At 45.3% G+C, this 141,027-nt stretch overlaps 8 protein-coding genes, 2 long non-coding RNA genes and 1 other non-coding gene across 23 annotated transcripts; 7 read left to right on the forward strand and 4 right to left on the reverse strand.

Annotated features, from left to right (window-relative positions):
* Positions 1-38,809: 38,809 nt before the first annotated feature.
* On the reverse strand, positions 38,810-39,495 carry LOC112882623 (LYR motif-containing protein At3g19508). The gene is made up of 2 exons (XM_025947714.1): positions 39,233-39,495; positions 38,810-39,123 (listed from the first exon to the last, which is right to left on the reverse strand). The coding sequence occupies exons 1-2, from the start codon at positions 39,422-39,424 to the stop codon at positions 39,043-39,045; spliced, it is 273 nt and encodes a 90-aa protein (XP_025803499.1). The 5' UTR covers positions 39,425-39,495; the 3' UTR covers positions 38,810-39,042.
* A 13,914-nt stretch (positions 39,496-53,409) lies between these two features.
* Positions 53,410-60,663, forward strand: LOC112883408 (U-box domain-containing protein 33-like). The gene is made up of 9 exons (XM_025948705.1): positions 53,410-54,448; positions 54,794-54,918; positions 55,236-55,348; positions 55,839-55,943; positions 56,075-56,459; positions 57,877-58,008; positions 58,208-58,684; positions 58,769-59,509; positions 59,837-60,663. The coding sequence occupies exons 1-9, from the start codon at positions 54,109-54,111 to the stop codon at positions 60,023-60,025; spliced, it is 2,607 nt and encodes an 868-aa protein (XP_025804490.1). The 5' UTR covers positions 53,410-54,108; the 3' UTR covers positions 60,026-60,663.
* LOC112883409 lies at positions 58,734-60,991 on the reverse strand. The gene is made up of 2 exons (XR_003226838.1): positions 60,697-60,991; positions 58,734-59,493 (listed from the first exon to the last, which is right to left on the reverse strand). It is a non-coding gene; the product is annotated as an uncharacterized LOC112883409 (long non-coding RNA).
* Positions 60,992-66,655: 5,664 nt separating this feature from the next.
* LOC112879648 lies at positions 66,656-78,938 on the reverse strand. 2 transcript variants are annotated; one of them, XR_003226126.1, is made up of 14 exons: positions 78,766-78,938; positions 78,490-78,644; positions 75,939-75,999; positions 75,682-75,864; positions 73,799-74,810; positions 73,555-73,713; positions 73,389-73,457; positions 73,179-73,286; positions 72,351-73,015; positions 72,056-72,189; positions 71,233-71,359; positions 70,834-70,962; positions 68,640-68,749; positions 66,656-67,252 (listed from the first exon to the last, which is right to left on the reverse strand). It is a non-coding gene; the product is annotated as an uncharacterized LOC112879648 (long non-coding RNA). The 2 variants fall into 2 exon arrangements; XR_003226127.1 differs by lacking the exons at positions 78,490-78,644; positions 78,766-78,938 and adding an exon at positions 76,210-76,240.
* On the forward strand, positions 66,817-71,753 carry LOC112879642 (U-box domain-containing protein 33-like). Its single transcript, XM_025943984.1, has 9 exons — positions 66,817-67,213; positions 67,714-67,835; positions 68,012-68,133; positions 68,418-68,522; positions 68,682-68,871; positions 69,245-69,385; positions 69,633-70,100; positions 70,201-70,968; positions 71,192-71,753. Exons 1-9 carry the CDS (start codon positions 66,850-66,852, stop codon positions 71,378-71,380), a joined length of 2,469 nt encoding a protein of 822 aa, XP_025799769.1. The 5' UTR covers positions 66,817-66,849; the 3' UTR covers positions 71,381-71,753.
* Positions 73,224-77,709, forward strand: LOC112879643 (U-box domain-containing protein 33-like). Of its 5 annotated transcripts, none has more exons than XM_025943985.1 (10): positions 73,224-73,380; positions 73,464-73,632; positions 74,175-74,296; positions 74,760-74,854; positions 74,987-75,064; positions 75,167-75,284; positions 75,407-75,469; positions 75,741-75,917; positions 76,232-76,564; positions 76,703-77,709. In XM_025943985.1, the coding sequence occupies exons 2-10, from the start codon at positions 73,491-73,493 to the stop codon at positions 77,414-77,416; spliced, it is 1,842 nt and encodes a 613-aa protein (XP_025799770.1). In that variant the 5' UTR covers positions 73,224-73,380; positions 73,464-73,490; the 3' UTR covers positions 77,417-77,709. The 5 variants fall into 5 exon arrangements, with proteins under 5 accessions (XP_025799770.1, XP_025799772.1, XP_025799771.1 ...); XM_025943987.1 differs by having other exon boundaries at positions 75,777-75,917; XM_025943986.1 differs by having other exon boundaries at positions 73,237-73,380; positions 73,474-73,632.
* On the forward strand, positions 78,907-83,476 carry LOC112879646. 8 transcript variants are annotated; one of them, XM_025943991.1, is made up of 10 exons: positions 78,907-79,178; positions 79,354-79,522; positions 79,651-79,787; positions 80,536-80,580; positions 80,911-80,964; positions 81,075-81,179; positions 81,254-81,463; positions 81,554-81,645; positions 81,773-82,674; positions 83,081-83,476. In XM_025943991.1, the coding sequence occupies exons 2-10, from the start codon at positions 79,354-79,356 to the stop codon at positions 83,137-83,139; spliced, it is 1,773 nt and encodes a 590-aa protein (XP_025799776.1). In that variant the 5' UTR covers positions 78,907-79,178; the 3' UTR covers positions 83,140-83,476. The 8 variants fall into 8 exon arrangements, with proteins under 8 accessions (XP_025799776.1, XP_025799783.1, XP_025799780.1 ...); XM_025943998.1 differs by having other exon boundaries at positions 81,773-82,644; XM_025943995.1 differs by having other exon boundaries at positions 81,560-81,645.
* A 316-nt stretch (positions 83,477-83,792) lies between these two features.
* On the reverse strand, positions 83,793-83,912 carry LOC112883692. Its single transcript, XR_003226945.1, has one exon. It is a non-coding gene; the product is annotated as a U5 spliceosomal RNA (small nuclear RNA).
* A 731-nt stretch (positions 83,913-84,643) lies between these two features.
* Positions 84,644-91,389, forward strand: LOC112879647 (short-chain dehydrogenase TIC 32, chloroplastic-like). Its single transcript, XM_025944000.1, has 8 exons — positions 84,644-84,988; positions 85,119-85,350; positions 88,967-89,046; positions 89,279-89,432; positions 89,526-89,604; positions 89,962-90,046; positions 90,405-90,451; positions 90,987-91,389. The coding sequence occupies exons 1-8, from the start codon at positions 84,874-84,876 to the stop codon at positions 91,143-91,145; spliced, it is 951 nt and encodes a 316-aa protein (XP_025799785.1). The 5' UTR covers positions 84,644-84,873; the 3' UTR covers positions 91,146-91,389.
* A 227-nt stretch (positions 91,390-91,616) lies between these two features.
* Positions 91,617-96,142, forward strand: LOC112879645 (probable anion transporter 4, chloroplastic). The gene is made up of 11 exons (XM_025943990.1): positions 91,617-91,976; positions 92,354-92,910; positions 93,041-93,148; positions 93,262-93,417; positions 93,762-93,977; positions 94,218-94,427; positions 94,531-94,668; positions 94,775-94,876; positions 94,989-95,054; positions 95,215-95,299; positions 95,522-96,142. Exons 1-11 carry the CDS (start codon positions 91,922-91,924, stop codon positions 95,617-95,619), a joined length of 1,791 nt encoding a protein of 596 aa, XP_025799775.1. The 5' UTR covers positions 91,617-91,921; the 3' UTR covers positions 95,620-96,142.
* Positions 96,143-120,495: 24,353 nt separating this feature from the next.
* On the forward strand, positions 120,496-134,552 carry LOC112880532. The gene is made up of 17 exons (XM_025945193.1): positions 120,496-121,174; positions 121,280-121,398; positions 122,351-123,181; positions 123,267-123,579; positions 123,869-124,034; positions 124,622-124,724; positions 124,856-124,969; positions 130,131-130,142; positions 130,444-130,475; positions 130,899-131,087; positions 131,795-131,974; positions 132,065-132,249; positions 132,354-132,449; positions 132,847-132,892; positions 133,004-133,110; positions 133,613-133,714; positions 133,810-134,552. The coding sequence occupies exons 1-17, from the start codon at positions 120,719-120,721 to the stop codon at positions 134,374-134,376; spliced, it is 3,618 nt and encodes a 1,205-aa protein (XP_025800978.1). The 5' UTR covers positions 120,496-120,718; the 3' UTR covers positions 134,377-134,552.
* Positions 134,553-141,027: the final 6,475 nt, after the last annotated feature.

The following is a 141,027-nucleotide window of genomic DNA, read 5'->3' on the forward strand; positions in this document are numbered from 1 at the left end:
AGAAGAAGAATATTATCCTAGCCAAGACAAGTACACTAACAAAAATCAGACAGAGGGCAAAGAGAATTCTACTAATGGGGCTCGTGGTGAAGGTAATGTGGGTTCTAGAAAAAACAAAAAGTAAATGCTGCTTGTGAAAATCCGGAGGAGAGGTCTACTGAGGACAGCAAGTCAATGGAGAGTGAGGAGAGCCTGCTGACTGACAACACAGTTGAGAAGGCTACAATCTATGCATAGGAAGAATATGAGGAATCCAATCCCACACAACAAAGTGTGAACATAACTCAACATTCTAACTATGAGAGGATTGCAGATGATGAGGAAATGGTTGACTATAAAAAATATTCTCTAGATAAAGAGAGAGCTAAGATGGATAAGATTGACAAGATCTTTGATGACAAAACATCCAAGTTAGCTGAAGCCATGTGCTTCAAGGTCCTGCAGAAAAACAGTGATAATTCTGTTGAGGGGGGTTCTGATATCCTAGAGCAATATGCCATTATGGGAGTGGAGGCTACTTCAGAGGGTGTGGTGATCTCAGATACTTATGGAAGTAACTAGAGGGAGGACTTTACCACTGTTAAAATTAAGAAACAACTGGTGGTAGCACAAAGGAAAAGTCTCAGGAACCAGGGCTGCACTGGGACGGTCCAGGGCAAAGCTAAAGCATTCAAGATGAAAAATAATGACATCACAGGTACTTCCTCTTCTTTTGTTGTCTTTAATTCTATTGACCCAAACCATTCAGAAAGATAGGTGTTATTAGTAACATTGATCTGGGAGATTCAGAAGAAGATGTATGAAAATATATCAACCATGCAAGCCAAGGAAGCTGCAAAGGCAGCACTTATGAGTGCTAAGAGCAAAATGGAGCCAGAGCAAAATAAACCAAAAGCAAGCTCAACCACAGATTTGGAAGCTGCTGGAGATAGGGAAGGGAGGACTAGGAAGTAATAGAGTGTGCATACTCTCCATCCCCAAAAAACCCCCCAAGAGAGGAAAATAACAGAAGGATAAAAACTGGGCCAAAAAAGGTGGCCAGAGCCAAGAAATCCAAGCAGAAAATATGAAGATCTTGTTTTGGAACATTAAGGGAGTGGGTGGTGCTAGTAGAAGAAAGCAGTTAAGAGAGTTGATGCAAGAACACACCATTGATGTGCTATGCTTACTAGAAACTATCAAAGCTGACTTCTCTTTGAGTGAGTTAAGGAGTCTAGAGGAAGGGGGGCGCTTTTCCTGGAACTGGACGGAGGCAAGAGGGCACCTAGGTGGCACACTGTTAGGAGTGAAACAGGGGGAGATTTAGACACTCTTGAGATGGATAGTGGAGAATTTTTCTCAAGCACTAAGTTGGAAGATAAAAGAATAAGAGGGTGTGGGAGGTGATAAATTGTAACACCCTAATGTAATTTTCCCTAATTTTAATGAATTTATTTTGGCTCAAATGAAATTTCCAGGGTTTTCTTCAATTTTGTGGCATTTAAAGTAATTTTATAACACAAGAAAATAAAAATTTAATATAAGATCAACTTGTTTGTGCATTCATGCTGGTGCATGGTTTTATTTGTCTGAGTGCTAGGAGTTTGAGTTCAAATTTCATTTGAATTCAAATAGTTTGAGTTGAGTTTGAAAAGGAATAAGAAATGGAAAAGAGAAGGAAGAGGAAAGCAACCAAATCCAGAAAAACCCAACCCGGCTCTCCTCTTCTTTTCCGGGCCCAGCCCGCCTCCTCCACTTTCCCTCCCGCTCCGGCCCAAACCTCGCTCTGGCCCAGCCCAGCGCCAGCCTAGCCCAACTCCTCCGATCCTCCTCTTTTCTTCCGAGACCTAGCAGGCCAACGGCGGCCCGGTTTCTCCGATCTCGTGTGGAACGCTCTCCTCCTCTCTCTCTCTCTCTCTCCCGCTGACAACTCGGACTCACCTGTCGGCGCCCCTCTTCTTCTTTTCCTTTCTTCTTCCCCGCGCAACGCCCGCCCGAGCTTGCTGCCGTGATTCTCGCCTCGCCCGCGTGGAATTCCGCTCGCCCGGATCCCCTCTCCCTCCTTTAAACCACCAGCGGTTTTCCCCTACCCTACTTCCAAAACCCCAGCCGCCACCGCAAACCCTAGCCTTTTTCACCGCTCCGCCGGCGCCGCGCCGCGGTTAAGCCCCGCGCCGCTGTGGGCTCGCCTCTCCGCCGCACCGCAGCCTTCCCCGAGCCACGACGCAGCTTCGCCACGTGCCCAGGAACCTTTCTGAAGCTCCAATTCCAACCCCATCCCCTGCAACGACCCGTTCGCGTGCGCAGTATCGGTTCCCGCCGCCGGACGTCACCATCGACACCTCTGCACGTCACCCTGACCGATCCAGACCCTCGGTGAGCAATACCCGATGCCCCTCTTCCTTTTGCGCATGCTGTAGTGTCGCGTAGACCACTCTAGTGGCCGGAACACCACCCCGGCGCTCCGTCGCCGCCGCTCGCCGTGGCGAGACCCAACCCGGCCCAAATCCACCGCACTGACTGCCCAGACGGGTTCGCCGTCGTTCACTCTCTCTCCCCGGCATAGTCCCGACCACCCAGAACCCCGGAGGACCGAGTCTGGTCGACTCCGACGAGTTTCCGGCGAAGCCCCGCCACGAAAACACCTCGCCGGCGACCCATCCGGTAGGCCCGAGCCGGCGTCGCGCGAGGGCCGTCCGATCGGTGTTGAACGCGTGAGATTAGATCGGCTTACCGGTTCGGCCGGCCAGAATTGCTAAAGAACCCCTGCGCTTTTCAAGAATCAACCCGCAGTCCTATGCCATTCAAAAGTATTTACGTTTTAGTCCTGTTTCTTCTGTTCAGCCCCCTGTAGTTTTTCAAAATTGAACCCAACGTCCATGCCGTGAGTTTTAGCAAGTTAGACCCCAGATCTACCCTTATTTATGTTTAGGTCCCTAGTTTTTTGTCCAGAACCCCCTGGAAGTTCTGTTTTCTTGCAGAAAAGCCCCTGGACCTTGTTTTAACCCTAGATTTCGCGTCTTAGCTCCATTTTAGTTGATTCTTGCGCCCACGCGATCGTTGTAACGCGTAGAATAGCTTTAGACTAGTTTTGCGTGCTGTTTTCTTGTATTGGTGTACTGTTTCTTATAGTTTACTATTATTTGTGCATGTGTGCATGTGTGGACCATGTTTTGGTGTTGCGATCGTGAGTAGACGCTGAGCCTTTGGACGAGTACCAGGAGCCCCCATCTTCTGAGCAGTTTGAGCAGCAGCAGGAGAACTTCGAGAAAGGCAAGTATAACATGAACATCCTATCACTTTTAAATACAATTTCATACTGCATTTTAATATTGTATGCCTATAAGGACTTCCTAGCCACCTTATCCTTTATATAAATATCTTGGGTTGCATTGTGGTTAGATGTGTTAGGTGCTGCGCTCTCACACACTTCGGTCCTTTGTAATTAATTTGACTAATGGTTATATGCAACTTAATTCTGAGAGTGGCCCTCTGTGCTGTGTGCTTGAGTGGCTCACGTCTCGTTAAAAGATGTTTTTTTATAGAAACATGGTTTAGGGGGCCAGCACGGTGCTTAGTGCTTGGTTGGCCACCCTCCATAAGGACCGGTTCATAGAGCGACAACCTGGGACAACCGCGCAACCACAAGACTGGAATGAGACGGTCTTGACTTACTAATTAGGTCATTTTGGTTCGGGAGTAACTTACCTACGTGGGCAAGAGGGGTGGTAAGCTTCAATGGTCCCTGCTCCTCCGGCTTGGTCTGTGCTGTGTGCTTGTACCCCCGTGAGGTGGGCCCCATCGTAGCTGATCCAGAAACCTTAGCGGTTACACCTTACCAATGTGATCCTTTGTAACGGTCTCGTAGTGCGCTTGCTAGTCATCTCACCTAAGGAAGTGTGATGAACAACTAGCATAGCTCACGACTTGTGGGTAAAGTTGTGCAACCTCTCGAGAGTGTAAAACTGATATATCAGCTGTGCTCACAGTCATGAGCGGCCCAGATCCTCCGTCTGATTAGTGGGGTTTACCTTGGTGGTTTGGTTGGTTTTCAGTAGTCTCATGATTAATTCTGATTAATGATTATGTAACTTGGGTTATGGTAATTCATTCACTCGTAGTAAATAGCTTTGATAAAATTTGCCAAGATTAAAAGTTAGTGCAGTTGAGTCAGCTAACCTTAGAGCCTCATACTCGTGTTATACTTGTTGAGTACAAGTTGTGTACTCACACTTGCCTTCTCTACTCTTCTGTTCTCTTTGGGATGTCTTCGACTGCTGCTCAGTACCTGGCGACGTGGAGAACTACGTCAGCGGACTCGATGATTTCTAGGCGTTGTCTCCCAGTTGACGTCCCTGTGGCGCCCTACCTTTCATGTATTTATTTTACGCTTCCGCATTCCTTGAACTGATTCTTGATTCAGTTGTAATAAAGATATTCATTTATAATTTATACGCTTTGTTTCGAGATACGTGTTGTGATATCTTGATGATTCTGTTGTATATATGCATGACTTGATCCTGGTGCATATATGATTGCTTGATTTATATTCTTAATAAATCGGGTGTGACATAAATGTCTATGGACCAGTTCAACATGAGAGAATGGCAGCTTTTCTACAGGAACTCAATGATAAAATATGTCACTGTGACTGGCCTTTTATCATGGATGGTGATTTCAATCTAATTAGGTTTGCTTGGGAAAAGTCCTCAAAACTGGATCAATTTTTTATGGATGCTTTTAATAGCTTTATAGAAGACAATGGTATCAAAGAATTACTTAGAAAGGGGGGAGTTTACATGGACCAATAAAACAAACAAATCCTACAATGTGCATACTAGATAGAGTACTGATTAGCCCAGATTGGGAGTTAATTTACGGGAATGCAACTTGTGAGACCCTAACTAGAGTGGGGTCAAACCACTGTCCTCTAAAGGTGGACACTGAGGATGAGATGTTGAAACAGTCAAAACAATTCAGATTTGAAGTTGCCTGGTTAACACAGGAGGGGTTCAGGGAGAAACTCAAAGAGAAATGGCCTGTTAGAGGGGGTCTTGAGATACAAGATTACTGTCAGATTAGAAAATTCTATAGAGGGTGGGGGGCCAATCTAAGTAGAAAAAAAAGAGGATCTGAAGCTAAAAATTAGGAAGCTGGATGAAGGTGCAGATCTTGGGATATTAACACTTGCACAGTGGAAGGAGAGATACCAGCTGGAAGAGGAACAAGAAAAGATATACTCTTACGAGGAAATACAATGGCAAAAAAATGAGTGGTGAAAAGTGGATCCTGAAAGGAGATGCAAACAATAGTTTTTCCATAATATAGCCAATGGTAGGAAGAAAAAAATGCACCATCTTCTCCTTAGAAGATGAAGGCAGAGAAATCAGAGATCCTAAAGGGTTGAGGGAGCACATACAGCGGTATTACAAGGATCTTTTTGGTAGTGAGGATAGTGGTACAATACACTTATCTGAGAATATTTGGAGTTTGCATGGGAGCCTGTCTGATGCTGAGGCTCAGGATTTGGTGAAGCCTTTCACTATACCTAAATTAGAGTGTGCCTTGGTAGATATGGATGCTAGCTCTGCCCCACGCCTTGATGGGCTTTCTGTGGGTTTCTATAGAGAGTTCTGGCCTAAGATTAAAGATGTGATGCTTGAAATGTTCCAAAAGTTATTTGAGGGCAGCCTAAACTTAAGCAGACTAAATTATGGCCTTATCTCCTTAATACCTAAACTCAAAGATCCAAACACCATTAAACAGTACAAACCTATCTGTCTGCTAAATGTGGATTGTAAGTTGTTCACTAAGGTCTTGACTATGAGGCTCACACCTTTTGCTGGCAAACTAGTGAGTGCTACACAGACAGCCTTTATCCCTGGCAGATATATATTAGAGGGGGTCATCATGCTTCATGAATTACTACATGAACTTAGAGTGAAGAAACTAAAGGGAGTGATCTTGAAACTAGATTTTGAAAAAGCTTACAATAAGGTACATTGGGGCTTCATGATGGAGGTGCTCAAGAAGAAAAACTTCCTAGAAAAGTGGCCGGACTGGATGCACCAGATAATTGAGGGGGATAGAGTCGGAATCAACATCAATGGTGACCCAGGGAACTACTTTAGAACCTTTAAAGGTTTAAGGCTGGGGACCCATTATCACCCCTCCTCTTCAACCTGGTGAGTGATGCTCTGGCTACTATGTTGGCCAGTGCAAGAATTGTTGGTGAAATTAGAAGCCTGGTGCCACACTCGATAAACTCATTAGCTCCTTAATTTTGTATGTCATCAACACCAAAACCCACTTAGGGGGCCAAATGCACTTTCAATCTCCTCCTTTTTTGGTGATTGATGACAACACAATTAAGGCTTATAATAAATTTAGTAAAACATTTTGAATTCAATCATATGGTTGAACTCCCCCTTAATACATGCATTCATCAAGATAAATTCAAAAATAGACTCAAATGTTATTTGCACATATTAAGAAAGATTTCTTCTATATAATTGAATTCGTGGGGTGCAACGTGTGGTAAATATCAACTTGATGCACGTGACAAGATATATCACAACAATAAAGTGGAAATGAACAATCACCAAGTCCAAAGTCATGAGCATCACAAAAGCAATAATGTTCTAAGATCACACTAGCATAGAGAAACTCAATTAAGTCTTACAACATTAAAAAAAATCTCACTTGGCACACCACATATTACACAAATACAAGTCTCATTTGTCCACAAGCACAAGAGTTTAAAGTTCCAATATTTTAATGACGAAGCTAAGATAGATAAAGCAGCCACAAAGCCTATGGTGAGCTCACTCCCCCTTTGGCAACAAGCACCAAAAAGGAGAGGCCCTTCCATAGCCACTACTCGTCATCGTCGTCGTCATCTTTTGCATCATCTTCTTCCTCATTGGTGGGTGTGTTGGCAGTGGGAATATCCTCTTCTTCGTCCTCATCTGACTCCTCATGCCCACTCAAGTCTTCTTCAATTTCGTTCTCATCAACTTGGGGAGCACCAAACATCATGGAAGGTCCATCCATTTCTTCCCAAGGGTTGTAGAAGGTCGGTGGAGGAGGAAAATCCATGGGAGCACGAAGAGGTGAGTGAGACATGTCATATTTGGCCGTGATTTTCTTTTGCCTTGCCTCAATCTTGAGAAGCTACTCATCCACATGCTTCTTGTGGTCATGGATTTCTTGCGCATTGTGACGACCCACATTGAAGCATGCAAACAATCCTTACGAAATAAAATTGAGAATGCCTTTCTTCTTTGGGCACGAGGAGGAGGACCACGGGAGCTCCAAAAACCTTAAGAGCTAGATGGACTATGAGAACTTGAAGGATCATGAGAGCTTGAAGGACCATGAGAGCTCGAAGGACCATGGGAGGGTCCTTGAGTGGAGCGGCAAGGTGCATGTGCTCCAAGCTTGAGAAGGCGCTCAAGCTGACCTTTCTTAGGCTTGTACAATTGATGGCCCTTGTCGGGCAAGATATTGACGCTTGTCACTTCTTTAATCATGGCAAAGATATAGCAAGCATAATGACAACCTTTCTTTGGTGAGACAGAACAGGTGATGATTTCCACCCAAATGAAGTCAAAGACGCTGAACTCATTCTTGTTGGGAGCTATTCTTGCAAAAGTTCTTGGACATGTTTGAAATGTTGTCCGAGTCACCACTTTTGGGATATAGAGTGTAGCGGAAAAGTTGGTTGAGCAACTTGTAATAAGGTCTCAAACCATATATTGTCCCAAATTTAATATCACCATATGCACTGTCATACATGAAGTGAAGTTCTCCATCATCAAGCACATTCTCCTCCTCATGTATCCTCTCTCTAGTAAGATCAGCATTGGAAAAAACAAGAATACTAGCAAAGTAAGCATATTCAACATAGAATGGCTTGCCTTGAATAGTCCAATGGAAGGTCTTGATTGAGCGGTTGACATAGAGAGTGGAGTAGAACTGAGCAATAACCTCCTCATTCCAATCACAATTGAAGGACATGATTGATGTGAGATGCATCCTTCTAGAAGCATCTTGGACTTCCCTCACCACCGGCAAGTCAATTTCAAATAGATACTCCCAGTTGATGGATTTCATCTAGGTGGTGGGATGAGACTTGCAAAGAATCACTGACGCATACCAATTTGCATGAAAGTTCATCCAAAATCGAACATCTCCTTGCTGCTCTTTGCCATATTCAGATGGATCATCATATCTCAATGCATAGATATCATGCTTGCCCTTTTTGTAATCCACTAGACGAGTCCCATTGAACTGTGCAGCAATTAGCCTAATTGGGGGCTGCATCCGAAGGATGATCCTCTCAAGATATTCTATCGACTCTCCACCAGACATGTGACTGTCTGGAGCAGAAGTGCGCTTCATGTGTGGATGACACCATGAGAGGAAGTACCCTGGGGATTAGGTCTTCCACGACCACGAGAGCGCAAAGGAGCCTTGGCCACTGCCTTTCGCTTGCCAGTACGATCAGCCACAGGCGACGCTTCTTGAGTTGCTTCAGAATCAGAAGGAGAAGATTCAATCTCTGATGAAGAAGCCCTCTGCTTCCCTCTCCTTTCACGAGCCATCTGAGTATGTAAGATAAAAATGAGGACAGACTCGATAGGTGTGATCAGACTCAATCAAATGGGACAGTTAAGGCATTTGGCGGAACTTCCGACGTGGGGGCAGAACTTCCGTCAGTGTCGGAACTTCCAACCCTTCGTCAGAACTTCCGACAGGGCCCGAGCGGACCCAAAAAATCATGAATCAAGAGATTTTGGCCACCAAATTTGATAAGATTCTAGGCATATGATCAATGATGTACTAGGAGACTATCCCTAAGAATGAAAATTCTAACTCCTTCTACATTGAGAGATTAGGCGATGGGGATTTTGAATGAAATACCTTGAAGATTTCCCGCGTGAATCAAAAGAGAGATCATGGGGATCGGATGTTCCGAAGAGTGGAGAATCCAAAGAACTCCAAAGCAATGAAATTCCACGGTTGAATCTTGGTTTCCCCACAAGATTTTGAGAGGGGAGAGGTGTAGGGTTGGTGGTTAGGGTTTGAGGGGGCTGTCCAATGGGTATACATAGGTTCAAGTGAATTGTTGAAAGTTCCAATGGGGGTCGGAAGTTCCCACGAAAAAGAATTTTCGAATCCGAGGACCCCCAGTCGGAAGAATGAAGAAAGTTCCGATGGAGATTGTCGTAAGTTCCGATGGGGGGTTGAAAGTACCGATGAATATTAAAATGATATCCCGAGGACCCTTTGTCAGTACAAGCATGATCTTCCGAGAAACGTCGGAAGTTCCGACCTTTGCTTTTCAGCTCCAAAAACATAGATTTTGAGAAGAATAAACTTGGATATATTAAGAGATATGGCTTGTAGACATATGAGAAACTTGAAGCTTAGTGATCAGCTACAAATAACATTACATAACAATGATCACAAGAATCAAGCTTTGATCCAAAGATCAAAATCCAAATATTTTAAAAATAACTCAACACAAGTAAATTCATTTTTCATATCTAAGCAACAATCAAGTATGTGCAACAAGTCAAGCCAAGTTACGAGAATCCAAGATATTTAGTTTACTCCTCAAATCACAAAACATTTGCTCATCTAAAGGCTTAGTGAAGATATCGGCAAGTTGCCGTTCCATGCTCACGTGACATAAAGCAATATCTCATTTAGCCTCATGATCCCTTAAGAAATGATGTCTTATATCTATGTGCTTTGTTCGGGAGTGTTGCACCGGATTGTTCACTACCTTGATAGCGCACTTATTGTCACATAACAGTGGAATCTTGCTAAATTCACAATCGAGGTTACTCAACATGTGCTTCATCCACAAGAGTTGGGCAGAACAAGCATCCGCTGCAACATATTCAGCTTCGGTGGTGGATAAAGCAGCCGAATTTTATTTCTTAGACCTCCACGACACTAGGGGCCTTCCAAGGAATTAGCAAGTCCCCGTCGTACTCCTTCTATCTACCTTGCAATTGGCATAATCCAAATCGGAATATCCAAGTAGATCGAAAGTGAAGCCTTTGGGATACCATAAGCCAAGGTCAGGAGTGTGTACCAAATATCTCAAAATTCTCTTAACAGCAATTAAGTGACATTCTTTAGGATTGGCTTGAAATCTTGCACATATGCACACACTAAGCATAATATCTAGCCTAGATGCACAAAAGTAAAGAAGAGAGCCAATCATGGAGCGATATACCTTTTGATCAACATACTTCCCTTCTTCATTGAGATCAAGATGACCATTTAATGCCATGGGTGTCTTGATGGGCTTTGCATCAGCCATGTCAAACTTCTTAAACATATCCTTCACATACTTGGTTTGACATATGAAAGTCCCTTCCTTCATTTGTTTGACTTAAAATCCAAGGAAGAACTTCAATTCATCCATATGGACATATCAAACCTCTTGGTCATGATCTGACTAAATTCCTCACAAAATTTCTTATCAGTAGAACCAAATATGATGTCATCGATATATATTTGGTAAACAAAAATATCTTTATCAACTTTGTGAGTAAAGAGAGTAGAATTGGCTTTACCCATGGAAAAGTCGTTGCTGAGAAGAAAATCCTTAAGGCATTCATACCATGCTCTAGGAGCTTGCTTAAGCCCATAGAGCGCCTTATGGAGCTTGTACACATGATTTGGAAATCTTAGATCTTCAAAGCCCGGCGGTTGTTCTACATACACCAACTTGGATAGGAGGCCATTCAAGAATGCACTTTTCACGTCCATTTGATAAAGCTTGAAATCATGGTGAGTGGCGTAGGCTAATAGTATACGAATTGATTCAAGCCTAGCTACGGGTGCATAGGTTTCACCAAAATCCAAACCTTCAATTTGTGTGAAACCTTGTGCAGCTAACCTTACCTTGTTTCTTGTGACGACACCATGTTCATCTTGTTTGTTTCGGAAAACCCACTTGGTGCCAATCACATTTTGCTTTGGTCTTTCAACCAACTCCCATACTTCATTTCTTGCGAAGTTATTCAACTCTTCTTGCATGGCAATGACCCAATCCAGATCGTCAAGTGCTTCATCTACCTTGAGAGGTTCTAGAGAAGAGACAAACGAGTAATGTTTATAAAAAGTTGCTAAACGTGAATGAGTCCCTCTTTGAATACTTCCAAGAATATTGTCAACAGGATGATCTCGTTGAACACTTTGATGAACTCTTGGATGCGGCACTTGTGATTGAGGTTGAATGGGTCCACCATCGTCATTTTCAGCTTGTGGAGCATCTTCTTGAGCTTCTCCACCTTGTTCTCCCCATTGATCAATGCCATGAACTTGATCGTCACCATGAACTTGACTTTGATCTTGAGGTTGATGAGAGCTTGGAGGTGCAACTCTTGTGGATGATGATGGATCATTGTTTCTTTCTTCAACTTGAGTTTGAGCTTGAACTTCACGAGGCCTCACCTCTCCCAAGCCCATCCTCATGATTGATAGACTCGGGGGTTCCTCTTCATCTATAATATTTTTTATCAACTTGCTCTACTTGAGAGCCATTGGATTCATCAAAAGTTACGTCCACCGTGACCTCTACACCACCGGTGGTTTTGTTGAAGACACGATAGTCGTGTTCTTTAGTACCATAACCAAGTAGAAAAGCTCTGGTTTTCTTGTTAAGTATGAAACACTTACTCCCAAAAATTCTAAAGTAGTGCACCTTGGATTTGTTACTGGTGATTATCTCGTAGGGTATCTTGCCCAAGTATTTTTGGAGATAGAAACTATTGATGGCATGACACGCCGTATTGATAGCTTCGGCCCAAAAGATATCCGGAGTCTTGTACTCATCAAGCATTGTTATTGCAGCTTCAATCAACGTCCTATTCTTCCTCTCAACAATGTCATTTTGTTGAGGTATGTATGTGTCGGTACATACGGACAGGGGTATCTCCTGCTAGGGTGTCCAGACCCTTAGCGCATCGCTGCCGCCTCACAGGTAAGGCCACGATGGTGTTCAGCTCCGGCGTGTGCGCCAAGCGCATCGTGGTGGACGTGTGCCACCACATGCTCGGCCGCCTATCCTCCATCATCGCCAAGGAGCTGCTTAATGACCAGAAAGGCGTGGTGGCCCACTGTGAGGAGATCTGCCTCACCGTGGGCCCCGTCTGTCAGTAAGTTGTCTTACAGGGTCTCCAACCAGATGGGCGCAAGGTTATCCGTGATCTCTCCCTGGTCCTATGGGTGACGTGGCGAAAGGTCCGGGCCTGACAGCTGGGATCATGATCTCCGGACCTCCCCCCCGTGCTCATATAGGTCCGGCGCCTCCACGTGCCCACGAGGACAGGGTGCTCGGGCCTGGCCTCTAAAGGCCCGGACCCCCCAGGGGGTCCGGCGCCGCAACGTGTGGGGGCCAGACCCCTCTGGGCCTGACCATCCGGACTTGCCTCGGGGGCCCAGACCTCCCTTTCCCCCGGGAAGGGGTCTGGCACCGCCAAGTGCCGCCTTAAGCTGCCTGGGAGGTGGCTGCGAGGCCAACCCTGCCACATCACCGCTCCTTCGTGGGGGAGCCAGCCCCCAAGCGCAAGAAGACGGCGGAGGCGGGGGGCAGAGCAGCGCCCAGGCTCCAACACCTCCGCCGCAATGCCAACAGCCGCAGGAGAGGCTGGAGGAGGCGCGACGGTCTTCTCCGAAGCAACAGATTCCGCCGCCGCCGCCAACGACGCGGCGCCTAGTGACGCCGCCACCACCACCATCGGAGCTAGGACCACAAGCCCTGCCTCCGCCGCCAGGAGCGCCCTCAGCGGGAGGCCCCCACCAAAGGATTGGGGAGTCCTCGGTGGGAAAGGAGGACCCCCCAATCGCTCAGGGAGGTTGGGTGTGGCCTGACTTCGTGTAAGCAGCCTTCTTGAGCTTTTCTTTGTTCCATTTAATTTCTGGGTCCTAACCCCGTTGGTGTGCGCCAGGCCCCTTTTTCCAGACACGCTCACCGCGCCTACTGGTGATTCGCCGGCCGGGGGGTCCTGCCCCTAGCCAGCTCCATCTTCCCCTGCTGGGAAGTCGGTGACAGCACCAGCAGGGGCTCCACCCCCGCCAACACCGGTAGAGTCTGGACCCGGAGGTCCGAAGCCGGAGGCCGCACCCCCGGGGGCCGAAGCCACACCCCAGGAGGAGGCCGCTCGACCCGCTGCGACGCCGAAGTGCCAGCTGCGGCGGCGGCGCCAGACGCCATGGCGGAGGCCCCTCCAGCAGAGCCGGCTGCAGAGGAGGTCGTGGCGGCAGCAGAGGTAGCAGCGCTGGAGGTCGCTGAGGTCCCCAGCTCCGTCCACAATCCACGCAGGAGGACGAGCCAGAGGTGGTGTACGGGAGGCACCTTCTTCCGAGCCCGGTGGAGATCCCACTCCCCCGCCTTCGCCGTCTTCTGGCGCTTGGGGGCCGGCTCCCCCACGAAGGAGCCGTCACCGTGTTGGAGCCTCCAGGACCTAGACCCCTCCTCTTGGCTGCTCCGGATGGTGGCCGCTCCCCGCGCCTCGTCGTGTCTCCAGGTCGGGGTGGCGCCCACATTCTGCTTGTGGCGGCGCTCCGGCTCCGGCTCCTTCCCTTTCCCTTTCTCGGCGGGGGCCGGACCTCCGTGGCTGGACCCGCCAGGACCCTGGTCAGCGCGTTGCTGGCGGTCGGGCGAGGTGCCGGGGATATGGATCCCACGATTGGGGTCACCTCCTACCTGCCGGACCACCAGGCCACCCTCGTCGAGGGTCGGCATCAACGCCAGGACTGCCGACCGCAACGCCTGGTCCTTGCACAGGCCTTGATCCCTCTTGGGAGGACCAGTGACTCCATTGTAAACGCCTCGCCGGTCGTCACCCGGATCGAGGTCTCCAGCTCCGCCCTGGTCAAATTGGTGCCAGTCCCGTGCACGACCCTGCAGCAGTCGTTTGGCCCCGTGTACATACAGGCCATCCTGGACCGCTGCTGTAGGGGGGCGATGCAGCGCTTCAGGAAATCGCCCAGCACCATCATGGACATCAGGCCGTCCTTCGCCAGATTCTTGACCCGGTTCAGGACCGGGGCGAGCTCCGCTGGCAATGACGGCTTGGCCTTCTAGGTGCTGCAATCGCTGAGGGGCCCATCCGTCGGCAGCTCCAGGCGATCATTGGTGTCGGTCGCGGCGATGACCCAGCCGTCACGCCAATCCTCCCACTTGGCGCTGGAGAAGGCGCTGATGTAGGAGCTGGGAATCCCTTCCCGGAGCTGGAAGTAGTAGGTGCCGATCTCGCGCTTGCTCCTCCCAGACCCAACCAGGGTGTAGAAATGCCTGAAGATGGCGGCGCAGGGACGGACCCCCACGAACATCTCCATGAAGTGGGCGAAGACCGCCACGAGGAGGACGGAGTGGGGGGGTGAGGTGCTGAAGCTGAAGGCCGAACTCCTAGGAGCAGGAGGAAGAAGAAGGAGATCGGTGGCATCAACCCGCACATGGCGTACGAGTTGAAGAGCACGACTCCCCTGCTGCCAGGTCGTTGAGGGGAATTTTGCCAGCCCGGATCCTCCCGACGAGCTCCGGCGTGTGTGACAGTTCGTGTTCTTGTAATGCTAGACCTATATTTTGTTAGTGTGAAATATGTGTTTGTTAAGTGTAAAGCTTGTGTGTGTTTGTGTGAAGCTTCTGAAAATTTAAAGTGCAAGTAAAAAGGGTATTCTTGTAATTACAGAAAAACTTAGGGTTGTTTTTGCAAAATGTATTTGGATAGGAGGTAATTTCAAAATAAGTGAAGGGTAGTTTTGCAAACATGTTTTCTTATTTTGTCCCTTGTAAAAATATATATTTATCCAAAAGTTTCATTTGAAATGTGTGTGTTGAAGTGTGTAGAAATTTTGGGTAAAGTGGTGAAAATAAGGGTATTTATGTAATTTTATAAAAGTACAAGTCTTTTTATGCAAATAGGTGATTTACAACAGTAACTTTCAAAGTTACTAGGGGACAAATTATAAGAATGCAAGTAATCATGACTTACCTGAAAACTTGCATTTAGGCCCAAAGTTATGTGTAAAATACATTAACAAGGACAAAATCTTTATAAAGCTTAAAGTTAGTCCAAAGTTTCAAAATAAAGTTGCATACTTTGAGTTTTTGATTTCAAACCCTAAAACAAAGTTATAGAACTTGAAAAGGTTTACAACTTTCATTTTGAACACTTTTTCTTTTGAGCCCTATCTTAAAGGTTATCGCTGGTTTACAGATAGGTCCCTGGAATTTCTGAAATTTACAAATCAGTCCAGTCATCTTCAACCTTCTATCTGCTCCTCTGTTGCCCCACCGCCGCACTGTTTCCTCGGATTTCGGTCGCTGCAGTGCCGCCCCCTTGCCCTCTCACCTCCATGCGCCGCCTCTAGCCCTGCCCACCGCCTTAGCCCGCCTCCGTGGCCACTTCCTGCACTGCCACGCGCACGCCACCGGCCGCCCGAGCGCCACCAGTGCTGCCGCCGCCCGCCTGAGTTATTGCGCGGCCGACACCTCCACGCCGCCGTGGCCCTCGGCCTTGCGCCCCTCCCTTATCTCTTCCTCCCTATAAATAGCTGCCCTCGGAACTCCTGAAGCTAGTTCCCCACCCCCTTGCGCCTCTCTCTCGCCGGAGCTCTGCTCCCAGCACCACCACACCGCCGCCGCTACTGTCACCGTCGGCGACCCCCTTCCCAACTTCCCCAAGCCCGACCAAGCCTTCAAACGGGTGCGTCTCGATGCCCTCTCACTCCCCACCCCCTTCCCCTTGCCATCCGAGCCCTTCCTTCGCCGGATTTGGGCCAAATCGAGCTTGCCCCGGCCGGCCATGGCAGAAGGGCGTATCTGCGAAGATTCAACTCTTTCCGAGGGTCTATATGAAAGATTTTGATTCTTTCTACTTTTCAATGTGCTGAAATTTGGAAATTCATAGAAAATGATAGAAAAATCAAAAAAATATCAAACAAATTGTGTTTGAATCCTTATGCCAAATTATACAACTTTTGTATTATGATCATGCCATGAAATTGTATGTTTTGTGCTGTATAATAAATAAAAGCAAATGGGTATGTTAATTAGATCTTCTGATCCTTAACTATGCTATAGCTGAATTTTGGCACATAATCTGTGTATGTCTTGAATAGCTTGATGTAAATTTGGTAGACCCAGATCTGCTTTCTAGCTAGGGTGTTTTGCTATCTTTGCTTCATGTTGATAAAAACATCAAGAATTAATTCTAAAAACATCTCTGCATGTTTATAGCTAAAATTTTTACCTTAGCCTTCTTTTAGCATGTGTAGTTCATGGTAAAAGTTTGGGAGCCAGAAGCCTAATAGAACTTATGCTATGAATTTAAGCTTAAATTTAAAGAAAATTCATGAACAATAGTTCTAGTTCATGTAAAATTATGAAAATATTCTAGAATGTTATTCTTGCATAATAAAACATGGTTATAAAATTTAAACCCCAGACCTAGTATAGAATTACATTTACAAATGGATCTTATTCTTTTAATATTGTTCTTGTTTAAATTGTGTGGCATAGTTCCTATTAATATAAAAATCTTGATACATCCACAATAAGTATATTTATGCTAAAGCAATGCTTAATAATTTTGGTAACCTTAGTTTAGAAGAAAAATGTTCTATAAAATTTATTCAAGTTATCTATGTTGTTTAATTAAGTTAATTGTTGTGATTTATTTATTGCACAAAATATTCTGAAAAATCTAGGATAATGTTATTAAACCTACTTAGGTTAATTTAGTTTATATTCCTAACTTAGAGTTTGTCTAATTAATCAAAGTAAGCCATAATTAAGTAAAACCTAGGGGTGTTCATAATAATTAGTTGAAGTAAGCGTAGTACAAAGTATAAGTAGTTACCTGCTTAAGATAACCAAACACGGCAATCCTGCAGGGAGCTACGCGGGTGTGCCGGCCGTGTTTCAGTGGCACACGTGCGTGGGCAAAAGAAGGCTTAGTCCGTGAGCAAGAAAACCCTGAGGTTCGCGAAGGAGTCGGCATAGCGAACGAATTCGGCCCTATCGGTTTCTTCCATGATCCACGACACCCAGCAACTCCTATCTCTCGTCGATCGTCCGAGCAAAACCATAACACCTCAAGAAAGCTCGTGAACCCTCTCATCAAGCTCTTCTCATCGCCAATCTTGTTCACCGCGGGAATTCACTTTCCGCGTGTTCTCCTTCATAACCAAGGCTACCCCAAGGTTGGCCCTGATTCACTGAATCTTCTTAATGCCGGCGATTCCTTTGCCGGAATATCGTCGTTATCTTCCTGTTATCTGTTTTCCCCAACCAGGGACTTAATTGGTTTAATTTAAAAAGTTCTAGGATGTTATTTGTAAAATTTCCAAAGCTTTCTTTATTTCAAATCAGTGAACATTTACAAGTTTTATGTTGTGCTTTTGAATTGAAAGTCTTGATTTGTGGTCTAGGTTAAATATTAGGGAATGAATGATTTACTTGTACCTTGTGTTATATGCATGTGATATAGCTGAAAAGTAATCATAGGATATATGTCTTAAATAGAGATGTGTGATGTTTAGTTAATCCTTTCATATGAGTGCTCTTATCCCTGCCTTCAAGACTTTAACCTTGTCTTGATTGCCGTTTCCTTAAGATCCTTTTCATAAAAGGATCCCTGTTAGTTTGTGTGTATCTGCTGCTCAACTAATACATCTCGGCAGCTATGCTTCAGCATCGGCTATTAGCTCAGCTGCTAAGCATCCGTTTCCTTGAGTCTATGATGTTTCTGTGTAACAGCTGTCAGCCGATGCATTTCTTTTGATATGCTTCTACCATCGGCTGACTAGCCAATCCGGTTGTTACCCTTCTAATATCGGCTACTGCCGATATAATTTTTCTGTTCTGTCCTACATCGGCTGCACATCGTCAATGTATCAGAGATGCACACACAATCTTAGGACTCTTGCTATCGGTCGATCCAAGCCGATTCTAGTCGTTTTCCCATATCGGTTAAATATAGCCGATCAATCCTTAGTTTTCCTATCCTTATCCACACACTTCTATCAGCCGATTTATCGACTGAGAGATTGGCTATCTATATCTATCGGTTACATACCTACAACCACACTCCAATCGGCTGTACGTCACTCAATGGTTGTGCTGACGTAGTCGAGCCGATAGAACTACACCTAGTTACCTAGGATAACACTTAAGCACATCTCAGTTAAGACACAACTGCTTTAGGAATCATCCCTCTGCTAAATTAATCGATGCTTTCATCGATCAATTAGAAAACCGATGCACCTCTCAATCGGCTACACAGGCCAAAAGTACACAATCCTAGATCAATAAGCTAACACAATAGACACGCCTCTATTAGGTGCGACCTAAGCACATCAATCAGCTAAACCTCCGTTGTTTCCAATCGGCTCTGTTGTAACCCTCAACAAGTAGCCGATTCTAATTAGTTGTTCCCCTATAGTTCTGTCTAGGTTTAGTTCAGATCTTTCTGGTTGTTATATGAGTGGTATGTTAAATGAGTATTGGATTGCAACTGTATTGTGAAGTAAGATAGTTTTATGTGCACACCTTGAATGTAATGTTGCATTGCATGTAGATACGACTACTTCTGCAAACAGTACCTACAAGATCTCCTAGGAGTCTACAAAGGATTTTCCTGAAGACCAAATGAACATCACCAAGAGATTAACTGAAGCCCCGAACCAAAGTTCGGAAGATATTGACATTTCTGACTTCAGTTCCACTAGTAAAGGCAAGCCCCGGACATAACCCACTATTTTATTTACACCGCAATCTATATCTATTTACGTATTCTATGCATTAAGTTCTTAGGAATTGCTTGAAACCCTAGTTGCATTTCCCTAGGAATCAATGTATTGAATAGTAACACTTGAGTCCGGCTAGCTGCTATGCTAATAGGACCGGTAGAAGTCGAGTGATTTCCTGTCACTCGCGCGATATAGGAGTTGTAATGTTTACATTCCTGTTATCACTATAAGGATGACGGACGGGAGTTTTGTGAGGTATCATGGTTGAGGTGATACCCCGTCTGTGTTGTTGAAATTGATAAGGTCGCGGTGTGTGCCGATCGGGGTTAAGCGTTTGAAAGTACTAAACACATGCCGTGAGTTTTGGGTAAGCGGTAAGCCTAGTAGCCAATCGGCCCGAGGAGTGGACATACCTCCCACCACTCGTCTTGCTTCTTCTGGTTACTTATGTTCGACGTGTGGGAATACGTGTTGCAAGGGCAACCAGGAGTACGGGTTTTGTAGTCGCGCTACAGACGTACGTCTTGCACTTTGGAAGTGCGTATGGTCCTACAGTCGCTTGTGGTGGACCTGTCCACGAGTCGGAATGAAAGGCAAACGGTTGCTTTGGAACAATCGTTGGATGTTCCAAGCGTGTGAGTTAGGTTTACCTTGCAAGGTTAAATTCGATTCAGAATCGTCCGCTTCTCACGAAGATTGAGACTGCTTGATCCCTTTATCACACAGAGTAACAAGAGCAACTATATAATGAGTAATGCTGATGGTTGGTATAAAGAGCTCTACCTTGCTTGAGTAGATATAGGTGCTTATCTAGAATGGATAATCAACTAGAACCTGAAAGCTAAAAGTTGAAAATAAGAATCTACACTTAGTTGCTTTTCAGCTGAAACTAAACCCAGAACCATTATAAGCCTTCATAAGTCTAGTTATGGGCTAAAGTATACCCAATCCCGGGTAAGCCTTACTGAGTATTAGTATCCTCAGCCTTGCTAGCTATATGTTTTGCAGGTAATGTCTTGAAGACCCTACTCTTCCCTTGGCTTGGCCCTGTGCTTTTCCGGAAGGTTGGTCCGTGAAATGGGATCCGTCCCCAACCAACATTGGTGATACCGAGTGATGTCATGCCCGGTCTTAGCATGACATCCTTCTTGACGACGTGCTGTAATCATCGCGTATGTTTTCCGTTGCCAAAAACCATAGCTTTAACAGTTTGTAATTATTTCTCTAGATTTGAAACTTCTTACTACTTTTAGAAACTCTTATAAAGTAATTCCCTGTGATGTATAATATGATGGTGACTGTATCTCTGGACTCACCTTCGGGTGAGGTAACCTTATTGATTCTGTGTTCGGTGGTTTATCGGGACGTTACCCGACAGGCCAAGGGATTATACCGTTTGAAGGACGTTGGAGCCCTCAGGAATGGACTCACGTACTTGAGCCGGTATAATTCAGGTTGGTTCTGCCACAGCGTGGTCCATCCCAGAAGGCAGCGCACGGAGTCGAGCTGGATCTCTCGCTGGAAACGGCGGGGATGACGAAGAGAAGACATCGTGATGGATGTTGCGATTGCGGAGGATGGATTGCAAGGGAGTAGGAAGGAGAAGAAATGCGGAGCGCAAGAAAGTAGATCGCAAATGAGCGGATGGAGACGAAGGGGCGCTGCAGCGTCCGGAGAAGGCAAGAGCGTAAGGGTAGCCGATCTCTGCGGCGTCTCCCTTTAAGCAAAGTTGCTCACCTTTTCGAACTCCACGACGACCGAGGAGAAGCCGAAGCGCTGCCTACACTAGGTTCCCGTCTCTCACCCTCTATGATCGGTGGGCCCTAGCTCGCCGGTCAAAGGAGCGGTCACTGGAGGTGGAGGAGAAAAGGCGGAATCCGAACCGCTAGAGCCGTGGGATGGGCTCGAGTAAAGACAAGAATCCGAACCGTCTGGCGCGCGGAGCGTGGGCCGAGGACGGGCCCCTATGGGATCCCGCTGAGGGGGAAGGTCTTTCCTGCCCCTTCTCGACGGGCGCAAACCTCCCACCCGGCTCAACGCTGGGATATGGCCCCACCTGCGGGTTCGTTCCTCACCCGAGGTGGGCCCAGGGGCCTCTGTCGATACATACGGACAGGGTTACCTCCCGCTAGGGTGTCCAGACCCTTAGCGCGTCGCTGCCGCCTCACAGAGTCTTGTGTGAATCTTCTCCCGCCTCATCTTCCTTGTGCATCTCACCTTCTTTGCCCTTGTTCTTCTCAAGAGTCTTGTGTGAATCTTCTCCGGCCATGATCTCCTCGAGTTGTTAGACTCAAATTTGAGGAACCACGCTCTGATACCACTTGAAAGTACGCCTAGAGGGGTGGTGAATAGGCGATCGTTGCTTAAAACCTGCACACAAGAATTCAGTCCGAGGCTGCCTGGCGGACCGTCCGCTGGGACTGTCCGCTGGGCACTTCCAATGTCCGTTGGGACGTCTCGGGTAAGAAATGTAACCGATTGAAAACTAAAACTTGTATACAAAATCTATTTGAATAGAAATGCTCTAATACAAGTTAGGAACACTAAATGCGGAAGCAATCTAGCACAAGATAGGTATACAAGTAGATCGGGCAAGAATACTACACGGAGGTACAAAAAGCAAGTATAACAAATGTGCAAGAGATGAAGTGAAGTAATCAAACATGAGAGACATAAGATTTTTCACCCGAGGTTCGAATCCACTCAAGGATTCTACGTCCCCGTTGAGGAGTCCACAAAGGACCGGGTTCCTCTCAACCCTTTCCTCTCTCAAGCAACCACAAAGGTCAAACTTGAGCTTTTCACTAGCAACAAGGGTAATACAAACTTCTCAATCCAACCACACCACGAGTTGGTTGTTCTTGAGCACCTCTAACCGTCTAGGAGCCAAGTTCTAAGAGTAATAGATGTGGAAAGCGATGGAGAGTGCCAAGAGATGCCCAAGAGAGGTGAATCTCTTGGGGGAAGCTTGAATCTTGCTTGGATCTTGCTCAAACCCAACCCTAGACCAAGGATTTGGAGTGGAGAAGCTAGGGTTTCACTTTGGGGAGCTTTGGAGTGCTTAGAATGTGCTTGAGGCTCAGCTTATGCAGTTTGACCGGTTGTTTTTCGTTGGGGGTCGAAGGGGTATATATAGAGCCTCACTAAAAACTAGCCTCGGGTTTGCAATTTTCTGTTCAAGGCATGGGTTCCGGATTTGGTTTATTTGTGTTCTACCACACACTTTCCACATCCCTCTTGATAGTACGATATACCTAGATTCAAGAAAATATAAAACAAAGAATTATCTTCGCTTGAACCACATTTCTTGAACCGGTACCGTTCTCCAATTTTAACGAATCGTCGGAATTGGTTCTTCTTCTTTTCTCCTTTTTGGTTTCTTTGACCCCTGCTCATTATTCTCAATTGAAACATTAGATATACATTTAGGTTGTTATAAATCACCAAAATAGGTCATTAGGCCTAGATGCACTTTCAATCTCCCCCTTTTTGGTGATTGATGACAACCAAAATGAAACTATAAAAACAATGAATTCAAAAGAGCTTGAGGATGTATATATGTGATGAGCTCCCCCTAAATTCATGCATCCACAAGATATTCATGAACTCCATTTCATAATGAGCATGCCAAATAAAATTATAGCACCATGATGAGATGTAACCAAGATTAGATAAACAGGAATAAGCAATAAGTCCACAATCATAGCATGGCATCATCCATAAATAAGTTATGACTAACCAACTTAGTTCAAATACGAGATAAGCAATAAACACATAGTCTCATATACATCCAAATATCCAAATAAGTTTTTAACGACACTCAAGCTCACCACGATTCTAAGAACACATGCTAGGATACAATCTTCTCCCCCTTTGTCTTCAAGCACCAAAAAGAGAAAAGACAAACGGAAGCTAGGAGCAGCAATCACTCATCATCCGCATCATCACCTACGTCATAATGCTCCCACTCAGCACCTTACCCCAGATAAGAGACAATGGGCCCACAAGAGAATCACGAGAGATACAAGAAATCGGTCAGCTCGGTTGACTGGACCTAAAGCCTCCTGGCGGACTGTCCGCCAGGAGCCTTCAGCCAGCAACATTCCTCCCTATCCAATTATTCAAATAACTTAGAGAGTATATTTGATGTATATGATGTCGGACATTTGGAATATAATACATGGTTTTTCAAGAGAACATCATATAAAAATGACCATGTTAACCAATTCGATCCAAACGATCAAGAGAATCCAACATTTTCACAAACAAGGCATACATTATTTTAAAAATCATTTTGTTTCAAAAGGAAATTCTCCACTAGGCAAGCAGGTGTGCAACATTTCATTCGACACTCCTAGAGTCAATAATGTTTAGCTCATTTCTTAACTCACAAAATCTTTTCTCATCTAAGGGTTTGGTGAATATATCGGCCACTTGGTCATTTGTTCTCACATAAGAGATTTCTATGTCTCCTTTAAGATTGTGATCTCTCAAGAAATGATGCCGAATATCTATGTGTTTGGTTCTAGAGTGTTCACAAGGATTTTCGGCAATTTTAATGGCACTCTCATTGTCACATAGGAGTGGAATACGATTCAAGGTGTAACCGTAATCCTTTAGAGTTTGTCGCATCCACAAAAGTTGAGCACAACAATGTGCGGCTGCAACATACTCCGCTTCGGCCGTGGAAAGAGCAACGGAATTTTGTTTCTTAGATGCCCACGATACAAGAGACCTACCCAAGAATTGGCAAGTCCCGGATGTGCTTTTCCTATCAATTTTGCATCCGGCATAATCTGCATCGGAATAGCCAACAAGTTTGAAATTTGAACCTTTTGGATACCAAAGACCTAGATAAGATGTATGAACTAAATATCTTAAGATTCTTTTAACAGCTCTTAAATGGCATTCCTTAGAATTGGATTGAAATCTTGCACACAAACAAACACTAAGCATAATATCGGGCCTAGATGCACAAAGGTAAAGCAGTGAGCCAATCATGGATCGATATACCTTTTGATCCACGGATTTACCTCCAATGTCAAGATCAAGGTGTCCATTTGTTCCCATGGGGGTCTTGATTGGCTTTGCATGCTCCATGTTAAACTTCTTGAGTATGTCATGTGTGTACTTGGTTTGACATAGGAATGTCCCTTCCTTGAGTTGCTTGACTTGAAATCCTAGGAAGAAGTTCAACTCTCCCATCATAGACATCTCAAATCGCTTGATCATTGTTTGACTAAACTCATCACAACAAGCTTTGTTAATAGAACCAAATATAATGTCATCAACATATATTTGGCAAATAAATAAATCATTACCAACTTTTCTAGTGAATAAGGTAGAGTCGGCTTTACCAATTTTAAAACCATTTTCAATGAGAAAATCTCTAAGGCATTCATACCAAGCTCTAGGTGCTTGCTTAAGCCCATAGAGCGCCTTGTGGAGTTTGTAAACATGGTTAGGATACGCTTCTTCCTCAAACCCCGGTGGTTGCTCTACATATACCTCTTCCTTGATTGGGCCATTCAAAAATGCACTTTTGACATCCATTTGATAGAGCTTAAAATTATGGTGAGTAGCATAGGCAACAAGGATACGAATTGACTCAAGCCTAGCTACGCGAGCAAAAGTTTGATCAAAATCCAAACCTTCAACTTGAGAGTAACCTTTTGCCACAAGTCGTGCTTTATTTCTTGTCACCACACCATTTTCATCTTGTTTGTTGCGGAACACCCATTTGGTTCCAACAACATTTTGCTTGGGTCGCTCCACCAATGACCACACTTCATTTCTTTTGAAGTTGTTGAGTTCCTCTTGCATGGCCATTACCCAATCCGCATCTTGTAGAGCATCTTCCAGCTTAAGAGGTTCAAAAGAAGAGACAAAAGAGTAATGTTCACAAAAATTAGCAACTCGAGAACGAGTAGTTACTCCCTTTGCAATGTCACCAAGGATGTTGTCCACGGGGTGATCTCGTTGAATACTTTGATGCACTCTAGGATGTGGCACTTGATTTCTTGACTCCTCTTGTTCGTCATCCTTTTCTTCTTCATTTTGTTCAACACCTCCCCCTTGATTATTGCCATCTTCTTGATGATCGTTATCTTGAGTTGGAGGAGATGCCTTGTTTGAAGATTGTTGATCTTGATCATTGCTTAATTCTTGAGGATGTACATCTCCAATTGACATGTTCCTTACGGCTGCGCTTGGAGCTTCTTCATCATCTAATTCATCAAGATCAACTTGCTCTCCTTGAGAGCCATTAGTCTCATCAAACACCACATCACATGAGATTTCAACACATTCGGAGATTTTGTTGAATACTTGATATGCATGTGAGTTTGAATCATAACCAAGTAAAAAACCTTCCATAGCTTTAGGAGCAAACTTAGAACTCTTAGCTTTCTTGTTAAGAATGTAACATTTGCTCCCAAAGACTCTAAAGTATGAAACATTAGGTTTGTTACCGGTGAGAAGCCCATAAGGAGTTTTCTTTAGCAGGCGATGAAGATATAGTCGGTTGATGGCGTGACAAGCGGTGTTGACCGCTTCCGCCCAAAACCGGTCGGAGGTCTTGTACTCATCAAGCATTGTCCTTGCCATCTCAATGAGCGTTCGGTTCTTCCTCTCTGCCACCCCATTTTGTTGAGGTGCATAGGGAGCGGAGAACTCATGCTTGATTCCTTCTTCATCCAAGAAGTCATCTACTTGAGTGTTCTTGAACTCGCTCCCATTATCACTTCTAATCTTCTTGATTCTTAAGTTGAACTCATTTTGAGCTCTCCTTAAGAATTTCTTGAGGACCCCTTGAGTTTCACTTTTATCATGAAAAAAGAATACCCAAGTGAAACGTGTATAATCATCAACAATAACTAAGCCATATTTGTTACCGCCGATGCTTATGTAGGCAATAGGACCAAACAAGTCCATATGAAGTAGTTCCAATGGTCTACTTGTTGACATGATGTTCTTGGTGGGATGGCTTGACCCAACTTGCTTTCCCGCTTGACATGCTCCACAAGGCCTATCTTTCTCAAACACAACGTTGGTTAGTCCAATGACATGATCACCTTTTAGAAGCTTGTGAAGATTTTTCATACCAACATGGGCTAGGCGGCGGTGCCACAACCAACCCATGTTGGACTAAGTATGTATCAAGTTGAGCTTTATCATTGGTGAAATCCACTACATGAAGCTTTCCCATTAATACACCCTTACACGCAATTGAACCATCACTCCTTCTAGAGACGGTCACACCCTCATCAGTAAAAATACAATTGTAGCCCATTTTACAAAGTTGTGATACGGATAGCAAGTTATAGTCCAAGGTTTCAACAAGAAAAACTTTTGAAATGAAATGTTCGGAAGATATAGCAATGTTACCGACACCCAATACTCTTCCTTGGCTGTTGTCACCAAAGGAGATTAAGTCGGTTGGATCGTCATTTTCTTCAAAAGTTGAGAACATGCTTCTTTCTCCGGTCATATGGTTTGTGCATCCACTATCAATGATCCACTTCGATCCACCGGAGGCATAGCCCTGCAAAACAGATTTAGACTTGGTTTTTAGGTACCCAAACTTGCTTGGGTCCTCTTACATTAGTCACAAGTGATTTGGGCACCCACACACAAGTCTTTGGACTCTTGTGGTGTGGCCCAACATATTTAGCAAACACTCTTCCAAACTTGTTTCTCATAATCACATAAGATGAATTAAAGTCATAGAAATGATTAGTAGGAAGCATTGATGCATTGGAAGATGTGGGGCGGAAGACTGAAAATCTGCCACCCGAGGGTCCCTGGCGGACTGTCCGCTGGGGCCTGGCGGACTGTCCGCCAGGCACTCTCGGGTGCCCAGTTCCGGGAGCCACTCTCCCACTTGCTTCTTCCTTCACAAACTTAGGGAACTCATGCCCATTGATCTTGACTCTTGCATTATGCTTTTCAAAATGTTGAAAACCAATACCATCCTTGATGTTGGAGCGTCTTGAGTTTAAGTATGCACCTCTTGCATATTTGAGTTTTTCCTCCTCAAGTTCCTTCTTCTTTTGTTGTGCCTCACCTTCTAAGGATGTGATCTTAACTTTTAAGCTTTCAATCAACTTTACATTAGTAGCACAAGCATCAACATCAATATCCTTGCATCTAATGCATGATTGTGCTATAGAGAGGCTAATTGATGGATCATGTTGAGATGTTGAGGCATTGGACAAGAGAGTGTCAAATTGCAGTTCAAGGCTTTTGTTTAAGCAAATAAGTTCATCTTGAAGTGCAACATTTGCACTCTTGAGACTAGTGTTAGTCTCCTTGCTTTCCGCAAGTTCCTTGTCCAAGGCCTTACATTTTTCTTCTTTCTTAGTTATGAGCTCCTTGAGTTCAAGGTTTCTCTTCTTTTCAAGAATGAGCAAGTCCTCTTGTTTCTCAAGGAGGTCATTCTTCACATTTAACTCTTCTATGAGTTCGTTAAACTTAGCAATGGCATTTTTATCTAGATTCTTGAGCATGGCAATCATATCAATATCATTATCATTTTCACTAGAGCTACTAAATGAACTTTCATCATCACTAGTGGTGTACTTAGGAGAAAAACATGGGATGGTTTTTACCTTTCTTTTACCTCCCCTTGCCATAAGACAAGCGTGAGTGATGCTTTTCCCATCCTTGAGGTTGGGGAAGAGAGAAGTCTTGTTAAAGGCGAGTGTGGTCACTTTTTCTTCATCCGAGCTGGAGCTCTCATCATCGGAGTCCCACTCCTTGCCAAGATGTGCTTCACCACTTTGTTTCTTCTTGAAGAACTTCTTGTCCTTGGTGAAGTACTCCTTCTCCTTGTTATCCTTCCTCTTCTCTTCCTTGTCCTCTTTCTTCTCATATGGGCAATTTGCAATGAAGTGCCCACTTTTGCCACAATTATAGCAATTTCTTTTTGTCCTTCTTTTGGAGATCTCATGCCTCTTGTTGCCCTTATAGTTGCGATTTCTCATCAATTTGCTGAAGTTTTTCATGAGAAGAGCCATGTCATCATCATCAAGACTTGAGCTATCGCTCTCATTGTCACTTGATGAGGACTCTTGGACAACTTTCTTGTTCTTTTCCTTCTTGTTTGCCTTGAGGGCAATGTCTTGTCCTCTTGAGGTTGAGCTTCCCTTGGACAAGCTCTTGACATATTTGGCCTCGCTTTCCATCATCTCATGGTTGATGATCTTGCCAAGAACTTCTTCCGGTGTCATCCTCTTGTAGTTAGGGCTTTCTCTTATCATGGTACATAAGGTTATGTTCCTTACCGAAAAAGCCCTAATCATCCTCTTGACCACTTCATGGTCAGTCCACTTCTTGCTTCCAAGATTCCTCACTTGATTAATCATCTTCTTGAGCCTTGTGTACATCTCTTGGGGGGTTTCATCATCCAACATGGCAAACCTCCCAAGTTCTCCTTCAATCAACTCAATTCTTGCTTTCCGAATGGTCTTGGTGCCTTCATGGGCCACTTTGAGAGTATCCCATATCTCCTTTGCACTTTGCAATCCATCCACTTTATCAAATTCCTCTTTACTCAAGGATGAAAGGAGGATGGTTGCAGCTTGAGCATTGCGGTGGAACAATTGTTGCATGGTTGGTCCAAAACTTTCATCATCACTATCCGGCTGCTCAATGCCTACACAAACAATCTCCCAAAGACTAGAGTGAAGAGAAAACAAGTGCCATCTCATGTTAGTCCTCCACTGAGTGTAGTTAGTTCCATCAAAGTGTGGGGGTTTTCCAAGAGAAACGGAAAGAAAATTGTCATTGGAACTCATGTTATCATAGTTGAAAGGAGTGCGAGAGTAGTTAGAAGTAACCGATTTCTTCTTCTTTCTTCTCTTGATGTAGATGGACCCTTCATCACTACTTGATGTTGAGAATGATGATGACTCAATTACTATTCTCTTACTCTTACTCTTGCTCTTACTCTTTTTCTTGTGATCTCCACTCTTCTTGGAGCAATCGGATATATCGAACTTGGCGTTGTCATCTTCCTTGTGCATCTCACCTTCTTTGCCCTTGTTCTTCTCAAGAGTCTTGTGTGAATCTTCTCCGGCCATGATCTCCTCGAGTTGTTAGACTCAAATCTGAGGAACCACGCTCTGATACCACTTGAAAGTACGCCTAGAGGGGGGGTGAATAGGCGATCGTTGCTTAAAACCTGCACACAAGAATTCAGTCCGAGGCTGCCTGGCGGACCGTCCGCTGGGACTGTCCGCTGGGCACTTCCAATGTCCGCTGGGACGTCTCGGGTAAGAAATGTAACCGATTGAAAACTAAAACTTGTATACAAAATCTATTTGAATAGAAATGCTCTAATACAAGTTAGGAACACTAAATGCGGAAGTAATCTAGCACAAGATAGGTATACAAGTAGATCGGGCAAGAATACTACACGGAGGTACAAAAAGCAAGTATAACAAATGTGCAAGAGATGAAGTGAAGTAATCAAACACGAGAGACACAAGATTTTTCACCCGAGTTTCGAATCCACTCAAGAATTCTACGTCCCCGTTGAGGAGTCCACAAAGGACCGGGTTCCTCTCAACCCTTTCCTCTCTCAAGCAACCACAAAGGTCAAACTTGAGCTTTTCACTAGCAACAAGGGTAATACAAACTTCTCAATCCAACCACACCACGAGTTGGTTGTTCTTGAGCACCTCTAACCGTCTAGGAGCCAAGCTCCAAGAGTAATAGATGTGGAAAGCGATGGAGAGTGCCAAGAGATGCCCAAGAGAGGTGAATCTCTTGGGGGAAGCTTGAATCTTGCTTGGATCTTGCTCAAACCCAACCCTAGACCAAGGATTTGGAGTGGAGAAGCTAGGGTTTCACTTTGGGGAGCTTTGGAGTGCTTAGAATGTGCTTGAGGCTCAGCTTATGCAGTTTGACCGGTTGTTTTTCGTTGGGGGTCGAAGGGGTATATATAGAGCCTCACTAAAAACTAGCCGTTAGGCTGTTTTTAGTGTCCTGGCGGACTGTCCGCCAGGCCTGGCGGACTGTCCGCCAGGACCACTCGGGTTTGCAATTTTCTGTTCAAGGCATGGGTTCCGGATTTGGTTTATTTGTGTTCTACCACACACTTTCCACATCCACCTTGATAGTACGGTATACCTAGATTCAAGAAAATATAAAACAAAGAATTATCTTCGCTTGAACCACATTTCTTGAACCGGTACCATCCTCCAATTTTAACGAATCGTCGGAATTGGTTCTTCTTCTTTTCTCCTTTTTGATTTCTTTGACCCCTGCTCATTATTCGCAATTGAAACATTAGATATACATTTAGGTTGTTATAAATCACCAAAATAGGTCATTAGGCCTAGATGCACTTTCACGGAGGCGACGGCGCGGCGGGTCAGCGCAGCTTCTTCGCCTGTCACAGGGTTCTAGCCCAACAGTAACAGCACGTCTTCCACTGTGCGTAACACTGACAGCAGGCACTGTGCCAGTAAGGCGGCACAGGACCATATCCTGGCTGTGGATACGCACATCAACTTCCCGATAGAGAGGACTACAGAGAGGAGATGGAGAGGAAGATCTCCATATCACTCATATCACAGGCTCCTGTTGGCCGGGCCCACCTGTCGGGGCTCCGCACAGTGTAAGTACTCCCCTTAGTCTATAAAAGGGAGAGTGCACCCATTAGAACCGGGGGGGGCTCGACGAAGTTACAAGCTCTCTCAAGCAATACAACTCAAAAGTGGACGTAGGGTATTACGCTCCGGCGGCCCGAACCACTCTAAATCCTCGTGTCTTTCCCGTGTTCATCCGCCCTTTGATCAAGCGCTCCTAAGACTCCCCCAAACTCTCCCTAAATTAGGATTAGGCGGGTACATTCCGCCACTTGGCTCGAGATTTCCTCCGACAGTATGGTGCGGAGAATTCATGTTTGATTCCTTCTTCATCAAGGAATTCTTCAATATTGGTGTTCCAAAATTCTGAACCATTGTCACTTCTTATATTCTTGATTTTCAACTCATATTCATTTTGAGCTCTTTTAATGAATTTCTTGATAATTCCTTAGCTTCACTTTTATCTTGCAAAAAGAATACCTAAGTGAAACGAGAAAAATCATCAACAATGACAAGACCATATTTGTTACCGCCAATGCTAATGTAGGCAGCGGGTCCAAACAAATCCATGTGTAGAAGCTTCAATGGTCTTGATATAGTCATGATGTTCTTGGCACGGTGTGGAGCTCCAACTTGCTTTCCGGCTTGGCATGCGCTACACAACCTATCCTTCTCAAAAATAACATTTGTTAGTCTTAGGATGTGCTTGCCCTTTTGAAGTTTGGCCAAGTTCCTCATCCCGACATGGGCTAGTCGGCGATGCGAAAGCCAATCCAAATCAGATTTTGCCACTAAACAAGTCTTGGGCTCAACTATCTCCTTGGAGAAATCAATAAGATAGACTTTACCCTTTAAACGACCCGTAAAAGCAATAGAGGAGTCCTCCTTTCTAAAGACGGTCACACCCTCATTAGTAAAGAGATAATTGTAGCCCATCTCACAAAGTTGCGAGACCGACAACAAGTTGGGCCCCAAAGTTTCAACCAAATAAACATTTGAAATAGAATTATCATTTGAGAGTGTAATTTTACCCAAACCAATCACATCTCCTTTGCTATTGTCTCCAAAGACAATAGTTTCTTTAGATATATCATGAAGCTCTAGGGATGTGAACAAATCTTTCTCCCCAGTCATATGATTTAACCATTCACTATCAAGCAACCATGCTGTGCCACCCTAGGAGTAGGCCTACAAAACAAGTTAAGATTTGAATTTAGGTATCCAAAAAGATTTGGGTCCTTGAGGGTTAGATGGATACACTTTTGGAACCCACACACTTCTAAGGATTGCCCTCTTAGTGTAAGCGCCAACATACTTGACCACTATTTTACCATTATGGTCCATTGTCACCATATAATCCTTAGTGTAGTTTGGTGATAGCTCATGCTTAGTGATCTTTTCCTTGATGAGATCTTCAATTTTCTTCTTAGCTTAGAAGGGAATGGTGGTCACACCATGTGCAATGTTCATCAAATCCTCAAGATTTGATCCCTGGGTGAACATGACACATTCCTTACCTTTCACTACCTTCCGGTCATTTACCTTGCCTCCCTTGTAGTGACCAAGCCCATCCTTCTTGTGGGAACATCTCCCTTCCTTATACGCAACCTTAGACTCGGGCTTGGTATCACCTTCATATCCATTTCTTACTAACTTGTTTAATCTCTCAAGTTGAGCATCCTTTGCTTTGATCAACTTTTATAACTTTGCCAAGTTAGTAATACAAGCTTGCACATCAATTTTATAACACCTTGAGCACCCTTTACTCGTGGAGACATTAGAGTCAAGAGTTGCTTTAGAATTGGTTTGGTGCTTTCTCAAAGGGTATTGTAGCTAACTTCAAGACCTTTGTACTTGGTCGTTAAGCATGAGAAGCTTTCTTGAAGTTCACTATGAGTGGCCTTTAGGGAAGCTAAAGATTCACTTATCAAAGTGGTCTCCTTTGATATCCTCTCTTTTGAATCATTAGCTAGAGATAAATTGATGGTTAAATTTTCAAGTTTCACCTTTTCTTCAGCAAGAGACTTCTCTAAAGCAAGGTTTCCCTCCTTCACAAGGATGATCAAGTCCTCTTGCCTATCAAGATACTCCTTCTTTTTCTCCAATTTCTCCATAAGTTTTTTAATTTCTTTGAAATCCTTCTTTCCAAATTCTTTTATCATGAATGTTTTATGTTGCTCTTCCTCATCATCAAAATCATTTTGCGAACTATTAGATATGGTGGAAGGATGAGAGGAGGAGGTGGATGATTATTGTACCTTAGTCCCTATTGCCATGAGATAAAAGAGTGTGTCATCTTCATCGTCAGAAATGTTGTTGAAGAGTTTCCTTGAATTCTTTGGTATGGCTATAGTTGTCATACCTTAATGGTTGGAGTCTTCATGACTAGACTCCCACTCTTGACCAACATGAGCATGCCCTTGATATTTCTTCTTGTAGTCCTTGTCTTCTCCTTGTACCTCTTCTCTTCCTTTTCTTTGGTCTTCAATTGTTGGCAATTAGCAATGTAGTGAACCACTTCTTTGCACTCATAATATCTTCTTTGTGATGGCTTCCTCTTGTCATCACCACCTTTCTTGTAGTACTTCTTCTTCATGAACTTCTTGAAGTTTCTCAATACCAAGGCCATCTCTACATCGGTGGATCCTTCATCACTTGAATATTTCTTTCTTAACTTAGAGCCTTAGGACTTGATTCAACCTTATCACTTGAGCTAGCATTGAGTGCTACATTCTTGTTCACTTTGTGACTAAGTGATTTGGCCACATCCCTCTCAACCAACTCTTGATGGAGGATTTCACCAAGAAGTTGATTAGGTGTCTTGACCTTGAATTTGGTATCTCTTCTAATTATTGTTGCAAGAGTAGGTTCCTTGGCGTGAAGGCTCTGAGCAACTTCTTTGTCACCTTGTGATCTTCCCATTCCATGCTTCCAAGAGATCTAATGTCCGATATAAGGACCATTAGTCTATCATACATTTGCCTCACGGTTTCTTCATCATGCATGCATGACAAAGTGCTCTAGCTTCATCGGTTCCCTCATGAGCTTTTTTTAGTGTGTCCCAAATTTTGTTGGCTATTTCAACATTGCGGATTTTTTTAATTCTTGGGCGCAAAGGGAACTTGCGATGACCCTCATGGCTTGCGCATTGTGGAAATAGTCTTGAGCTTGTTCGGCAGTTCGTAGGAGGAGTCACACATACAACCACAACTTCCCAAATAGAGGGGTGAAGCCCGTAGAGATGTGTTTCATATGATAAGACCACTTGGGATAATCCATCCCATCAAAGAAAGGAGGTTTTCCTAAGTGAACCAATTGAAATTGAGAAGTAGGATATTGAGATGAAGTATAGTTACGAGGAACTTGATTTAACCCGAAGAAAGGATGCTTCTGTTGTCGGTCAAAACCCACCGACGAGCAGCGACAGGCAACACGAGGAGCCGGGAGGCTCCCGGGACTGCTGGTGGGCCCCGGTCCTTCGGTCAACGGCCCAGGATCCGGCACACGACCTGGCGTCTGGGTTGCTAGGCGTGCCACCTGACCTTGTACCCGATCAGGAAGGTGTAGAAGTAATTTCAGTTAGTTTCCTGCATGCACAGACACGTTCAAATATTAGTCCGAGCCGTGATCGGCTCATCGGGTGATCCCCGATATCGGCTGTAAAGAGCCGATTGTCTTCTGGTATTAGATCGAATCTATATAACTAGACAAAGCGCGTATATCTGATACTAATATAAACTTGCTCTGTAATCAATAAGCTAATTCAATCTACGACGGTTAAAGCTTTCACCACATCACCGGAACATCCTTCGCGTAGTTAAGCCTAACAAATACGAAAGATAACAGAATAGCAATCTAAACAGAGGCCAAACAACCAGCAGAAAGCCGATTCCCGGAACAATCCCTCTTTAGGTTAATACGAAGCATCAAACGCACTGCCGGATCATTTAACTCGTGTGAAGGGCCTAATTATGTAGATTTTAAATTAAATCTTTGATGAACAAAGACTAACCGTAACAGATTGGATCTACTAATCGAAACAGAGCAAGGTGCTGCCCTTACACCCAAGATCGGGCACGAGGATAGCTAAACGATTACGAGCGACAAGCAATGCATGAATACAGTATGAAAAAGCCGATGCATCCCTATAAGAGTTAAGATAACTAGTGTTACTAGCCATCAACAACGCTTCAGTACGAGAAACACAAAGATAAATAGGTAGGAACGACGCTGCCCCGTGATCAGGGCTGCATAGCACTTACCCGAGAGAAACCCTAAAATAGGGGTGGCGATGCGCCAAGAGTTGTTTGCGCATGGTTATTGCTTTTATTCGTAGTCTAGGGTACATAATTATAGTCCAAAGACTTGCCTCTCCTAATCAATCCTAACCGACTACGACACAAATCCTGACTATCTATCTCTAAACTAACTTAAACGCACACACCTATCTAGATAGATGGCCAATCCTGGCCTTAAACCGCCCGCGCAGGAGCCGATTTGCAAGCCCATTACAATTATCCTTTGAACTCATCTTGCTCGCGGCCCACCTTCTGGCCCAGCCAAATTATGGCGATAACAGCTTCTCGCTTTCTTGCTTAATTCGCTTCATCATCAACTTCTTGCCCTTCTTCTCAATTTTAGCCTTCATCTTTTCTTTTCTCCTTCTTCTTGCTTCCGAAGTTTTACCCTCGCTTTCATCACTTGAACTTGAGTCGGCGTCATGAATGGAGAGTGGACGGCTTGTTTTCCCGAAAGGATTTCCAATACCATCTAATCCGGTACCAGCATCGACTTGAGCAGCGACGGTTGCGGCGGTGTCGGCATCATCCCCAACTATAGACATCTTGATATAAGCCTAAATCAATAGATTAGGCTCTAATACCAATTGAAAGGATCTTGATGTTGCCTAGAGGGGGTGAATAGGCGTACCTAAAAAACCTAAAAAATTCTTCACAGCAATTAAATATGTTGGAACTTCCGACATTGTCTAGGAAGTTCCGACAAAACTAAAGTTCTTAGACAAAATTCAAACTTAAACTTGAAACTGCAGAACGTAGCTGAATCAAAAGTTGCACAATAATACTAGGAGACTTCTGCAGGTGATCTTTGCAAGCAGAACAACTAAAGTACGTAGATTGGCACAAAACAAACTCTAGGTCAATAGAAATTAAATAAATGCAATAACCACAAGATACAAGAGATTTGTTTCCGAAGTTCACTTCCACTAAGGAAGCTACGTCTCCGTTGAGGAGCTCACAAAGAGTCGGGTCTTCCACTAACCTTTTACCTCACTCAATCAACCACAAAGGAGGATTGTGTCACTTACTATGAAATCCACAAAGGATAGGGTAATACAAACTTCCCGGGGCGCACACACACGAGAGGACGCTCCACGGGCAACACCAAACTGTCTAGAAGCAAGATTCAAGAGTAACAAACGTGAATCAAAGGATGAAGATGGTTGAAGTGCTCTTGAGATGAACTTGGCTGCCCTGTCACTTAAAAGGTTGAGTCTCACACCTCAATCTTGCTCTCACTCAAGCCCTAACTCAAATCAACTAAAAATATGGGGAGGAGTAGTACATGCTATTGGAGGTGTTTATCTCGGGTTAGATCAGCGGCAAGTGAAGGGGGGCTGAGGGAGTATAAATACCCAAGCCTCAAAAACTAGCAGTTACTGCATTGATTAAGTGATTGTCGGAACTTTCGACACAGGATAGGAACATCTAACAATTTTAAAACAGCTGGCCGAGGATCCCTTATCAGAAGAATCCAGCTTCTTTCGACAAATATCGGAACTTCTGACCTAGGGCCAGAACTTCCGACACACACTGAAACAGACAAAACTAGACGCATAAGTGTGTGATTTTGTGCCTCTCCTTGATGGTTAGCATCTCAAATAAGCACTTTGACACCCTCATGATATCCATTCACATCCCTCTTAATAGTACGGTGTTTCCTATACTCAAATTCAAAATATAAAATAAGTAAGGATCTTCTTTTAAGACCAAACCATCCTTTAAGCAAATTTGGCATATTTTCTTGCTCTTTTTCATTTTATTGAATTTTAACCTGTCCAAAACTTGATAAACTCATTAGCTCCTTAATTTTGTATGTCATCAACACCAAAACCCACTTAGGGGGCCAAATGCACTTTCACACGGTTTTGTTCTTAGAGCCAGAGGATCAGACCCTGATCAATGCAAAGATCCTTTTATATTGCTTTGAGAGCATATCAGGACTGAAGATCTACCAGAAGAGTGAAGTCTATGGAGTGGGGATGGATGCTAAGGATCAACAAAGACTCTCAAACCTTTTCAATTGCAATATTGGAACCCTTCCAATCAAATATTTGGGAGTGATGGTACATAATCGGCACATGTCTTCCCACAACCTGGCTTATGTCCACCAAAAGGTAGAGAGAAGATTGCCAGCCTGGCAAAGTGTGTCGCTATCGTCAGGTGGGAAAATGATCCTGCTAGAATCATGCTTGAGCTTGATCCCAACATACACAATGGGTATGTACCTTCTCCAAGGAGAGATTCATCATAAGATGGAGACTACTAGAGGAGATTTCTTTTGGCATGGACCCAACTTGAAAAAGAAATACCACATGGCTAGATGGGAGATGATTGCAACACCAAAAGATGATGGAGGTTTGGGCATCACTGACACTAGAGTGATGAACAAGTGCTTGTTAGCTAAGTGGATCTTCAAACTCGAGAGTAGACAGGAGAACTTATGTTGCAGCCTCCTTCGGGCAAAATATCTGGGTGAGAAGGGCTTCTTTAGCTGCTCCTATGGGGGCTTCACAATTTTGGAAAGGACTCCAAGAAGCAGGAGAGGGTTGTCTTAGACCATCTCCAGCAACGTTGCCCTTCAAATCACCCATATTGGGGCAAATGGGCGTGGGCCCCACCTTATCTCTCCCCCATCCACAACATGGTTCCCAGCAGTGGCTCGTAAATCCGACCCCCATCCATCCACGCCACCCCGAGCCGTCCCGACGAGCGCCGCCTGACGAGCGCCGCCGCCCCGGCGCCGCCACGACGAGCTCGAGCCACCACCCCGCCGAGCTCCGCCGCCCCCGACCTCGAGCTCGAGCTCGGCCGCCACCCCGACGACCTCCGCCGCACCCGACCTCGACGCACGCTCAGCCAACGGGGCCCACTGCCGCGTGGCACTTTGTGGTTGGCTACTTCGGATGGGAGATTGGATGGGAGAATCTGGGAAACCCGTAGGTTTGGGCAACGTTGGGAGGATCTCGGGTTTTGGGAGGAGCTATGGGGGACCTGCTGGAGCAATGAACGGTGGCTACACTCCTATATTTTGAGATAAAGTGTGGGATGGGGGATACTGCTGGAGATGGTCTTAGAGGGCTGGCTCATATAGTAAACAATGGCAAAAAGGCAAGGTTTTGGAAAGATGTCTGGTTGGGCATCTGCCCACTAAAAATACAATTTTCCAATCTTTTTGCGATATCAAACCAACAAGGTTGCTCGGTCGCTGAGGCTCTTGGGAGCGGAGAAATTAACCTGACTTTCAAAAGAAATTTTCAAGAGATAGACGTGATGGAGTGGGAAGAATTAACAACACTGCTGAGTGTCGTCGCGTTATTAGAAGAGCCTGATTCAGCACGGTGGGCTCTGGAAAAAGATGGAAACTTCTCAACGTCATCGCTCTATAGAGAGCTGACTTTCCCTGGAGTGATCAACACTTGGATGATGGATATCTGGGGGCCAAACTCCCACTGAAGATAAAGATTTTCTTGTGGCAGGCTTGTAACGATAAAATATAGCCAGCAGAGCAACTAGCTCGAAGAAATTGGTCGGGATCGGCTGCCTGCAAAATGTGCGGTCAAGTGGAAACAACTGACCACATCCTCTTCAGATGCGCAATGGCAATGGTTCACTTGGTGGTTTTCACAGATGTTCACGGGTGGCCTTTGTTGAGAAGTGTATCAGACTTCCAGGAGAGGGGGTTGGAGGGTGTGTGCAAGAAAGATAGGAAATTCTTTGCTTTTATTCTTGGTTGTATCACCTGGAGCCTGTAGCTCATTAGAAATAACTTTGTTTTCAATAACATAGTTGTTGCCTCCGCTGATGTTAGTACTGTATCGTATCATATGCTGTATGCAGCGTCGGGCACCACTACACAAGAGGAGGGGCAGCTGAAGGTGGCTGCGGAGGTGCAGAAGCTGCGACAGCATTTGGCTTGACGGTGGCCTGACCGCTCAACTTTCCCGCTTCTTTGTTGGCTTTACAGCTCTTGCTGTTTCTTTTAGAGAGAGTTTTGAGCGTGGTCTGTCGAACCTACTACATGCTAGGTTTCGCTTCTTCAGCTTCTGCTGATACTGTTGAACCTTTCATGTAAGCTGGCAACCCCAGCAAAATGTTCTTTGCTTTCAATTAAAGCAGGGCCGAAGGGGTCTTTGGTCTAATACCACTCACAAGGAAATAAAGATGCCAACTTGAAGCCGGGCAAAGTTGAATTGAATTGAGAAGGGGCAGACAGACAAAGACAAATTTCTGTGTGCATCGGGCCATAGAACTTAAAAGCAACCAAAACCTTCAAACAAACTTATTCAAGACGGAGTAATTCAAGTGCCTGCCAAACCAAGCACAAAGTCAACGCTAAACTGAAGCCTCAGGCGTAGAGCGGCATATGGTCGAACACCTTGCGCGCGTCACCGCCCGGCGTGGCCGTGGCCGTGGCCGTCGCCGAGAGCCTTGAGCCGCGCCGCCGCCTTCTCCGCGTCGATCGAGTACTGCAAGGCAGCCAGGCCAGCGTCGCTTGCTTAGAAGACAGCTCGGTCGCGGTAGACTTGGACGCAAGCAAGCAATCAAGCAAGGTTGAGAACGAAGCGGCCGTACTACCTTGGAGAGGACCCATGACGAGTGGGTGTAGGCGCGGCGGAGGAGGGCGGCGAGGTCGTCGTCGGCCGAGAGGTCGCGGTAGTTGACGAAGTTCTCGCGGGCGTACTTGGCGTAGTAGGGCCGCGTCTCCGCCGGCAGCCGCCGCACCAGGCGCAGCACCTCGCGGTACGCGCGCAGCCCCGCGTTCGGCATCGCCGCGCACCAGCAGGAGAACTGGAGAAGGCCGACGCGAGCTGCGGCTGCTGATTGCCCGGTTTGCTCAAGCAAGAGTGGGTGAAGGGCACTACCTTTCCCAGGCCGGCCTGCCTACTCTACCCCATTTCGCGGCCCGGCCCATTTGACGGCAGCGTAAATTCATAAATCATTTATTTTAAGTTAGAAAAACATGAAACCGCTACCAAGTTTCTTTTAAAAAAAATTCTATCGGCTGGTGCTCTATTTGTAGTTATTGCCCTATTGGATCTTATTTTTTGGTATTCCAAATAGAGCAAATAAAACACTAAGAACAAGAATAAATTATATCCAAATAACTTCAAATAAAGCACTAACATATTGGTTGCATTTTTAGAAAAAATAGTCTGATTTCATATTTATTTGATATAAAATGAATTAGTTATGAATTGTACAAAGTTAATTGGAACCTTTTAAATTTTTAGAAAAAAGGAAAATCATCTTTGAAACCACTTAAAGGTTAAATTTATCTGATTTTGACAGCCGCATGGTTCTTGGTGTTTGATTTTGTAATTAAGAGTTGAAAATCAGACTTCTGTTGGATGATGTAATAAATCGGATTTTTTCCTTTCAAGAAATATCAGCAAGAGGCTAAATGCTGAGACCTCCGCAGGAGAAGGCGGCGCCATGGCCCATGGGATTCGTCAACCTCCATCCGGACATCCTGCTCTGCGATTTGCTTCTGGTCACTACCGGAGACGGCACCTTTGCCGAGTGCAAAATTTTTATCGAGAGCATTTTGTCGGGCACTCCGCGAATAAGACCTTTGCCGAGTGCAGCACTCGGCAAAATCTATTTTGCCTAGTACCCTACCCTCGGCAAAGACAGACACTCGGTAAAGCTCCGTCAGCTGCGAACGATAGCAAACGGTCGTTAGCTTTCCGAGTGTCGGTATCGAGGACACTCGGCAAATGTGTGATTTGCCAAGCGCTTTTTCTGGGCACTCAGCAAAATATATTTATTTATTTTCCTTTATCCACCCAAACTTTTTCTATTGTGATTCTATATTACCTTGAACTACATATGCAAGTTTGGCACATTACTCGAATTGTTTGCTATATTTAGTCAATTTATTTCATTTGATTGAATTTCTTGGAATAATTCAAATTTGAATTGCATGTAATTCAAATTGTGGAGAAAAATGAATCGAAAAATGATATTCATATTATTAAGCCTACTTCGACACCTTATCCATGAATAGACAAGAATTTCAAACATCTGATGTTCACGAAGCATGACCACAAACTTGGGGTCCGGTTGTTTTTAAATTGTATAAAAAGTAAATTTGGTTAGAAAATCATGAAACTTGCCGAGATGTCATGATATCATATGTGGAGGCTGTGATAAAAATTTGGCTAGATTTTATAAAAGTTTGTCAGCTACGATGCTTGACATCTAGTTGGCCTTCACATGAAATCATGAAATTTATTTGGACATGTTTCGGTTTGTAAGCATCGTATGTTACAACTTTTACGAAAATTTATCAAATTTTTATCACAGCCTCCAGATATGATATCATGATATCTGGGCAAGTTTCATAATTTTCTGACCAAATTTGCTTTTTATACAATTTAAAAACAACCGGACCCCAAGTTTGTGGTCATGCTTTGTGAACATGAGATGTTTGAAATTCTTATCTGTTCATGGATAAGATATCAAAGTAAGCTCAATAATATGAATATCATTTTTCAATTCATTTTTTCCACTCTCTAAATGACTTGCAATTCAAATTTGAATTATTCCAAGAAATTGAATCAAATGAAATAAATTGACTAAATATAGCAAACAATTCGAGGAATGTGCCATGCATATGTAGTTCAAGGTAATCTAGAATCGCAGCAGAAAAAAGGTGGAAAAAGGAAAAAATAAATATGTTTTGCCGAGTGTCACACAATAGCGCTCGGTAAATATTGTCTTTGCTAAGTGTCCAGTGTGTGGACACTCGACAAAGGTTGCCACATTTCAACAGTTCACGCTGACGCGTTGAAAAATAAAAAAATAGAAAACTTTGCCAAGTGCTCGTGTTTTGGCACTCGGCAAAGATCCCTTTACCGAATGTCCGTGATCTAGCACTCGACAAAGTTTCCTTTGCCGAGTGCCCGTAATCCGACACTTGGCAAAAGATCTTTTATTCCTTCACAGGCGTAGCCGAACACTTGTGCACTTCGTCGGCTCTTTCGTTCGCCCAGCGGAGACCCTTCCGGATCGAGGTCGTCGGGGTGGTCTGCGACGCCTACCTCGCCGTGGCCAGGGGGATCAGGAGGGCCATCGTCACCAGGCGGGCCGTCAGGGTCAGGTCCCAGCTCCAGTCGCACAAGCGCTTCGCCGCCGCGTTCCAGAGGTACAGCCGCCTCGTCGACGGGGCCAGGCTCTTCAGCACCAACTCCCTGTCTCCCTGGGATCCGCGCAGGTAATTAACATTTTTGTTATTACTGTGTGCTGCAGTGATCCATTGATTGCTTGATGATCAGCTGATTTTATACTGATGGATTCCTCTTTCGAATTATATTTATATATATGCAATGATGAATGCTGGCAGTTGATCGCGTGGAAGGACGGGCTCAACAGCAGCCTGCTGGTGGAGCCGCGGGAGATCGACTGCCTGGAGAAGGTGAGCAGGCTGAACGAGAACGCCACCTCCGTGCACGACCTCTACCCCGATGATCGCCTCGCCGTCGCGCGCCGCCGCCCAGCGCCAGCTCCGGGAGGCCATCCGCTCCGTCGAGGAGGCCGCCGCGAACGGCGGGACCAAGACGGCGCAGTGCCACCTCCTGGAGGCCATCTGCTCTGCGGAGGAGGCGGCGGCCGCCGCCAACGGCACCGAGCCGGAGGCACAAACTGCTGCCACTGCTGCCTCGTAGCACGCATGCATGGACAGATTTAGCTGCGAAATGTACGTGCACTTTGCCGAGTGCTGATCTAGTATACTCGGTAAAAACATACACTTTGCTGAGTGCTTCTCTCAGACACTCGGCAAACGTTCGTCACCGTTTCTTCCGCCGTCACGTCCATTTTTTTGCCGAGAGCAAAATTAGGCACTTGGCAAAGTCTTTGCCGAGTGCCCGACAAAAAACATTCGGCAAAGAGGTTTTTGCCAACCCTTTCTTTGCCGTTTCCTCTTTACCGAGTGCTTACGTTGTTTTGTCGAGTGTGTTAGATACTCGGCAAATGAGGTTTCTCCCGTAGTAAGTTACAGAGAGTCATAGGCTTGGCTACATCCGGCTTCCACCGCCTCTCCGGTCAGACGCTTCACCCCGGGGCGATCCACGGCTTTCTCTGGCCATTGCTGTGGTCAGAGATCGCATCAACTACGTCAAGCAAGCAGCAGCTTCGCTGGAAGCCTTGCCCAATAATCTACAAGAATTGCTACATCCCAGATGGCTTCATGGCTGCCACATGGAGCAGGCTGGCTACTAGCCCCCGTGTACGATCCTTGGGAGAGCCACCGTACCACCACAAGATCCAGTCATCCGAGATGGACATCAACGACCCACAAGTTTGAGCTGCTCCCGAAGCAGCGGGACCATGAAGGCAGGCTTGCGCCACCCTCGAAGAGGCTCAGCATATGTCAACCCACACTTAGCATGAACTTGGGTGATGCATGCTACTGTTCGCTTCGTGGTCAAGATCGACAGTGGGCGATTGGTTGGTTCATTGGTTGTACCTGACTTGAGCCAGGCTCGTAGCATGCAGCCTGCGGCTGTTTGGTTACTTGCAGACGGTCCAGAGCCTGGCCTGGCGCATGCACAAAGCACCAGCGAGCCTGGTTTCGCCGGAACACAGACGAAGTCCGTTTCCAGCGAGCCAGGCTCGCTTGATGCCAGGAGTTATTGGCTAATGATGGTATTAGAAAAAAAATTAGCTTATATTAAGTGATATTGGTATTTTAAAAAGTGATTAAGATTTATTGATGTAACTAAGAACTATTAAAACATACTTAAATAAAATAAATATTATAATGATACTTATTTATAATATTTTATATCATGCACCATATTCTTGTGCGGGCAACCAAACAATTTTTATCCATAGCCCGGCTGAACAAATACATGTAACCAATCAAACTGTTATTGCATAGCTGAGCCTGGCTCCGAGATACAAGCCAGCAACCAACCAATCAGGCCCATAATGGACAAGGAGGCCTGGGCGATTGCTGTAGACATGAAGAACAGACTACAAGGAGTTGTTGGGTTTGACGCGACGAGAAAAGCATGTCTGGATTTCGCCTATATGCACAGTGGAATATCCAAACATCTGGACAGGGTTTTCAGATAATTCTATCGTTGTGCATCACTAATTTTAATTATTTGGTCATTGCAAATCTGCAGAAAACAAATGCAAACAAACATGTCCCTAGTATATTACTATTGCTAACTGATACATTGGATGATTGCCAGTATGTAAGTTGGAAGGGGGGAATTAACCATCATATATACACACGAGGGAGAATCATCTCATCAGTTCAAGCACATGAAAATTAGCCACTTTTCCAAGATACAAAGGCAGGCAAGAATTCCCAGACTTACTTGAGGTTGCTATAGAACATGAAACAACTGCCGCTACAGTTTTTTCCAACAAGGGCAACGGCCCAAATTTCATTACCAAGGCAACGAAATTACAGAGTTTGTAAGAGTACCGAGTTTTAGCATCCACAAAAAGAAAAAGAAAGGGACAACTGGTGGTTGCCTACACAGACACACTCCCAAAAACCCTCAAGCAAACACGAGAGCATCCTCGCCTACTCGAACCTCGCTCCACACCCTGGGCGAGCAAAAAGCCTCCTGAACTGATAAGCAGGAACAAAATACACACGGACCAAATGCCACCCTCCATGCTCTGGGGAGATCACTGCAGCAGAACCACACCCGCATTGCCTGGCGACGAACCTTCATGATGAAAATGTAAAGCTACATTCTTGAGGACCTCAGCTCCAGCCTCCAGTTGCTCGCGGCCTTCAGTCTTCTGTAATCCTGCCCAGTAAGAAATAAAAGCAGAAGCCGAACAAACTAACTCAGTCGGGGATTTAACTCTTTTTTGTTCAAAGCAAACTAAGTTCCTCGACTTCCACAGGGCCCAATAGATTGCTGACAAGCCCACCATGTGGAAGTGATGGTGATTAGGTAAGAAAGCTTTTGCCCATAGCCAAAACTGATCAAAAGAGCCCGGCCTGCAATTGGCTCCTAGAACGTACTAGGCTCCACACATATTTAGCCAGAGGACAAGTAAAGAACAGATGGAGTGCAGACTCCTGTTCTTGACAAAAGCTGCATCTTCCATCACCGTGCCAATTCTTTTTAATCAAGTTGTCCTTCGTCAGAATGGCCTCCTGTTGATTTAACCACATGAAATTTTTTTTAGGGGTATCTTGGCTTTCCAAATCCTCTTATTAGGATCAGGAACTTCCATGTTGCACAGATGAGAGTAAGTGAACTTGACCAAGAAGACACCACTTTTCTCCCAGGCCCAAACAGGGCTATCAAGGTCACTAGACAAAGCTACAGTAGACAGCATGTCCCTCAACCTGCGGAACTGATCTTGCAGCCTCTCATCAAGCCATCTCCTGAAAGTCATTCTCCAGCCTCTCCCAGCAAAATTAGCTACTGAGCCAGACTGATTGTTGCAGATATCAAACAACTCAGGAAAGTTCTCTTCCAGCGAAACTGCTCCACACCATCTCTCCAGAAATCAACTTGTCTGCCATTCCCCACCTTAAATACTCTACCCTTAAGATATATCTCTTTTACTTTTAGCAAGTCATTCCAAATTGGAGAATTGCTTGGTTTCCACTCCAATACTGTTTTGTTTGACATACTTCTTTTCAACAATTTTCTGCCACATCCCTTCTCACTTTTCTAACTTCCACCACCATCTACACAAAAGACTCTGATTCATCTTCCTAATGTCATGGATGCCTAAACCACCTTTCTCTTTGGGTCTGCTAATTTTCCCCCATTTGACTAAATGATACTTCCTTTTTAAGCCTCCCCCCTGCCAGAAAAATCTCCTCCTTGTTTTATCTATTCTCTTGCAAATGATTTTTGGCAGAAGATACATCGACATGCTGTAGCTAGGGATACTGCTCAAACGTGAGTTAATCAGTGTGAGCCTCCCCCCAATGGACAGGGAGCTCCCTTGCCAGCCATCTAATATTTTCAAGATTTTTTCATCCAATTTTAGCCAGTCTAGGACATGCAGCCTAGACCCAGACACTGGCACTCCCAAATATTTAATCGGCCAAGTTCCAGTGGCGCAGTTGAACACATCTGAATAAGATAGCGATTTCTGTTCATCTTGGGACACCATTAGAACTTCACTTTTCTTGAAGTTAATTTTCAGCCCAGACATTTGTTCATACATATAGAGAAGCAACTTCATGTTCCTCGCACTTTCCTCTTCATCATTCAGACATAAGATAGTGCCGTCAGCGTACTGTAATATGGTGATCCCATTCTCGACATAATCAGGAACCAAACCCTTAATCAGCTGATTCCCCTGAGCTTGCTCAATCATTTTAGCTAATGTGTCAGCAGCTATATTGAAAAGAAGGGGGAACAGGGGATCACCCTGTCTCACCCCTTTACCACTCTTGAAGTAATGACCTGTCATGTTGTTGGCTTTCACACTAAGTGTACCCCTTGTGACCACTTCTTTGATCCAATAGCACCACTGCTCATAAAATCCCCTCTATTTTAGACAGTCAAACAAAAATTCCCAACTGATCTTATCATATACTTTTTCAAAGTCGAGTTTAAGAATAATGCCATCTTTATTCCTGATCTTGGTGTCATGTAAGCTTTCATGCAAGCTAAGCACACCATCCATAATGTTTCTATTCTTCAGAAAAGCAGTTTGACATGCTTACTCTCTAGCCTGTAAAATCTACAATTTATCAATTCTCCCTAGGCAGTCCTCTACTCTCAACATCAGAGCTTTGGTGATAATCTTAAAACTGACATTCAGTAGACAAATTGGTCTGTACTGTTTGATCATGGTTGCCTCTTTCAATTTGGGAATCAGAGTGATTACACCATAGTTTAATCTCCCAAGATCCAACTTATTCTCCCATAATTCAGAGAACAAATTGCAAAGATCAGTTTTAACCCCCTCCCAGCAGGCCTGATAAAACTCAATAGGAATGTGATCAGGGCCCGGGCCCGTATTCACCTCCATAGAGAAAACAACTTTCTTTATCTGCCACTACAGTTGAGATAGAGAAATCTGATCAGCAAATAAAGACTTAAGAGGGTTTGGATATATGGACACAAGCAAACCATGATGTGGAAGGGGAACTGATGAGCAGTTAAATTCCATTGGAGCATGTAGGGCTGATGACATGTAGGTGTTTGAACTGCCATTGGAGCAGTTCTCTAAAAATGTGTCTACTAGACTGCAAATAGGGAACCCTACTTGTTACAATATAATTGCTAGCTGGGTTAGGAGGTGGGCAATCAAATGAATACTGAATATTTCTGTTAGATTTCGAATCAAAAGTCTGGGGGCTCCAACAATAAATAAAATGTTCAGAGACTTAACTAGAGATTGTGGCTTAACCTTTGGAAAGAGGAAAATTAACCATCACACATGATGGAGAATTATCGCATCTGTTGGTTCAAGCACATGAAAGTTAACCAATTTCCCAGATACAAGGCAGGCAAGGATTCCCAGACTTACTTGAGATTGCTATAGAACATGAAACAACTGCCACTACAGTTCTAGGTGAGAACATCATTGATACGCACTAGAGCAATCTGATAAGCAAATAAAGACTTAAGAGGGGTTGGATATATGGACACAAGCAAACCATGAGGTGGAAGGGGATGTGACTGTCTGACTGATGCCCAGTTAAATAATGATGAAAACTGCAACATGTCTTAAACTTTGACAAAAGAGCAGATCATTCGAACTGTGTGCCTTACATTCTAAAACTAGAACCATATCATGATGCTGTGGAATACTCATCTTCTTACTGGATGTTTATATTTAGATGTTTTGAATTTAGGTAGGGTGAGAATAGTTATTTAAGTATTTATGACATACACATTAGGCTGAAGGGGGCTTAAATTGACAAAACAGTGATCGTGTTTAATAGTTTTATAAATACTTAAATTCATTCAGTAAATCCAAACGAATTCCTGGTTGCCATAGTTTTATAGTTTTCTCAATTTCTGATTGACATTGTCACATAATCAGAATATTATGCAAGAAAATGTGGTGACCCTCCAGGGTCAAACGAATATTATGCATGATAACTCGAAAGCCTGGAGAGGATCACATCCATAAGGAACCAGACTTTTCAATTTGTGAACCTTACCTGAAGATATTGTTTTAATTCGTTAATCTTACCTGAACCCATTGTTTTAATTTGTTAATCTTACATGAACCCGTTGTTTCAGGAGTTCTGCACCGCTTGGCTTCAGAAAGAAAGTAAACATGGTGAACAATTCTAGCAGTTAGATTGTTCACTATTGCAGATAGATGATCTGTGTCTCACGCAGTCATATTTTATAACTAGGTAGTGTGCCATGAACTATGGGATATAGCCTTGTCATTTCAAGGCACATCCTACACAGCTATAACTATGGAAGCATGGGATGGAGGGGCTAGCTAAAGCACTGCACAACAGTGATGGTGTAGCTAAGTTTGTGGCCCTTCTTTCCTTTGCTTTCATATCTTCAGTAATTGGTGCTCTTCTTACTTCTTTTCTTTGCTGTCATATCTTCAGTAATTGGCTCTTCTTATATGTTGGGTTGTATCAGGCTGTTTTTGGGCACAACTGAGGGTCAAGGGCCCTGGTAACACAAATTCATTATAGCACATATGGGAGTTCGAATGCGCATATGGACTGTGTAGTCATTTGTTGCCTGTCCTAGTTATTTATTTAGACTAAAGGTCATATACAGATTTCAGTTTGTGAGGCAGATTTCAGTAATTGCCTCAGTTTGTGAGGCAGAACACAGAACAAAGTGTCTACGGGCTACATCCACATATACAGATTTCATTTGACCATACGTAGGGCACTGTCCCAAATTAAAGACAGTAAAGTTTCTTATGATGAAAAAAGCTCAATGCTATTTCACAGTTTTCATACCCAAAGGATTACTTAGTATCTCAGAAACTCAACTGGAGACCAACTAAATTCAATCTGGAGCTATATCCTATATGTAGCAAAAATCACCTTGTATGATAGTACTGTGAGAACAACTCGATCATGTTTTGCTCCATTGATTTCTCTTTGTTGTACAGAGCCATTGATGACCCGAAGCACACATCCTATCTTATTCAAAAGAAGTGTAGATCTACAGAAGACATGTAATTCTGAGGAAGCACGAGCTCGTACAGCGATCTGAGAGGCCGGCCTGCCTGCCTCCAGTCTCTAGGAGGATTGCGTCTTGGAGGTGGTGTTGGGGCCGAGGGAGCAGGACGATCGGAAGGCGTCAATGTGCGCCTGGCACTTGATGCGGTCACCCTTGTTCTCCTCCAGGCACCTCCGCAGCGCCTCCACGTCGCACGCCACCGCCCTAGGCTGCTTTGTCTCGTCTCTCCCTCTAATGACGGCCACCGAAGCGGAGGCCGCCGCCGCTTCCATGGTGGGGCAGTGGGTCTCTCTCTTAGCTCGCCGTCGCTAGATCGAGTCTGGACGCGATGGGGAAGGGAGGATTTCCGTTCCAGCGGAACGGTCGGCTAGGGGAAGGAGACGGCTAATAGAGAAAATACGCCTTCCGAGCCCCAATACGCGTATCCTGGACGCGCAAGTTTTGCCTGACCCCACCTCACATCGGTAATTATTGTTTGTTCACCGGAGTAACTGAGTAAGTAGTAGCAAATAAGGGGATAAATTTGTTAAATTGTATAAAATTTAATTTTGGTATAGATTTGAGAAAAAAATTAGAATCATATTATATCCACTAATTTCCCGTATAATATTCTTAGGCAATTTTTCCATAGGAAGGATGATTTCGAGACGAGCAAAGTTCAACAAAAACAGCCCACAAATCCAACCTTTTTCACACCATCAATTGGTTACCGGACTGAATCGTTGAGAATGCTCCTTAGGTAGGAGTAGCCATTAAATAAAACCATAGCCTTATCTTTCCAGGTGTCGGATGTCACTTGAAGCGAGTGGAAGAGAGCACAATACACGTAAGGAAAAAGAGAAGAGAGGAAGAAAAAGGAGAAGCTGGCTTTGAACGGATCTGTTTTGGGGTAAGTGATCGGATGCTCAAATGTACTTGGATTTACACCAATAAACTTGCAGCAAACTTGATAAGCTCGTTATACACTTAGAGTATTTTGATCCGGTCAGGTGACTAGTTAGGTAGAACATCAAATTTGAGAGTAAGTTTGGTCAATTCAAGTTACTATAATTTGAGTAGATGATCAATTTAAGTGGTGGATGGTGTCCGATTAAGCTGAAACTTCATCAATAGTTAGGGGACACATGGATCTACATGCCTACCAAAATTAGTGCACAACGGATCTATAGTTTGTGAGATATGAATTGATTACCGAAGGGATATAATCTGTAACTTCTCTGTTTGATAGTTGTTATACCTATTTTTTAATGCTAAACTTGCATCTAGATGAATGTACTGTCGCTGGTGCAATCCTTTCGAGGTTATAGAGAAGACTCCCTATACCTATTTGTCGACTATAGTGAATGTTTAGAGTGGACCATTTGGTTATTGGGTACTGCTATCTCCTTGTCTTAAGGAGGTTCCCCATATAAATCGTTATGTCTTTTGTACATATGATTCCTATATATTATTCGACTGCGTATCTGTTGGTAAATATTTATACTCAATATTTATTATAAGATGAGAAATTAATGAATGCTTCGTTGCTGCCCTTTATCCCAACAAATATAACATCAAGTGGTATAGAATCAGTGTATATTTGAAATATTAACCTATTCATACAATTATGTCGGTACGCATGCATATAGTCCTATAATTTGACTAGTTGTCGATCAAAGTTTATAAAAGTTCATTTTTTGAATCATAATACGCCTGATATAAATGGAGGGGGAATTTTTCTTTTATGATGTCTGGTGCATTGTCAGATGGGATCCTAAAAGACAAAAAGCAAACACCAAAGATCTACACACAAAAATTTTAAGAATGCGAAAGAAAGAATAAAGTGCTTGCCGTCTCGTTTTGGTTTCTGGATGTGGAAGGTTCAAAATGTCCGTTTTAATCTCATCATTGTGGTGGATAGACAAAGAAGCTGTCTCTAGGGCTTCCTGTATTTGCCTGATGAAAACTTGGGCAAACTCTGATCTAATCTCTGTACTTCGAATCAGGTCAGAGGGTGCTTTAGGCTAGAGGCCTCTGACAGTTCTCTCACTTTGTGGTTTCCTTACCTTTCAGACTCTCGTGTATTTCCGTTTTATTTGTTGAGATGGAAATAAATAAGGTGATCCTGTGTTTTTATTTGTTGGGACTTTCATTTCTTGATAGAAAAATGAACTGTTTTTTCAACACCGTGCATTTCAATATCATGCCAGCAAGAATAAGTTCATAACAGATACAACGGCCCACAACGCGACCTACTGCGATCCTTTCCCTGTTCGGGAGCCACCAATCAGCCAAACTATCGTCCCAGTAATAAAATATATAAGGAGTTAGTTGCTGGAGACCTGGAACTGGAACTGGAACTGAAAAAAAGGGAACCGGCCAGCGTCGCTCGTCATTCTTTTTCGCGGAGTCTGGTCACGAAGTGGATGTTGAATTTGGCCGTCGCCTGGAGGAGGAGTTCGCAACAAGGTCCTATCAGTGAGCGGTGAGGCAGGACTGATTGCAGTAGCAAGCGGGACTAGCTATCAATAGCAGTATTAGGCAACGTACGTGACAAGGCCAAGTCGGTAGGCACGTGCATAACGGCACGAAGGTCCTGCTGAGTAGGCTGATGACCGAGCGACCAGGACCACGATAGAACATGCCGCTCATTAAGTCATCACGATCAATGTGTGTTCCGACGATGCTTGTCGGTTCTTCGCCGCCGGGCATATGGTTACGTGTGAATCGCTGCCCTTGCCGGACACAATGGTCCACACGAGGAGTGAGCAAGATATAAATATTTTTGATCACCGATTGATCCTTAAGTTAATAAAATAAACTAGAATAATATTCTACATAACTAATTTGAGGAAAAAAATAAACTAGAATGACGTACCATTTTAATTAATCAACTGGTCCAGAAAATACCATCACGTACCCACCTCCAATCCTCCATGGTTACTCGTGTATGCTTTGATTTCCGGTTCGGATTACATGCACGCAAGAAGGTATATAACTGGGGCCTTATCGATGGAAGCTCAAAAATCTATCTATAGTAGTAACAAAAAAGAGAACAGGGTTTTAACTGACAGATGAGCCGGATCATATAACCTGGAGGTGGACTGCTGATGGTCAGTGCACGTCAAAATCAGCATATAGAGTGCAGTTCTCTGGGTCCTATAGCACGTTTAGCGGCGACTCAATCTGGAAGGCCGAAGCTGAAGGGAAGCACAAATTCTTCGCTTGGCTGTTGGTGCAATGATCCTCACGGCTGACAAGCTGTCGGCGAGGAATTGGCCATGTAGCCCAACCTGTGCACTATGTGACCAAGCACCGGAGACAGCAAAACATCTTGTTCTTCATTGCAGTCTTGCACGTGAGGTGTGGCACAGAATTTCTTTGTGGTCTGGTGGTCTGGTTCAGCAGCCAGACAGACTTGGAGGTGGAAGATTGGTGGAACACATCGCTTGCTGGTTTACCAAAGGAGTTACGAGGCCTAAAGCAGCGATCCTCACGTACACAGCATGGAATATATATATGGAAAGCAAGGAATCGTCGGGTGTTCGACAACCTGATGGCAATACCGGCTCAGGTAGAAGAAGAGATCGAGCGGGAGATCGCGCTGTGCAAGAGAGCTCTTGGAGAGCGGGTGGAGGCTAATTTTTTCCATGATTAAGTACCTTTGTTATGTTGAGTTCTTTGAGTTTCCTAGTTTATTTATGTAATCAAACTTTGTATGAACTTGCTTGCTTCCTCTCTTGAATAATACGGCAGTGCTCCTTCTGTTTTTTTAAAAAAAACAAAACAAAAAAGAGAACAAATATATCTATATATTATATATGTAGATACGTACTCCATGTTTCCAAAATGGCATGCATGTACACGAGCAAACATGGCTGACTATTAATATGGCTATTTGTATTATTCAGTGTAGACCGTCTATACTGTTGATTTGAGAGACATGTGTATACAGTGGCTTCTTTAATTTATGATCTGTCGGTCTAGTACAGTGGTCTCATGTACTAGCCGAGGTGTTTGTAGGTAGGTGTAGGCGTGTAAAAAACAAAGACCGACCACATCGAGTCCACGAGCTTGACCGATTTGCATTGGTTGGCTTGGTCGGTCACAGTCAGCAGGCTGGGGAGCGAGCCAGCAGTCAACACAAACATGCGTGGGCGCAGCGGCGCAAACGACCGACCCGACTGACCAGCTGTCGAGAGTGATGAGTTGGGTGGTCCATCTGCCGTTCTTGTCCCTCTCCTTCCTTGAGGCTTCAACTGGGGTGGGGTCGGTCCGGCAGATGCAAGAACACATCGACAACGAACGAGGTGGTCGGCCCCCAAGTCAGCATACTATGCGCATTCATCCTCAGCTGCTAGCTAGCTGCTCCTTGGCATCCATCCACGGCCGGCGAGGATAGAGCGAGCGAGATAACCGTACGTCGACCGAAGAACACATTTGGGCGGCTAGCACATGAATGTCGGCGGCGCACACAACGCAGGACCGAGGGACGCGGTTGCTTCTTGCACTGCCGCTAACAGTAGCGCCGTCTGCTCCGTCGTGTTAACAACGTTGACGGCGATCGAGGAGGCATCGTCGTCCTCGTCGTCGAAGAATATACCATTCGGCACTATTCCATTAAGCGAATACTACACATTAGATTAACGACCCAACGCGTTGCAGTTGCAGATCAGAACAAAGGTTACAAGCAGCAGCTCTTCCAAGCGCTGACCTCTTACCAATGCAAGCAGCACCTTCCATATGCTGCAAGTGGATGGTCAGCCTCGGAATACGTGCATCCACCAAGGCCAAGAGAGGATCGATGACTAGGCCCGGGTATATTCCAGGCTTCCAGCTGCGCAGGAAGAAACCACGTCGTACTGTAGTTGACTGGCAAGAATAATAGGCCAATAGCGTCCCAGGAGGAAACTTCTTCGAAAATTCTGTGCCTTCAATTCTCACAGCCAAACCGTCCTTCCTTGCAATGTACTGTAACTTGTACATCTTCGCCGAAACGAGAGCCTGCACACATCCCTTTGTGGCTTTGTTTATCACTACATCTTACCTGCACAGCCAAAAAGTGATGGATGTCTTGTGGCAGTACGATGAATCCAATCGCTAGGCTGAGGAAAGGACAGGCCTTTTAGTTTTGTTGATTCATTCTTGCCTCTATCTTATGCTTGATTGTTGCTTTCATTAGCCACCACCAGGCACCAGCAAGAAACGGTATATGTTTGAATCATTCCTCCAGAACTCCTGCTGGATGACATATATATTTCTTTATATATATGTATGTATATAAAGAGCTTGCTTCTTCCCTGGTGGTAGTTGCTAGCTGGAGTATAGCATAATAGCAAGCCCTTGCTGCACATGGCCGAGGTCAGCGCCCGCGGTTCTCCCCATTCCTTCCCCTCGTCACCGTTGCCACCAGCGTCGCCGCCTCAGCCTGGCGCCGAGAGGATGTTCATGCGCGGAGGGAGCGGCCGCTCAACCGGTACCAGCAGCAGCAGGAGCGCCAGCCTCAGAGAAATTGCCGAGGAGGCCGCGGTGGTAGCCGATGATGGCGGTGGGAAGCTTTATGTGGCCGTTGGTAAGGACTTCAAGGATGGCAAGTCCAGCCTCAGCGCGGCTCAGAGCCTTGGGCTCCTCGGCGGTGATCTCAACCTTGTCCTGCTGCATGTCCACCAGCCTGCCGACAGGATTATGAACGGTAAAAAAAAAACATGCATCAACTTTGATTTGTTTTAATCTCACTTTGTATCTAGATCTTGTTCTTTTCTAGAGCCTAATTCACATTACAAACAAAATAAGGCACTAGTACAATTTTTAATCCCCAGCGTTATGTCACTCAACGTAGCAATCGCTTCAGAGAGATAAATAAGACATCTATACTATTGGTTCTTTATTATTATGGCCACCTAGGTCAGAGCATGCCCACCTAAAGTTTCATTGAATTTAACATTGCTAGTTTTGCACAGGCTATGTGCAAAGATTAAACACACATATATGAACTTAATAACATCGCTACATGTTTTCTCTGTTAATTGCTCTGCAGGATTATGCAAGGTTCCTGCAAGCCAGCTAGAAGAAAAGGAACTCAAAGCATACAGGAAGATTGAACAGGACGAGATGAACACGCTTCTGAACCAGTATATGACTTACTGCAGGCTGTATCTGAAGGTCCGTCGATCAGTATTCTATTTCTTAGATCATTGCGAAGTTTTACTTATCAAGGTTTCTACTTTTAGCTCCGGATGCTGGTCAACTTGGGATTATCTCCAGGGGTAAAAAACAAAGTTTTAGATTACGATGTATTTATGTAAGGCCTAGTTGAAAAACAAATTTAGTGACACACATGGAAAAAAGAATTTAAACCAACTAGTAATAAGAAATATGCTAAGCCTACCTTTTTTTTCCTTTTACCTTTTCCTTTATGACTAACCAGGAGTGGTTTGTATTACCGTTATATGTCATCTCACTAAACATTAACTTTACAGGTGCAAGCAGAAACACTGGTCATTGAGAAGAACAATGTCGCAAATGGCATCGTAGAGCTAATTAATCAGCATAGCATCACAAAGCTTGTCATGGGAATGTCTTCCTTCTCAACGTATGCAGAGATGCAATTATTCATATATTACAATGAGGATTTATCATAAATAATAATAATTTATTCCTAAATTGCACGGATTATAGACATATATGCACCATCTTTATTTTATTGGAATATCAGGGAAACATCTGAGTTGTGCAATTATTATGTTCATTTTGTTAATAGCTGCATCTTTCGCTTTTCCATATTAATAAGCAAAGGCAACAGGTTTTATTTTTTATTTTTGATAAGAAAGGCCACAAAATTGATAACTGATAGCCAACAAAATGATACTTCTTGCTAAAATAGCAAAGTATCTGCAATAAAATCCAGTGTTTTTGTTTCTTGCATACTAGTTAGGTACATGGCAATCACAAGGTAGCATTGAACTTCTGATTAGCAAAACATGATTTATTAGTTATCATCACTCCGTTTAAATTAGAGGTCAGCTCTTGCATTTATCGTAGATTGCTACGTTCTTATGCTGAACATTAGTTTCCATGAACAGGAAGAGGAAAGTACCCAAGTCAAAAGTTGCAGCCATTGTGCATCAACAGGCCAAACCGTATTGCCAGATATTCTTCATTTGCAAAGGATCTCTTGCTTGCACTAGGTATGAACCCTTCATGTGTCCCTGCAGCATGAAGCCAATTAAATAGCAATTCCAACTCAAGCAATGACCCACCATTATTTTTTTGGGCAAACTGGTAAAAAAATATTATTTTGGTTCATCATCATTTTCAGGGATGCCAATCTGGATTCTATAAAAGCTGATTCACCCAGAAGCAGTTCTGCAAGCACTCTGTCAGATGAAACTGAGTTACCTGCAAGATCAGTGTCACTTCCACCAGGGCATCCTGGTTACATGGGCTCTCCTGATCAACCATTCCTTCCTCGACGGTCAAATTCAGTTAGTTACCCCTCGCCAGTATTGATAGCAAACAATGTGGAGAGGATGTTGCATATAGCGCAGCACTCGATACATGTGAAACCAAGAAATTTGTCTCCGAACTCCAGCCACCCAAGCAACGAAGGGTCTTCCTCATCAAGTCTAAAGGATTTGGACAGTATGGATGGATCACCATTACCAGCTTCAATAGTCAGCTCTGAAGAGCAACAAATGCCCATGGTAAGTCATACCAGACCGAGTAGTCTTTCTAGTGTTAAGCTGAAACCAACTGCTATGCCTATGCGTTAAAAAAAAAAAAGTTAAGTACAAGGTGCCCTGGTGCTCCGATGGATCTCAAATATTTTACTGCATGTCCTAAAATCTACCAGATGATATATCCATCATTCATAGATAATTATAAAATGGAGAAATTGCATGTAAAACTTCCAGGTAATCATCAAGCCATAGAGATATTTCATATATCTAGATATATGACCGTAACTGTGGACAGATGATCAATCCTCTAGGAAGCATCTAGCACGACACATGTACAGGCATAGATTAGCAGAAACAAGATGTATATGTCAGGAAAGTACCCAAATCACCAACATGATATTAATGGTGTTAAACCAAAGGCAATAGCTCTGGGGCATGACCAACAGCCATAAACTAGTTCTAGTTTCAACTCTCTTTTCGCTGTATTGATCTAGGAACAAAGACTCTTGAAGTTTTGGGAATGCTAACTTGGAATGCTAATAGTCATGTAGTGCTAATGTGTACATGGTTGCAACTCAATTTACATGTTGGAAAACTCCCTTGTTATGATTATCGGTGTTATCTGGTGTCAACAAACTCACTTTTGTTGAGAACTTAGAATGTGTTGTTTTGCTCTATCATACATTTGCAATGGTCATGGAAGATTTGGTTGATCAGTAAAGATTTTTGCTTTTGCAAAAAGATACTTATGCCAACACCCATGTAGTGTAGTGGTAAGCTTCCCAGTTGAGGAAGACACCAACCAGGGTTCAAATCCTGGTTGCAGCAAAAAAATTCCCTCACTGGCAACCCAAAAAAATAGTGGCAGGGCGCCGGCCTGTGGCACCTGTGGTTGGTTTGGGCCCTCCTACCAGGGGTAGTAGCAATGGTCGCTAACCCAATGGGTCATGGTCGGCCCAGGTTACGGTGCGGCCCTATAGGGTGAAGCCAGGGTTCGGGGGTTTTCTCGGCTGGTTTGGCTGAGATTTCTTCTTAGTGCAATGCCGTGGGGGCGGTCTTTCCCCTACCGGTTGAGTTTTTTTTACAAAAAAAGGTACTTATGGTAATTAGGTGATGCTTAGATATTTATTGAACTCAAAGCAGATCAAAATCTTTTATAGGTGGAAACTGGCATGCAGAATGAAGTGTTTGAGCAACTGCAGTAGCAATGGTCGCTAATCCAGTGGGTCATGGTCGGCCCAGGTTACGGTGCGGCCCTATAGGGTGAAGCCTGGGTTCGGGGGTTTTCTCAGCCAGTTTGGCTGAGATTTCTTCTTAGTGCAACGCCGTGGGGGCAGTCTTTCCCCTGCCGGTCGAGTTTTTTTATAAAAATAGGTACTTATGGTAATTAGGTGATGCTCAGATATTTATTGAACTCAAAGCAGGTCAAAATCTTTTATAGGTGGAAACTGGCATGCAGAATGAAGTGTTTGAGCAACTGCAGCAAGTCCGCAATGAGCTGGAACGCTCAAGAAAGGAAGCATCTGAGGGCCGGCAGAAAGCCGAAAGGGATCTGTTTGAAGCATCCAGGAAGGTATGTCCTTTGTTTTTGGCTAAAATTTCTTTTGTTTTCTGTTTTCTTGCTTAATCATACTGTTCTATGCTCACTTTTATCTCTGAATAGAAGCAATATTTTTTTAAAAAAAAAGATCCAAGTGTTAGCAAGCTTTATGAGCATTTTTTTTCTTACATGGTCAATTGATCTTTCATTTATTAAAACAATTTTTGTGCAGTTCAAAGCACGGGAAAATTCACTCCTCAAAGAAAAGAGGGAGGTAGAGGAAAGACTGGCCAAAGAAAAAGCATTTCTTGAAAAAGAGAACTTTCAGATATTCAATGATCTGCAGAAGGCAAATGAGCAAAGGGCAGAAATGGAGAATAAGCTTCTCCAGACCAACTCTCTGTTGGAACAGCTCAAACAGCTGCAAGGACAGCTGCAGCGTGAGAAAGAAGATGCTCTAAGAGAAGCTGAAGAGATGCGCAAACTATACGGCAACAGCAATTTTATCTCTGCTGGTGCTGGTGAAGTTTCCTTGACAGAGTTTAGCTACAGTGATATTCAAGAAGCGACCAACAACTTTGATGAATCTAGGGAGATTGGGCATGGTGGATGTGCAAGCGTCTACATGGGTTTTCTCCGCCATACCACTGTGGCCATAAAGAAGTTCAACCGAGAAGGCATAGTAGGAGAGAAAGAGTTCAACGATGAGGTAATTTTCAGCAACTTCAAATGTAAGCTTATTTGCATGGGAGGAAACATGTGTCTAAACCTGTGATTTTTGTAAATAATACAGGTCGAAATTCTATGTAGGATGAGACATCCGAACCTTGTCACTCTTATAGGAGTGTGCAAAGATCCAAAAGTGCTGGTTTATGAATTCTTGCCAAACGGAAGCCTAGAGGACCGCCTCCAATGCAAGCAGCACACCGAGCCACTCCCATGGAGAATGCGCATCAGAATTGCAGCTGACATCTGCACAGCACTTATCTTCCTCCACTCCAACAAACCAAAAAGCATCGCCCATGGTGACCTGAAACCTGACAATGTCCTCCTTGATGCTAACTTTGTAGGCAAGCTGGGGGACTTTGGAATTTCTCGTTCCTTAAATCTGACAAACACCACTGTCACCCCTTACCACAGAACGGATCAAATAAAAGGCACACTAGGATACATGGATCCAGGGTACATTACTTCAGGGGAGCTCACAGCGCAGTATGATGTCTACTCCTTTGGAGTTGTACTGCTGCGTTTGCTAACTGGTAAGAGCCCCCTAGGCCTTCAGAGTGAGGTGGAGGCAGCCTTGAACAGTGGGGTGTTGCATGAAATACTTGACACCTCAGCAGGGGGCTGGCCTCCTGAGTTCGCTGAAGAGTTGGCAAGCCTAGCCCTGAAATGCTGTCGGTATGAGAGAAAGGAGCGCCCTGATCTTGCAAAAGAGGCATGGGGTGTCCTGCAAGCTACGATGAATGAACCGACACCCTCTTCATCACTTCCTCCAGAGGCACCATCATATTTCATCTGCCCAATGACACAGGTCAGTTAGCAATTATTGAAGTTGACTCTATGTTGCTAGCTTAAAAAGTCCCTAGTACTCGGCATTAGCAGAGTAGATGAAAACTAAATTTCCACCTCGCTAGCAAATCTGAGAAACATAGCAACTGAATAATGTAATGTCTCTTGTGACACAAACAATTACTGTGTTTATCATAGTATAATCACATACAACTCTCACAATTCAGCCACCAAACGAAGGTTCTATTTCCTTTCAAGCAGGTGGTCTGCATCATAGTCGCATCCACCTGCATTTGTGCTGTACTTTCGGTTCCAACTAATATAACATTGCATAACTGCATTGTTTCAGGAGGTCATGCGAGATCCACACATTGCTGCTGATGGATTCACATATGAAGGTGAGGCTATAAAAGATTGGAACCAAAGGGGGCATAAAATGTCCCCCATGACATACCTTAATTTCGCACACCATCAGTTAATTCCTAACAATGCCCTTCGTTTCGCTATACAAGAATGGCAAACAAAACAGCAGCAATAAATTTGAGTTTCTGACCCTACATTTGGTTTGCACTTTATGTCATGTTTCTGAAGTAAGCCAAGTGGTTTTTTAGTGTGAATACATTCTAGGAAGCATTTTTTGACTTAAGCAGTAAATATTTTTTTTCAAATTTTGGAGCTGGACATAAAGCTCCATGTGCATGCCCCCGTGAGGGCTCACATATTTGGGATGAACTGATATGTAACATAATGTAATATATTAGCAAGAAGATGCAATGTTGGAATTACCAATAGATGTGTGTGCCCATTTCTCTCCATATTTGCAAAGTTATGGCCAATCGGATGAATCGAAAGTTTGGGTGGCTAAGTTGGTAACTGAATACCCATCAGCATGGGTGATTCCTGATCATGTTACTACTTGAGAAATTAACTATGAGAAATGTGATTTTATAGCTAGAAATGCTGTCGTTATTTGATACACAGCATTCGTGCATTGAATCTAGTAGCACGAAAGGGACTTCGGTTGATTGTGTGCGCTGAGGAACAAGTTGGTTTTCACGAATCGGGAACGGGGATTATTGAGCGTGATTTCCCTCCCCATGGCTTGCTGGCTAGACTAGAGAGCAGATTAGGTGAGAAACAGAATAAGATTGTTGTTCCATGGAGCGTCGGCACGGAATCAGGTTTACACAAAAGTTAGAAGCAGCGTACCGTCGAACACCTGGCGGGCGGCAGCGCCTTGTCACTCCCCGGCGTGGCCGCCGCAGAGGTGGACGCCCCGCCGCGTCAGACGGAGCAGTGTAAGGCGCGCGGAGCTCCGCCCTTGTGAAGTACTCGTAGCCATTCGTGCCTCGGAGAGGGAGGGGCCCTGCGGAGTGGGCGATGGGGGGAGGGAGGGCGGCCTGGTGGCCGACAGCGACATCCATGGCTTTCGACGGTTGGGACAAGATGGGTTGCTGATCTTCGGTTAGAAATTTACGATCCAGCTGCCCCCAGCTGACAGTTGGGAGCCCCCCCTGCTACTGCTTGCTGCATTGCTGCTGTCTTGCCGTTCACTTGTGCCAGCCAGCCAGCCACCAACACGGCAACATTCACACTCCTCTAGCGGGGAAATGTATACTTCCACGACTGGAGAAGGTGGTGGTGGGGTTGTGATTAGAGACAACAGAGTCACCGTTCTGTTAACAGCGTAGAAGTTCATCCAAAGGGGACAAGATGCGGAGGAGGTTGAAGCTCTAGCATGTGCAGAAGGGCTCCTGCTGGCGAAGGAATGGTGCCCACCTCGGGCAGTTCTCGAAAGGGATTGCAGCGCCGTGGTGAAGGCTCTGACGACGCAAGGAGTGCAACGATCGCGTCTGAAGTTCATCATAGATGAAGCACGAGAGGCAGGCGATGGCCTGTCAGATTGGACGGATGTCCATACGAGGAGAGAGAACAATGGTGTGGCCCATGAGCTGGCGCAGCTGGCAAAACGGAATCGGCATTCGGCTATGGGGGCCAGTTCCTTCCGCAAAAACGCAAAAAACTGTAAACGCAAAGATGCTAAAAGAATCTTATTAATTTGAAGTATTAAATAAAGTCTATTTACAAAATTTTTTGCATGGATGGGTTATAAATCGCGAGACGAATCTAATGAGCCTACTTAATCCATGTTTTGCAACAGTGATGCTACAGTAACCATCCGCTAATTATTGCTTAATCATGGATTAATTAGCATCATTAGATTCGTCTCGTGATTTACAACCCATCCATGCAAAAAGTTTTGTAAATAGACTTTATTTAGTACTTCAAATTGGTAAAATTCCTTTGCAAAAAATTTTTTTACATTTTTGCAAAATGATCTAAACAGGCCCTATGTGTCAATCAATGTTCCACACACAGGGGATCCTTCATAGGAACATCCGCCGCCTGTAGGACTCTTACTGTGAACGGTGCCATGGGCAACCGGAGACCGATCATCACCTCTTCCTGCTTCTGCCTAGCACCTGCAGTCATGCCCCTTGGCGCGTCCCTTGACTCCAGCAACTTCCTCCGTCCGTGCCTAGCCTGATACTACAAGATTTTCGTGGTTTCCCTAGTATTTTTAGCGAATGAATGATGGTTGATGGATTGTTTTTTAATATATTTTTCTCAAACAGACAAAGCTTCCTAGCCTAAATGATGCAATCCCTTAGGTTAGTCATCAAGTGGCCAACGAGTTTTGACTGCGAAATGTTGAATAATGTGGATCCTTTGTCGTTATTTTTGCTCCTCCCAAAAAAATATCCAATTTAAATTAGAAAACCAATGGCCACTTGATAAGAAATTGTGAAGCATAAATTATAATGCAATTGGTTTGCTGCCTCCTTCGATCAACAATATAAATGTAGGTGGGAATTAATTTCCCCACCCCGAAATTCTACACCTCCTATAGCAACCAGGCCACCCAACGCAGTAAAGATGGATGGCATTCTTCCATTGCTGCCGACACAAGACTCGCTTTGCTCAACGAAACATCAAGAAGACAACAATGCCTTCTGTAAGGATGAACCAAGGCGTGCCCAAAAAAATAAAAGAAGTGGTGAACCCAGGGCAAGTGACATAACTTGCTTGGAAGCTCTATTATTGTTCAACCTCAATTTCTTTCTGGAGAATATTATCACTGTCAGAGCTAGTCGCATTCAGAGTTGAGATTTCTGTCTCTCGTAACTGCATTCTTGTTGTCACGATGCCCTTACTAGTTGCTGCTGCGTGTCCGGCAAGGCTGCTGCTCTGTCCACAGACCACAACGGTGTCAATCTCCACGGATTAAGTAAAAGAAGAGTCAGTCCGGAAGGAATAAGGTAGACCTGAATGAAAACAAAGGCAACCGGACAAACCATCCCGACCACACGAAAGACGTCGTAAACTACTACGCGAGAGGCCAGGCCATGCACAAATTAAATCCGGCTAATTTCCACGCGTTTCCTCGGTTTTGCTTGCAGGGAAACTCGACGGTAGCTTCCTTGCTTCCTCCCTTCCTCATGGCACAGCACTTCAGGTGGGTTTGATTTGCTAGCTAGCTGATGTCGAGTGCGTAGGGAGTGACAGTGGAGTGAGAACCGATCACTACATATATTGTATGGCCAATGCGAGCAATTCACCGTGCATTCTGAAGAAACGAGAGTATCTATCACATTACGACCTGAAGTCGCCGACCGGGATAATCACTAAGCATGATCGAGTGAGTGGGTGGCATCAGGACCTGCTAAGTGCTGTCACTTTTCTGATAAGGAAGTTTTATTGAATTTTAAAATCTTAAAGTACATTTCCAACCTCTTCCAACCTCTGCGTCACTGGTGGACCATAGGGGAGACCAAACTGGGCTCCGCCCCTCCCCCCTCAAAACAAATTACCAGTCCAGCAGTGAATAGTCTAGAATATCCAATGTTCAAGGGCGAAGAAAAAGCTAACCAGCTAGTAGCTAAGCCCATCAACGCACACACCAGTAATTGGCCCCCCTACAATTTACTTCACGGTCCGCCACTGCTCTGCGTAGCGGGATATGCAGGCGGTCTATCATATTATTAGGATTTCACAATATCCAATCTTTTCACATGGTATTAAAGATGTAAACCAATGTTGCTCGATTCTTGGTCAGCCCACACTTCCACTTGCGCGGCCTCAGGGACATCAATATCCATAATCTCGCCCTAGGGTATTTGCATCTAGTTTTGATGTTCATCCCGGCGTAGATAATATTAGAAAATTTTCTTTTTTTTTCTACCAGATTCCCAAGCCAGAGCCGTCGTGTAGCTTGGCGGCACAAGCGCATATCATGACAGTGGTGCAGGCGCCAGGCGGGGTGGCTGTCTGCCTATTCCCGTCTCGTTTTTTTTTTCATGACGGTGGTGCCGGGCAGGCTACAAGCGCCTGACAGTCCAGGGAGATGGCCATTTGCAGCTAGAACATCACTACGTGGTGGGGGCCGTCCACGTCGCCATGCCCACGAGCCAACACCTCTCCTTCTCATGTCATCTGATTATCAGAAGCTCACAACGAACTAAGGGCTCGGGTCTAAATAACCTAATGCTGCAATTTTAGTGGGCTTAACCTATTAATAAATTTAGAAATTTTAATAAATCTCAAAAGTCCATGTGTGCAAGAGAAAATGGTAAAAGGGTTGACCAATATAAATATACAGATTATCTCCACTCCTCCAAGCTATATGATGGAGGAGGGAAGATAAAATACCATACACCACGCCTTGCCTCGCCGGACTCGGGCTCGGGCGGGGCGAAGGGCGGCTCGTGAATGGTCCGCTGAAATCCGGCCCCTCATCTTGTAGGGCGCACGGCTTCCTTTTTGTAGTTTTAATTTTTGGTGATTTGGTCCCTAAGTCTGCGAGATATGGGAGTAAATCCTAAACCTAATCGGTTTAGATCCCGATCACGAGCGAGGTCGGTTTGACTTCCCCATATATATATATATATATATATAATTCATCGGCCTTCACCGAAGACACACCAAAATCTATGGTTTTTGCCTCTTCTTGTTGCTGCATCGCCACCATAGTCTTCTCTATCCTGAGCGCCGGCGCGCATCAGCGAACGGGAGAGCAGGTCTCTAAAACTTTTCGTCTTTGGAATCCTGCACCAGGAGAGGGCGAATAAGATTTTTGGGAAGCGTTTTTGCGCGACTGCTCAAAATCTTCACCACGGCACGTCTTCCACCCAACTCCGTCGCCTCACGGGCCAACCGCCTTCGTCGTCTCCAGCAGCGGCGGTTCGTCGTCGTCAATCCTCCAGCCAAACCTCAGTACATGTTCTGTGATCTGATCTGTTCCTTAAGCAGTATCCTGAGTTACTGGCTATGCTGTTTATACTCACTAGTATGTTAGACTTATGCATGCTAGTTCCTGTGTTTATCATGATTTATTTCATAACAGAATTTAATATTGCATCTACCTATATTCTTAACATCTATTAACATCTAATATGATAGGTATGCATCCATGACACTGCTGATATGTCAATTAGGATATAATAAGATCACGATAATTGGGGTACAATTATAGAACGAAAAGCAGAACCGGTAATCGAACCGGTCATGCTACTGATTCACTGGTTCAATGGTCTAACCCGTGGTTCACTATTTATCAGTATAGTATGAATTTCTCATAACTTGTATTGAAAATATGTAAGTTTTCGATCATATATGAAATAAAATTTATCCAAACATAACGCATATAGTATAAAATATGAGATAACATGATAATACCGCAATAGTCTATTGTCCAAAGTTCTAAATCAGTGTCCAAACATCGAATTAATCAATGCTTCACTGGAAAACCGGTTCACTTGTTCACGGTTCAATGGAAAACCGGTCAGTTCGCACTGTTCAATTGCATGACCGATCTTTTGGTTTGAACCAAACCTATTGTCATCGGTTCATGACTTTTCCGGTCCAACTAGTGAACCAGGTCTGTTTTTTGTTCTACGGGTACAATGTGAACGTAGTAGGCTCTACTCTACAAGATTGATGAGAGTAGCAAACTAGTTAATGAACATTTATATTATAACGTACGTCACGAGTTCATTTCATCTTGCTTCTCTATTTTTCATAAGTCAAAGTAGTTCTTTGCGGAACTCCCGCCTTTGTGTTTGTTGTTTATCACAGCTACAAAAATGGACTTTCATTCCGTGACTCAGTACTGGTTAACTTTTGGTCCGGTACTAAAATTGCCACGGATCCATTTTAGTACCGGGTTCAAATTTAAAAGCTTTCGAAGCTATTTTAGTACTGGGTTAAGACATCGGCCTGTAGTAAATGTCGCATTTTAGTACCGGCCGGTGTTTTGACCTGGTACTAAAATGACTCGGCAGTACCGGTCAGTGACACCACCCGATACTAAATGGTGACATAAATGGTGACATTTAGTACTGGGAGTTGTCTTGATCCCATACTAAATGGTCATTTACGGATTACATTAAAAGGAATGTATCTCCCATCCAATCATATATGATGTATACATAGGATGATAAGGAAGCAATGTGCGAGGCTAGAGGTCGTGGGTTCGAATCTTTTAGTAATGAATATTTTAGCCGGTACTAAATAGTATGGCATTTAGTACGGACCGGGTGGCACTGATCAGCCGCCTAGGAAAGGTCAGTTCCGTAGCAACGCGTGTGAGCTCCATCGAGTATACTACTTACCAAATACTATACTAATCGCAAATGCTACGTGTGTGAACGTATGTAGTTGCGTGTGTAGGATCAAATATAATTGACGCGCAAACTAAGGTAGTACGTACACATCAATTGCAAAAACCATAGAGAACGCATCATCATGAAGGGAAGGGAAGTGACCAAGGCTTGATCAATTGTCAACGAACGGCAATGCAGATTTTACGCGTCTCCATGTCAACTCTGTGTGCTTGTGCTATACTGGTACTAGTCAACTAGTCAAGCGCATGCGATTTATTACCCCCGTTGAGGAATTATACAAAACTGCTAAAAATGTCAGCGGCCTGTATTAACTGCAACCGCAATCAGCTTATGTAATTCCCACATGATTTACTACATCAAAATTTGTTTACTTTTGCCCAAACAAAGTAGCTAGTATTATGCACCACGAAACCACCGTAATTGTATCCTTAACTAATTTACCATACGCATACATGGTTTTATTTTAAAATAAATAAATAAATAAATAAATACTAGATGCACATCCTCAAAACTCGTATAAATCGAGCAGTCATCTATAGTCCTCTCTACAACGACGCGTGAATGAAGAAAAGTAGATAAAAAAATGGCGATTTTAAGTACTATGTGATGAAACAACATAAATACACTAGTGTAACAAGGAAATTTTCTGCGTGTTGGGCGGGTAGAAACCATTATATAAATGGGTACAGGGGCCCAGAAATGGCAGGCAGGACCCCGACAAGCAAAGCAACCGCCCGCCGGCCGCCTTGGACAGCCAAGGCAGCAGGCCAAACGCACCAGACGAAGCAGCTGCAGCCTGCAGCGCACGGGCATGGCTACTGCAGCCACGGCCGGCTCCTCCTCGCCGCCCACGCCGCACGCCGATGATTCGCCGGAGCCGCCGCTCCCCGGCGAGAAGGTGTACGTGGCCGTGGGGAGGGAGGTGGCCGAGTCCAGGGCCACGCTGCTCTGGGCGCTGCACAAGTTCCCCCGTGGCGCCGGCGCCGGCGCCGCCTCCTTCGTGCTGCTCCATGTCTACTCGCCTCCCAAGCTCCTGCCCTTCCGTACGTCCCTCGCCCTCTTCTTCCGCTTCCTCTTCTCCACTGCAAATGGAAAGGTCTTCCTGTTCAGTGTTCACTGCTGCAAATGGAAAGGTCTTTTCTTCAGACTTCAGGAGATGATATGGTTGACTGTTTTCTCATGCCAATCATGTGTTTGTGTTGTAGCTTCAATTCGTGTAATTTCACAGTTCGCCTATCTGTTTAACAGCCGTCAAAATTGGACTTCTTTACATGATCCAAGTATCTAATAGCTTCATGTCCGAATATTCCTGCAAATTTACCTGCACTAGAGTTCCACTGTGTGGCTGTGTGCAATAAAGCCCAATTTAACTCAAAGAGGGGAACTTCATTTGCCGGTTGCAGCACTATTCGTATTATATAAATTGGGCTCCGTGTTGGAATAAATATATAGTGATTTTCAGATTCCTGGTTCTAATTTTGATTCCAATTCCATGTATGTGAATGCACATGTTTTGATGTTTATGCTCCAATATTGTGCACAGTGGGTGCCAGGATTCCAGCTGCCCAGGTTGGGGAGCAGGAGCTAGCTGCATACAAGGAGATGGAACTACAAAGAGTCAATGACAGTTTGGATCAATACCTACACTTATGCGCACAAGGAAGGGTCTGCTGCTCTGCTTCTCCCACACAATTAATTATGACATTCCACATTTTCATTCCTAGAAATGGAGAAACTGCAAAATAATCATTTGCAGCACAAATGTACCTATGCATGATTTAATCACAGGATGTCATCAGACTAATCCATCATGTTAACTCACTGCACTATACATCTCGCAGATACATGCTGAGAAGTTGGTAGTTGAATCAGATGATGTTGCACAGGGACTAGTGGAGCTCATTTCTGAGCATCATGTTACTGCACTTGTTATGGGGGCAGCATCTGATAAGCATTATACAAAGTATGTGCCAAAGTTCTGAATGATATTTTTACTGCAGTAACACTTCTATGTATGATAACTATAGATAAGCGTTTCCTAATCATAGCGAGGACCCATGTATTTAAAAGGTTGTGGATTCATACATATTCTTAAGAGAAATGTTGGTTTGCAGTCTATTAGATAAACGACTAGCCAATGCTTTGCTTAGGAAGAAACTTTCATGTTTCTACTACTTTTCTAACTCTGAATAATAAGATATTCCCTATTGGTTCACTAAAAGCTAACTCCTGGTTTCAAGAGTTCAGGAAAATGAAGATTCCGAAGTCCAGGAAAGCACGATTCGTAGAACTGCAAGCAGATCCTTCATGCAAAATTTGGTTTATTTGCAAGGGAACACTGGTTTGCCATAGGTATGGTTCGTGAGCTGAGGATACACTTTAATTTTGTGCTTGCAGTTGCAATGACTCTTTCTAGGCTTCAGTCCATTTGCGTGTGTAAAATCAGTAAAAACATTAATGTATAGATACCTTGAAACGAACTTGATTTTTTTTCCGTTTCCTCTACACTAGGAAAGCTGTTCAGCTTAGCCATGAAGAAATGCAGGAATGTAGACAAAGCTCTGGGGTCACACATTATTCTGTGGACAAATCAGCAAGTCTGTCAGAAATGTGGTGTGTTGCAAACACATGGCTATGCAAATCAATCGGGGAACAACGGATTGAAAGGACTTCTTCAGACCCGTTCTACATCAGTGAGAAGGTACTGATGGTGCTGAAATTATGTCAAACATAAAATCAAGCAACGAAGAAGCTACATTTATTAATTTATAAAGAAAGATTTGAAGGCTGGTTGGTACATGATAGTCAACATGCATAACTCATAGCATCATGATGAAACAGTCAATGATTCAACCTGCACCTAAAATGTGCTCCATGATGAATTACTTGACAGATACACTAAGATGATCTTTTAGATCATACCACTTTAGCTGGTAGTCTTGATCTTTAAATCAACTTCTAGAATTGCAGTGTCTTAACAGCATTGGCTTACCTAGTGTCATGCATCAGCAATATCTTAGTTTTGTATTTCCATAATCGACAAAAACATGATGTGTGAAATTGATCTCTTGCAGGGCAACGTTGAAGAAACTTATGAGTCCTACGATAATTTCCAGCATATCCTCAGGGAGCTAGAGAGTGTAAGGCAAGAAGCTTATGAAGAGAAATGCAGACGTGAGAAAGCGGAAAGAGAGTTATTTGAGGCTTTACAGAAAGTAATTATCTTAATTTATAGTTATCATTCACATTGCACTCACAATATATTAGAGGACTTAATTGACTTGCATTGCTGTTTGCTAGCGAGGTTAATACCAGAGTAATTTTTTTACTGTGCATGCAAAGTACTTTCAGAAACATAACGGTGGATTAAAAAACTGGAGACATTACTCTGGATAAGTAGCGGCTACAGGCTTAAACTGTGAACAAAGTTCTTTATTGTGTCGCACTGAATTTCCTCAACAGGCACAAGCCTCTGAAAATTTGTACCTCCGTGAAATGAAGCAAAAGAATGAACTGGAAGAAAAGCTGACAACAATAATGGAAGAAATTGAGAGTCTCACAGTAAGGACCGATGAACTTTGTGCAAAACTTCAAGGGGAACGTGAGCAAAGAATGGTCCTGGAGAAGAGAGGTGCCCATTCTGACCGTATCATCAAGGATTTGATGTTGCAGCGTGACAAAGCGCTGAGAGAGACAGAAATGCTACGTGCGAAGAAAGGAGAGTCTAGTGCAACTGCAGAGGGGATGATGCACATTACAGAGTTATCCTACTCAGAGATTAAGGAAGCAACTAATGACTTTGACCATTCAATGAAGATTGGAGAAAGTGTATATGGAAGTGTATACAAGGGCTTTCTCCGGCACACCAACGTAGCTATAAAGAAGTTGAATCCTGAAACTACACCGACACAGTCACAGTTCAGTCAAGAGGTTGAATTCTCAGTTCTAACCACTTGCCTTCGTATAAACTGCATTTTGTTGGTTCGTATAAACTGTCCTGCAGATGCTTAAAGTCTTTCCTGCTTGACAGGTGGAAATTCTCAGCAGGGTGCGGCATCCAAACCTTGTCACTCTTATAGGAGCATGCAAGGATGCTCAAGCCCTTGTCTATGAGTACATGCCAAATGGAAGCTTGGATGACCGGCTGGCTTGCAAAGATAATTCCAAGCCTCTCAGTTGGCAGTTACGAACCCGTATCGCTTCTAACATTTGCTCTGCGCTAATTTTCCTCCATTCTAATAAGCCTCATAGCATTGTTCACAGTGACCTGAAAGCATCTAACATTCTTCTCGATGGAAATAATGTAGCTAAACTCAGTGGTTTTGGTGTAAGCCAAATATTGACTGATCAGTTCAAGGCCACAACTACTCTATACCGTTATACCCACCCAAAGGGTTCTTTTGTGTATATTGATCCTGAATACCTTATCTCTGGTGACCTGACACCCCAATCTGATGTATATTCTTTTGGCATCGTACTCCTACGCCTTTTAACTGGAAGATCAGGATTTGGTCTATTGAAAGAAGTGCAGGAGGCTATGGAAAAGGGTTGTTTGCAAGCAATATTAGATTCATCTGCTGGTGAATGGCCTGCCATGCATGCTGAGCAGTTGGCTGAGTTAGGTTTGAGATGCTGTAAAATAAGAAGGAAAAATCGTCCTGACCTGCAAACAGAGGCTTGGACTGTACTTGAACCAATGTTCAAGTCTGCTTCGACAATGCTATGTTCATTGTCATTTAAATCAGTATCAGAAGACCTTGGTGGTGTGCCATCCTACTTCATATGTCCAATACTGCAGGTGAGTTGTACATTTTGCTTAGCGAATATAATTCCCTTCCTGTGATTCCCTATTTTTTACTGTAAAACATCTGGAGTGAAACATCTGGCTGGCCTTTAAATATTGCTTTAACTTTTCTGTTATGTTTATTATTCATAGTCATTTTACCAAAAAAATGCGTAGCCAGAATTTGAGATTCCGATGTTGTTCTATCTTGTTTCACCTTTGCATTTATGTGTTACAGGATGTCATGAGGGACCCTCTAATTGCTGCAGATGGTTTTACCTATGAAGCTGACGCAATAAGGGAATGGCTGGACAGTGGCCATCAGACATCACCCATGACAAACCTTGAGCTACCCCACCGTGATCTTTTGCCCAATCATGCTCTGCGCTCTGCAATTCAAGAATGGCTGCAGACAAATGGAGATTAATGTCTGTCTTCTTATCAGGGAACATAAAAGGTGTTTGGAGGAGGGTGATTGATATTGGAATTTTCAGGATTTGGTTCAAATTTAGACTAAATCTTAAGGATTTAAATCAGATTCCCTCCTACCCAACCATGGCCTTAGCAAGGAGATCAGTGCAGATAACATGTTATGCTGTAAGATGTGTTTCTGTGCTACATCATGTTAATAGGCACTACAACAAGAATAAAGAAATACACACAAGGAAAAAAAAGGCTTTCCTGTGTCGAGCCATATACGCTGGTCTTGTTTTCGAGCTATACATTTGAAAATAAAATATAATGAACCGGTGCTTAATGTTGGACAGGATTTTACATGATGTAAACTGTTTTGGTGATCACCCTGTGTGAGTTCTGAATAATGGCAGACTGGCCATGCATACTGCTTGAGTGAATATTAAATATGGCAGGGACCTCTCTGACAACTGGTAATGGAAGCAAAATGACAGTCTCATTGGACTATAAGGTTCATACTACCCGGTTCCCAAAGAAAAATGTCAAAATTTATGGCCATATATATATATATATATTAGTGTTCTAAACTTGTGCTATTAGAACTTATAGCCATTCCCAATATATATATGGTAGCACATTGATATACTGTCTGATCTGAAAGTTTGAGGAAAATATGTGTCAAAAGTACCTGTGTAATTTAATCTCGTGATGACCTTCCATCAGTAATTTCCATTTGTTGATTACAGAACGTCATGGGGGTAGACAAAAAAGATCTTCGTTTGAAAGTCGTGTCCAGTGCCCAGGTTTGTCAAAGTCTCACCCCTGTGCAAATCACAGGAAATTCAGAAAGGCACGATGTCACAGTCTCAGGCGACTGACCAAAGCTGCCAGTAGCAATCTGCTCAGAAGAAACTAACAAAAAGGAATTGCGCGTGACGAAAGCAACTGGGATGGATCCTCTGAAGCCGGTTATCAGGAACTACCTGTGGGTGCCTTGCATTTGCAATTGAATCGTGAATCGTCCGTCTGTCTGATCGGAATTTCGACCTGAACTATTGCAAGAATTATCTTCTTCCAACGTAGCAGCCGTTCAACGCCATGACCATGAGTAACTCCCATGGAGCTTCCAATGCAAAGAAGTTTCGGCCTCAATCTTCACGTCGCCCAGCTCGAAGAATGATACCGGTATATGCTCTTCAGTCCGTGTTAAAAAAATCTGAAGGAGATGTCCTGACGTGGATTACTGTATTGACAGCTTTGAGAGCAAGAATGCTTTGAAAGGCACTGCTGGAGAAAGAACAAGGTCCAAATGTCCAATCGTCATTCACCAGTGCGCCAGAATTCAAAGCTCCCATACCAGACAGACATATTATGGACATTTCTTCTGCAGCTTGAAAGCAACCTGCTTTGATGCTGTGAAAGCATGACTGCCTTGCCGGCCAGGGAGATGCGATAAAACTGTGATAATCGCCATCTAATGGGACGACTTCATCGCGAAGCATCAAAAGTCAGTCGCCAAGGACACGCATGTACTTCAACTTCTTGGATTGGTGTAGAAATTTTTCGCACAACTCATAGGCCATACTGAAACTTTGAGACAACCACGCTAGCTTCCAACCGATTTCCATAGCTGAATAAAAACCTTTTCCTTTTGCAAATCACAAAGACGATGATGGAAATTACTCAAAGAATTGGTTACTGAAACAGAATACCACAAACGAGTGTTGTAATTTGAGTTGGCTACTGAAAATTTTTCCTAAATTGAAGCAAGACCTACGCTATATACTTTGGGCACGTAGCCAGATACTGACCTGACGTGCTCGATGATGCTGTACACGGTACCCCACCATAAGTAAACCAAATCCACGGCCACACTTCCAGCCTCTCCTCTTATTTAGCTCTCTCTGAACTGACAATTCCTAGGAATAACAAGGCACAAAAGGAATGAGGACGACGCTGATACCAATACCAATACCATGCAGTTGAAGTAAAAAGTGTCGCGACACAAAAAAGGTAATTACCTCACTTTCCCCTGTTCAGGACATGCTCCTGCTGAAGCAGATGGCAAAGGCAGAATCTTAGCTTGATTCCTGAAGGTACATGTAGGGAGCAAGCTGAGAAAGATGGATGAGGAAGAGGTACATATTGCGGTGGGGAAGAATTCAAGAAAGGAGAAAGCTAACATACTATGGGCTGCAGTGAATTTCCCGAGGGCCACCATAGTTCTTGTCCATGTTCACTGGCCCTCTAAGTGGATGCCTTTCAGTAAGATCTTTATAATCTTTCAGGCAAATCCTTTCCATTCTTTGTGCTGCGATTCATTTCATTCGGTTATTTTTCTGCATGCTGAATAGAAAGTCTATGGTCATCCGATCAATACTAGAAAGGATTAAAAACTACTGATTGATAGAAGGAGATGATTGATAGGCACCGTAGCTTCCAAAACTCCCAACTTTATGCACAAGGGACACCTGGAGTTCTCTGTTCCAGATGTAATTTCTACTTTGTTCCCCCGCTCTCTAAACTTTGTGCCCTTGGCACACCATTTGTACCGCGGTGCTTGCACCGTCCATTACCGGCTTCCGCCAGGATCAGTGGTAAAGTGATCAGGTGGGGATCCTCATCCCCCGTCGTTGCCTCAAAAAATGATTGCATAACACGACCATAGGCATTAACAGCGTACACAAGTTTAAGCACAAATACCAGCAATACAATAGCTATGCTCGATGACCATAGGCATTAACAGAGGGTACTGTCATGAGGCATGAGCTGCACCTTATTGTTTCTCTCCTATCGTCTAACTGCAGTGGGTGGCAAAGTTCTATACAAGTTTGCTGATGAAAAGGAGAAGGAGATGCATAGAGGCAGAGAAACGAAAGCTATGGTCAACATGTTATCACAGTACAAAAATCTGTGTGGTACAAGAAAGGTAATGCTACATTATCAATTTATTTTTGAGTTCAGATTCGTAGAAGTCAGATTATAGCAGCGCTTATTTGGGTTTATCTGGGAAAACATTCTACTCTGATGCTTAAAATTCTTGTTACTTTTGCCTCGGGACCTTCTAATTTCTCCATGCTAAGTTAGTACGCTAAACTGTTATTACTAGTACATATGCATGTCTGTGGCCCTCCTTACCAGGGAAAAGGAAATGAGTTACACTTTAAATCCTAGACGTTCCTCTTTGATATACTATTTGAACACCATCTGCGATTGTAAATAAACTGTCTAGCAGTACCATAAATTGAATATTTTATTTAATCTACACCAACAGTTAAGCAAACAAGTCATGTGGAGCAAGGAAGAAAATTAATATTGCAATAGGCTCCTGAAACTTACGATAATTTTATTTCTCAGGGAACATGCTTTGAAACAAGTATGTGTTCCTGCAGGTTAGCGCACATTACCTTACACATGATGACACTGTTGCTGGTGTTGTGAACCTGGTAAAGAAGCTCAAAATTAAGAGAATCGTCATTGGTTCAAGGTTAGAACTGAATCTGCACATCAAGCAACTCCATAAAAAACATCTCTTCACATATGCTGCTCTTTGTACATCCTGTAAACAGAATAGACTAATGTTCTATCTTAGCATGAAACTAAACCAAATTGTATACAGGAACATGTCAAGGCAAGTGGCTCTTCGCCAATGCTGTCAGGTTTGGGTGGTGCTCAATGGCAAACACATCTCCACCAGGTATAACTGAGATCTACTAGTTAGTGGCAGATGGCCTACTATCATTAACCTCTGGATCACATTTGGAAATGACTTGATGCATACGATTATTTCTAAATCCAGCAATGATCACTTGGAGCACAGTGGAAATATTGGATATGGAGGGAGCTCAGATATTTTAGCATCTATACATGAGCTAGGTGAGGAATCTGATGGCTACATGACACCACCAAGTGACCTCGTAAGTAAATTTCCAGTGGAGAATTGCCATTCACAAAAATAATAGCCATTTCTACCAAGTTATAGTCATAATTCAAAGTCAGTTCTAATTTCTGTTGTACTATCATATTTGATTGATTTCAGGCAGATGAAAGCATGGATGAGGAGGAGCTGAATGAAATGGATGATTCTGATCAATTAGTAATGGTATGCTTTCCAATAGTTATGCTTTTAGGGTAACTTCTAGGATATGTGCATTCAAAGTATCTTCTTTTAGGATATGTGCATTCAAAGTATCTTCTTTTAGAAATGCTCCGTAAATGCCGTTTAAGTTCACTGTCTACTTAAGTATGTTTAGGAGGCCTTAATTTATGTAATTATGTTCACAGTGTAGCCTTAAAGGAATATATGTTTCTTACCTCATGTAGTAATAATCCACCATATTTATTGTGATTTCTGAAGGCAGCAGTTTTTGTAGGTACAATACATTGATTGCTTCCACCATGTTGTGCAGGAAGATGAAACAATGACTGAACAAGGCACAGAGGAATCAGTCGCTTCCGACGTGATGGAAGACTCTGCTGAAGAGGATGCTGACCAATCTGATGAGATACAGAGTTTCAGAAATATAACTGAAAAGGCTGAAAAAATCATGGTAAGAATTAAACGACAAAACCTTCCTCAGATTCCACTGATAAAAACAGAGCCAGATGGTTTCAACTTGTTATAATGACAATCTGTTCAAAAGAACAAAAAATGACATTAATGAAGGTAAGAAAACATCAGGATATCCGTTCAGAGAAATAGGTGATAGAAATCATATGGTAATAAAATGTATGTTACATGATAGCATTAATATATTGGATCTCCTTAGTGCTGACCAGAAAGGAAAAGAAAAGAAAAAAAAAACAACCTTAGTGCATCATATAAGTATTGTTATTCAGCACCTTTTTTTTTCCTTTTGGTCAGGAGGAAATAGACAGACTCCAAAAGAAACTGAAAGAGCTGCAAGGAGAGGGCCCTAATCGTGATGCGAGGAGCTTGTCACCCAGACAAATGGCTGCTTCGTTGAAGCGGAAGAGCCTATCAGAACCTAGATACCCAGAGTTACAAATTCCAGAGAACATTGAACGATTCTCAACGTCGCAGATTGGAAAAGCAACCGATCACTTCCACTCAAGAAATTTCATAGGAGAAGGAGGTTATGGTCCAGTTTACAAAGGAAAACTAGGTGACACGCCAGTGGCTATCAAGATGCTGAAGCCTCATGGTAGACAAGGTTTCCCTGAGTATCAGCAAGAGGTAACTAACTCTAATTAACTCAAACACCTTACTACCCAGACACCTTTTTGAATACCCCAGACGTGGAAATGCATGGCAAAAAATGGCATACCATAACCAGACGAAGTTAACATTGTGCTGGGCAATCCCGATCCGCAGGTGATGGTGCTGAGCAAATTGGAGCACCCGCACATCGTGAGGCTGATGGGCGTGTGCCCGGAGTCGTGCAGCCTCGTGTACGAGCACCTCCCCAACGGCACGCTCCTGGAGAGGCTCTCCAAGGGCCTCCTGTGGAAGGACCGCGTCAGGATCCTCGCCGAGCAGCGCTCGGCGCTGGCGTACCTCCACTCCAGGCGCCCCCACGCCATCATCCACGCCGACCTCAAGCTCACCAACATCCTCCTGGACGCTGGCAACGTGAGCCGGCTGGGGGACTTCGGGACGGCGCGGGCGGTGCACGTGAAGCCGCTAGAGGAGGAGACCATCGGCCGGCGCACCAACCCGATGGGGACGACGGGGTACATGGACCCGGTGTTCTTCATGACCGGCGAGCTCACCACGGAGTCGGACGTGTACGCGTTCGGCGTGGTGATCCTGCAGCTGCTCACGGGGCTGCTGGACCTCAACGTCGCGGAGCAGGCGCGCGAGGCGGTGAAGATGGACGCGGTGCATAGCGTGCTGGACGTGTCCGCGGGGGCCTGGCCGGAGGTGCAGGCGGAGCGGCTGCTCAAGCTGGCACTGAGGTGCTGCAGCCTGGAGAGGAAGCGGCGGCCGGCTATCACGTCCGACGCCGAGTGGAGATCGCTCGACATCCTACGGGCCATGGCAACGCCAGCTAGTAAATCCTGGAAATGGAATTCCCATGGAAGCTGAACTAGCTTGCTGAATGATGTACAGTATGGACTTCTTAGTATGTTGCTGCAAATGCCATGAAAACTAGTATTAGCTAGTAGTCCAACAGTAGTATTATCTAGTCATTCTCTTGTGATTAGATAAGCATATCCAAGAATAAATCTGAATTAGAATATACTGAAAATATTTAGTAGTACAGTAGAAACAAGCGTGTGAACACAAGAATTTGAGCAAATGCTAGATGGAGTGGCAATTGGTTAACCAAGATAACTATTCAGGTGCACGGTGAATTTTTTGGAACGTGCACCAACATCTGTTTAGGATCCCTTGCAGCATGAAGCAATATATACTATAGAGTTATGCAGATCTTACATGTGGATCCATTACAACAAGCAGGCATATGCAGTCTCTAGATGTATGTTCCTTTTGTAGCGCGAAAAAACAATAAAACCCATACCGAATCAAATTGATCAATGGATGTAAATGGCATTCATCAGAAGATACAAGAAACATAAGTCGTTTAAGTTTTTTCTGCGGTCAAACTTTTCTAACTTTGACCTAGTTTATAGAAAAATGCACCAATGTCTACAGAACATAAGTTAGATTACTGAATTCTGAATGTTTTTGTCAATTTGAGACTTTGTCGCTGAAGTTATGTGAACTGAGATTACTGAATGATGTCAATTGAGAGCACATCTGAATATTTGTTGAACTCATAACATAACTCAGTGTGGCAAAGGAGATCACCAAATATGTACAGACTTGCTTGCTTGCAGATGTGTGGCCATGATCCCAGGATGCCTCCTAGCATAAAATGGCAATCGAAAGCTAATAGTATATAGAGCCTGAGTTGAAGTTCCTCTCTGGAACTTCTTGCACCAAACATGAATCCATATCCAAATTTACTTGTACCAAATTCAACTTCAGTGATCTGTGCTCTCAAATTCAATTCCGGGACAAGAGTCATTTTACTACATTCAATGATCTGATCTTAAATTGACATCATTAAGTCATCTCAGTTCAACTTCAGTGGTCATATTATAAAATTGACAAAAACATTTGATCATCACATTCGATATTTAGTCAGAACTTACATCAATTTACAGTCTCAATTCATCATTCAGTGAAGCTGATTCTGACTGCCACCTTGTCTGCTCCCATGTCTGAAGCCCGGCTGGAAGTCCATGTGACAGATGGATGGTAACAAATTCACAGTTGGCAGGCAGCAGAAATCGATTTTCTTGTACACCTGTGAAAAAAATAACCCTATCATTCACAAACCCAATAAACCAGCAGATTATATAGTCCATGAGGAATTCAGCTCCTTGCATCCTTTTTCGTTGCACCCAGAATTTTGAACAAGCACCTACCAGGAGTGTGGTGCGGCACCCGGCGGCGGCGAAGCGGATGGCATCCAGCTAGGCGCGGCTCCCGGCGCCGGCGGCGCGGTGGACGCCTGGACGGCTGTGAGCGAGGCGTCGTGGCACCCGGCGGCGCCCAGTTTTCCCTCAGCGAGCGAACCAGCAGCAGCGTCCGCGAGCTGCGGAAAGCCGGAGAGCACGGGCTCGTTTATGGGCCGCAAGGTGAGAGGAGCTGGTTCCGGGCCCAGGACGGCCCTGAGCGCGCGTTCCTTTTTCTTTTTCCTTTTACCTCCGCTGCCTTCCATTTTCCTTCTCTGCTCCACACTCGGCCTTCCCTAGCGGCGAGCCGGCGACGCCAGGGCGAGCGACCGCCCTTGGCCAGGTCTTCGTCGGGCGCTTCGTCGGCGACAAGGATACGGCAGGTGTGCCCGCCTGTTCCCTTCCCTTCCCGCCGTACGAAATCGAACACCCAAAACCCTAATGTATGCTGTTTGGATTCGGATCTGACCATGTATTTTGCCTGCTAAACTTCGATTCTTTTGCAAACATTGTCGATCCTATACTGGGTCCGCCCCTGATCGCACCCCTTTTTTGCAGATGGAGATGGGTGCATCTAGAAAATCCAGTCATGTTACCACCAAGGACAGTGCAGAAACAGCAAGGGACATCATCTCCACGTCCAGCCAAATCCAATCCATGAAGGTCCCGGACGCGGTTGCCGCGATTGCCCAGGCTGCTGCAAAGGCAAATGGTGAGACTGAAAAATGTATGTCCTGTCGAAAGCAGGTATTCTATTCAGTTGCGATATAGGCTGTGGTGTTGTCGGATAAGCAAAAGAAATTTCGCCACCAACAAATAAACCTGTATGCATCTTTGTTTCTTTAAACCTTGCAGATCTTCCAGGCTGGCCATTATTCTCGCCTCCAAAGGTGCAGCTGGACAAGTGTACCAAGTGTTCGAGAGAATTCTGTTCTTCAATCAACTTTCGGCGGCATACACGTGTTCATCGCCGAACCCTCAAAGTAGACAAGGTCCGTGGTTTGTCCCTTTGTCTTTTCCTGCCAATTCTGTGCCAACTTACCATAGTTAGATAAATGAAGGAAATGTAAGAGAACTGTGGATCTTTTAGATCTAAGTATGGAGATAGCTCTCGTGCCTGTGATCTCCATCATCTCACCCAACTGCTTCACCACCACGTACTTTTGCCACTGTATTTAGATAGCGTAGTTCTGAAGGTGATTAGTAGCATTGTATGCTTCCTATTTTCATATATGCATGGTTATTTTAGCATAAGTCATTAAATTGTGCGTTGGACGAATGCATGCTCTCTGGATAACTTGCTAGTTTCCCGAGTCAAAATTCTCATTGTTATTCATTTCCTTTTCTGATGGTGTTGAAATGCTGGCTGAGTCACCTATTATTTTCCTAGAAAGTATGCAATTTGTTGTTGCTGCTGCACGAGATACTTTCACTTCTACAAAACCTGGGATATACACAACTCCCCAGATGTCTCATAATCTATTGTAGAATGCTTAGCATAACAACCTAATAGTAAGCACAAAATTGTTCTAGTGACTTGTACCTCGATTTTTTTATGCCATGTTCTTGTAAGTGTTCTCTTTTCCCTGGTTATACAAGTTTAGACATCTTAACTATTATCACAGAGTTATTTGTTGTCATAATGAACTTCATTTACATTGCATATTCAGTTTTTTTCCCCCATGAAGGTGCTCCTCCATCTCATTGCCATATTGGCATGACATTGTTTACGCTCTGCAGGATTTTCCCAAGAATAGAGACCATCTTGCCGCATTCTGGAACAAAGTAAGTTATCTGCAACAAATTGCTTCTTACTTTGCCAATTTCCTGAATTTGTTCTAAGCTTGGTCATGTATTTTGTGATGAGTACTAACTGCCTCACAGGTTATATATTTGTTTATTAACTTTTTAAAGGAGACAGTATGCTCTGTTTCCTTTGTAACTTTCCATGTAAAAAGATAAGATACGCCGTATAACTTTCAGTATACTTTTTGTATGTGTCAACTTGAATTGTGAAGTATGTCTAGATTTATCCATTGGCTTGTTTATTCAAGTGACTCCCTTTATTAGTTGCAATTTTTCTCATAGCTTGGATTTATCTTTTGTTCTCTTTAGCTGACTGTGGATGAGGCCAGCACAGTTTTGTCTTTGTCCAACGTTGTTGTAGAGGTAACTATCATACAACCAAATTGTTAATTTCGTTTTTCCAGATAACAAGTGATACATATTGGACCAGTTTCCCTTTCAAAACAATAACTGGGTTAGAAATACATTTTCAGGGTGTCACCGGTTCATCAATTTTAACAACACTATCATCATGGATGTGTAAGCCAGGGTACGCTTCATTGCCAATGGCATATGCAAGAGCTGGCAGTGAGCTTCTGGTAAGGCTTTTGAACTACTCTTTCGTGATCTACGGTATGGATTTGGAATGTTAAGTTCTTTTTGGTCTCTACAGGATTTGATTCAAACAAAGGTTTCAATGCAGTTGCCTGTGTCATCGAATGAACTATTTAGTGTTCTCGATGAAGCAAGTGAGAAAACATTTCTTTGCACAAACACAGCTGCTTGTATACAAAAGTTTTTGTTTGATGGAGAGGCAAACAAAATTGCAACTGAGTTGAAAAATGTTGTTGCATGCGCTAGTTACATGCTCGAACAAAAGCTGGTAAGATAGTGCTTCTATTGTGCAAAAGGGAATTGGCATTTACCCTTTAGCCATAAGTTTGATCAATTTCATTTGTGACTACAAATCAAGCAACAGGTTGAAGCATGGTGTGCTGATAAGGCTGCTGAAGCATTAAGATGCCAGAAGTTGCTGGTGGAGGAAGAGGAAGCTGCTCAGAAAAGGTTATTGCTTTACACTTTGACCGCACTATATTTCAAATATCCGTCTAACTTATTTCTTGTATAAATACACCACCATATAGTTCAATCTTGATTTGACATTTATTTTATTTTCTTCTATAACTTGAAGGCAAGCCGAACTGATGGAAAGGAAGCGAATGAAGAAACTTAGGCAGAAAGAACAGAGGTTAAAAGACCTCAAGGACGAGAATGTGACGATTCAGTTACCTGAAATCATGGATGACACAGCATGTTCTCCTGGCATTCAAAGTTTCAAGACTATTTCAGATCCTGACCTTTATGAGCAAGAAAAGTCACAATATATTGAATTTCCAGCACCAGTTACTTCAGAAACTGGCAATGGGTTTAATGTGGACCTATCGGTAGAAGATGTCAGCTGTGACTCAGCGCCTGAAATGGATAAAGGTGTTGTGTTAAGGAAACAAGTTATTTCAAGGCATCATTTAGGCAAAACAGAGAAACTTGCTGAAAATAGCTTTGTGTCTGGTTCCGCAGTTGCTTCAAAGCAAGCAGCTTTAGCGAGACCTTCAACTTACAGGGATGCAAATGTCTGTTGCTCGCCAAATAGAAACAAAACTTGGGCACGGAAAGTGCCAGCTGAGATTGGAAACCAGTGTCCAAAACATGGGTTAGATGTAGATGATGAACACAACATGGCTCCTAGCAAAAACTCTCGTGTGCTAATAGGATCTATAAGTGTTGCAATTGAAGATGGTAGTGAACACTTGAATGACTCTCGTTCCAAGAATGACCCAGCCCCTCCCAGTTCCAAGATTGTGAAACATGCATCAGTCAATGTGGTGCGGCTGGTTAACCATAAGGAAAACAGAAATGAAGGCATTTCTAATAGTGATGGCAATAGTGCGCCAGCTGACGGGAACCGTTCTTGCTTCAGTAGTATGACAGATGAAAGCAGTCATTCAACCTGCCGCAGTGCAGATTTCACAGAGGGTGAACATTTACGACGAACCATGTTTTCCAGTAAAGAAGCTACATCCTTCCTTTCTCAAAGTAAACATCTTACTGTTGTTGTATTCACACACCCTTCAAGCACGGCTAACCAATAAGTTTTCCCCAACTTTTCTTAAGCAAATAGTTTTTCAGCATGCTAATTTGACCTAGCAGTTCTTACCCTTTTTTATTTCTTAGAAAAAGAATGCTCGACTTTAAAATTGCATCAAGTATTTATGCATTGTGAGTAATGTGTACAGGAAACCATCTATAAGTAGCGGAGGGAATGAAAAGAAGTGCTCAAATTAACTTATGCCCTTAGGAAGGAAGTAGACATACAAGTCTTCTTTATGTCATTTTTATTTGCCTTAGAGTATAAATAAACTTTTATATCTTTTGAATTAGGAAAGTGTATTGTGGTTCTTCCTTATTTAGCTCAGTACTGAAGTGTGGTTGTGTTTTGTAGGGTGGAAAGAAGCAATTGCAGCTGATCATGTGAAACTTGTTTTGTGTCATGACAAGTGAAGGAATGGCAGAGTGAAGAAATTTTGTCAAGGTCCGGCTGAGCTTTCTTTGGGCCCTACAGCGGTGCTTACCTAGCAGGGTGCTATGAAAGTCTCAAGGTCAAATTTGTTTTGCGTTGATGATTGTGAAATGGCTGGTGCATTTTGTAGCTGAGCTGACATGCTCATCAAAGCATAGGGTTCCAGTTTTAGAAGGGGATAGGTCTTGTGTGGGATCTATTTATGGTAAGATGAAACATGATTAAAATATGCATTAAGTTCCTCTTCTCTTGTACTCATCAGAGCGCGCTTAACAATGCTGAACACATTGCCTCGGTTTTTCTTGTGTTTTGCTTCTCCGTTCTGCTGGCAATGTTACCTTCTCTACTTCTTTGGAACGAACTAGTGAGACTCTGCCATTGCTGTGAGTAGCTGCACGGATTTCTTTGGAACGATTAGTGAGATTTTGGCATACCATTCTGATGACATTTTGGCATCACTGCGAGTGTGTCGGCACTGATTCCTTTAGAAAATAATTAGTGAGGCTGGGCTTGGTACTCAACCTGTTTACATAACAATCGCAGTTCGCAGAGCAGGCCTTTTTGAGTCCACTGCGCCAATCAAGGGAAAGCACCCTTCAATCAAAAACAAACTTTTTTTCTTCAAATTGTAGGGACCCTCCCGAAATGGGAAAGCACCCTCCAAAAATAGGCGTATGCTGCTATTTGCGGCGCACACACGGTATTCTTTAGTAAAAGGCGAAAGAATAGTTCGCTCTGTGCGCACCGCGCAGCTGCGTGCCTCTGCCCGGTAGCAATGCCTCCCTTCTTATAGCGGCGTCTGCCCTGCTGCCTGCTTGCCTCGGCGGGGTGGGACTAACCAAACCAACGAACCTACGCAGCGCATCGCGACTGCGCGAGCCACACCGCGCAGGCGCTCACGCGTCACGCCCCCCCCCCCCCCTCCCCAATCCCCATGCCCCGTGCACAAGTTGGGCCTCCAAGGCCTTTTTGCTTGCTTGTTCAACCCGTGTACTTCATTTTGGCACCAGGATAAGCAGGCCTGCTGTGCGAACGTACTAGGCTCACAAATCTTCCTGGGTTTTTCTTTTCTTTTCTTTCTTTGTTTCTGCAAATCCTATCTTTTCTTCCTTTGTTTGCTTTTGCAAATCCTACCGTACACATGAGCACGTGAATTTTCCCAATCGTCAAAGAGTTAAAGAAGTTTTAAATTCTGCGACATTTGAAATGCGGCGTGGAATTCTGCTCTAGTTAAAGAATTGGTTTTTGCATTTCCGAACGCGTTTGCGATGCGCAAATCTCGCGTAAAATCCTTGCTGTAAATTCTTGGATTCTAGTTCCAGGCTACGCCTTGCGAGTGGCTGCACACACAGGTTCCATTCCATCCATGGCTGCCGTGTTTGCTCAGGCATCGCATCACTTTAGCTGGTGCCGCTGCCGCACGAGTCAGCGTTCTCCAAATTTCTCCCCTTTTCCTGCTCGCTTTCTAGATCTCTCCGTCTCTTCCTTGACCCGGAAAACGAAACGGTCTTCCGCCTGACCGCCTCTAGAAGCCGTATACCAGCCGCCCCCGTGCCGGACCCCGGACCGGGCCTTTGCGAGCACACGCACTAGGGGCGCAGCGGCAGATCGTCCTCCCCCAGAAGGAGCGTGCCAGTTGACTGGTTTGCGGCCAAGCAGGCCGGCACACCCTTCGCCAGTGCAGTTGCGGAGCGAGCGAGGGAGAGGGAGCGAAGATGATGACGTCGTGGCTGCTGGGCCGCCGGGGCCCCTCGGGCTTCTCCTGGAGCTCCACCGCCGACCAGGTCACCGAGGGCATCTCCGCCGCCGGCCTCACCGCCGTCGTCACCGGTCCGTACTGCCACCCCGAGCCCCGCTTTCTCTCTTCCTCCCCCTCCTCCTCCGGGCACCAATCCCCTCCCGAACCTCGCCGCCCCGCCTCCTGTAACTAACTAATCCGACCCGAACCCCCGCCGTCCAGGGGCGTCCAGCGGCATCGGCGCCGAGACGGCGCGGACGCTGGCGCTGCGCGGGGCGCACGTCGTCATGGCCGTCAGGGGCATCCCCGCCGCGCAGGCCGTCAGGGACCGCGTCCTCGCCGAGGCGCCCGGGGCCAGGCTCGACGTCATGGAGCTCGACCTCTCGTCCATGGCCTCCGTCCGCGCCTTCGCATCCCAGTTCGTCGCCAGGGGGCTCCCCCTCAACATCCTCGTGTACGTATATACTGTTCCCAATTTGCCATTTGTGCTACCAACCGCCTGCATGAGAGCGACCTGGGATGAGTCCTACGAATCAATGAGTACTTCAATCAGGGGGAACCACTAGTACGGAGTAGTAGTTGATTTAATGAATGCAATCAGTTTGTCCTTGCTTGCTCCATTCATCAGGCCTCGCTTGCTTAATTAGTCTTGTATCTTAGGCTCTATATAAGCTTCTATTTGCCCGTGCTTTTTCTTCATCGCTTTGAGCAAATACTGTGTACCAAGATATCTGGTTATTTATGTTTGGATGATGGGGTGTCGTAGAAATGTGTCACAATTGGTTTTAAGAAAAGAAATCGGATGCATCTTATATATGCGCCAGAATCGAGTTCACACACATATGATAAACGATATAAGTGTATATCCGAAATAATATCATAGCGAAAGAGAGTGTTAAATACTTTATTACATGACCGAAAGTCTTAATCTTAAGCGACCAATAAACGTCTTAAACTAGCAGTGGAATTTCATCTTCACAGACAGATGACTGGGAGAGATACACGTAAAACTCCTCGAAGTCTTCAAGGAACTCCGGACAATCATCTTATTCTGAGCAGCATTGGTTTTAATAAAGCAAGCGTGGGTACATTTATGGTTGGAACTCAGCAAGTGGAGTAAATTATATGATATGCAAGACCAATTTCAAGGAATAGCTGATATGGTTTGACTGCGATAAGCATTTTTAGTTGGTCAAATTTTATTTAGCAAACATTAACTAAGTGTAAGTATATACTATAAACCTTAAGTAAGTAAAAGAGATAAGTAACAACAACATAAATAAAGAATATCAATTTAAATCATTTTCAAGTTCAATTATCATATGACGGTCCAAGCTGCTCTTAACCGTGAGCACGGCTGATATATCAGTTTTCACCTACAGAGGTTGTACACTTTATCCACAACTCGTGTTTCCCTTTATGCCCGATTTTGTAAGGTCATTAAACACTTCCGAGGTGAGTGGCAGGGATTCACTACGAGACCTTTACAAAGATTCCCTAACTTATGACAATCCGCTAAAGTTTCAAGTCAAAACGGTTATAACTCTCTCTAATGAGGAAGACGCCTTAACCAGGACCATATCATAACCTTAAGAGGACTGAGCTATAATCCGACGATGCAACCCCTCTTGCCCTTTCGGTAAGATTATCATAAGCTAAAGTTTCTAATTAATTAGCCAAAACCAGAGCCATATAGTATTGTGGTTGCACTGTTTTCCTGGGCGGTTGTCCATGTTTCAATTAAAACAATGATTTTATAATTATCACCATAAAGGTATTTCAGAACATGAAGTAAAACAAGTGTAGCATTGTTTCCAAGTTAATCAACCATAGTCTAAGTAGATGAGCAACTAGCATAGCTACAACATAAAGTAAAACAATCCAGGTTTAATCAAGAAAGTACAGTAGAAACTAGGCACGTCCTTTGTTTGGGAGCCATCAAATTATACTCATGCATACATATAAAGTAAATGTGTGTACATTGAGAATTATTGGGACCGTAATATGATCAAGGACCACTTGCCTTCCTCAAAGCACTGCTGCTGCTTAGGGGCGTCTTCAAAGCCTTGGTCTTGCGGATCCTCGGTCTTTCGCACCGCACAATGTCATACAAGCAAAAAGTACAACAAATAAGAAACAGTACACCAAAAAATGTAAACAGAACAAATAAGGTTATAAAGCTACTGTACACGTCGCAAGGATCGCGTGAGCACAAGAATTGACGAAAACGGAGTTAAAACGTAGAAGTTATGGCTAAAACATGATTCCAGGGGCTTATTTGTAAAAAATTTAAAACTAAAATGGCTCTGAACAAAGAAACCGAGGGCTAATATATAAATATCTAGGGTTTAGATTTGAAAACCGACAGGTTAGGGACGGTGGGTTGGATTTTATAAAAGCGCAGGGGTTAAAACAGAAGAAAAAGGACTTAGATCTAATTATTTTTGAACTAGGGCGGACTGCGGGTTGATTTTCATAAAACGCAGGGGCTATTTTGCAAAAACGTCTAGGGTTGACCGGTATGGGATTGGGCTGACTCCGGTCTAGATTAGATCTAGACCGTGGAATCTAGATTGAACGGCTCGGCGCAGCTGGGAGCTCGGGCGGCAGCGCTAGCAGCCGGTGGTGCAGGTTGGGGCGGCGGGGCTCGCCGGAGTTGGCCGAAATCGGCGCTCCGGGGGCGGTTTCGCGCGGGGAAGGGCCGAGGAGAGAGAGCGCGAGACGGGGAACGCGGTGGGGAGGCCAAGGGGGTAGTGCGGCGGCCAGAGAAGGGCTCACGGCTTGGGCACGCGGCGTTATTGCTTTGGTGAGCAATTGCCGTGGCGAGGGAGCGGGAAGAAGGAGGGAAAAAGGGTCGGGGGGTTCCTCACCACCACGCGGAGCTCGGTGGCGCACGGACGTCGAGAGAAGGGGGCGGAACAGCGGCGCGGCGTTGCTCTTGAGCTCGGCGGAGAAGGTGGCACGGCTAGGGTTTTGCGGGGGCAAAAGGCGGCGGCTGCGGCTTTGGTGGGGGGTCAAGGGCTCGGGGTCGGCAGTATTTATGGGGCGGCTTGGGGACCTCGACGTGCGGGCCCAGGACACGGCGTGGCGGCAGCCCTCAGTCGGACTCGGCTCAGGTCCGAGTCGGACCGAGGTGGAAGACGGACCCGACGCTCGGGTCCCACCTGGCAGCAAGAGAGGGAGAGAGAGGTGAGGGAGGCGGGGCAGTCCGGACGGGGAAACGGGCCGAGCAGGTTGGGCCACGCGGGAGAGAAAAGAAAGGGGAGAGGGAGGGCAGAGCAGGCCGGGAGAGGGGGCGGCTGGACCAGTTGGGCTGGGCCACGCGGGAGGAAAAGAGAGAGGGAGAAAGAGAGAAAGAAAAAGAGGTTGGGCTGGGCCAAAAGAGGGGAGGTGGGCTGCTCGTTGGAGAAAAGAGAAAGAGAGGGAGAGGAAAAAAAAGGTTTTTGAAAATGAAGAACAAGCACAATTCATTTGAATTTAAATTTGGGGATTTAAATTCAGCTGAACTCAAATAAACAAAACAATGCAATCAGCATGAAATGCACAAAGCCTATTTTCCTTAAATTTCTTTTTATGGCTAAGTAAATTATTTATAATTCACAATAAATGCTCTAAATTCGAAATGAAATAAATAGAACCTTATCGAGCCTGCAATAAATCTAACCAAAATTTATTAGGGTTCGTAAATTGAAAAATTAGGGTGTTACAAAATGGGCATCTTCTTTGAGTTGGGCTGGGGTGATTCGATTCGTGTCTTCTTTGAGTTGGTGTGGGGTAGCAAATACTTCATTGTGTACGATGTGCCTGGCAGCTATCAAGTACCCCGCTTGGCTGTCCATCACAGGAAATAGGAGGAGAGACATGTTAACTGCACACTTATTTGTTTTACCTAGCACTTATTTAATGTTCGTTACTCTTGTTTTGAGATTTTCTAACACTAGATTGTCTTGTCTATGGTACCTTCTTATGCCTCTTGTAACAATCTGACTTGGTTGTCTTGCATGTTTGATCAAAGTGTTGCTTCAGGATCTCATTGCATTTGATTAATTACTTGGCGCTTTTGCTGGCAGCAACAATGCAGGAGTAATGGCAACACCTTTTGAGCTTTCAAAGGATGGCATTGAGATGCAGTTTGCAACTAACCATGTTGGTATGCATTCCATTATCCATACACTTGAATGCTTGGTTAACATGTTGTTTATGTATGTGTTTTTGCTATTTTGAGTCATATAGTGATTATAACTTTCGCAAGTCTAGCACTCTACCTCAACAACCCGCTGCAATTTTCTTTCTCACCTAACACACAAACATTTTAACCTTTAATTCATGATGTTTAGCGACACCAGTACACTAAAATGCGGTTCTGATTTCATAATCTTCAGGCCATTTTCTGCTGACACAACTTCTGCTGGATACCATGAAGAAGACCTCTCGTGAATCAAATGTGGAAGGAAGAATTGTCAACGTTTCATCAGAGGGGCACAGAGTTGCATACCGGGAAGGCATCCGTTTTGATAAGATTAATGATGAATCAGTGTATGTAGTTGTTGTCGAGTTGTTATGTTCTATGGTCTAGTAGACTCCATTTGGAGGCAAATCTATTAACTTGTTCAAGCTTGTCTTGTGCAGGTATAGCAGCATTGGAGCATATGGGCAGTCAAAGCTTGCAAATATCTTGCACGCTAATGAACTCACCAGGCAATTCAAGGTATGTCTTGCACTCTAGCTCCGCCTAACACATGGCCATTTTCTTGATTTTGTGGTGTATTTATTGTACATCTGTATGCACCCCAACTTGGATACCTGTTATTGCTAACATCAGTTGTTGTGTTTTTCTAGGATGTTTGCATCTGAAATTTGAAATTTGTGACGTTTTGGACATCTTGAGTCCATTTATTGTTAATATGGGTGTAACAAATTGAAGGAACAACCATCATCTAATCACAAGAAGCATGTGTGAAATTTCTGCTGATTATATTCTCTGAGCTGCCATTTGTTTTCCAATTTATTAAGATGTTCTGTAGCTATTTTTCAGCCTTCTTTGATAACATATTTTGTATAACAGGAAGAGAATGTCAACATAACTGCAAATTCTCTTCATCCTGGCTCCATTATCACGAACCTTCTTCGGTACCACAGTATCATAGATGGTAAGTATAATCGGCATTTCTTCTCACAACATTTAGTTCTTATGGTCTCATAAACTAAATTGGGAAAATTAAATATTAGGCTGGTAAGTTTAATAGAACTTACTGAGTGAGTTGATGCTTCGTATTTATATGAACAAACAATTGCAATCAGAAGGGAATAAAAAGAACACTGAAGGTTAGATAATCATCTGCATGACGAAGATGACAACCGAAACAATCTAAATTATCAGAAGTTGAGAAACCGAATGATGTTTGCAACTTGATTGCAGTAATGGCATGGCCTGATGAGTTGGAATTTATTGCCTTTTGAGACCGTAGCTATGCTTCACTGATTGTATTGAATTTCTGCTGTGTGCAGCTTTCAGTCGGACACTTGGGAAATTGGTGCTGAAAAATGCTCAACAGGTAAATTTTTAAATGTGCTTTTTAATCTTCAGAGTATTTTTGCATTTTATATGTATCTAGGTGATTGCCTCATGAGACTTGTTCGTGGCATTTTGCTAATTTATTGTTTGCTGGTAGTGGTAGTGTTGGGACGTGCTAGAATAAGCTTCTGTAGAGCTGTTGCTTCTGGCGCAACTGGCATACCATTACCTTAAAGTAGAAGGGGTACAGAAACATCTTAAGTTGTGGTTTCATATTGTAATCTGACGGTGCTATCACAATGCCTAAAGTTGCTGTGGTGGTACTTGTATGGAAAAATCTTCATTTTTGGTGGAAAAAGCAGTTGGCCCTTTTGGATATCAGGTCATTCTTGTCATGTGGCTTACACTTGACCCGGCCGTGCAACTTAACAAGCTACTGTACTACTCACCTAATGTTTACTAAAGTTTGCTATTATCATGTTCTTTGTACATCTGGTGGCTGCACGCTGCTGCCTAAATGAATGAATCTGATATACTTTTTGCGGATCTGATTAGTTTGTGTGGAACTTAAACAGGGTGCGGCAACCACATGCTATGTGGCACTCCACCCGCAGGTGAAGGGCGTGTCCGGGAAGTACTTCTGCGACAGTAACCTGTACGAACCGAGCGAGAAAGCCAAGGACATGGGGCTTGCCAAGAGGCTCTGGGATTTCAGCGTCGAGCTCATCACCTAGGTAGCTGATGCCTCGCAACCGGTTTCGCCTAGCTTGCTTGCTTGTGGGACATGGACGCAATGCAACGGTTGGTGAATTCCACGACTATGTATCATTTACTCTGGTGGATGCAATGTAAATTCCTCGACTCTGGTGGATCAGCAACATGTACTCTGTTGTATTGTATCACTCACTCAACATTTGGTCGCTCGCCTTTCAAGGGTTCGAGATGCGTACTAGCAGAATATCCTATGGTATTTTGACATTTTGTCATGAGATCCCTAGAAGATTCCTTGTCATGCTGCTTCTGAATCATTCGAGCCCAACTGGAAGAGACACTACCGTTTTGTCTCTGGTGGATGGTGGTACGGGATCCGGGGGGATCGTGAGCTAGAAGACGATGGCCAGTAGGTGGCCCCACATGCCAGTGAGCCACTCGGTACTGTACGGACACCCCCGTGATCCAGAATGGGACACGCCAGTCGATGTGTCGACCAGGCGGTCGGGGCTAGCCGACGGTTACTGGTGTTGCCAGATCCGTCAGGCGGAGCCTCGCAGCACGGAGTCTGCCGACGTGGACGGACGGCGGCCGTCCGCCCGCTCCAGCTGCGAGACTTGCTGGTCCTTCCGCGCTTTTAAGAAGCCGCGGAGACGAAGCGCAGAAGCGGCTGGCAGAGGGGATCTTTGCTGAGGGGATCTTGATTTGAGAGGAGGGCCCTTGAATCTTGACGCGAGAGCAAGCAAGATAGCTTCTTGTACTTGCTTGGTCTCTCCTACTTTCCAGACCAGAGTCCATCATGGCCATGGGAGCTGTACTCTCCAGCAGAAGCTTCGCCTCTCCGCCCTCTTCAGGTGACACTCGATTCTCCATGCATTTCTTTACTTATTTTTTTCATTCCCAGTTGGTTTGTTTACTAAAGTGTACCTCCTTGATTCTTGCTAACTCTGAATTGGGTTTGTTCACTGGTTTTTATTTCTAAGTTAACTCCGAAATACTACAAGTGTACCTCCGGAATGAGTTTGTTGAATTGTTCGCTGGTTTTGTTTCTAAGTTAGACTCCGAAATACTACAAGTGTACCTCCTGATTCTTGCAACTGTTGGGCGCATCAACTTCGCCTCACCATTGATCTCCATGCTTGCTTATTCCTAGTTCTAGTTGGCAGCACCTATGGTAGGATATGATGCATGGGTGCTACAGAAATTTACGGATACTTTTTCTGTTTTGCAGTAAAGAGACATGAGCTGAAATATTCCACATCAACACAGAACAAGTGTGTGTGTTCATCGGTTCCTGGACAAAGATTCCATCGACACATTACTTGGACCTCTTTTTTCCCGGCCCAAAGTCATTCAAGAAGCACTATATCGGCAAGACATCAGATATCTGGGCGATTTCAGAACCCTTCGTTGAAATCCTCCGGAGACCTTCTGAAGGTCTCCAATGCAAGCATCAACAAGAGAGTTCTATCCAGGGTTGATTGCTTTCTCACTTCAGACCCAGCAAGCGGTGGTTGGCTAAAACCAAGTAGGTGGCAGAATTTCACTAGTACTACTTGGGAGAGCGCTTATGTCCACCCGGAGTACAGACTACCCATCAGAAAACGTGCTGACTGCAAAGCTGGGCAGTATGAAATCACAGGATCACCGTTCAGCCCTTCTGATGGTTCTGATGCAATTCTGGTTGGAGATACGAGCAACATTTCTCCCTGGTGGCAGCAGTTCCCAAAGCGATGGACGATCGTACTCCTCTGCTTCTTTGCATTCCTCCTCTGCAATATGGACCGTGTGAGTTAACAAAAGTGCTTTTGTTTCTATAAACTCGTATCTGAAGACAGCGGTTAAGTTCAATGGTAGTAGTTTTAAACTCTGCTACTTTTTCTTTTATGCTTCCTCAACATTTCCTAACTTCGGACAGGTAAATATGAGTATTGCTATACTACCAATGGCGTCAGAGTTCAGCTGGAGCCCAGCAACCGTTGGCCTAATCCAATCATCTTTCTTTTGGGGCTACCTTCTTACTCAGGTGCGTTGCTATTGCTGTGCACTGAGAGCCCGTCCTGAACTGTTTTCATGATGTGCACTTTAGTACTAGTATATGTTGTCTCTGATATTTTGTTATGTAAATCGATGGTGCAGATTCTTGGAGGTATTTGGGCCGATAGGTTTGGTGGCAAGGTTGTGCTAGGATTTGGTGTTGTATGGTGGTCAATTGCAACAGTTCTTACACCCCTTGCTGCCAAGATTGGACTTCCATGCTTGCTCATCACACGTGCGTTCATGGGGATAGGCGAGGTTATTATGTCTTCTGCTTGCCTCTACACTATGTACTGTATTATTACTTTGTATCGGCTGCTATGTATGAAATGTGAACATTAAAACAATTATATGAAGGGGAGTTATTGTCACTCATAATCATCTGATATTCAGATACATTACTGGAAATTAAACCAAAAAAGATATCATTGTAGTATATTATATGCTTGACAGTATTTTGTAGCAAAACTTGAGCATTTGGCATCCAACTTAGTGGTTCAGGTGCTCTGAATAAATCAGATTTCTAGTGCCACAGTACAATGTAGGAGCTTTTGTTTTTAGCTTTGGTTTTAATTATTTTTCCAATATCTATGATTTTACAGGGTGTTGCCATGCCTGCTATGAACAACATCCTTTCCAAATGGATCCCAGTTTCTGAGAGGAGCAGATCTCTTGCTTTAGTTTACAGTGGAATGTACCTTGGTTCAGTCACCGGCCTCGCTTTCTCACCTGTGTTGATCAGCAGGTTCGGTTGGCCTTCTGTTTTTTACGCATTTGGGTCCCTAGGAAGCATCTGGTTTGCACTTTGGCAATTCAAAGTAAGTTACATTAACAATTGTATTAGTTTATAATCCTTGTTTGCACAAGTTTACTCAGTACAGATTTGTTGGTTATAAAAGTTTGCTTTAGTTGCCATTTAGTTTTATTTTATCTGTTGACACACATCAATCTCTCTGGAAATTAGCATACTACAACAACTTCCCTTGTTGCCATTCTCTTAGCTTTTCGGATATGGTTCTTATTTCTTACTCAGCTAATGGCCAGTATGTATGCTTTAGGCACACAGCTCTCCAGATGATGATCCAGAAGTGAGCAAAGCTGAAAAGAGGCACATACTAGGTGGTAATGCCTTAAAGGAGCCTATCACTTCGATACCATGGAGACTAATTCTATCAAAGGCTCCAGTATGGGCTCTAATAATATCACATTTTTGTCATAACTGGGGAACATTCATTCTGCTAACATGGATGCCCACATACTATAACCAGGTTGTTACAATTTTTATGCTGTTAAATGTTTGGCATTCCTCATTGCTAATATCAAATAATGACACTACATCATGCCATTGGTCCCCAAATGCCTGATAACCAGGTTCTGAAGTTCAATCTCACTGAATCCGGGCTGCTGTGTGTCTTGCCATGGCTGACAATGGCTATTTTTGCAAATATCGGCGGTTGGATTGCTGACACTCTTGTTCAGAGAGGGATTTCTATAACAAATGTCCGTAAGGTAAGTTCTCGTTGTGTATTTCAATTTTTTCTCATGAATGAATTTACTAGAATATTTATGCTGAGAACTACTGATCTTGAAATAATTGTGCACCGTGTCTTTGTAGATCATGCAATCTATTGGTTTCCTTGGACCTGCCTTGTTCTTGACGCTGCTGAGCAAAGTCCAAACTCCAGCCATGGCCGTGTTGTGCATGGCATGTAGTCAGGTTTGATGCGCTTCAGAAACACCGTTCCTGTGGATTTATATGTAGCTTCTTCTTTTTCTTCTTTTGTTTTCGGAGATATGGCTTACTGGTGTTACTGTCCTATTTCTTGCAGGGTAGTGATGCTTTTTCACAATCTGGGCTGTATTCCAACCACCAAGATATAGGACCACGTTACGCGGTAATGACCTGATGTAGAATGTCACTGCTCTGATGTTCTTCATTTTACATAAGAAATTTTAGTGCCAACACTCGGTGTACTGGTGTTCATTGCTCTTAAAAAGGTAAATGATCTGAAATAACTGCATCTAATTCGATAATGTCCCCCAAAACATTGGCAGGGAGTACTTCTCGGACTGTCAAACACTGCCGGCGTGCTTGCAGGGGTTTTTGGTACTGCTGCCACTGGCTACATTCTTCAGAAAGGTAAAACTCAAATTCGAAAGTAATTTCTGGAGACTTTTCATTAGAAGTAGGAACAAGACAAAGTCTGAATTAGGTAGCGGTGATCATGTTTGGTGCTGGCATAATCTAAGCTCCTTAAAGCAGCTTCTGAATTTGCTGTCCCGTAGCATACTTATAAAGTTTCTTCTACCTTCATGCTAATAATTTCCTACTGTCTCTTTAATTCATTCTTTTGACTGGCAGGTTCTTGGGATGGTGTGTTCAAGGTTTCTGTTGTGCTGTACATAGTAGGAACAGTGGTGTGGAATGTCTTTTCAACCGGAGAGAAAATTCTTGAATGACCTGTGCTGTGGATAAAAATTAGCTGCTTTTTAGATCCATTTTGCGTAAAATACATGGTGGCAGGGAAGGCTCTTTACGAGATGTAGCCGAAAACTCCCTTGTTAGCTAGGGATATGGTGTTTGGGCTACTTAGAGGATGAACTACAAATTAAAGTGCGATGCAGTTTAGAAGGTACTCCCTTCATCTCAAATTATTAGTCATTTTAGCTTCTCTAAGTACATAATTTTTGCTTGCTATGATATATGTTATGTTTAGGTAAATAGTAAAATGTATGAATGTAGAAAAGCTAAACGATTAATAATTTGGGACGGAGGGAGTAGAGATAGAGAGAAATAAATCTCTTATTCAGCATGCAGCTGCAGCAAGGGCATGCCAGATTTTGAAGCAAGCTTTTGGCACTGTTTCGTGAGCACTCCAGGTCCAAGCTTGTGCCTGGTTCCCCTTCTTATTTTGTTGTACAACAGTGAGCGATGAAACTATGTGTTCAGCCTAACTTTTTGAGTACAGGTATTACTATGCAAGCTTTTTTGAGCGAAAATTCTTGCATGTATCCGTCTAAGATAGCTTGAACGTCAATGTTTTGCAATGCAGTTGCTCTGTCGTATAAAGACGCACGGTGGTTGGCATTTTAGTGAACATGCAGAAGGTGTCAGGTGATGAATCTATCAGTTAAAAGTAGGCCAAACAGCCAATTTCATCCTAAACTTTAGTCAGAGGCTCGGTTACGTTTCTCACTTGTCGAACCGGCCAACTAAGTCTTTTTTTTTTCGAGCAATATCGGGGGATCCCCACCTACGTTTTCATTGACTGGGAGCTTGTAAGCCAAGTACAAGAAGCGCCCGGCATACCGGGGTAGGATTACATGAGTTCTTCCAGAACGGAAGAAAGCGAGAAAGAAAGAGGGGCAAGAGCAAAATAGTAACAAAGAGGTAAAGAATTAGCAACAGCTCCGTAACCATGTTTCCCACAGTAGAAGATCGGGCTTCAACCGGTTGAATCTGCAGCCCCAAGAATCAATGTCGTGGACGGCTCGCCGAATGATGCCGCTAGGCGTGGAGTCAATACGTACAGTCGAAGATCACCGCGTTACGAGCCTTCCAAATATGCCGTAGCAGTAGCAGGACGACGTCGATGCGCACCTGTTCTGGTAAAGCAGCACCAAGACAGCGAAGCCAAGGCTGACGTAGAATGGCCGGATTGGCGCGTTCCAAGTGCATTGGGCAAGGGGGCAGTTGGAGAAGAGGTGAGTGTCAGTTTCCATAACAGCAGGGCAGCGCTCGCAGTATGACTCCTCAAGAGGCCGGATGGATCGCCGGTGCAGGTCTCTTGCGTTCTGTCTCCCGTGACACAACAGCCAAGCAAAAAAACTTGACTTTAGTTGGGAGTTTGGTAGACCAGATCAGCATGACATCCGGGATGGGCCGATCACCATGGTGTAGGAGATGATAAGCCCCCCTAGTGCTGAAAGGCTCGCCACGAGGCGAAGCAAGCGAACGCGTGTCCGGTGTCCCATTGAGGCACACGTTGGCAATGCAGTCAGCCAGCATTTGGCGCTCGGCCTCTGCACATCTGGTGAGCCTGAGACGCAGCTGAGAGTTAATTGGCTGGCGAACCGCCTCCCGGACAGAGATGTCTGGTGTAGTACAGTGGGAGTAGAGGACCGGGAAGGTGTCTGCTAGGGAAGAGTTGAAGATCCAACGGTCATGCCAAATAAAATGAAGTTTGTTGCCCGGTGCCGATCTTGACAGTGGTCAGCGCCCTATATCGGGGAAGCTCAGATAACTATCGCCGTCCTGATGATGCCGGGAGCCAGTGTTTGAGTGAAACCAATTTTTCCAAGGCAATGGGGCTTGATCGTGAAGCCTATGGACGAATTTCAGAAGTAGGCAGTGGTTCATATCCTCAAGATTCTTTACCCCTAAACCTCCATCCTCCTTGGATTGGCAGACCTTTTCCCGTGCAAGCAAGCACCGGGAACCATGGCATTTTTCCTCGCCAGTCCAGAGAAAAGCACGACGCCTCGCATCGAGTTGTTCACGCACTGTCTTGGGGAGGAGAACCGCCGACGTGTAGTGAACTGGGAGACTGCCAAGAACGGAATTGACTAACAGGAGCCAAGCTTTCCAGCCTGCCAAATACCGATCGAAGGAGGTGATTAGGGGCTGGTAGTCTGCAACTTTCAGTTTGTGTGGGGAGAGTGGCAAGCCAAGGTAAGTTTGAGGGAAGGTCGAGAGACTGCAGCCAATGGCCGACGCCATGCCGGCTGCCGTTGCTTCATCGTCCACGTTCATAGAAACAGAGGTGGACTTGCTGAAATTTATGTGCAGGCCGGTCGCCGTGGAGAAGTCGTCAAGGAGTTTCCGGAGAGAATCCATAGACGCAACATCGCCGCGCGTAAGAATCAATGTATCGTCCGCGTATTGCAGCACCGGGCAAGGTAAAAGTGGGTCAACAGGGTGTTGGATCAGGCCGTTTCTCGATGCTTTTTGGAGGAGGCGTCGGAGAACATCAGCCACAATAATAAACAGGTAGGGCGAAAGGGGATCGCCCTGCCGCAGGCCACGGCGGCAGCTAATCCAACGACTTGGAACACCGCAGTCTTGCCCGTGTTAAGAATATTAGAAACCCAACTACGCCAGCGATCATCGAAACCCCGAGCAGCAAGGATGGCGTCCAAGCTAGCCCATTCAACTGAGTCGAAAGCTTTTTTGAAATCTAACTTGAGAACCGCAGTAGGAACTTTCCGTTTGTAGCAGCAGCTTAGGAGGTCCGCGGCATAAACAAATTTTGCCGAGATGCTTCTGCCATGAACAAACCCGGTCTGATCCAAGCACAAGTAATGCTCCGTTTAGGCCGTCCAAATTCAAAGTCCCCACGTGAAATTCAGTGAAGAGGCGAGCCATTTCATTTTGCAGGGTGGGCCAGAAAGCTTTGTAGAAGGAAGGCCCGACTAAGTCTTTTTCAGGGACGCTATAATCCCTGATCCTATCTGGCTTCCGCGTAAGCATGCCAAGCTAGCCAGGTTTTTCTCTTCATCACACTATCAATGTGCAAACATGTCAAAAGTTCATATTACTCTTTATCAAATTCATCTTTTGGGCTCGCATCTATTTGTCGAGCGACCTCCTTAATATTAATAATTTCCAGCTGTTTCGGCTGCCCACTCATTTTGTCTTTAGTCTCTACTTTCGTAAAATGTTCATTCGATCCGTTCCTTTTCATCCCCTCGTCATATATCTCTTTTGGTCTCACTTATAGTAGCAATCTCTAGAGTCATTTAATCATTAAATGCACTAATATCTCCTTCTATCATAAATTTCTCCACCCTCATAGCAACGGCTAGGAATAAGTCGTAAGAAAGTCTCCAACGTATCCGCATTCCCCAATTCAACTACCATGTTAGAAGAGTGACGGGTCTAGAAACCCAAGGTCCCTAGCGGATCCGCCTTCCGCTAACATTCAGACTAGCTCAAATATAGCATCCGGAACGAAAGCTCACCTTCGTGGGCCGCGGCTTCGTCCAGACCACCCAGGCCCATGATCCCGACCTACCGGCTGGTTAGGAAAAGTATGGCTCGCGTTTCTGACCTAGGAGATGACCGGGCACCAGATCCGTACCACGGCTCTGACTGAGGTCCCCCGACCAAGCTCCGCCTTACGCGTGTCGCTATCCCCAACCGACAAGGCGAGGACAGCCGGACTCTACGTATCGGCGGGCCCTGGGAGCAGGTGTGGCGGATAAGGATGCACGTCGGAGTCAACCTGCCGTACAGGCCAACCACTCCCCCCACGAGGTTGCCGTGCCCCTCGCTACCACAGCGGGGAGGCACTGTTTCACATGACCGTCCTTATGAGTGGGTGGAACACAACGACGTCATCATGACATGGCGGGCAGGTCTCCACCATGGTGGAATGACGGGGCATAACGTTGAGGATGAAACGTGACTGCCATACCGCGCTTATCAACGCATGCCTGCCCCTCCGACTGGCGAAGTACGACGCACAGGGAGAGAACAAGACGGCCACTCCGCGAAAAAGGACCTGGACGGTGGCTGCCAGAGAACTCCGACTGACAGGGTTGACGACCTCGATCGACGGGACAAGGAACTCTCTCTCTCTCTCTCTACACTTAGTCCCACCTGTAAGGAGGACCCCCTTAGATTATAAAAGGGAGGGTTAGCTGCCTAGAAAAGGGGACCGAACCAGACCAAAATCCAAGAGAGTCATTCTCCACTCGAAATCTCGTAACTCTCCAACTCTCACGAGCATCTGGGCTCAAGCAATACATCCAACCGACCCCCGACTTGACGTAGGGCACATTTGCTTGAACCAGTATAAATCTTGAGTTATTGTGTACTAGGCCACCTCCGATCACAACGCATGATACACACTTCGAGTAGGTTTAGCTGCCAGCTATTTTCGAAACCGACAGTTTGGCGCCGACTGTGGGGAGGACATCGTGCGTCCACTGTCCCGGCATCGGATGGCCTTCGTCTACGACACCTCCAGCCTCACGAGCTTGGGCGATATGATTCGCTTCGGCTCGTTGGAGTTTCCCATGGCCCCATGCACTGGGCTGTGGGCACCTCCCATCTTCACGCCCTTCCAGGCCCTCCGCTTCGGAAGCTTGGACTTCGTTGCCGATCATCTCGGCACACTTCGCCTCCGTGAATAGGCCACCCCTCCGACTTCGCTCGAGGAAGACACTCCCTCAAACGGGAAGCTGGCTGACCTCGACACCGAGCCGTCCGTGCGTCACATCGAGCTCATGCTCGGCGCCAACCCTCCAGCGAGTGACTTGGACTTGCTCCTGTTCTCGCTGCACAATGTCTTCCACCAGGTCTCTGGAGGGACCCCACTATCCCCACCGCGCTCACTGCACGGTCGATCCCCGTTTGACCTCACAAACGCCACAAGCATTTACACTAGGGAGCTTCGGAAGGCCCTACCGCAGCCCCCGCCCGCGACTGAGTTCATGGGCATGACGGGGTACGGTCCCACCTCATTCCATGATCTCTTCTCTGACGATGATCTCCTAAGCGAAGGGTCAAGCATCAGCGACCTGCCGCCCCTCGGCTATCCCGGCGGGCCCTGGGAGCAGGTGTGGCGGATAAGGATGCACGCTGGAGTCAACCTGCCGTACAGGCCAACCACTCCCCCCACGGGGTTGCCGTGCCCCTCGCTACCACAGCGGGGAGGCACTGTTTCACATGACCGTCCTTATGAGTGGGTGGAACACAACAACGTCATCATGACATGGCGGGCAGGTCTCCATCATGGCGGAATGACGGGGCATAACGTTGAGGATGAAACGTGACTACCATACCGCGCTTATCAACGCATGCCTGCCCCTCCGACTGGCGAAGTATGACGCACAGGGAGAGAACAAGATGGCCACTCCGCGAAAAAGGACCTGGACGGTGGCTGCCAGAGAACTCCGAGTGACAGGGTTGACGACCTCGATCGACGGGACAGGGAACTCTCTCTCTCTCTCTCTCTACACTTAGTCCCACCTGTAAGGAGGACCCACTTAGATTATAAAAGGGAGGGTTAGCTGCCTAGAAAAGGGGACCGAACCAGACCAAAATCCAAGAGAGACATTCTCCACTCGAAATCTTGTAACTCTCCAACTCTCACGAGCATCTGGGCTCAAGCAATACATCCGACCGACCCCCAACTTGACGTAGGGCACATTTGCCTGAACCAGTATAAATCTTGAGTTATTGTGTACTAGGCCACCTCCGATCACAACGCATGATACACACTTCGAGTAGATTTAGCTGCCGGCTATTTCCGGAACCGACAGTTTGGAGCCGACCGTGGGGAGGACATCGTGCGTCCACTGTCCCGGCATCGGATGGCCTTCGTCTGACACCTCCAGCCTCACGAGCTTGGGCGATATGATTCACTTCGGCTCGTTGGAGTTTCCCATGGCCCCATGCACTGGGCTGTGGGCACCTCCCATCTTCACGCCCTTCCAGGCCTTCCGCTTCGGAAGCTTGGACTTCGTTGCCGATCATCTCGGCACACTTCGCCTCCGTGAGGAGGCCACCCCTCCAACTTCACTCGAGGGAGACACTCCCTCAAACGGGAAGCTGGCTGACCTCGACACCGAGCCGTCCGTGCGTCACATCGAGCTCATGCTCGGCGCCAACCCCCCAGCGAGTGACTTGGACTTGCTCCTGTTCTCGCTGCACAATGTCTTCCACCAGGTCTCTGGAGGGACCCCACTGTCCCCACCGCGCTCACCGCGCGGTTGATCCCCGTTTGACCTCACAAACGCCACAAGCATTTACACTTGGGAGCTTCGGAAGGCCCTACCGCAGCCCCCGCCCGCGACTGAGTTCATGGGCATGACGGGTTATGGTCCCACCTCATTCCATGATCTCTTCTCTGACGATGATCTCCTAAGCGAAGGGTCAAGCATCAGCGACCTGCCGCCCCTCGGCTATCCCGCGCTGTGAGAATGTGCCATGGAGGATGTGCAGGGGCAACTACCGGTCCCGGTAGAAACCATGGACGCGCACACCCCGCCAGACCCACGCGTGCAGGCCTTGGCTAACGCCCAGGCGCACGGTGAGGATTTACGCCAGCGGCGACAGCACCAGCCGCTCCCCGCGTTGGTGCTCCTCCAGTGCCACTCCGAGCCGAACACTTGTAACGCTACGGGCGGTGCGCGGGCACGTGCCCGTCAAGTCCAACAGGCCATTGTCGTAGATGCCAATGGCCCCCACAGTATGCGCGGGCCGGCCAGAACATTGCCGTCGCAGCGATGCTCCTGCGCAACCTGCCCGAGCCTGCGGACCCTCAACAGCAGGAGCTCCACCGCAACATCAGGACGTTGGTGGAGCGTGCTGCCGTACAGCAGGTGGAAAGCTCCGTGCCACGCCGTTGGCACGCGGCCTCCTGCCCAGTCGGGAGGGGGGAGTCGGGAGGGGGGACGGACAGGCTCACAGCAGCCAAACCCCTTTGTCCACTAGCAGCAAGAGCATCTGCCCCAGGCAGGCCTCGATGCCGCGGCTGCGCCTCGCCCCGATCCGGCGCCCATCTCGCAGCGCCCGTCGGTGCGTGGTCGGCTTGAGCCCAACTACGACGCGTGCAACGACATTCGCATGCGGCAACTAGCCCGCCGCGATGTTGATGTCGACCAGGTGGCCGCAGACGCGGCTGATGCCCACCAACCCGAAGGGGAGCACGAGGATGCACCCCCCAGGCGTGGTGGCCGACCGTGCGATCGGGATGGCGATCGGAGCCCCAGTCCGGATGGCCTGGGCCCGCGGGGCTTCAGTCGTTGCATCTAGAAAGCACCAATCCCACCGCGCTTCCGGCCGCCCACCAACATCACCAAATACACTGGGGAGATGAACCCCGCTATATGGCTGGAAGACTTCTGTCTCGTTTGTCAGGCCGGAGGAGCGAACGATGATTATTTCATCATCCGGTACCTCCCCATCTGTGTCGGGGAGTTCGTTCGAGCGTGGCTTGAATTCCTGCCGCCCAACAGCATCTGTAGCTGGGTGGAGCTCAAACGGGTCTTCGTTGGGAATTTCCAAGGGATGTACGTGCGCCTCGGAAACTCCTGAGACCTCAAGAACTGCAAACAGGAGCCTAGTGAGTCCCTGCGGGACTACATCCACTGCTTCTCCAAGCAATGCAACTCTCTCCCTGACATCGTCAACGCAGATGTCGTCAGCGCGTTCCTCTTTGGGACCACCTACAAGTCCCTCGTTCACAAGCTCGGCTGCCGGAAGCTACACACCACCCACGAGCTCCTGGACATCACCACGAACCATGCCTCCGGTGAGGAGGCGGTTGGGGCGGTCTTCACCGACGGTCGGGCCAAGGGTAAGGCCAAGCGGGAGGACTAGGATGAGGGCCCCTCCTCAAGGCAGGAGAAAAGAAAGAAGGAAATCAACGTTGACTCAACGCACCAACAGACAGTTTGAAAGAGCGAACGGCATAGTCCTCCAGGGACTCAAGTCTCGCGTCTTCGACCAGCTCAAAAAGTTCATTGATCTCTGGGTCGGGGAACTCCCAGCTGTTCTCTGGGGCTTGAGGACAACTCCCGATCCATCCACAGGGTTCACCCCATTCTTCCTAACATATGGGCCTTTGACCCCGACCGAGCCGCGGAAGCTCAGCAGGATGCGGTCGACTTGATTGGAGGAGGAATGACAGACGGCCTTGGTTCACTCTGCCTGCTACCAGCAAACCCTTCACAGGTACCACGAGAGGAAGGTCCGGAGAAGAACCCTCGAAGTTGGCGATTTGGTGATGCGGAGGACGCAGTCGACCAAGGACAGGCACAAGCTCACTCTGCCCTAGGAAGGACCGTACACAATTATGGAGGTGGTCCGACTAGGCACTTATCGACTGAAGGACAGCGATGGTAACATCCTCACCAACACTTGGAAGATCGAGCAGTTACGTCGCTCCTTCCCCCTAAATTCAGTCCCTTCACATGCTTTCATTTAAATGCCGGCTCCTACAGCACCCCAGCCCGAGCACTCTCGGCCCAGGTCACTCGGAGGCCCCACGGGGGTACACTGCCATGCACACTGTTACCCCTCTTTCTTTTTTGTAAATCACGCACAAAAGGGCAACTTTTTTCGCTCAAGCGAAAGGGCGACCCGTTCTCTCGATGCGACCTAGGTGATGTTTGTTGGGTCACCGGACCAACCGAACCCTTGTCACAACCTACGGTGAACTAGCAGTTGACGCTACTCAGGCCAGCCCCCGGCTACACGCTGTAGCCTACGGTTAACGAGCAGGTTCAAAAGGAAAAGTGCGAAGGCAAAAATCACTCCAGGAAACAAAGGGTTACAGGCGGCACCAGCTCCCAAAAACCATAAAACGAAAGTGATTACAAGCACTTAGATTGTTCACTCGGGGGCCCTTCAAGACCCCCGCACAAGCTGCTCTAGAAATGAAAGCTAACTACAGGACAAATGCGGTTTTTTGCGGCACCCCATCCACGTTGGCCGACAACATGGACGGGAGGGGCCGTGCTGCAGGGTCAATCGGAGGAGCCCCATGGCCAGGGGCCATCGCAGTCGGGGCGGCACTCGACCTGGCTTCTGTTGCTTGGACACCTCTGCTGCCCAGGGCCGTTTCCCTCTCAGCGAGCTGCTTTCACCCACTCCGTGGTGGTTGCCTCCGCCATCGCCATCACGACCGGCGCCAAAGCTCTCTCCGAGTTCGCGGAGCTAGTCGGTGGCCCACCACAACCGCGACACGGGCACGAAAAATGGGGCAACGCATCGACCTCCCAAGTTAGCCTCAACGTGCCACATCCCTAGTCAATAATCACATTTAATCGTTCGATTCATGAAAAATATTAAAACTGCCAAAACAAAAATGGCACAATCGATAAAAGTGTGCTAATGGATCCTGATTCAGGAACCTAACTGACTGAGGTTTGAAGGCCGGTCCGCGAAGGACTCGAGGCTGCCTCGCATCAAACGGAGCCAGGGAGAAAACGTAGATGAGCCCCAGCGGCCCTCGCCTGACCTGCTCAGGCAGCGATTCGGGTCTTCTCAACCTTCTCGTCCGATCCGAACCTCGAGCCATGCCCACAGAATCTCCATCAAGGAGAGGCCAGTGGGCCACCTGAGTCGGTCGGACGACTCGGGCATCTACCGAGAGGCGGGTCGCAGAGCAGTGGAATACCACCTGTGGGCTATGCCGACACAGTCACGAACGACCGACCCGGATTCGATTCGGACGCCCGAAATTATGCTCGGGCACACCCGTTAGGAGCTCACCGAGCCCGTCACTTGAGCCATCGAGGCAGGTGATGCCGGTTCAACCCCTCCGGTTGCGGAGACCGAGGACGGGGCCACCTCCACGCATATGCGCCCATGACGCCGTTGACCCGACCGCCCTCCTTCTTAGCAAAGGTGCGGTGAGCCGGGGCACCGCATTTCCACTTGGAAAAGATGACAAAATTCCAACCCCCGACCAGACTCGCAGATGGGCGCGGCAAATACAATACAACCTAGGATAAACGCACTTTGTTCCTGGCGAATAAGTATTACAAAGTACAGTCGGCCCACGGTCATTACAAAGTACGAAAACCCATTACCACCACCAAGGTGGTAGCGCTGGTAACCTTGGGAGGGCTACTCCAAGTACGGGAAGACTAGGAGGAACATCTTCCTTGCAAGTCTTCTTCTTGCACCCCCCCCCTCTCAAGGACGCCTTGGAGGGGACGATGCCGAGCAGTCCATCTGCCGCCGACTGAACACCCACGCCGCCTCGGGCAAGCCTCGCGATTCCGCTTCAAAAGCAGATGGCCGCTGCCGCTACAACATCTTCGTTTCGCGGACAGACAAGAGCAACCCCTGATTGACCCATGGTCGTAAAGGGCAATCTGTCGCATGCTGTGCCTCCCTGCGACTTGGACTGCACGATGCGACTACTCGCTCAGAGCTTAAACACGGTGGGGCGAGAAAAAGTGCATTCACGATTAAACAAATTGTAAAGCCGCTTGGGAGCCACTAACAGGTTCGGGGACTCGGGGTCCCCAGTGGACCCGCCTCCCGCTGACATTTAGACTAGCCCAAATACAGCACCCGAAACAAATGCCACCTTCGCTGGCTGCGGCTTCGTCTAGGCCGCCCGGCCCCATGGTTTTGACCGACCGGCCGGTCGGAGAAAGCATGTGTGACGCCTTGAAAAATTTCCAACTTAAATTGCGCGCTGAGATACTTTTCGTACCCCAAACCCTAATCCTCTCCCGGATTCACCGCCGTCCTGACACCCGAAATCCGACCGCTGTCACGTCCTCCCTTTTCTTTTCTCCTCGCGCAGCGTGCGAGCGTGTGGCCGACCAACCGCGGTCGCCGCCACGAATATCGCCGGCGCGCATCACTATTCCTTCTTTTCTTCCTTTCCAGTTTTTCCTTTCTCCTCCTCTTTTCCATTTTTTTTCTATTTTCTTTTCCCTCCTCTTTTCCTTTTTCCCCTTTTCTTTTCTTCCCTTTTTCCTTTTCCTTTCTTTCTTTCTTCTCTCCCCCCTCCTCCCTTCTCTCTTTCCTTCGTTTCCCCTGCCGCGCGCCCGGGCGCCGCCCGGGCCGTGCGCCTGCTCTGCCCACGCCGCGCGCGAACCCCTGCCCCGGTACGCCCCCAGGCACGCGCAACGCGTGACCGCGCGTCGTGCCATGCCCCTGGCCCGCGCTTCGCCGCGCCGTGCGTGCACGCGTGTGCTCGCCCCCGAGCGCGGCCGCGCCGCCCGCCGCTGTCCCCTGCCGCACCCCGCGCGCGCGCTCACCACTGTGGCCGCACAGCCCTCCCTTTTCCCCCCACCCCTGGGCCGCCGTCGAGCCCTGGCCGCCGGAATTTGGCCGGCGCAGGAGCTCTCCCCCCTTCCTCTGTTTCCCGTAGAGGGAGGAGGAAGAAGGGGCATTTTGCCCAAAGCCCCCCCCCTTCCCTGTATTTCCCCAAAAGAACCCTCCACCTATGCGACACATTACATAAAAGCCCTTCCACCTCTATTTATTCAAGTAACTAGCCTCCTCCATTTAAACTTAATATCAAATAGACCCCTACCTCTTTCTAACATACCCCAAATATTTCTAGAAATTATAACCAAGTCCTTTCTATTTCATAACTGTTTACGAACGAGCCCCTGAACCCCTGTTTAACCCCCGAACTCCCTTTGACCCATCATTTTATGCGCCGAACGATCTCCGATCGACCCGAAACTTTACCACGCCCTTTCTAGTATAGTTCCAACCATGCCATTAAAAAACCACCCAAGAATATTACCCCTATCTCCGTAACTAAATTATTTCCGATTTAGGCTCAACGATGAAAGCTTTTAGTTATTTCGCTTGATTGTGTGTTTGTTTGTTGCGTCGTAGGACACGGAGTGAACGAGGAAGGTCCCGACTATGACCAAGCGAACAAGGACCAGTTCTGCGACCCCGAGCCCGAGGGACAGTGCTTTGATCAGGACCTCCCGCAAGGGTTTGATGATGGCAAGTTCAATCCCGCCCTTTGATGCATGTTTTCGTCCTAGTTTTTATAAACACAACCCAGTGGCCTGTTTTATAAAATTGCATGGTTTTGTTTACTGAAAACATGGTAGGGTAGCCACCCTTATTTGTGATAACCATACCTCGACCACCTGGTTTTATAAAGAAAGTGTGTGTGTGTGTGGGAAGGGATAAAATGTGGTTTTGAAAGACGAGTCAGACGGGATCGATGGCATTTCTGTGTGAATTGCCGGTGGTGTGCTCGTACCTGTGTGGTTGAGCGAGGAAGGGAGATATCCATCTTGTCACCCTTAAGGACCGAGTTGATGTGTCATCTCACCTAGCTTCCTGTTGTGCAAACCACTTGACCGTTGTATGGGCAACGGCTTAGCATAAATCCCACTAGTTAGTCTGATAGCCATCAGGAGAGCTGAGAGCAACGGGTGATCAAGGAGAAGGGATAAGCTCTGTGTGACTTATGCCCCGGTTAAACCTCGGAGATAGGTCGAATGACCCCTTGATGGATCCCGTGGTGGTTAGTCAGGTCTAGCTAAGGTGGGTAATGGCTTTGTTGGGATCTGCACCGACACTAAGGTGATCGTGCTGTGGTACCCCACCTGTGGGTAAAGTTGCACACCTCTGCAGAGTCAAAATCTATTCGAATAGCCGTGCCCATGGTATTGGGCAAGTTATGGTGTGGTCACATAACTAGTGTTTCTCTCTGGGAATGGTTGGACTGGTGTGGGTTGTTTGGAAAGTGTCCGGCAGTTGTGCCGTGTGCTACGGCGGACGGGGAGTCCGGTAGCAGCTTAAAACTTGGATCCTGTGTGGATCAACATCACGTGGTCCTTGGTACTAGAAAACTTGTTTTGAAAATGTCTTTAAACGAACCGTTGCATACAACCGAGTTTTCCGCAAATGAACCATAACCTTATCCTTGGATTGTCGTGTGCATTGATTTCTGTCATACCCCTTCCGTGGGTGTGATTGGACTTGCTGAGTACGTTTGTACTCACCCCACCCTTACTTCTTACAACAGAGGATCCAGACTACCTCCCCGAAGACGTCGAGTAGGGTTTCGTCCTGCACCCAGTCTTGCCTGTGGTCAAGGCTACCGCTGGAGTTCCGCATGGCGTAAGACTCTGATGACCCTCTTTTCGTAGCTAGTGTAGTAGTGTGGGTTTTAGTTGTAATCCTCGCGATAGTGGCGCTTCACTGCCCATTACCGCGTAGAGTTGTACGGTGATGTACCATCTGATGTAATAAAAGTGTTATCAGCCTCCTGGGACTGATAAAGCATCACTTTTAAGTCTACCCTGATGGGGGGACGATTCAGGTGGTATCAGAGCTGTAGGCTGGCCGTAGGACGTGACCCTAGGAGCGAGACCCTTTTTCAGGCCCCAGGACTTGTTCTGATTTAGCTCTTCACTCACCACTGGTTCTTGCCTTGTTCCAGATGGCTGACAATGGATGGGTTGACGGAATCTGCCACGCAGAACCCGGCCTTCCTAAGTTATTAATACTCAGCCTGGAATGCATCGGAGTTATGGAACCACCAGAATATGCTTACCGAGAATACACCTCCAAGAGCATCCTTCGGTGCGACATGATGGTCTTTGTAGGAAAAAGCACCCGCTACCCTGATGTGGACCCCTGGTTCATCTCCACCTCTGGCTTTAGCTTCCCTGACACTTACTGAAAGGCCGCCCGTAAAGCCCTGCGACGAATGCGTGTGATCTACAAGCACCACCTTCAGCGGACTCCTATGGGATTTTTCCCACCCACTGAAGGAAGAGGACGCACCTGGATTGCCCGGATGAGAGGACTCGGAAGAGAAGAAGAAGATCTAGAAGACACGGTCTCCCACCTATCCATCTACCTTACTGGTTTGGATGCACTCTACCGCGAACAGGCGGCACAGCTGAAGCAGCTAATCCATAGGGCAGAAAAAGCAACCCAGGAACTGGAAGAACAACAGATAAGAGCCGCACGCGCTGAGTATTCCTTAGCCGCCCTCCAAGCCCAGATGCAAGAGTACGAAAACCACAGAGGAATAGGGGAATGGATAGAGGAAGAAGAGGAACCCGAGGAAACCCATTGGGATAAAGGTACTCAGACCGAAGATGAGGTGGTGGATCGGTGCATCCCAATAAAGAAGCGCCCTGTCAGAATCGGGGAAGAATCCCCATGATAAGAGTAGCACTCCAAGCTAGAACCCTACCCAATAACCACGTATCCATGAAAACTGTACCCCCATGTTGCGATAATAAATGTTACCTACTCCCTTTTGTACCTGTGCAAGATTGTTTACCCTGTTCTTGTTTCAGATGGCTGAGGAAGGATGGACCCAGGGCAATTGCCAAGATGCACCTGGCTTTCCCAGCCTTTTGATCAACGCCCTAGGAAGCCTTGGCGTTACGGAACGCTCAAGGTACTACAGCAGAGAGTACGAACACCATGGTACCCTCCGCTGCAGGGTGATCCTGGTCATCGCCAGGAGCAATCGCTATCCCGACATCCAGCCATGGCGAGTGACTGCCACAGGGTTTAGGCACCAGGACACCTACCCCTTGACCGTCAGAAAAGTACTCCGTTATTTATGCCGGATTTTTGAAGAACACCTCGCCCCCACACCAGTGAGGTTCTTCTCGCCGGCCATCAGAACCCCAGTTTGGGAAGCACGCATGAGAAGTCTGGAACGACGCCGCCATGAAGAAGGCCCTCTGTACCAAGTGGCTACTTATCTAGCCGCCTTGGACCAACTCTTTGATGAGCAAGCCAACCTTCTGAGAGAACAGACCCATCGAGCCGAGCAAGTAGAGCTCGCAGTGAGACTGCAGCAGATCCGAGCCACCCAAGCCGAGGCAAGGGCCGCAGCCGCGGTCAGCAGCGAAGCGGTCACCCAAGAGAGCCTCAGGCAGGCCCGAGACCGGCGTATGCAAGAATGGACCCACAGTGGAACACCAGTCCCAGCAATTGGAGAAGACCATGTTTTACTCGGGACACCCGTCATAGGATGGGGACCTCTCTTTGGAAACACACAAGCCCCACCCGAGAACCCTGAAAGTTCTGCTGCCGCTGTTGAAAGGGATGCTGCAGCGCAACCCTTGACAGATGGGAATCCAGAGAACGGCGAACAAGGATTACTCACACCCCCCGCCCCAGAAGAAGGCACGCCCCGTGAGTAAAGTAACCGACGTGACCCTAATGATGTACCCCCAGCCTCTTTTGCTTAAGTCGTGCCCTTAGGCATGACGCCGGACGAGTAGTACGAGACCTAGTCGTACCCCCAAGCTGTACCCCCTGGCAGTAATGAAGTTGTTTGTGCTTGTTGTTTGTGATGCTGTGTGCTGGTTTGTTGTGTATGTGACTACTGGCAGAAGGTAGATTCTGCCTTATATGCGAATTAAACAACTTAAACATCACATAATCGTAACCCCACTCTACCCAATCAACAGATGGCTCCCCGGAGCGTCGCGAGGGCCTCCCGTAGCCGAAACCCCGCAGCCGCTGGTGCCGAAGCGCAGCCTGTTGGACAAAATCTTCCTCAGGGAGAACAGGAAGTAAGCCAGAACCGAGGAGAAAATCAAGGAGGAGAGCAACTACCACCACCCCCACCCCTCGGAGACCTGGCACAGATAATCCACAACCAGACCCTCATACTGGAAACACTGGCCAATGCCCTCGTTAACCGGCAACCACAAGGGCAGAACATGAATGACAAGCTGACAGCCTTTTTGAGGACCAAGCCGGCCACCTTTGCCGGATCTTGCAACCCTTTGGATGCAGACGACTGGTTACGAGTAATTCAGAGGAAACTCAAACCGTTTGAATGCCAGGACTGGGACAAAGTCCTTCTGGCAGCCCACCAACTCACCGGAACAGCATTAGCCTGGTGGGAAAATTATTGTGCCGCAGCCGAAGATGCCTCTACCATCACTTGGGAGGAATTCGTGAAGGAGTTTCGCCGTTATCACATCCCTTTGGCCACCATGAAGCGCAAGGCGGATGAATTCCGCGCACTGCAGCAAGGAAGCATGACGGTGGAGGAGTACACCCACCGGTTCATAGAGTTAGCCCGATATGCACCGGAGGAAGTGAGCGACGATGACAAGAAACAAGACATGTTCAAGAAGGGACTAAACCCAGAACTCCGGACCTTGCTTACCCCTCAGATCTACCCTGACTTCAATACCCTGATGAACAAGGCTATCCTTACGGAAAGGGCCAAAACCGAAGAGAGGAAGGATAACAAACGCAAATTCCTGGAAAGTAAGGCCCGCCAACAGGACCGATTCCAAAAGCCGAGGAACTTCAGCTACACTACACCGAGGTCTCAGTCCCCAATGCAGTATAGGACTCAGTCTCAAGTAACAGGACCACGGGCCCCTGACACACAGCCTAGGAGCCAGAATACCATGAGGGCCCCGCAGAGCAATACAAGTCTGGTCGCCTCCGACAACAACAATGTTAGGGCCTGTTTTAACTGCCGTGAGACAGGGCATTTCATCGCCAATTGCCGTTATGCCAAGAATAAGCCGGCTACATCAGCCTTCTCCAACACGGTGAATGGACCCAGACCAGCCCTGACCGGTGCCAACCGAGTGCCCATCCGCAACAACGACAACAGTCAACAGATGAAGCAGCCCCAGCAATCATTTGGATGAGCCCGCGTCAATCACATCGACGCGCAGGATGCTCAAGAAGCTCAGGGCGTAGTGCTCGGTGAGTACCTAGTCAACTCAGCTCTGGCAATAGTACTATTTGATTCTGGAGCATCGCACTCATTTATATCCTCAAGCTTTGTGGAGAAACACAAAATACCTACAGTACTACTAAAAACACCCCTATTAACCCGGACGCCTGGGGGCGACATCAATTGTCAATTAGGTTGTCCACGGGTAAGGATCAATTTAAGTGGGGTAGAATTTCTAGTAGATTTGGTAGTACTTAAGCCTGGGGGAATAGACGTGATCCTTGGAATGGACTGGTTAAGCCGACACAATGGTCTCATAGGCTGTACTGACAAGGTAGTACACCTAACAAACCCCGAAGGAATACGAGTAATCTGCCATACCCGGGAAAGTGAGGTTAACCCGATGGTGTTTACCATAGAAGCCAAGCCCTTAGAAGGAGTCCCGGTAGTAAACGAATACCCAGATGTCTTCCCCGAAGAACTTCCCGGTATGCCACCGGATAGGGATATAGAGTTCGTCATTTACCTTATCCCTGGGACCTCCCCCATAGCCAATAGACCCTGTAGGATGGCAGCCTCTGAGTTGACAGAATTAAAGAAACAACTAGAAGAACTGCAACAAATTGGTTTCATCAGACCAAGCTCGTCGCCATGGGGAGCCCCAGTTCTGTTTGTCAAGAAGAAAGATGGGAGTATGAGGTTGTGTGTAGATTACCGAGCACTGAACGAGGTTACCATTAAGAATAAGTACCCCCTCCCCAGGATTGATGACCTTTTTGATCAGCTAAAAGGAGCCAAGTACTTTTCCAAGATCGATCTAAGGTCAGGATATTTTCAGCTCAGGATTAGAGAAAGTGACATCCCTAAGACAGCTTTTGTCACCCGCTACGGGCAGTTCGAGTTCACCGTAATGTCCTTCGGACTAACCAATGCCCCTGCCTACTTTATGAACCTCATGAATAAAGTATTTATGGATGAGCTAGATAAGTTTGTGTAGTCTTTATCGACGACATACTGGTCTACTCCAAGAGTATTCAGGAATATGAGCAACACCTGCGGGTAGTATTGGAAAAGCTGAGAATACATAGGTTATATGCCAAGTTTAGCAAGTGTGAATTCTGGCTGGAGAGAGTAGCTTTCCTTGGTCACATTTTGACCACGGAGGGCGTAGCAGTGGACCCAGAGAAGGTCGAAGCAGTCTCCAGCTGGCAGCGACCAACTAACGTTAGCGAAATCAGGAGTTTTCTTGGATTAGCTGGGTACTATCGGAGGTTTATTGAGGGGTTCTCCAAGATAGCTCGGCCCATGACGGAACTTCTTAAGAAGGAGAAAAAGTTCGCTTGGATGGAATCCTGTGAAAGAAGTTTTCAAGAATTGAAGCAAAGGTTGACAACCGCCCTGGTGCTGACTCTGCCGGACATTCATCGGGATTTTGTCATTTATTGTGACGCTTCCCGACAAGGATTAGGATGTGTGCTGATGCAAGACAGGAAAGTCGTTGCATATGCCTCCCGCCAACTCAGGACTCATGAGCAGAACTATCCGACCCATGATTTGGAATTTGCAGCCGTAGTGCATGCCCTTAAGATTTGGAGACATTACCTGATTGGAAATAAGTGTGAAATTTACACCGACCATAAGAGTCTGAAGTATATATTCACCCAGCCAGATTTGAACTTAAGGCAAAGAAGATGGTTGGAGTTAGTCAAGGACTACAATTTGGAAATTCATTATCACCCCGGGAAAGCAAATGTGGTAGCCGATGCCTTAAGTCGGAAATCCTATGGGCCCAAAGATGACCATCTGCGCGGGGAAATGGCACGATTAAATGTGCACATTGTTCCTCGAGGTTCCAGCCATGTGCTGAACGTCCAATCGACACTAGAGGATAGAATTAGAGAGGCTCAAAGCTCGGATCAGGAATTAATAAATATCTGCAAACAAACTGGAGAAAACAAAGCACCGGGTTTTAGAGTGGACGATAAGGGAACGCTGTGGTACGAGGATAGGATTTGTGTGCCCCAGAATGGAGACTTCCGGCGGACAATCATGGACGAAGCCCATAACTCGGCCTACTCCATCCACCCAGGATCCACCAAAATGTATATGGACATAAGGCAAAAATATTGGTGGAATGGAATGAAGGCGGATATTGCACGATTTGTGGCTCATTGTGATACTTGTCAAAGGATCAAGGCCGAACATCAAAAGCCAGCAGGATTATTGCAACCCTTACCTATTCCGGTTTGGAAATGGGATGAAATAGGAATGGACTTTGTAGTGGGCCTACCTAGAACACAGAAGGGACACGATTCTATATGGGTAATAGTGGACCGACTCACTAAATCGGCTCATTTCATACCGGTAAGGACTAATTACGGTGGAGAAAAGCTGGCAAAACTTTATGTGGAAAACGTAGTAAAGTTACATGGAGTGTCTAGCAGAATTGTCTCAGATAGAGGAACCCAATTCACCTCTAGGTATTGGAAGAGCTTGCATCAAGCCATGGGCACCAAGTTAGATTTCAGCTCCGCATATCACCCCCAGACGGATGGTCAAACCGAAAGGGTAAACCAGATTATGGAAGATATGCTAAGAGCATGCGTCCTGACCTATGGGAAAGATTGGGAACAGAGCCTGCCTTATGCAGAATTCTCATACAAAAATAGTTACCAAGCCAGCTTGGGCATGTCACCATTCGAAGCTCTCTATGGAAGGAGGTGCAAAACACCCTTAATGTGGTCGGAAGTCGGAGAACGTGCCCTAGTGGGACCCGCACTTATAAAAGAAGCAGAAGAAAAAGTAGCAGAGATCCGCGAGAAATTGAAAGCGGCTCAATCCCGACAAAAGAGCTACGTAGACAAGAAAAGGTGAGAAATAAGTTTCAACCCAGGGGATTTTGTTTATCTCAAGGTCTCACCTATTCGAGGGACCCGAAGATTTCAAGTACAAGGAAAACTAGCCCCTCGGTACGTTGGACCGTACCAAGTTCTGAAGAAAGTAGGAGCCGTAGCATATCGATTGGAGCTACCAAGAGAAATGGCAGATATACACCCAGTGTTTCATGTTTCGCAACTCAGAAGGTGTTTGAGAATACCTGAGACAGAACACGTGCTGACAGAGGCAATAGACCTGCAACCGGATCTGCGATACCAGGAGATACCAGTCAAGATTCTAGACACGGTCACTAGGAGGACAAGGAATTCCGAAGTACGAGTTTGTAGAGTTCAATGGAGCAGACATGGAATAGAAGAAGCGACCTGGGAACGCGAAGATGCCCTAAAGAAGGAGTTTCCTCATCTGTTTAGGAGTCAACCGAATCTCGAGGACGAGATTCATTTTTAAGTGGGGTAGGCTTGTGACGCCCTGAAAAATTTCCAACTTAAATTGCGCGCTGAGATACTTTTCGTACCCCAAACCCTAATCCTCTCCCGGATTCACCGCCGTCCTGACACCCGAAATCCGACCGCTGTCACATCCTCCCTTTTCTTTTCTCCTCGCGCAGCGTGCGAGCGTCGCGCGCGCGTGGCCGGCCAACCGCGGTCGCCGCCGCGAATATCGCCGGCGCGCGTCACTATTCCTTCTTTTCTTCCTTTCCCATTTTTCCTTTCTCCTCCTCTTTTCCATTTTTTTTCTATTTTCTTTTCCCTCCTCTTTTCCTTTTTCCCCTTTTCTTTTCTTCCCTTTTTCCTTTTCCTTTCTTTCTTTCTTCTCTCCCCCCCTCCTCCCTTCTCTCTTTCCTTCCTTTCCCCTGCCGCGCGCCCGAGCGCCGCCCGGGCCGTGCGCCTGCTCTGCCCACGCCGCGCGCGAACCCCTGCCCCGGTACGCCCCCAGCCACGCGCAACGCGTGACCGCACGTCGCGCGGTGCCCCTGGCCCGCGCTTCGCCGCGCCGTGCGCGCACGCGCGTGCTCGCCCCCGAGCGCGGCCTCGCCGCCCGTCGCCAGCCGCGTCGCCCGCCGCTGCCCCCTGCCGCACCCCGTGCGCGCGCTCGCCACTGTGGCCGCACAGCCCTCCCCCACGTGCGTCGCCTCGGCGCCTCGCCACACCACGACGGCCGCGAGCGGCCAAGCGCTATTAATGGCGCCCGCCGAGCTCGGTGACCGGCCCCGCCGCCCCATCGCCTCGAGCGCCTATAAAAGGGGCCGAGGAGCACCCCCCGGCACCCCACAACCCGCACCGCCACCCAGCCCCTCGCCTCCCCAAGCCCGGCGCCGCCCCGCCGAGCCGCCTAGCGCCGCCGCCCCTGCTCCCGTGGGCACGCCCCCTCGATCCACCTCGGTCCAAGGTGAGGCCGGGGATGGAATCCCCTCGCCTCCCCCTCCTTTTTCCCCCCACCCCTGGGCCGCCGTCGAGCCCTGGCCGCCGGAATTTGGTCGGCGCAGGAGCTCTTCCCCCCCTCCTCTGTTTCTCGTAGAGGGAGGAGGAAGAAGGGGCATTTTGCCCAAAGCCCCCCCTTCCCTGTATTTCCCCAAAAGAACCCTCCACCTATGCGACACATTACATAAAAGCCCTTCCACCTCTATTTATTCAAGTAACTAGCCTCCTCCATTTAAACTTAATATCAAATAGACCCCTACCTCTTTCTAACATACCCCAAATATTTCTAGAAATTATAACCAAGTCCTTTCTATTTCATAACTGTTTACGAACGAGCCCCTGAACCCCTGTTTAACCCCCGAACTCCCTTTGACCCGTCATTTTATGCGCCGAACGATCTCCGATCGACCCGAAACTTTACCATGCCCTTTCTAGTATAGTTCCAACCATGCCATTAAGAAACCACCCAAGAATATTACCCCTATCTCCATAACTAAATTATTTCCGATTTATGCTCAACGATGAAAGCTTTTAGTTCTTTCGCTTGATTGTGTGTTTGTTTGTTGCGTCGTAGGACACGGAGTGAACGAGGAAGGTCCCGACTGTGACCAAGCGAACGAGGACCAGTTCTGTGACCCCGAGCCCGAGGGACAGTGCTTTGATCAGGACCTCCCGCAAGGGTTTGATGATGGCAAGTTCAATCCCGCCCTTTGATGCATGTTTCCGTCCTAGTTTTTATAAACACAACCCAGTGGCCTGTTTTATAAAATTGCATGGTTTTATTTACTGAAAACATGGTAGGGTAGCCACCCTTATTTGTGATAACCATACCTCGACCACCTGGTTTTATAAAGAAAGTGTGTGTGGGGGGGAAGGGATAAAATGTGGTTTTGAAAGACGAGTCAGACGGGATGGATGGCATTTCTGTGTGAATTGCCGGTGGTGTGCTCGTACCTGTGTGGTTGAGCGAGGAAGGGAGATATCCATCTTATCACCCTTAAGGACCGAGTTGATGTGTCATCTCACCTAGCTTCCTGTTGTGCAAACTACTTGACCGTTGTATGGGCAACGGCTTAGCATAAATCCCACTAGTTAGTCTGATAGCCATCAGGAGAGCTGAGAGCAACGGGTGATCAAGGAGAAGGGATAAGCTCTGTGTGACTTATGCCCCGGTTAAACCTCGGAGATAGGTCGAATGACCCCTTGATGGATCCCGTGGTGGTTAGTCAGGTCTAGCTAAGGTGGGTAATGGCTTTGTTGGGATCTGCACCGACACTAAGGTGATCGTGCTGTGGTACCCCACCTGTGGGTAAAGTTGCACACCTCTGCAGAGTTAAAATCTATCCGAATAGCCGTGCCCATGGTATTGGGCAAGTTATGGTGTGGTCACATAACTAGTGTTTCTCTCTGGGAATGGTTGGACTGGTGTGGGTTGTTTGGAAAGTGTCCGGCAGTTGTGCCGTGTGCTACGGCGGATGGGGAGTCCGGTAGCAGCTTAAAACTTGGATCCTGTGTGGATCAACATCACGTGCTCCTTGGTACTAGAAAACTTGTTTTGAAAACGTTTTTAAACAAACCGTTGCATACAACCGAGTTTTCCGCAAATGAACCATAACCTTATCCTTGGATTGTCCTGTGCATTGATTTCTGTCATACCCCCTCCGTGGGTGTGATTGGACCTGCTGAGTATGTTTGTACTCACCCCACCCTTACTTCTTACAGCAGAGGATCCAGACTACCTCCCCGAAGACGTCGAGTAGGGTTTCGTCCTGCACCCAGTCTCGCCTGTGGTCAAGGCCACCGCTGGAGTTCCGCATGGCGCAAGACTCTGATGACCCTCTTTTCGTAGCTAGTGTAGTAGTGTGGGTTTTAGTTGTAATCCTCGCGATAGTGGCGCTTCACTGCCCATTACCGCGTAGAGTTGTACGGTGATGTACCATCTGATATAATAAAAGTGTTATCAGCCTCCTGGGACTGATAAAGCATCACTTTTAAGTCTACCCTGATGGGGGACGCTTCAGCATGGCTCGCGTCCCCAACCTAGAAGATGATCAGGGACTGGGTCCATACCATGGCTCCGACTGAGGTCCCCCGACCAGGCTCCGCCTTATGCGTGTCGCTATCCCCGATTGGCAAGGCCAAGGATAGCCGGACCCTGCGTACTAGCAGGCTCCGGGAACAGGTGTGGCAGATAAGGATGCACACCGGAGTCAACTTGCCGTACAGGCCAACCACTCCCCCCACGGGGGTTGCAGTGCCCTCGCTGCCATAGCGGGGAGGCACTATTTCACATGACCGTCCTTATGAGTGGACGAACACAATGATATCATCACGACGCGGCGGGCACGCCTCTATCACAGTGGAATGACGGGGCGTAATGTTGTGGACGGAGCGTGACTGCCATGCCGCGCTTATAAGCGCATGCGTGCCCCTTCGATTGATGAAGTACGATGCATAGGGATAGAACAAGACGGACTCCGTGACATAAGTGGCCGCCCAAGGACTCCGACTGATAGGGTTGACGACCCCGATCGACGGGGCAAGAAACTCTCTCTCTATCTCTCTTTCTCTACACTTAGTCCCCTGTAAGGAGGACCTCCTTGGACTATAAAAGGGAGGGTCAGTCGCCTAGAAAAGGGGACCGAACCACATCAAAATCCAAGAGATTCATCCTCCACTCGAAAGCTTGTAACTCCTCAACTCTCACGAGCACCTGGCTTCAAGCAATACATCCGACCGACTCCCGACTGGTCGTAGGGCACATTTGCCTGAACCAGTATAAATCTTGAGTCATTGTGTGCTAGGCCACCTCCGATCACAACACACGATACCTATTTCGAGTAGGTTTAGCTGCCGGCTATTTCTGGAACCGACAAAGAGTTTGTGAAAAAAAAGTGCTTTAAGAGATCCTCTTTACCTTTCTTTTTTAGTAATAATTATTGAGACAACCAATAATCCATCGATTCCGACTCTCCTCGGATAGAAAGTGGTCTAGAACTCTTCCAATGCGGTAGTTAGATCGGGATGTGTTTATTTGGGAACTGCAAATATAATTCTCCCATTACTAGTTATTAGGAAAAATTTATTGGGGAGGTTGCATATAATTTCCTATAAATGGAAGAACAAAATATGCGTTTTTCCATATATGACTACTAAATTGTGTTGAACCAACAAATGAAAGTTGATGGGTTTCAGACGTTGAGTTAAAAAAAAAATGGGAGGGTGGGTGGGTAGGGTGGGCTTGGTGAAATGGACTTTTCACCTTAAATTTAGGGATTATTTGTAGCTAATGGTTGAGCTACTATAACAATCTATACAAAATAGTGAATCTAGGATCATCTCTTCATAAAAAATATCCAATTGTCGGACGTGCATAATTTTGAGAAGTTTATTTTCTTGCGAGGAGTTGAGTGGGGATTTCTAGGACAACTATTTGGTACGGTTACTCAAATCTTCAATATACAAATAAATAAAATTTAAGTGATGAAGATTACAGGTTTTGAGTTTTGCTATAGGTAGCACACGATGGTTGCTAGCAATGTATAATGAGGTTTTGTCCACGAGATGAAGGGAGGTAAGAAAACTCTTTAGATGGCACTAATAAATTATTATTGTGAGTTATTGTTTTAGTGTATTGTACGGTATTTGTTCCCAGCAAGGATAGCCAACTGGAAAACTATTCTATTCTCTCCAAATTGCAGATCTTATATTTTTTAAAACGAATTCGAGAACTGGAGCGCCAAGGTCAAAATAATTGTTTGACACCCGGAATGGTACAATGTATAATCAATAACATTGCAAAATAAACATAATAATAATAATTTAGAAATTTTAGTTTCCCTCCAGAATTGTTATCCTGCATTTTATTAAAAAGAAAAAAAGAAATGGAAACCCCTCTACCCGCGGCGAGTGGTGTCGTCTTGCGTCTCCCCGTTGGGAGGATTTGCTTCGACTCCACCTTCTCCCCTCCGTCGTCGTCGTCTACTCGACACCTCCAATGCTGAGGCTCTGCCGCGTTGCGCTGGGGGATTGACTTGGCTGCATCACAATCCAATCGACACCAGCTTCCTCCCGCCGCCTCATGCCTCAGCGCGGCCGGCGGCGATGGGCGACGTCCCCGTCCCAGCTCCCTCCCTCCCCGACAGCGACATGACCTCGCGCCGCCGCCGCGAGCCCTCCGAGCCCCGCAGCGACAGCGACTGGGACGCTGGATCCAGCCGCGAGGGCTCCCCGGACCTCCTCCGCCGCGCGCCTGCCGCGCAGATCTCGCGCGCCGCCGCCTCCTCGTCGTCCTCGTCCTCCTGGCTCCGCGAGATCGAGCGCGACCGGGTGCGCCTCGTCAGGGAGTGGGTACACATGGCCGCTCGCGACCGCGACGACGACACCGGGCCCCCGCCGTCCCCCGTCCCTGACCACGCGCGCAGGGACGCCCCCCGGATCCGCGGCCGCCAGGCGCGCCTCGAGCTCGTCATGCGCATGGCCGCCGACCGGCAGGCCGAGCTCCACCGCCTCTCCGAGCACCGCGCCGTCTCCGACTTCCCGCACCGCAATCGAATCCACGTCGGTGCTTCTTCTTCGTTTCTTAACCCACTGTTCCATTACTTGCTTATTACGCGCCGCTTTGCCTTTCGCTTCGGACGATCAGAATTCCTGTCATTACTGTAGGCGCTGCTCCGGGGCCGGTTTCTGCGTAACGGAGGTCTGCCAGAGGACAGGAGGCCCCCATCCGTGGCCGCAAGGGAGCTTGGCCAGCTGCGGCAACGACATCCTGTCTCCGGTTTGAGGTATGTGTCAGCTCGCATGCTGAGACATTAATGATGTTGAGGCTGTTCCTGCTGCTTAATAGATATATTTTCTAGCTTGTTTTTGCTGGGATAAATGCAAGTTTATGCTGGACCAATGTGTCACTATCGCAACATTCTGATGCTATGGTTGGAGGGGTTACATCTTACATCTTATAAGGAGTTCATGATGCTTGATATTGCCTCAGCAGTTGCTGCGTTTAGCTTTTCTGTTGATTTGTAAATGTGCTGCTTTACGAAGTAGAAAGATACTTCTAGTATACAAAGAATGATAACTATAATAGGATTATACTGTTATGTGATGCTGATAAAGGATTAAAAGTTGCGTGTTTTTAGTAATGCAAACTTTTACTAACCAAACTGTCAGTGCTCAGCTACAGATTAGTGCTGCTTATATTTTCCATTTGTAACTCCAAAGTGCTAATCATCATGCCATCCTCACACAATAGTTTCGCTTGCCTGACTTTTTTTTTGTTGCATCCAATTATAATATAAGTGAAGGCCAGTTTTATCTTTGTTTAAAAGCACATCAAAGTTTTACTCTGAGTGTTTGAAACTTGAAAGCTATCCAGACATTTTGTCATCTTCTTACTTGATTGCCATTTTGACGCTTGGTGCCATTTTAGTGTAAGACGTGTACATGTGTAGTTATTTGGTTTTGGTAGTCCAAAGATATGATTACATTCTTTTCAATAGGTTGCTAGGACCTAACATATCAGCTAGATATAGACTTGCAAGCTAGCCACACAATCGATTACTTTTGTTATGTACTTTATCACTCTTTTCTCCTATCATTTGGTAATTTCAAGCTGGCTTGTTCACAAACTATATGGATGAGTCTAATGACTCCTGTTAAAATGTACTTTTGTAATGCTTTTCATCGTGTGCTAAGTGTCTAAGTAAAATAATGATACTCATTAATTTTAATAACTAGAGAAGAGTTCCGCTTCAGATTGGAGAATCTTGTCCGTGGTCAAGCAGTTAGCCAAGCAGATGATTCTTCAACTCATGATGTTGAACTATCTACAAATGATCGTTCTGAATCAAGACCTACTACTTCTGAAACTACTCAGGAGAGACCTGAACGAACAAGTGAGAATATCAGTCTTCAGCAAATTGAAGGTACAGCAACAACATCAGGATTTGAAAGTGGCACCCCAAGTGTTGCTGAAGTCTTCTGTGAATCTCATAGTCAAGCAGAAAGTCAGGAAGATTTGGAACAGGAGAGAAGCGATTGGCAACAGTTTTCCTGTGCTGTGATTGGAGAGGGGTCTGAAAGAAGTTGGCTTGAAAATGCAGACATCTCTTCCCGTGAGGGGACAGCAGTTGAGGATGATCATGAAGATCGTCTTCCAGAAGCAAATGAAGAATCAACCAGTGTTGATCATCTTCCTGAAGGACACGAGTCAATCAGTGATGATAGTCTTCCTGAAGCTCATGAAGAGCAGCATGACAGCGATCATCTTCCTGCAGTGCTTGAACAGTTGCACGGCAATATTAACCTTCAGGAATCACATGGGGAGTGGAGCAGAGATGATCGTCCTATAGAAGTCTATGATGAGTGGCAGAGTGATGATCATGTCCCTGAAGTAAATGAAGAGTGGCAAGATGATGTCGAGACTAACAGTACTGCAGACAATTGGCATGATAATACTTCTGACCAACCAATTGACCATGATGCTGCTCTTATTAGAAGAGCTAATACATTCATCCCTGGGGATGATGATAATGTGTACAGCACAGAATTGAGGGAACTTCTAAGCAGGTGATTGCTTCTTTCTTAAAGAAAGTTGGTACAGACAATTTGTTTGGTGTTGGTCTAATTTCTGAATTTGTCTTAAATCATGCAGAAGGAGTGTTTCTAATCTTCTTCATAGCGCTTTTCGTGAAAACTTAGACCGTCTCATCCGGTCATATGTTGAGCGGCAAGGTCGTGGTCCTCTCCCTTGGGATCTGGAAGGAACGACTCCTGCCCCTAACTCACCAGATCAAAATCAGGAGCAGCAAAGAGATGATGATGACCAGGAACTGCAGCACACTGTTGACAGGCCTCCTTTAGTGATACCACCTCCACCTATCCCTCCTCGTCAGCCACTTTGGCATTCAGAGTTGCATCGTAATAATTGGATCAGGCAAAACATTCATCGTTCTTCTTCTGACATTGTGAGTTATTCCCTATGATATTCTTTCCACACATACATTTAGTTTTTACTTTGCTCAATTCATATTTTTGGAGATCAGAATACTTCAATTTCTTCATGGCGAGTAATTAATAAACCATATTTTGTAGGCTTTATTTATAGTACTCTACTTTGTAGGCTTTACTTATAGTACTCTACTGCATTAAATTCTTGTTTTTAGATTGCTCTTGTGATACTTTTTATGTGCACTTCACAGCAGCTTATATGTCATTGTGCGGTAATCACTTATTTATTTTGGTTTTCGTATCCAGGAATGGGAGGCCATCAATGATTTAAGGGCTGATATGGCTAGACTTCAGCAAGGCATGAGCCATATGCAAAGGATGTTGGAAGCTTGCATGGATATGCAGTTAGAGCTACAGCGTTCTGTAAGGCAAGAAGTTTCAGCGGCCTTGAATCGTTTCATTGGGGAGCAAGGTTAGTAAATCCACAACCTCCTGTTTCCAATGTTTTCTACAGGGCAGTTAGTTGTATGAGTTTAAAGAGGTCAGCGAAACAATCCAGAGAGCATACAGTTTGCATGTAGTCTCGCCTTTGAAATTTGCCGGCCAACCTCTTAATTCTTGGTGTAGCTCTTAACTGATCTGTTGTGGGCACCAATCACAATTCACAATAGCGTAAGATGTGCAAAATTCTTAGGGGCCTTACTATAGTTTACTTTCTTGAAACATACAGATAGCACGTTGTGTATTTTGTGTTACCAAATATAGTTTCGAATTGGCACATAGCTTAGGGCAATAAGGTCTCTAAATGCCTTTACATGCATCTGTATTCCATTGCATCGAGCACTTGTCTGTGATATTATGTAAAACTTGTTTGCATCCATATGGCAAGGCAAGTGATATACTACTAATTAAATTGATCACATATGACTATGTCATACTTGAGTTGGTATTAGTTTATATGGTTGAAAAGAAAGGAATCATGTTCATAATGCTTAGCTTTGCATCTCAGTAGCGATGACACTTCCATACATCTGCCTAAGCTATGTGCTTAAATTTCAGGGGAGAGTAAAGAAATAATTGACGATGGTTCGAAATGGATAAATGTGAGAAAAGGGACCTGCTGTATATGCTGTGAGACTCCAATTGACTCCCTTCTGTACAGGTTTGGCTTGCACTGATCACGTGTTGTTATTTATTGGATGGAAGTGGTAGAATCATAGCATTAGTACTGTAGTACGTAAATACAAGTCTGTGTTGTGCTAACTATGAACTTGTTTGGGTGTTAACTATCAGATGCGGGCACATGTGCACGTGCTCAAAATGTGCGAATGAATTGGTACGGGGCGGAGGGAAATGCCCGCTGTGCCGTGCGCCCATAATCGAGGTGATCCGAGCATACTTTATCATGTAGATACAAGGATGACATCAAGGAGATAAGAGGAATACATGTGTTGTTTGTGGGCTCAAGTGTGGAGTTGTTAGTGGGTGGTGTATGATTGTATTCAATTTTGTTCATTCTATCTAATCCGTTGGGTTCCTTTCATTTTGGCCTGCCCAGCCCTGCCGCGGTGTAAGTAGTGTATGGTTTTGGGTGTGGTGGCAGATCGGGGAGGTGGCCTTCGCTGATTGGGACTTTGGTTGGGTCACCACAAATTTTGTTTCACAACGACTAATGGGGTTTGGGGGTTGGTTGAAAACATGAGATGGAGAAAATGAGCAAGTTACTGCTTGTTTGTACAGTGCAGCTTGGTCGCTCGGAATGTTGCGTCTGTGATTTCCTTCGATTCCTTTAGACATGGTATTCCATGTGTCCACTTCATACTACATGAATGTGCTCGTGGTGCTTTGTATTGTGCAGCCAAAGCAAGTACTGATGATGTGACGATGCGATCAGGCGAAGGCCAAGAATGCCCATGAGCTGAACGAAGTTTCACTCGTGGAACGCTTGCTGGATTATGACAGGGTGCGTCCTGTTGTCTCCGTAGTAGCAGAACGATTTCTTTGCAGGCCCAACAAAATGGTTTGGCGGTCGAGTTTTTTTTAAAAAGGGGTAAAAAAAATTGAAAAAGGGAGCCGAGTTTTTTTTAAAAAAGGGGTAAAAAAATTGAAAAAGGGAGCCGGATCGAAAAAATTCGAAAAATGGGTGCCTCCCGTCCGCTGATCGGGCGGGAGGCGTGGAGCCGGGGACCTCCCGCCCATCCAGCGGGCGGGAGGTTTCAAAAATATTTCGAGGCTCCTCCCGAGAGTCTCTTCGCGAATAAGAAAAGTTTCTTATTCGCGAAGAGGTCCCTGAGGCAAGCATCCCGTCCAGCCAGTGGGCGGGAGGTTGCCCTACTTATTTTTTGTTAATTTTTGTTGGAATTTATGTTTCACAAACTATTTAAAATACAGACTTTTTTAAATACAAGATTTATTCGCCATACTTTTTTGTATACATTAAAAAATTTAGTTCAATTTTACGAAGAAGATTATGGTATCTAAAACTCGTACGAAGATGGTTAAGCGATAATGTTTTGCAACATAGAATCCAAATATTACGATAGTACGATACATGAAGCCATTAAAAATAAAATAGTATGATAACAAACAAGTTTAAATATACAAAATGCCAAGTCACAGTTATAATTACAAACACAAATAATGATATGTCTTTAGTCAATGCGGCAAATATTATAAATACATATCCAGTTCTGATACAAACTCAACGCGGCAAATATTAGACATGAGCAAACACGTTCAAATAAAATTACAACTAAATGATGCCTGATAACGTAATAGCACTCGATCGGCGACGTCTCCTACTCCTTGATGCAACCGGAGGTCTTCCATCTGTAGCATCACCTGTAGGGCCAGCTTCAGCAGAACTGGGGCCAGCATCATTGTTTGGACAACGTTTATACGTGTGTCCACTTTGATTACATGCACTGCAGCGCTGTATCCTCGGACGGAGCTTTGACTCGTCCGTATCATTACGAATACGCCGTCTCTGACGGCGCTCTCTCTTAACCGAGCTGATCTTGCGTCTGGAATATATATCACAGGATTCGCTGTCTCAGTGAACGATCCAACCATACGGAACCCATAGGTCTCATACCACCAGGTGCTGCCAATTGTCTCCTTTCTGAAGTAATGGGAAACATATATATTGACAGGATGTCGAATATCCGCACAAGCAGCCATTACATGAGAACAAGGTACGTGCAGCAAGTTTGGCCTCATGCATGAGTAACAACAAGTTCCATCAAGTTTCAGAATGCACTCCTTTATAGGAGTTTGACGTCTCATGCCACGTCATGCTCTGTCTTTGAGAGTTACCTCAAACTTGAGCTCCTATGTACCACATTGCCGTACGTGGTGTAGCTGGACGCTAGCTGCCTTCTTAGTCATATATTCTGTCATCATTTTCCCAAAATATCTGTCAGGATCTTGCATGAATGCCTGATTTTTAGTGAACCGATCCCTAAAGTAATCGGTACACCCACGGACGATGAATTCCACAATTGCAACCAGTGGAAGCCCACGAACACCTCGCAGCACCTAATTGTAAACCTCGGCGAAGTTGGTGGTCATTATGTCGTACCTTGCACCATTGGTATCGTAAAGTAACGCCCACTTCTCTTTCGGTTCATTCTCAATCCATTCAGAAAAGGTTTTGACCGCTGACCCAGACTTTCTACGAGTACATGCAGTATCTGTTGGCAAAGGACACAAAGCCTCTGCTTCATCCTGTGCAATTCTGTTTTTTGTTGCGTTCTCGCTTCTTTTCTTCCCGGTCAGTTCATCAAGTTTCTGCCACTACTTGTTAAATTTTCGCTGATTTGTTTCCTTGCATAGCCTCTTGAACATATCCATAAGGTGCTTGTTCTTGAATTCCCTGAAAAAGTTTGCACCGATATGTCTCATGCACCACTTACTGCGAACATCACGCCACTTGGGCGGCTCTCCGATCTCTGCACACCTCTCCTGCAGATCTAGTATTGCCCTCAGTATGCCGGCGTGACGATCATGAATCAGACAGACATCTTCCCTATCCCGAACGACTGCAAGCTTAACCCGTTCCAGGAACCAGTACCAACTGTCTGTGTTCTCACTCTCAACAAAAGCAAAAGCAACAGGAAGCAATTGATTGTTTCCATCCACTCCAATAGCTGTCAGCATTTGCAATCTATACTTTCCTATGAGAAAGGTCCCATCGATGCACAGGAGAGGCCGGCAGTGTTGGAATGTGTTAATGCATGGACCCAAGCTGAAAAAGAACCGCTGCAGTATGTAGAGCGGACCTTCTCCTCTGTCTAGACTTTTTAGGTCATGATAGCTTTCAGGATTTCTCTGACATAGGACGGCCAGCAATCGATGAATATTATCATATGCAGCCTCGAACGTCCCAAACCTCATCTCCAACACCTTCTGTTTTGCACTCCACGCCTTGCTGTACGAGATAATATACTTGTACTTTTTTTGAATATGCCTGATAATAGATTTTGGTTCAAATGACATGTTTTCAACTATCATCCCGTACATCTCATTTGCGATGTAAGGTTGTGATGGGCCTTCTGCACCCCGGCAAATGACAAGTGTGCTGAATGACAATTGAGCATTCCCAATAATCTTTCCATTTATCCTTATAGGCATGCACCCACCACGGACAGCCCTCCTTCACACATACCACATCGTACTTACGAGATTTGCACTCGACTGTTTTGAACTCTCGCATAAGAGAGAGACCAACACTTAATAGCTTCCTTCACCTCTTCAATTAAGTTGTACCTCGCACCCTGGACAATTTCGTTTTCCCTGCAATCTGAAGGCACGCTAGATCCCTCATCTACGACAAGATGACTGAAGTCGCTGCTTACCCATTCTTCAGGCACATCATTATCATCATCAGACGAATCGGTATTTGCTTCATCGAATTCACGTTCTTCGTCTTGCAACTGTTCAACAATAAAAGGTATGTTCTCCCCCTCATCAGCCACGCATTGAGGTGATGCGGTGCCACCTGCCTCAATGTTTGCCTCCTCAACTTCTTCATCAATATTTTCATCCCCGGAGCAGCTTCAATATTTATCAAAGGGTTCTGGTGCACACTGACAAGGAGTACCAGTGGCCATTGCCAATGACTTGCATTTTGCAGATAGGTTAATCAGTTCTCGTTGCTTGCAAGTGGCATCAGCTCCCAGATCAAAGCCTAAGTGGTACAATTTATGACTCACTGAACACTCACACTGTGTGTCTCCTGATTAATCTTTAATCCCCTCATTAACTAGGGATTCAAATGTCTTCTCGTGCGGTTTGGTAATTCCTCTGACCGCACAGTTGAATTCACTTATTCACTTAAATCTACCCCATTCGGCCCATAAATCACATTTCCTTCTCCGTAATATATACTGAAAATACCCTTCTCGGAAGACATATCTGTCAATCATTTAAAAACTAGTTATACTACATATTAATACATAACAACCCTAAATTTCAGCGATTCCCAGATTATATTTTCCAGAATCTTCACTATTCAGAATATAAATTATACTACAAACAATTGAAAATACTAAAAACTATTTAAAACATACGACTAGAATGAGAATATACGACTAGAATATGTCAGCGATTCCTAAATTATAGTTATTTTCAAGTAATTATACGACTAGAATGAGAATATACCTCCAAATCGACGTGTGATCAGGGCTTCGCCGTTTCCTCTTCTCTCTTCCTCTCCTCCCTTTCTTTTTTTTTCGGGTTTTTGCTGAATAAAATGAAAATTTAGGGGCAAGTGGGGGCTTATATAGCCTGGGGGGCCTCCCGCCCGACCAACGGGCGAGATGCCCCTCGGCACCACCTCCCGCCCAACCAACGGGCGGGATGCCCCCGCAGGGACCTCTTCGCGAAAAAGAAAACTTTATTATTTGCGAAGAGGCTCTCGGGGAACCTCCCGCCCGCTGGATGGGTGGGAGGTCTCGGGCCCCATTCATCCCGCCCAATTAACGGGCGGGAGGTACCCATTTCTCGAATTTATCCCATCCGGCTCCCCTTTTTCGAATTTTATTTTTTTATCCTTTTTTTAAAAAAAGTTTTCGGGGGTCCCTATGTCTTCCATTCTGGCCCATGAAGATCGGGCCGCACCGGCAAGAGCAGAGCACCTGTGGCCAGGCCCATCCTGCCAGTGAGAGAGATAGTAAAGGAGGAGATAGCACGGTCCAGGGTTCAATTTCCCATGGTGAAGACTGAGGGCCTGTTCGGATCCAATGGAAAGAGAAAGAGAAAGTGCAAAACTTTTGCTCTTTTGCACTTTTTTTGCACTTTTGGATCTAAACACCCCAAAGTGCAAAAGTGCAAATGCTACCGTAATTTTACTAATTATGGATTAATTAGGCTTAATAAATTCGTCTCGTCATTTAGTCCTCATCTATGTAATTAGTTTTTTAATTAAACTATATTTAATACTTCTAATTAGCGTTCAAACATCTGATGTGACAGGAGCAAAAATTTTACCATTTACCCTTTTTACCATTTGCCCTTGGATACAAACAGCACCTGAAGACTGAAGAGAGCGGCGGCATGAGGAGCAAAGGGAAGGAGACAAGTTTCGCCGTTCGCTAACAAATGGAAATGGCGTAGTGAGAGAGCGATCCTCCTCCACCATGGCGACTCCGGCGGCCAGCACCTCCGTGTCCGACGACTCCGACTCCTCTCAGTTAGTCTCTCCCTTTTCCTCCCTTCCCCCAACGGCCCAACCCTTCCCGATTCCCCACAACCCCAAGTTCAATCTACTCTTTCGATAGGGGAGCTGGAGCTGGGGGGTTCGCCAGAATGGGGGCGCATTTCTGCTTGCGCGCGCGGACTTACTGTTGTTGGGATTGATCTCGCTCTTCCGATGTTCGCAGGTGCAGCGAGGCAAGCATATGGGATTCTCAAGGTACTTCCTACTGCGTGCTGCTCTCCTGTCCCCTCCGCTCCTCTCCCCCCTTTTGTTTTGCTCCCTGCATGTCTGTGATCTTGGTGCCCGCGGTTTGCACTGCATAGGGATGCAGTGCCTGGCCTGCTTTGCTGTTCATGCTCCCATGCGCAAACGGACCCTGCTGCGACGGAAATTAAACCGCCAGAATAGATTTCCTCTTTTCCTTATTTTTTTGGATGTAAATGTCGATCCATCCCGGAACTATTCTAGTACGAGCTGCAGAGGGGATGGGGGGGATGCAAATATAACTTGTTTTTGGCAGTAGGGAATTATTATTTCCTAAACACAGTGTAAATATGTCAGAATACGTGTAAGTATCATATCCCGTGCTTTGAATTTGGGTTGTTTTAGACTAAGTGTTCCTTGTCTTCTCCTGTGCAGAGTTACACAGGCAAGCTGAATGTCTGGAGCTGGAGGAGTTGGCAGCAATCTCAGTCAATCCTACTCTGCTTCCAATTCTCAATCATTTGCTTCTCGAGGTGTATGCCGTTCTGCGTCCAAAGCCACTTGACTACGACCAGCGCAACACCTTGGTTGATGTCATCAGGAAGATTACTAAACAAATATTTGGTATGTTTCTATTTCTTGCAGTTGTGACTATCGTATATTTGAATGTCACTATGAACTTAGCCTTCAAATTCAACCCTACTAGGTAATAAAAATGCTCACCAGTGATTATTTATAATATTTACGATTGTGCTGTTCCAACAACTCTTCATTTTTTACTCTTTAAAATCAATCACCCTAATATAGGTGATCCTGCCATTCTGGGGCACAACACCAACACAATAATAATAAATTATATCCTGACCTGATGCGTCAAATATCTTTGGGTAACTGGATAATATCATCATGTACCAAATGTTGTTGGACCATGTACTGATTTAAGAAGTATTAGAGTATTAGGAAACATGAAGAATTCTTGAAAAAACAGAAAAAAAAGAAGAGAAACACAGGCATGCTGTGTTCGTCTATTTCTAATCAAGCTGCACAAGCATACAACTTTATTGGTTCGTAAAACTCACCGAGCAATGAACCAATGACACCGAGCAATGAGCAGGTGTCTCTTATTGATGTCAGCACTTCAGCAAATCATATATTAGTCGCATATTATGTGGTATTTTAACGAGGAGTGTGTTGTGTTGTATTTGAACCTTTTTCTATCTTAATACAAAGACGACCAGTTCATCGTGTGTTCGCAGAAGTGTTATTTTGATTGCTAGTTTAACTTATGCCTCTTACATGTTGATTTGACCTTTGTTAAACATAACTTTCAGGTAGCAACGATGGGTTTCCAGTTGTGGAACCATTTGGATCATTCACAATGGATTTATTTACTCCTCGTAGTGACCTGGACCTCTCTGTCAATTTCAGTGCTAATACTGATGATCGATACACTCGCAAGGAAAAGATCTCAGTGATCAGGAAATTTTCCAAAGTTCTATATTCTCATCAGAGTAAGTATTTCCTTAAACAGAGTATTTTCAGATTGCATACCCATCAATCTTTATGAATATACTCATCCTTTTCTTATACGATCTATCCAGGGAATGGAATTTGCTGTGGGGTTTTACCTATTGTAAGTGCTAGGGTGCCTATTCTGAAGGTTATTGATTGTGGCACAGGGGTTGAATGTGATATTTCAGTTGAAAATAAAGATGGCATGACAAGGTCAATGATCTTCAAATATGTTTCCTTGCTTGATGAAAGGTTTCAGATACTAAGTTACTTGGTAATTCAATCTTCTTTTCCTTTCTAATTAGTAACTTAGGCAAAGCCATGCGATCAACTTGAAATCATTTAACAACAATCTTGTCCTTCCCATTGTTTCTTCAGGTTAAGTTCTGGGCTAAGATACATGATTTGAATAGCCCAAGACAACTAACAATGAGCTCCATGTCAATCATTTCATTAGTTGCTTTCCATTTGCAGGTACCATGGGTTTATTGTATATTTTTGTCTGGTTATTAAATTGCAAGTAGCTGTTCCTCTACATTTTGTTTTGACCTGCTAATCAATTTGTACATTTGAATTTAAATTATCTTTTGTATTAAAAAAAAATGCTTGGTAGGGTTTATGCTAGGTTAGAAAACATGATAGAAGTCCCTTCTACTACACTTCCTCAGTCTGGATCCTTTTGCTACTCTCCAAACTACTGCATTTTGTGTATCAGAAATCGGATTTTGTTCCATTCACCTTTATGGTAGTGCGTAATTTGGAGCCCTGGCTCATTAGATGCATGTCTAAGAAGAAGCACTAGTATTTCTAACTTCCTTTTCTCTTTTTCTGAATAAGTTTAAATTGAATCTTTGTGCAATGCGCAGTGCAGACCCGGCATCCTCCAATATTGCCTGCATTCTCTGCCTTGTTAAAAGGTTATCTTTTATCATGCTTGCACTTTGTTTTTCCTTTTACTGGCATCATTTTGCTAACTTTCTCACTGTGAGACCGAAGATAACTATCATTCTTAGTTCTTGTTCTTACAGATGGTTTAGATTGTGCAAGCGTTGAGAGGAATATTTTACCGTTCAAGGGGTTTGGGAGCAGAAATACAGAATCTGTGGCTGAACTGTTTGTATCATTGATAAGTAAAGTGAGTAACTATAAGGTTCACCTTCTACTTATGTTTGCGGTTGGAGTTACTTTCCATAATTGAATCTATAAGAACATGTTGTACCTTGTCATGTTGTATGTGTTCTTCTAACCTACACTACCTAGGTTCTTTTAGAACACACAGATTTGAGCTAGACATGCTCAAACTGTATCTGCAGAAATTCTCATTATTTACCTGTGGTGACATGTTATTTTGTCTACTTGGCATTGTAGCCAGGAATTATGATATGATAGCCTTTGCATTTACCGTCATTATGGCAATGTGCTGTTCCCCTGAACCTTAGCAAGTTTAACTTCCTTTTCCCCCCAGTACTGCATTGTTCTGTGGAGGCCTGTGGGTTAAGAATTATTTATTGATTTGTATTCCCTGTTAGTTTGCCCTTGTTTTTACATCCATTCCAGGTTTCACTTTTTTATTGTCAATGTATTATTGCAAATAATTGTGCTCACTAGTAAGGCCCAAATTTGGCCTTGTCCTGCAGCTGTTATCAGCAGAGAGTTTATGGGAGCATGGGCTGTGTGCTAGCAATTTTGAAGCGTCATGGATCTCCAAGACCTGGAAGAAAGGAGTCGGCAATTTAAGTGTAGGTATTCATGCATCGAGTAGTAACAAGTAGCACAAGGTTAGAATCTTACCCTGGAAAAGCATACAACAATATTTTTGCTTTCGTTTATGCAGGTTGAAGATTTCTTGGACAGGTCGCAAAATTTCGCAAGGTCGGTGGGGAAGGTGCAGATGCAGAAGATCTGCAAATACCTTAGACAATGTGCTTTGAATTTGTTGGATTTCATGAGGGGGAAACTGGACACACCAAAGCTGAAGACCCTTCTGTTTGGACAGCTTAGTCCAGATGACTTAGTCAGCAAACCTCGTTTGAAGCATGGCAAGAGAAAGAGGAAGTGGGAACTGTGCCCGCAGGGAAGATATGCATTCCAAAAGAGAGCAAAGCATGGTGGTAATGCTACAACTAGTAGTGGCTCGTTACCCGCTCCTGCTTCTAACAAAGTCTTTCCTGCTGCCCTACATGATCGAGGCACCATCCAGCGGTCCAGTATTCATCGGTTTGTGCCCGTTATTCCGTGGCCTCGTATCATCCCTTCTGGTTTTGGCTATGGGTTATCGCTTGAGTTTCCATCCGTAGCTCGTCCTCACCCTGGCAAGGGAATACTGGGCAGACGGCCAAGTAATGCAGTTCCCTTAAACCAATGGAACTCAACTAGTGCAGCGGCGGCAAGGTCCACATGATCCAACACCATACCAGCATACATTTCGGCAGTCATGTAGCAGATCTTATGACGGAGCCCGGTCCAATGGGAATTTGAGGTGGTGACAACTGCTACCGGGCTGCAAGTAGAGCTCGGTTTGTGCTGTCGCTGTACGTTGGATTCGTGTGCTAATTAAAGGTCAGATGCAGAAGCTCAGGATGTGTTGTAACAGCTAATATGTTCCTGTATCACCAGAGCCTTACGGCATGAGTGGCACCAGATTTGCCAATTGCCATACTGAGACACAGGTAATTGGCCCTGGGACGTTACTCGATCGTTGAGCCTCAACGTGGCTAAGGGTTTGGGGGGGGGGGGGGGGGGGGGTGGAGGGGTTCTTTTGAGGGAAAGCTAGCTGGTGATTGCAGCCCCTGCTGCGCCAGCCATAGCAAAGCTAGCTGCTGGTAACGGCCGGTGATTCCTATGCAAGGCATCCACGGAGTCGTTGCGTGAGGTGAGGTGACACCGTGACAGCGCCTCCGGCGATTCTGCGTGCAGATATTAGTTGCGGTGTACGTGATCCTGAGAAACGCCTCACCTGGCCGGTGGTCGCAGGGGCGGGCCGGGTGCCTCATTTTTCCAAACTTCTTGCTCCCACTTCTTTTTTTTTCTTCCTCATTTTCTTCTTCCTTTTCTTCATCAACTATGCCTGATCTGATACCAGAGTGCTTTCGCTAGCTCCGATACATCGCAAATATTACAGTTTGATTGCACCAGCAGCACAGATAGATGGATGGATAGATATAATTTTCCTTTTTCCTGCATACAAGCGGTGCGAGAACATGTGTGCATGCAGTACTAAATTTGCAGGACGTAGTTGCTCCAAAATTGTTGAATAGTCGCTCATCAATCGAAGAGTTTGGTTCTCGCTGTACTGGTCTTGAACCAATGGTAATCCCCATAAAATGCAACCCCGTTTGGACGCACACGCCAGGTGCGTAGGTCTGCCTCTGCGGCCTGCTGCCTGGAAATATGACTGACTTTGAATGCGATACATGTGGAATGCAATTGACGTGGTCTTTGCATGCTTGTACTGTGCAATCATGGGGACTAGTATATATATCTTGACCGGCTGGCACGTGCCAACCGGCACGTGCCCCTTCAATTCACGACGGTATGTAGAACTTCCACCCGACCACACCTGCTGCCTGCCTCAGGATACCACGGAGGGACACCCCTTCCAATAGCAAGCAAAGTCTCTCCATTTCTAGAATTCTTGACTTGACCTTGCGTTAACATGCATGAACGCATGCTCAACTTTAAAAGTGAGCATGCATGACCTAGACAGTCTGTAGTGGCAAATCTAGTTAGGAAGTGAAAAGAGGGCTTATCTCACTTCTCTTATTCTTCCTCCCCCTTCTTCTTCGTTCTTTCTTTCAAAAAATAGAGAAAAGCTTAGGTAGGCATCCATTAATTTTGGAAAAGTAGGGGGAGCTTGAGCCCACCTAGCCCCCCCCCCCCCCCCCAATCCGCCCCTGACCGCCTGCCACCCTTGTTCTATTTTCTCGGCCAAGCGCCAGCCTCTCGTATAGAAATATTGTACGGTGCTGTGTATTATATTTGATCGATAAATAAATGTAGTTGTTGTAACGTATTCTCTCCCGTTAAAAACATTTGGTATTTTTATGTTACGTGCAATCAGTCATTACAAACTTTGGTTACTATTCACAAAACGGTAGGAATAGATTTATCTCAAAATATAACCATAAGAATATATACTTGTGCTATGTTTGATTAGTATATTACAAGAAAATAAATATTAGTTTTCAAGTTGTATTTTGAAGACTATACTATGTCTAAGTACACAATTAATTACTTATTTGTAGCAGGAGGGCAGTAAGATTGTGAAAAATATATATTCACAAAGACCTACATATACTAGTATTTTAGATGAGTCCACTAATGCTAGTTTTAGATGATGTTCTAACTTATAGTATTGTAAAAAGATATGGATGGTCAAATTTTAAATGAATTAATTAATTTCAGCCTCCAAGGCATTATTTTACCTTTTGTGCTTTTGTTTAACAAATTTGTGATTTAACTAGCTATCTGCCTATGCATTCCAACGGACATAACACTGTCCCAATTTTTATTTATTTATTTGGGACACTGTCAAAAAAGTTATTATTTACTACAACAAATTTGCCGTGTCCTACAGTAGCAAACGAGAGTCTTAATAAAGAATTTTATTCAGTGTCCAACAACAAAATTTCCAAAAAAAATTGAGTTATAACACTTGAAGCCTATAACCACATAGCTATTGCTCATAAATCAATAATTCTCTAACTATTCATTAATACATGTAGGAACTCTATTCACTAAGATATGTAGGAACCAAATGCACACATGTGCATACACAGTTCAAATGCACAGAAAAATGGGAAAAATCCACCATAGGTAGAACGAGCCCTCCACACCCACCCACTCTTTTTAAATAGTAAATATATGTGTGTGCCGTATTGGATTTGATTTTGTAAAGGGTATTGGGTTTGATTGTTGGTGCCTGCGACCTGGCACTGTGCCTAGCTGCTTCCTGCAACCCGGGGAAGGAATTTAGATGTGATACATAGTATTTGTCCGGTCCAGTCATGCTGTGCCTCTTCATATTCTGTTGGCCTCTTCTTTAAACTGAAATGAAAGACGTGCTGTAATGGTTCATATCAAAAGCTTATCCTTTGATGTGGAGTTTCCTTTGTTTTGATCTAGTTTTACATGTTGCTTATAATTTTGTTCCACACTTCTTGCACTTATTTTCTACTACTATAAGAAGGCTGCTTATGCTTAAAGCATATGGAAGTGATTTTACTTCATTTGTCTTTCTTTAATCCCTTTTGAACTACTATGGCCTGATCTTTATTCTGATCTTTTTGGGGTGTTTGGTTTGACCAAAGGGATGGTCTATTGTCTTTTCACTCCTCATATTTTTGTCTGGTTTGTGAAATGGAATAGGGAATGAGTTCATCCCACCAAATTTCATGGGAAGACTCCATGATAGATCATTCCGTTCTTCTCAAACCAAAGTCATTATTTTTTTTCTATTTTGTTTTTTTTAATGTTAAGGGTCATGTTTCTCGGCGTATTTGGTTACATTTTATGAACCCTTTTTGTCAAGGTTATATTGTTTCTTTTGCTTTTTGCTCAAAAGTATTTTATGGCAGCACAGCGTATAGGAGCAAAACATAGCCAGATGACTAGAGGGGCATAATTTCATTGCACACGACCCCAACAGTTTTGCTTCTGTTTGACTGAAGGGAATATTATTAGTTCCGATATCGATCGATCAACCCATATAAATATCTACTCCAGTGGTTTCTTTTCTTTTGAAATTAAATTTGTAGCATGGAATATATAGGCCTTGCTAGCTTTATTTGCTAGGGTTTCTGGTACCGTTCGTTGCACATGAGCTGGTTCAGTCATTCCCTCAGCTAGTCAAAATCGAAATAGAATACGAGTCTAAAGAAACATAAAATAGAATAAGAACTTCTGTCTAGCCCAGCAGCAACAAATTAAGAAGAGGCAAACTTTTTTTTTTTGAGAATACCTTTCTCCCTATGTTCCCTTCCATACCTACTATATGCAACACATGGAAAGATAGATGGATGTATGGCTGTGGGAGGTCAACGTGCATATATATAGTAGGAAAAGCCTTTTTTTGTTCTAGTTAGACGGCCTTCGTCAGTTTTGCAGTCGCCATCGATATTCTACTTCTGGAAATAGCGCATGGGAGATGGTTATCAACCGGGTGCATTAGATGATGCCTTACACGTTGTTTTGCGGTGTTTCATTGTACTTTTCGTTTTCTTTCTTCTAATAAAACTTATGACAGACCTCTTGTCATCCTTTCGAAAAAAGATGCCTTACACACACACAGCACTGAAAAAGGGTATCTCTAATGGGTGGAATAGCTTGCATCTCTATATTAAATTCTTTATTCATGTATTGCTAGCTAGGTCTTGTCTAATAATTAATTAACAGAAAGCTAAAGTAGTGGAGATGAATGGAGGGCCGGCCTGGTCAGAAAACCAGTGAGTTTGTTGTGTTAGTGAAGATAAGCTTTGAAGAGTGAGATATATATAGCTAGATTGTACGTAGTCATCTTAAGCGCTTTCTTTTAGATGATTTGGTAGAACAATAGCTACTTTACTGTTGGAGATGTTGCACCGATGAAACTGAACAAAGACATGCTTCTAAGCTTGTTTTAGCATTGGATTTTAGAAAAGCTTATTTTTTTGTGTGTAGAAATCATGAATGCATCACCGCTAGAAAACGAAGCATCGTCCTTGGCGTTAGTACCGGCTGCATTTCGAGCCGGTACTAAAGCATGCATTTAGTACCAAGCCGTAAGAACAGTGCTTCGGTAAGTTATTTAGTATCGGCTGAAGCCACTAGCCGACACTAAAGTACGCCACCCACGCTTGGAGGCAATGACTAGATTCCCTCCGGCGGCTACTTAATACCGGCTGGTGGCTTCAGCCAGTACTAAATGGAGCCGAGACAACATAGTACCAGCTGGTGGCTCCAGCCGGTACTAATCTGCCTTCCCTATATCATAGCAGCTTCTTCCTCACTGAGCCCTAGTGAGCCATTTGACCGATCTCGGGCTTCTTCTTCTCCATGGCATTTTAGAGAGGAGGTGCTGCCCATTTTTCTTAAGATTTGTGGGGATTTCACTTATCCACGTGCTCTGAAGGTTAGCAACTTCATCCTCCTTTGATGGTCTTTATGCTTCGTTTTATGATTTATAGTTAGAGAAATTTGTGATTTTTAGAAAGAGTGAGAATGAGCATAATTTTTGATTTATACATTCATTTGAGATATATAGAAGGGATGACTTGAATTTAAGAGAAGGTTTTTTGGATAGTTTGCATGTAGCAAATGTAGAGTGATTTTTTTAATTATTTTGAAGTGACATGTATATGTATATATATATCATTATGCTAATAATATTGTTCAAGTGGAACGTGAATGCTAATTTTGATTTGAGAGAAGGTTTATGTGATGAAATGTCAAATTGAAAGTGAAAAAAAATATATAATTGGTATTTATTTTGTATTATGAAAGAATTATTTTAGCACTCTAATGATGTTCAGTAATTAAGTGATGATTAATTAATGTTTAATCCCTAGAAATGGCTTTGCAACATGATACATTGGAGCGCCGTGCGTCCGTTCGGGCGTCGGTACGCAATCATTTGAAGCGCACCGGATATTTCTTTGAGTTCTACCCTAAAGAGTATCTTGGACTCATTAGTGGTCGTATTCGTCGTTGGATTAAGAAAACATTTGATTGCCTCGCGCTATGTAATGCAAGGCGCATAGTGAGCGTGAATAAGATGTCGAGCTGCATGGTATGGATGATGATCGCGAGTTGATGGCTCAACGTAATGCAAGGCGCGAAGCATCAGTGATGGCAGAAATTGACCGTTCGGTGTCGAGAGTTCGCGAGGCGGTTCACGAGGCATCAGTCAATAGATCTCGTGAGTAGTTTGTATTAGCATGTAGCTTATTTGGTATTTTGCACCTTTTAATTTTATTATCAAATTTAATCCTTCATTATGTTAATATTTTAGTGTGAAATTTGGAAAATAACATAGAATATGATGATAGAAATGAAATTTAGTCCTTCATAATACTAATACTGTTTCACCGTATTTTAGAAAATACAAGTGTTTTTTGATCAACATGGCTGATGCTGCTCGAGGGAGTGGGGCCGGTGGGGGTGACCGTGGTTCGTCTCGAGGGAAGGGTAAAACTCCAGTAGGCCCTCATGAGAAGTCGAAGAAACTAGGAGCTTGGGTGAGGGCACAGCTCCGTTATTTGGAAAAAGCACATGAACAATATGTTGCAAGGGGCGAGGAACCTCCTTTTGACATTGAGGACCTGCTGAGACGTTATGCTCCATCACCACCAAACCCGGAGGTTTTAGCTCCGCCATCTTCTTCTGCGCCAGCAAAAAAATCCGTCAGAGCATTCTGCTTTCCCACCAAAGGATGGTTGAAGAGCTTTGTGTTGTTGCATGAATTTTTAAGTTGCATGTTGATTGTTGGGATATTAATTTGTGTTTGTTTGAATAGGATTTATGTTCTGTTGACTAAATTGTGCTGTATTTTGAGAATACGAGCATATTTTAATGAATGCTTTTGTTTAGAGTTTGGTCCTTTGTATTAGTAATATGATTTCATCATATTAAGAAAGATGTGTATCTTTGATTATAGTTCCTTATTAAAAAAATGTGAAGCCATATCCCATTGATGTAAATTGCTTATCCAAAGTGTACCTTAAAAAATATGATTGCAAATGGACCGGCAATGGATATACGGTGACCGGTGCACCATGGCGTGGATTAATGGTTTAAAGTCTTTTCTCGATGCGGCTGAGGCTCACTGGTCATGGAAAGGTTTCATGTGCTGTCCATACCACATCTGCAGAAATAACAAGAAATTCTCTAAAAGAAACACTCTACACGTCCACCTTATTGAAAGGGGTTTCATGGATAACTATACTATTTGGACCAAGCATGATAAACCTGGAGTTCTGATGGAAGAAGATAAAGAAGATGATGATAAAAACAATTCAGATTTGGCTCACTTATATGAAGCGGGTGCTTTTGATGATGAACCAATGGACGAGGCTGA

Source organism: Panicum hallii, chromosome 2 (assembly GCF_002211085.1).
Source record: "Panicum hallii strain FIL2 chromosome 2, PHallii_v3.1, whole genome shotgun sequence".
NCBI classification, from domain to species: domain Eukaryota; kingdom Viridiplantae; phylum Streptophyta; class Magnoliopsida; order Poales; family Poaceae; genus Panicum; species Panicum hallii.

Excerpts from the sequence above, each read along its gene's own strand:
- LOC112879643 (XM_025943985.1), top strand. The coding sequence starts at position 73,491 with ATGGATGAGGAAGAGGTACATATTGCGGTGGGGAAGAATTCAAGAAAG. Across the intron at positions 74,297-74,759 it reads ATCTGTGTGGTACAAGAAAG|GTTAGCGCACATTACCTTAC; the intron begins GTAATGCTACAT and ends GTGTTCCTGCAG. Across the intron at positions 75,470-75,740 it reads ATTCTGATCAATTAGTAATG|GTACAATACATTGATTGCTT; the intron begins GTATGCTTTCCA and ends CAGTTTTTGTAG.
- LOC112880532 (XM_025945193.1), top strand. The coding sequence starts at position 120,719 with ATGGGCGACGTCCCCGTCCCAGCTCCCTCCCTCCCCGACAGCGACATG. Across the intron at positions 121,175-121,279 it reads CGCACCGCAATCGAATCCAC|GCGCTGCTCCGGGGCCGGTT; the intron begins GTCGGTGCTTCT and ends TCATTACTGTAG. Across the intron at positions 124,725-124,855 it reads ATTGACTCCCTTCTGTACAG|ATGCGGGCACATGTGCACGT; the intron begins GTTTGGCTTGCA and ends GTTAACTATCAG.
- LOC112879642 (XM_025943984.1), top strand. The coding sequence starts at position 66,850 with ATGGGTACAGGGGCCCAGAAATGGCAGGCAGGACCCCGACAAGCAAAG. Across the intron at positions 67,214-67,713 it reads TCCCAAGCTCCTGCCCTTCC|TGGGTGCCAGGATTCCAGCT; the intron begins GTACGTCCCTCG and ends TATTGTGCACAG. Across the intron at positions 68,134-68,417 it reads TCTGATAAGCATTATACAAA|GAAAATGAAGATTCCGAAGT; the intron begins GTATGTGCCAAA and ends TCAAGAGTTCAG.
- LOC112882623 (XM_025947714.1), bottom strand. The coding sequence starts at position 39,424 with ATGCCGAACGCGGGGCTGCGCGCGTACCGCGAGGTGCTGCGCCTGGTG. Across the intron at positions 39,124-39,232 it reads CGTCATGGGTCCTCTCCAAG|TACTCGATCGACGCGGAGAA; the intron begins GTAGTACGGCCG and ends GCTGCCTTGCAG.
- LOC112883408 (XM_025948705.1), top strand. The coding sequence starts at position 54,109 with ATGGCCGAGGTCAGCGCCCGCGGTTCTCCCCATTCCTTCCCCTCGTCA. Across the intron at positions 54,449-54,793 it reads TGCCGACAGGATTATGAACG|GATTATGCAAGGTTCCTGCA; the intron begins GTAAAAAAAAAA and ends ATTGCTCTGCAG. Across the intron at positions 55,349-55,838 it reads GGAATGTCTTCCTTCTCAAC|GAAGAGGAAAGTACCCAAGT; the intron begins GTATGCAGAGAT and ends TTCCATGAACAG.
- LOC112879645 (XM_025943990.1), top strand. The coding sequence starts at position 91,922 with ATGGCCATGGGAGCTGTACTCTCCAGCAGAAGCTTCGCCTCTCCGCCC. Across the intron at positions 92,911-93,040 it reads TCCTCTGCAATATGGACCGT|GTAAATATGAGTATTGCTAT; the intron begins GTGAGTTAACAA and ends AACTTCGGACAG. Across the intron at positions 93,418-93,761 it reads CGTTCATGGGGATAGGCGAG|GGTGTTGCCATGCCTGCTAT; the intron begins GTTATTATGTCT and ends ATGATTTTACAG.
- LOC112879647 (XM_025944000.1), top strand. The coding sequence starts at position 84,874 with ATGATGACGTCGTGGCTGCTGGGCCGCCGGGGCCCCTCGGGCTTCTCC. Across the intron at positions 89,047-89,278 it reads GTTTGCAACTAACCATGTTG|GCCATTTTCTGCTGACACAA; the intron begins GTATGCATTCCA and ends CATAATCTTCAG. Across the intron at positions 90,452-90,986 it reads TGCTGAAAAATGCTCAACAG|GGTGCGGCAACCACATGCTA; the intron begins GTAAATTTTTAA and ends GAACTTAAACAG.
- LOC112879646 (XM_025943991.1), top strand. The coding sequence starts at position 79,354 with ATGGAGATGGGTGCATCTAGAAAATCCAGTCATGTTACCACCAAGGAC. Across the intron at positions 81,180-81,253 it reads GAGCTGGCAGTGAGCTTCTG|GATTTGATTCAAACAAAGGT; the intron begins GTAAGGCTTTTG and ends TGGTCTCTACAG. Across the intron at positions 81,646-81,772 it reads GAGGAAGCTGCTCAGAAAAG|GCAAGCCGAACTGATGGAAA; the intron begins GTTATTGCTTTA and ends TATAACTTGAAG.